We start from the raw sequence: 144,179 nt of genomic DNA, 5'->3' as shown, positions 1-144,179 counted from the left end.
CTATATTATTTCTGTCTGTGCACCATATACAAGAATTCAGTCCATCTCCACATTAGGTAAAATAGGCTCATTAAAGTTCCTGTTCACATTTATGTCAAACTTCCTACTGATTTTAATAGGATGTAGATGAAGTATGGGAGGCACAAAGACCCAGAACTAGCAGTAATGCAATGCTATAATTTTAGTTTGAGTTTGTTTGCATCTGTGTAAATATGAGCCAGCAGAGAAGGCTGTTAGTGGCAACAGATTAGTGCAAGTTTTTCTCACGAATGAGATATAGAAGTAGAATCCTGTGGTGATGAGTGTTATTGAAAACTTTAAGACAGGCAGAATGAAAGAAAACACAAATGTAGAAAAACAAAGTCTTGGTCTGTGCGATTACTGAATGTGTGTTAAGAACAACCACAGAGCACTGGAGACCAGAGCTGACCCAACGCCGAGGAGCAAAAAACACAGAGGCATGGGCAAGAGCCATAAAACACTCTGACAGGCCTATCATTAGATCTGAAGTAAAGACCACCTAGAAGGCCTTGAGAGAGGGACTCACCAAGGCTGTGCCTTCTGCTGGAAAGCATTATGGCTGGAGATATGCTCCTTGCTGTAGAGCTGCAGCGTTTTTGAGCACTTAATAATAGTGTTTCTTTCCAGTTAGTATAAAGCAGGAATTGCTTCCCATGTGATAGTAGAACTATTTAATTCTCTTGACTGGTCTGTCATAACCAAAGAGCAAAGAGTTATGAGGTAATTTCATTATCACTTCAGTATTAAGCTATCTTGATGAGCAAGTAAAAAATTATTAGATGTGTTTTCTCACAGCTTGAAAACATCGTGTCTATTTTCTTTTCAAAGAGTTGTTATGACCTCCAGTACAGATAAGAGTTTTCCCTGATGGGGATAAAACAACTTTGTTAAATCATGCATCTCAGCAGCATTTAAACAGGGCATTTTGGCAGAGAGAGACATTCTGCCTTTTCTCTCAGTGGCAAAGAGTGTATCTGACAAAAATGTAATTCTCTTTTACTGTCTGTGTTTCTAAAAGACGTCAATTGTAAGCTCAGTTTGTTTATTTACTTATTTCACTAGGACAAGGACGCATTTATTAAAAAGTTCACTTGGGAAAATTGGAACTATCTTAACTTGTTTTCAGATAGTCTACTGACAACTGGCCAGGCTTAAATTTCATGAATCATCCTAATATGCCATAGATGACATACTATCAAACATGGGCTACTGTCATCTTTCCTGTTGAGGTGGTTGATAAACCTGGTGTTGGTTTCTCGGGATTTTTGAAGGTAGACTAAGCCTACTTATAGGCATTTTGCTTCTCTCTAAAGAAGACAACAAACTGCAAAATGCAGCCAAGGAGCATCAAACAGAATGATAACCAGGTGTTTGAAAAATTTAATGAGTTCCTTGTGTGTGGGTCATTCCTGATGCCTGGCAATAAAATACTCCAGGCTGGGCTCTATATGGTTAAGCTGAATGATGCTCAGCATGGGTGCACAGCAAATGATGAGACAAAGCTGAATATTTCCAACATCCTCATGTGTACATTACTCAGCAATGGCTTACCGGGAGTCTCTTACCAGTTATGATCTGAAAGGAGGGGTAAGGTGGTGTATGCTGGCTTTCTGAAGCATCAGACCATCAGTTTCTTGGCCAGTTTTTCACTGTACTAACTTCTTGATTTCCAGGTTCAAAAAGGAAGTGCATGTGACATGCATCCAATTTTATCTAGTAGTACAAAGTATAATGAGATTTTAACAACAGTGTTTTATAAACATAGAAATATTAATTTTATGTTTCTTTCACCACAAGTATTGAGAGCTCTATTAAATACCAAATATCAGCTTCCCAGCTGGTGCTGAGCCTTGTGCTGCTGCAGTTCAAGTGCTAGTGCTGTCACGCTCAGCTAATTGAAAGCTATCTCAGGTGTTGCTGTGCTACACCAGACATCCACAGAGATATTATGTGACTGGCAGTTTTTCATGCAGCAAATAGCACTGCATCCTGCAGTCTATAACAATACATTTAATATCAGTAGTGCTTTTGGCACTGGCTTCTGCTAAAACTGGAACACTGGGTTAGCTGAAAAATCTTGTCAATAGGGTAAAATAAAAAAAAAGAAAAACCCAGCAACTCTGAAGAGCTGACTGAAACAACTTCCAGTTTAAAAAGACAGATCAATATGTGAAGAAACTTGTGTTTTTGTTCCCCAGTGTTTAGCATAATGTTGGAGAAAATGAGCAAAATGCACTCCCTAGAAGGCTGTAACATCACAAAAAGTGAATAGGAAAGGTGTTTTAGGCCTGGAGATCAGTGGACTGGGATACTGTTTCCACATCTTTGTCACTAATCTGTTTTGTGACCTTAAAAAAGTCACCTCTCTGAGCTACTAGATGGATAAAAAATTATAAAAACCTCATTTCAGAAATAAACACATTTAAAGGAGGTCTGTAGTCAAGAGTGATAATTTATTTGAAATATTTTAAAACTGCTCTCCAGTTTGCTGCTGTGCAACCTTAGTTGTATTTGTCTCCAGCACTGAAAAGTACTATTTCTATTTGATCAAAGGTGTAAATATTTCCCCATTATGACAGTCTTTGAATGTCATCAAGAGTTACTTTTTCCATTTCATACTAGTATTCCTTTAAAGTAAATGGCAGGTTTTGTTCCATAGCCCTTTATCAAGGTAACAATCTTAGCTGAAGGAGGGCTGCTTTGACTTGGACAAGCTGTAATGCTTTTCCATAGCACGTGGTCCTTGAATCAGAAGTCCTCCTGACGTTCCATGAAAGTTGTACCTAAAGTCTGCACATGACAAAGCTTCTGTCATGTGGATGATGGTTCAGTTTTTCCTCTGAGTTTCCAGATGGTGGGAAAACAGGAGTTCTCTATTTGGAGTGTTTGAGGGCAATAGGATCTCCATGTCTGCCCCTCATCACCTGTAGTGATCCTCATGGTTCAATATACCTGACCTGTTCATCAGTAGTGCCTCTCCACTGACACTGGCCTGTGTCTGTCTGGAAAGCAGATCCTTGGACACCAAGTTTGATCACTCCTAGTTGTAGTAGTTACTTCCTTTAACCCCTTTAATAAATTAATCATTCGAAACAGTCTTTGGCTGTTATATATATAGTGGTGCCTGGGCTGTAACTCTGGAGAAAAGTGGGCAGGAGAGTGGTAATAAAATGAGTCCCCCTCAGTTTTAGCAGCAGGGAATTAGTTAAAACACCAAACATTCACTTCAGGGAGCAGTTGTTGGTTTTATACCCCAGAAAATATCTGCTGCCAGCCACCACTTCCCATGTGTATAAAGTTAAGCTGACATTGTCCACACTTGTGAAACTCTGTGTTAGTGTCAACAGGTAAGAGAAGATTAAAAAAAACTCAAACAAACAAAAAACTCCACAAAGAACAAAACCAAAACTAAACAAAACAAAACAAATGAACAAAAAAAAAAAACAAAAAACCCACAAAAAACCCCAAACAAAACCCCAAACAAAAAGAAAAAACACAAAAAAACCCAAAAAAGAAACGCGCCCCCCCCCCAAAACAAAAACCCCAACCCAACCCCCAAAAAAACCCAAATAAATGAACAAACAACAAAAAAACCCCAGAGAGCTGTCCCAGAAACTCTAGTTCTGAGCTGCCAGCAACAGAATACCTTGGGCAAACTGAATTCAGCATGTGGTCCTCATCACTTCACCTGCATTCAGTCCATTACATTCCTCTTCTGCTGGACCACCTCCCTGACTTCAAACCGGCACCAAACAGCAAGTTCTTTTTCCCTGTAATCAATATGTTACAAGAAGTTTTCTTTTAACCAGATTCAAACTTTTCCTTCTCAAAATACTAGAGATTTGGGCCAGGCAGTATTGAAACTGGGAGAATGACAAATCTAAGACCTGCCACCTAGAAGCGAATGCTAGACAGTGAAAAATACCTCTAGCAAGTCCTTAGCAAAGCTCCTCTTTCCCTATAAACATAAAGTATTTTGTTATATTTGTAGACTACACTTCAATACTGTAGAGAGAAAAAAAAAATCTTTTTTTCCTCTTTTTCCCTCAGAGGGTCAGCTTTGTAACATTTGTGCCACCTTCCTGGACACCACATTAACATTACAGCTTGATTTTCAACTCCAAGAAGCCCAAAGAACACACAGTGACATGGCATCTGGACATAGTCAGCTCTCGTGCATAGACTCTCTGTAGTTTCAGCATTCTCAAACTGTGTGGGCTTTCCCAAGCTCCTGCCAGGAGCCTTTACAACATCCTTTCCTGGACCTGCACACACCACTTCAGTCCCCTTCCCTCACCCACACCCCTCTGTCATTTATATATGTTGCAGGGCTGGCAGCTGCAAGTGTTTATTGCTGATGTTTATCTTTTTGTACAGATTGGTGCTCTCTCCTCATGTAATTTTATTGTTTTTCTATCCTTAATGTTTGTTATTTGTTGGCAAAGGAAAGCTACTGAAAGAGCAACAAAAAGTGCTCCAGCGCAGAGAAGCACACAGTGAAAAGAGGAATTGGATGGAGCCTCTTGTTTCCACTCAGTGGAAGTTATTTGAAGTGTGGCATTTTTCCCCTTGTGCTTTTTCAAAAGCACATCTTGGCACGGAGCCGGGCACAGATGCAGTGGTGACCCTGGTGGTGGTGGTGCTTGGTGGCAGAGGGGTGGCTGGCAGCAGCAACACTGCCCAACACGTCTAATGCATGTTATTTTGTTAATGCTTTAACATGTGGGTTTGCTCCCTGAATGACCTGGATTCAGAAATCAACTCCCAACAATAATTTTGTGAGGTCTGACCTCCAAAAAGTCATAAAAGCCAAGAGAGAAGGAAACTGAGGGCAAAGAATAATGCATCTCTTGACAGAATGGGGAAAATATACTGCCACACAGCTGAGACTGGTGCTTTTGATAAGGAGTGACAGGCACAACACCTCATTACAGGTTTTCATTTGAACAGCTTTTGAACAGCCTTATGTTGTAAAGTTTGCCCTCAAACCAGGTCATTCCTTGAAGTTTAGGGGCAATGTGTTGAAGATCATCTTTGATGTGTAAAGCCTCATTGATGTTTACTTCAAAAATTTTGGTTTAATCTCATCACTGCTGATCACCCCAGCCCCAGCTACTAGATCCTCTCTGTATATATATGATCAACTGCAAACAGATACACAGCTTGCAGCAAGAGCATCTGAGTATGTTGCAGGTTCAACACTGGTGGATTAGAGAGTTTATTGCAGAAGTAGTGGAAGACAGACAAAGAAAGTCAGAAAAGGGTACTGGAAATTATTATGCAGTAACAAACATTGTTAATCCACTTTATTTCCTGTTCATACTATGAGCTTTAGCCTGCTGCTGGTGAAAATATTTGGGCATATCCTTAGGCGATGGACACAAAGTGATGGAAGTCAGACAGCTTATACCAATGAAAATGGTACATTTCCAAGAAAATTCCCAATCTTTTTTTCTGTTCAATGGAAAGCAAATTTCAGAAGGAGGGTAACACCACAGCAGAGTGTATTGAACCTTAAAAGTTGTCAACAGCAGCATAGTTGTCTAGAAAAGTCTTGCCCTGTCTCACATTACAATTTCTGGCTCTCATTAGGCTTTATATTTTCTAACATTTTTACTCATTGACTTTATTCTGAATCCCTGATTCAACCACATGATCTTGCAGAGGATGAACCAGAAGCCCTGAAAAAGTCTATTCCCCTTTAACAATGCATTTAAGTACAGGGTTGATATTGAGCATATTAGTAACTTCACGGGTGACAGTACATCACCTTAAGAAGTCTTGGCCATGATTCAGCAACATATCCCTACTCAGCAAAACACTTAAGCACTTTAAATTCTATGGACTTCAATAAGATTTAAGCCTGTACTTAGGAACCTAAACATTTACATAGGTTTGGATTTTTTTCTTCTTTTCACAGCAGGAATGACTTACTTAGCCTTTTAGTAATTTAAGATGGAAAAGACTGTACAGTTCATCATAGTTGTTATTCCATCCCCATGCAGGCATGCAAGAGATTAAACAGGTAGGCAACACAGAGCTGGGATCTAAGTGCACTTACCTTTATTTCACTGTGCTCCAGGGGCAGGAATCTGAAGTGTCTGTTCCTGAGTCTTCAAGTCATCTCTTCATCATCCAAACACCCCATTTGTCACAAGGCTTCATGTGTCTCCCAAGACCTTGATACAAGCAGAATTTTATTGTCAAAGCCATTTGAAGTTGAAGAGAAGCCATTTCTCACTTTTTTAATAAATAGAGATACTGTTTATATGAATAAAAGTGAAAAGTACTTTCCCTGGGTACTTTTGAAGCTTCTAAAAATAGTCCTAAGACTCAGCCAAAGTTACTGCTGCTGAGCTTCCCCAAGAGAGCATCAGGACATGGTACTGCCTGTGTGAAATATTCTCACTGCCAGTTAAACTGGTGAGAAATCACGTTTTGGTGGTTTTGTAATAAAACAAAATATTTTGTGGCCTGGCCCCTAGTTCTTGGCTTATTTCTAAAGAAATGAAAGACTGTTTCTATAGCTACAAAAATAGGGAAACATCTCTGTAAAATATTAGCTGCAGCCTAGAACTGAGAAATTTCATAATTTTACCCGCAGCTGAGCAGTGATTCTGTCTGGAAACAGAGAACCTTTTTCCGTTTTGAGTAAAAGACTTTACTGTTTGACAAATGTGTTCTCCTCTTGGTCAGGTTTGAGACATATAGGTGGAGGATTCTCTCAAAGTTCCTCTTACTGCAGAAGCACGTTCCATCACAGGACCTAATCCTGTAAGGTGCTGAGTGCTCTCAGTTCCCAGTTGTGTTAGGAGGAGGAGAGGTCACACAGAACATAATTTTTTAGGGTTTTTTTTCACCTTTTTTATTCTTTTGTACCAAAACCAGCTAGATTTTGGACTTGCTGCTTCATTCCTCACCTACTTGCATAATCTCATAGGGCAACCAGGTAAGAGTAAAAGCGGTGGCAATGGATCTTTTACTTTTGACATAGTGATAACTGTGAATAAGAGAGCTGTTTGGACAAGCACTAAGGACCAGAGGAAGCAGTCAGGGATACTTGCTTACTCTTTTCTGTAATGGAAAGAGTATTTACAAGCAGCCTTTAGGCTGGGTATGCATAATATGGAAAAACATTAAGTAGATCAATATAGCAAAGTAGCAGGAGATATGCTGGGCACCAGTGTCACTGCCATCAATTTGTTTAGAATTACAAAACTTCTTAGAGTAGGTAGCCATTGGTAAAACTACCTCTGTGTGGCCTTATTTTCAGATATCCTACTTATCTGCTCTCTAAAAAAACCCCAGCATTTAAGTGCACACTCGTGTGCACACTCATGTGCAAATACACATTTATTAAGCAAGGATTTTAAAAATTATAAACACATTCTAATGTTTTAAACTTTCTCTTTAACATGGCAGTGTATGCTTCTATGAATACGTAAGAGGCACAAAAGTTAACAAATTATAGCACCTTCATGAAGCCTCAGAGCACTGCAAAGAACCGCAGTGATTCCCCTGTACAGACAATCCACGATTATTTTTTTGCAGACATGATGGTCGCTGAGGGCAGAACAAGAGCTGCATGCTTCTTGAGCCTTCTCAAAAGACAGCCTGAGTTGATGGGTACCGTCTCCTCCAACCATCCAAAGAGCTCATGAAATAATTTCACATTTCAATTCTGCTTCATTACTAATGCAATTTTGTTACAGCTGCATCACCGTAACTCAGTCCCTGTGCATGCTTCGGCACGTGACTGCCACTGTGCTTCACTTGACGCTGCAGAGAAGACCCTTTCACAGAGCAGAAACCTCCATTGATTGCCATCAGTTCCTGCCTTGTACAATGGCCTGAGGATTGTTTCTCACTCTTCTACTACTTCATATTCAGGACCCTACTTCAGTAATATGCATCAGTGCATTTTCTATTAGCATTGTGGATGATAAAATCCAGTGTTATAGCCATGGTCACTTACACAATTCATTTACTGCCAACATACAGATGCTTGAATGTTCAGCTGTTTCTGGCACCCAGGAGAAAACACTGCGCTATAACTGGACTTTACATTAACCAGCTTAGGTCCTGTTTTTCCACAGGCCAGGTTTGGAACAAACATTCAGTGCTTGTCTCTTGTGTCCCATTGATGTGATGCAGACATTTCTCATTGAAGCACAGTAATCAGATTTGCTCTTTAGTACTTTGTAAGGTAAAACAGAGGTTCCGGTTAGATGGGTATGTCAAGCCAGCAAGTACAGTAAGGCTGCATCTTGGGTGCTGACTGCAGGTGCATTTTAATCTATTTCAGGGTTATTTTAGAAGGTGTGGTGAAACCAAGTATACCTATACTAAGCTTTGGAATCAGCTCATAAAAGAAAAAAGACAGTCCATCCCTCAGATCAACTTTATCCAGATTCTTGAAGAGAAGAAATAAAAGTGAGCTCAAGCAGCACATCTTGTAGTTTAGTGCAGTGAGTTGCTGGGCCAAAGTGGCTTTGGCAAACTGCTGGCAGCCAAGGCAGATCAGAGAGTGCTCCTGTGACGTGCTGCCAATTTAAGATCTGATTAATGTGTGACTGCTGCATGCCTGACTCGCTTCAGGCTCTGAATGATCTCCAGCAATAGCCTAAAGAAAAGCATATCATGGGAGGCTAATCTTGAGGTTACAAGACTGTGAAGAAGCATAGTAAGTTTCATTTAGAAGAGTTTTTTGTTATTCCACAATGTGGGATGGAAATTAAAATGCATATGCACCTTTTGAACTGCAGCACATGTGAGTGATGGCTGTTAAGTGCATTGAAGTGATTTCACATTGAATATTCTGGGGATGGAACTAGTAACATTTCATTTTTCTACGACTGCTAGGAGTTTGCTCTGGCTGTCTATATGTACCTACAGTTACTTGCCCTTCCTTTTCAATCCACTGTCAAAGGAATTCTGATTCTCACCCCAGACAGCTAGTGAATGTTCTATTTCTCCTGTCTGCAAGATGGGTGCACAGAGATTTTGTTTGGGTCTTGATGACAGATTGCTACTATTGTTCCAGCCAGTTAGACACTCAGAAAATAACATATTAAATCCACTCTAACAGACTTGTATGTTGCCCACAGCAATAGATGAGTTGTGTATAGAAAGGTGCACCTCAAGTTACATGCAGCTTTTTTGGGATATAATGTCACACTAATGTTGGCTCAACTCCCATAATCATCAAAGGCCCCTGAATTTTACAAGATAAATTAGGATTTAAATTCTAGGAAGTAATTTGCTGTGTTGCATGAAAATTAATGAAAATCTTACTGCCTCAACAGTAGTATACAGAATAGTGGAAAAAAGTATTAGGTCTGGACTAATTAATAAACCAAGGGATTTTAATGCATTGGATAACTGAGTCAGAGATTAATTTGGTCCACATCGCACATGCTTAGTGAAACGAAAGATATTAAGCTCCCAGTGTTGTAGGATTCCTACACATTGAATACAGAATTGTACCAGTTTCCAGTTGCTCAAAATCGAGACTTTGGCAGAGACAGCAGCAGAGTGTCACTTCTTCTTTGTATTGAATCTTTTATATGTTTTTTTTTCCTCTGTAACATAACACTTTATAGCCACAATCTCCTATCCTTTCTAACAATGAGCAGTATCTTGTCTTATTGCTTGCAACAAAGGATTGCACAGAGGTGCCACTTCTAGACTGTATAGGTGACAGAATCCAGTCCTTAAATAGGAACTCCAGTTAATCATAACTTAAATATTGGTAGAAACATCTGCAAAGTGCCAAATTACTGACAAGGCTCTTTGCCTTATTAGAAAAGAGCCTGTAGGAAAGAAAGATGCTTGTTTGCTCTAGAGACCTGCCCCCCCATGTGGCAACACACCCTAGCCAGGCTGGAAGAGGAGAAGAGGAACAGAGGCAGAAGCAAAAGTCAGATTTCACAGTAGCAAAAGATGATGCCAAAATTAAGTACATCAATATAAGCTGTTGCATAGCACTAGGGACTCATGAACTGTGGGCCAGGGTGTACTGTGAAATTATCTGTGGCACTTTTTGACCCAAGCCAGCTAACATGCTTCTAGACAACTTGCAGGTGTGTTTTTGGGATATAAACACAGACTAGGAGTCATACCTGGTAGGCAATATGAAAGTAGGTATCCTTGCTTTAGCTGAAATGTTTCACCATTGTATGGGCAATAAATGTGCTGCACCAGTCATGGTGGTGTCAGGGAATTGGCAATAGCGCATTTTATTATAATTTCATTATCATTTTATATTAGTATAGAATTATTGCACACTCATTATTCTATGTCTATACTAATAGGATGATTAGTATAGACATATTCTCAGAGACCTCTCTACCTCACTTCATTCATTCTGTAATATAAGGATAATAATGTTTGTCTCCCCACCTGCCTAACAAGGATGCTGTCAAAATTTATACTCTATTAATGATAAAGCATTAAGGATTTGAGGAAAGGACAATGGGACACATTTAAACACCACTTTCTACTTTTAATCTGACTTTGGCATTCCTTCTAAGCATGCCAGTAGCTGCTTTTCCTGCCTAGCATGCAGTGAATTTTGTTTTCTGATATGGGGTGAAGAAGGAGAGTCCTGGTTAAATTTATTAGGCCTTCTACATGAGAAGTAATTCATTTAAGAATTAGCCTTTTTACTCTGCTGGACAACTGCTACAGAACCGACTGTCTCCAAAGCAAGGATGTGGTAAAGTGTTTGCCTTTCTGAAGGATTTAACACAGACCATGGGCAGAGGGACAGGCACACACATATACAGTGTATGCATATATGTGTATGCTGTATATATACAGTAAGACCTGCTCATGTAAAGGTCACATAACAACTACCAGCTAAACAAAATAACAAGCTGGCTATCAACTGTCCCTAGGGTTGACATTTTCCAAGACCTTAAGAAATCAAGTTGGCAGGATATGAAACGTACATTGTTGCTCCCACACGTCTCATGCAAAACTTCAGGAAATTGCATTCATGTTTCTTACACCGACACTTGCAAATGAGATTCACTTTTTCAGTGCAAAGACACTCAGAAAGACATTAAAGAACTGCTATTCTCATCCACTCCACAGTTTCACTCTATTAAGTACTGTCAGGAACAGCAAAATCAGTAATAATGGAATAACACTAGGGAGACAAAGAAGAGGAGAAGGCAATTTGTTTGCTGGTGATGATAGAAATAGAAGAGGAGCAGGTCAGTTTGTGCAGACAGGCCCAGGAGAAAAGCCTTGGTGGTGCCCAGTGTCAGAGGACGGGGCCTCTCCAGGTAAAATGATGGAGGAGCTCTAACAGGAGCATGGTGTATGTCCATTCTGTATGAGGAAGCTGGGGAGAAGAAACAAGAGATTTTAACACTCTAGAATAGGCATCTTAATTTCCTAGCATTGTTGGAGTGCTTAAATGACCTGTAGGCTTTGCTTTTTTTTTTTTTTCTTTACAAAATCTCCTATCTAGCTCTACTAGGACTTAAAGGAAGAACAAGTTGGATATTTCCCCTTCCCAGCCCCCACAGATACTGCAGAGAGAAAGAGTCCCTTGTGCAAAAAAGATTATATAGAGTAGAAGAGACAGGCAGTCTACTGTGTGTCCCTTCTTTCATCAGTTCAGGAAATGAATGTTTTCATTAATTTCACAATCACAATTTAACAAATTTCCTAATGTTAATGTTTCCTTGCTTATGTTTTTACTTATTCTTTAAATCTTACCTCTTCAGGAAACTTTCATGACTTAGCAGGTGAGTCATGTCACTGGGAAGCACTACCTGCAAATCATTAACGGTATGATCTTGTTCAGCCTTGGTGGTTTTCTCTTTTGCACTGAAGCAAACACAGAGTCCTCCTCTTGCCAGGGATGATACTCGTATAAGGAGCAGTAACAAACCAGATAAGTAGATAGGACAGATTTACTTACATCTTCATCGGTGAAGTTACATCACATGAAAAAAGGGGTCTTTGCCATGTGAAGCCAGGTTAGCGTATGGTTAGCGTATGGTTAGCATATACATAACTGAAATCCCTGTCCCAGCCAAAGGCTACTTATACATGGGAGAAGCTTAGGTTTGGAACTTTGCTTTAATGTTGAGATGGGACAGAGGCAGTGGTGGAGTGCTAGTGGCTCCTTTGCAGATACCTGGAGATCTCTAAGTGCCTTAACACTCTGAAACAATACTCAAGTTCAGCTTCAGTGTCAGGGTCCAACACGAAGTGTAGGTGAAAACTGTGACTTAGAGTCCACATGATATGATGATACTCCTTTCATTTACCCTTCAAAAATCTGTTAACTGTAAAATTTTCCAGCCCCTACAAAGGTTTAGGAGATTCATTTGTCATGAAGACTAATGCACATGAAGTAATATGCACCTCTTCTTGCTACCATATGTTGATTGCTCAGCTCATGCTTGTGTCCTAAGGGAGCACTCTCCTTTACCACAGCATGTGAACTGGGACAACCAAGCTCAGAAACTCTGTGTTTTGTGGCCATAGTTTGTTTTGTTGTTGGAGGGTTTTTTTAGGGATGCTAATTCAGAAAAATTTCTTACTGATTCAAATACTAGTTTTGCAGTCTTAGGCAGGCACCTGGGGAACAGGATAAAAAAATGGTTTATAATTGTCATTTGCTGATGGCAAAGTTATGAAATAAAGTGACAGTGCTGGGTGTTCAGCCAGCTGCTAACAACAGCCATGCTGAAAACAGGCTGAACCACAAGAGCCAGGCTTAATTTGCACACTGAAGGAGGCCACTGAGAATGGACTGAGGGAAACTCGAGAAAACAAAACACTAAGATTTCATTTCACGGCCTCATTGTAAAAGAAGCCTAAGAAGTCACTGCTGAGAGTCAGCTTTGCCTGATGATTTTTTTTCTTGTTGAACTGAGGGTGATGTAGCACAGGGCCTAAGTGACAGGAAGAGGAAGGTTTGGAAGGCTTGAAAGGTTTGGAAGGTGACTTACTACCTTTTTCACAGGCAGAGGTGAGTACTTGGTAATTATGGGTAATATGAAATAAATACTTAGACAGCTTCATTGCTGCCTTTTAATAATAAGTAAGAATACTTCCTCTGGTGGCATAACACTATATATTTGAATCAGCTGTCCTATGAGAAGACTGCTTTTTCAGTGTTGGAAAGACACTGAATAGTCATTGCGGAATGATACATGTTCTGAGCTTCTGTGCTTCCTGCTCAAAACAGACACAAAAAGGAACAATCAGGGCTAATTATAAGCTAGTAAAGAAGGGATTCCTGCCTTAAGGGCTCTGAGAGCTTAGCTAAAATATAATTAAAAACAAGAGTTTAAAGGAAAAAAGCAATCTGGTCCAGTAAGCAGAACAACCATGAATTTATTCTGTCTGTCTAGGTAGATAAAACCTTTTCAGAGTATCTGAATATGCTTAAAGTAAGCATCTAGCAAACCTACACACACTTAAATACCCTTGGTCTCTAACTCCAAGCAATTCATACAGAAAAAGAAAGGAATCTGGGCTGCTTGCATAGGTTTGTGGAAAAAAAGCACAGTCAAAAATCAGCAGAAGTCAACTGAATGGCTTTGGACACCCCTCTTCTCAGGACCAGCTGGCTCGTTTTTCAACTGCTCTGATCTTAATCACCACAGTAAGGGGCAGGTCAACAGGCAACATCACAGATTTGCCTGATGTTTTCAGTTTTGCATGCTACAATGCTTCTGAGCTGCATTTGCTGTCAACACTGTTAGAGGCACGTACTTAGCACAGCTTTCCTAGCAGTGTGGCATTGCTGATTCACAGCCGGCATGCTGCATGCTGTCATCCTGCCACGCTCAGCACCTCCCACGCTCTGCATGGCAGCCCCATGTGCAGGGTGCTACAACAGTCTACAGGTTGCCTGGAGAAGTTGTGGATGTCTTGTCCCTGAAAGTGTTCAAGGTCAGGTTGGATGAGGGCCCTGGGCAACTTGATCTAGTGGGTGACTTCCCCGATCGCAGTGGGGGGGTTGGAACTAGAAGGTATCTAAGGTGACTTCTAACTCAAACCATTCTATGATTCCAAGATTCTGTGATTTACAGTAATGCTAGATGTGAACTCCTGTGATGAGATGTGAAGGCCACAACTTACATCTTTCAACATTTTCAAGTTGAAAGAAGTAGTTTTTGACCGTACATTAAATTTGTTCCCATATTCAATTGATAGACAGGGGAACCAAGACAAAGACAACTGTTTGGAACTCTGGAAACCCCCTTGCATCAAACCAGTTACAACAGGATGGATGTCATCATACAGGTGACAGCCTTTAGACATGCTCTTCCTTGAGCCATTCCTCAGATTCTTCTGATTTACTTCAACTGCTGAACTCCCACTGCCGGGTACCGAGCAGGTGGCAGAACGGTACAGAGAGGAATGGATCCTGCACAGCCTAGCTAATTGATGAAGTCAGGTCATCAATATCTACCTAACAGACAAGGTTTTACCTCTACTGAAGGTTAGGTCTCAGAGTTATCCCAGTCACTAGGTTTTCTGTGCTAAACTGTGATCTGGTAACAAAAAAACATAAAAGACTATCTTTTGTTCACAGAATTCTGGAATTCATAGCATCATGGAATGACTTAGGCCGGAAAAGCCCTCTAAGACCACTGAATGCAAGCATTAACCCAGCAATCCAGGTATCACACTAAACCATGTCCCTAAGCACCACAGCTGCAAATTTTTTGAACAGTTCCAGGGACAGTGATTTTACCACTTTCCTGGTAAGCCTGTTCCAGTGCTTGACAACCCTTCCTGTGAAGATTTTTTCCTAATATGCAATCTAAACCTCCCCTGGCACAACTTGAGATAATTTCCTCATGTCCTATTGCTTGTTACCTGTAGAACAGACCAAATCTCATCTGGCTGCAAACTCCTTCCAGGTAGTTGTAGAGAGCAATAAGGTTCACCCTGAGTGTCCTTTTCTCCAGGCTAAACAAGCCCATCTCCCTCAATCACTCCTCATCTGACTTGTGCTCCAGGCCCTTCTCCAGCTCCATGGTTCTTCCCTGGACATGCTCCAGTACCGTATTTGCCTTCTGCTTCCTGATTGCAAAAGTAATCCATAGTTGCCATCTGTGAATCAGGTTGTGATTTGTACAGTAAAGAGTGATACCTGGCATAGTTTAGATAATCTGACCTCCTGTCCTATCTGAAGCAAAAATGGTTTGACAGAATTCATCTACCCATGGGAACCTACATTTAAATTTACAAAATGAACACTAGAGACTTTGTAAAGGTACATAACTGTGATCCTTAATGCATGAGTCTGCTCTATCAGAGTCTTTGCCTACTTTCACTAACATCTTGAGTTCCTTCCCAATAATATGGAGGGTTTGGTGCAGTACTGTAAATGCATTCCATAGGAAAAATCTCTTTTCCAGTTCTTTCAAAGTTTTTTTCAAAGGTCTGCCAGAAATTCTTGAGAAAACTTGGCAGTGATATAGAGAGATCATCGAATAGCATTATCTATGTTGTACCTACCTGTACTGGGCATGGACTAAAACTAAGTCTTCGGAATTGTCAGCTTTAATCATTAGAACATTATTTAGAGAAAACTGATGTAAGAGGGGGAAACATTTTGAAGAAAGGTGTATGTTTCTTACAACTAACCAATTAATTTGCTGATGTAGCTGTATATGGGATAATTCTACAAAAATTATAAAATTGTGCAATAATTAAACAATGCAAAGTTACACACCTAAATGCTCATCTGCATGGCTAAATTCCTTGCTTGATAAAAAAGGTTTCAGCCCTAGCTCTTCATGTTTCCTTCAGAATGTACCTTTCCAAACCACTTTAGACACCTCCATAGATTAGTCCATGGCATAGATGTAATTTTTATTACACCTTGTAAGACTTAAACAGTAATCATGACAATAAGGGGTTCTGTGACTGAGGTGCTTATTAAGTCTTTCTTTTATGAATTAAAAAATCTCAATAAAAATGTATTTAAAAACCACCAGGGACTTTCCTTGTATGAGTATTGCAGCTTTTCTTACAGAGATGTTTCAGCAACCACATAGAAAACTATTTAAAGAAAAAAAGGAAACAGCATGTTTAAAGCAAGATGAAAATAAGCATGATTGATCTGAAGTTCTCTTTTTTATTTTTTTTTTAATTCAAAAGTTTGTCCTTCCCATATTGTTGAGGAAAATGTGCCTGTGTGCAAAAGTATATGATGCCTAATTGCTCCTGAAAGTAGATTTCATCTGTAAATACTTGGGTGTGAGAAGACAGTGACAAACCTTTGCCATTACTCATCAGATAGAGCTCTTGCTGATTTTCAGCGCAGTTTCCTGAGCCATCACAATTCTGTCGGTTAAAGCCATATTTCCAGAGTACATGTATCTGTTTCTGTACTTAATTTAGCACAGAATATTTAAAGCTAGTGGCTGAGTTAAGTCTAAGAATGCATTTTCTCCTGCTGGCATTTAGGCTAGACCAGAAGAGGTGGGGGGAGAAAAGCAGAAAAAAGAAACCTTAACCTTTTAATATTTAATTCAGTATTTTAAAAGCAAATTAGGGAAACACAATTAACAGAAATAACCACAGAAATATAACATTTAAAATGAACTAAAGAAAGTGGATGTAGCAATATCTTTCAAAGACAGCGTAAAGTCAACAGTTGCAGTATGTATCTCAGTATTGATTTTTTTTAATGAGTTTTCTTATGGCTCAGTCTCTCTCATTTTTCCCAGAATTCACCATATGGGTAAGAGTTAGTGTTGTATAAGGACACTGGCAGATAAAGATTAAACCCCAAAAGTATTAAGTTCAACTCAATCAAAAAAAATTGTTGGATCCAAACTCTTGTCTGTCTAAAGATAGTTCTTGCAGCCAAACACTTTCTCCCAAATCTCTCCTTAGTGGCATAACTTGAGGGTGGTATAGCTACCAAGGGGTTGGTTTCTTTCCAGCTTTACTGTTAGAAATGTTCCATGTCATATAAATTCTAAACTACCACAGGTCTACAATTGAAGTAGAGGGAAGATAGCAGAGAGAGAGAAGGCACCCAGCCTCTTTAGCCCATTAGTCGGGAAATGCAGCAAAGTTCAGAATTCCAACACCTTCTCAAATAAATAATTACTGATTTTAAGTGGAGCACCTCTCACATGAGAACATGAGAGATTCATCCCATACTTGCCAGTAGACTGGTCACTTATGCAGTCACCTAGAATACAAGAGACCGAGTTTAAGTCCCTGTTTGAAACCCAAGTTATAAAGCTGTGTGGGAGGGAGGGTTCACGTTCCAGTAACTAAGCTAGGAAGCTAAGTTAGCCTCTAAGGGCTCTAAGTTAAGGCTCAATTAGAAATACCTAGGTTAGCAAGTACCCTTGAGAAGCTGAGCTGTTGATGTATATTAAACTCTGGCTAAGGTTACTTAGACAACTACTTTGTGTGGTATTGGAAACCTACATTTTAAAACACATATCTCATGAAATATATGCCAAAATAAGAATGTTTAAATAAATAGCAGCTATCTACTCTGCAAAAAAAATAAAGGTTCAATGGGTCAGACAATTTTCCTGCAATGGACATCTATTAATGTTGGTCTGGGTATTCCCCTGGCATGAGGAAGAAACTGTCATCTTACCACTAAGGATGCCACATCATACTCACTGACCACAAGGGATGAGTGTAAGATACCACTTGAGTGCCTATATGAGGAATCTTCTTCTGGAACTACAGCTGCAGATATACACATGTATATATATATGTATGTATGTGTGTGTGTGTGTGTATATATATGCGCATATATGTACATACACACAGACACATCTACTAAGAATTAGAAACTTGCTGAAATACTTGCATGACACCATGCTTAACATATGTAACAGATGTAGAGAATAATTCAGTCTACTGCTTACAGATTTGAACCTGTGAATATTAATCAGGAAGGCCTGGCTAATTGTATTCTACTAATTGTTGTTAAAACATTTTCTATAAAGTATGTAAAACATCAAAGGGGATATGTAATGAAGTTCTGTTTAGTTCCCAATATGGAAACAAATGACAGGTACAGAAGCCTTTTACCTTTCTCCTCAATATGTTTTAAATTTAAGGTTAATGTAAAGCATCAAATTGCTATTGGAAGGAGACAGGAGGTACACATTTCAGCTGATCTATGCTTGCACATAAGAAGAAAGATGAGCCAATGATAGGGAAGGGAATGAAGCTATTAGTGGATTGTCAAAGAAAAGGAAGTGCTGGAGAAGAGTTGTTGGAATAGGAGACTGATAAACATGAGTTCTGTCAGAAAATCTGGAGTATAGATTTCCTACAGGAAAACTGATATCTTTCATCAGAGGATCAATAACTTCAAAACTGTGATCTATAAATTTGACTTCAGTATCTCATCGTAGGTCAGAAGTCCCACCTGCCTCAGGAAGTCTCCCCATCAGCCCACACCTCCTATGGCACAGTACAACTGTCCCCAGCATGAATATGGCTGCCCTAGCACTGTGGAAGCTGAAGCCAGGCTAGGAAACTTGTTCATGAAAGAGAAAAGGAAAACCAAGTCACTGCATTACATTTCTAAGAGATACTATTGTGCCACATTCAAATGAAATAATTTTGGTTTGAATATGCTGATTGAAATATTGCATTCCCTTATATTTTCAGGCATATTTCCTTATATTTTCGAGCATTCTCTTTTTCAGTTACATTCAACATTTTCTGTGCTAGTAAAGGCATACTCTTCTCAGGTCTACACTGCACACACAAAAACCCCTCAGTCTTCCACTGAAAACAGATTTGAAAAAAACCAAGCAACAATCAGGTTTAAAAACTATTCTTGATAGTAAATTATTAAGCATTTCAAATTTTCAAGTAATTTTCAAAATTTTGGTTAAGGAGGTAGCAGACTTCCTGAGGAGCTGAATCAATGACATTTCTTCACTTAGTAGAAAGCAGCAATCTCCACAAGGGATCCTTAAGGTTAATCAGTGAAACCAACTTTCTCCCTGATCATCTGTCTACCTTCCTGGCACTGACAAAGAGAAGACAAGCCAGAATGTGGCCTCTGAAGGTCTTTGGTAAATTATGTACTTAACCCTTAGGCATCACTCTAGCTACTTTGGAACAGTCTTGAAAAAACAGTAAAGAAAAGGCAAACTTACTTTTGTTCCATTGACTCAAGTATTTGTACACATGTCGCCTCACCACTACATATTGCAAGTTTGCCATTAGATCATTTCATCTCATACTTGTTTTGCATTGTTTGGAGCTTTGAAAGTCTCAGTGAGAAAAAACTGTCTTGTAGAAGTGAGCATTGCCATTGGATCAGCACATGCTGCATGGTGTGTTTTGCAAAGATGTGGCTAATGTGCGGGCGGCAGGAAGGGGAAGCAAAGCTGATATTTGTTTCTTTAATTTCTTACTTGGTTCCATCAGAAAAACCATCTTGCTGGAAAGGTTCCCCTGATGTTAATCTCCTAATCGATTAGTTTCCCTCCACCCCACTGAATCATTGGTCCAATCTTTCTTCAAATTTCAATGAAGAGAAAAAAAAAAAAAGAAAAAATGTTTTCCCATCTGCAATAGAAATCCCTGTGCTGGTTCTCTGCCTTTTCCTGTCAGAGGCCTACAGGTTACTAGTTGATAAAAGGGAAGAGGTAGGTATTTGTCTCTTGTCTGGAGATAAATACTTTGCCTCTTTGCCAGGGAAAACATCTGATCCTGTTGCAATGCTTTTTCTTTTAATTGGAATGCAAAGATCTTATCTTTTTATTACTCTTTTATTGTTGATAGCCACTCCACTGGCTCACTCTCCACAAATGTCCACCTTATATATACAACCAGGGGAGCCGTTCGTTTTTTCTCCTCTTTAGCTTTAATCATTTGCCTAACAACTGAATTGTGCCAGAGTGGTTCATATATCCCTTCCCTCACCACAGTCTTTTTCAGATGCCTGGTCTGTGTCTCTCTAATTTTCAGGCACAGATTGGTCCAGTGACTGCCTTTTGCTCTAACAACTGCCTGAGGTGTGGGAGACCACTTTATGGGAATTTAGTCACACGGGCCTATGCAAAAATAACAGTAAATGAGAAATTTGCAGTGAAAGGGAAACACTGCATGCAAGTCATACGCCTACAGCTCTCTTAATTTAGTTTCTTTGTGGCTTTGCATTGCCATACGTTCTGTAATGTCAGATTAGTGCGTGGGGAAGCAAAGGCCTCATGGATGGAGCTGAGGCGCAGGAAATCTGAGGTTTATTCTCAGCTCTGCCCGGCTCCCACAGAGGCACAACTCGACCTCCCTGCTCACCAGCGGCCACAGAGAGCCTCGCGACTGGCCACTGGCCCACCCTGCTGCTCAGCCCAAGGATGCTCTCAGAGAGATGCTCTGGGAGAAGAGCTGTATGCACCTCCAGAGCCTCAAGGTTCCCACAGCAGCTCGACTGAGTGCAGAAGGCATTTGGGGACTTGTAACCAGAACAGCCACAGATATCTTAATCCTGCCTTTTTCTATTTGACATAGTCTCCTTTCTCTTAATACCCAATTCCTGTCAATTCCAATGGATGCATAAGCATGTGTTTGTGTACAAGCAACACCACTTGGTCTGTTGGTCTTTGATTACTGCTTCTCTCCCACCACTGAAGGTCCTCATACCTCAGTCTCATGCCCTTTGTGTTTCCTGCCCTCCTCCCTTTTTCTTCCTTCTTCCCATATTCCTCTTTCCTTAGCACACTTTTGGTTCTGGCTTTTACAATCTCTTCCCCTCCCCTCTCCAGCACCAAATTGCCCCTGTCAAAGGAAAGTGTTTGGAGAGAGGTACTGTGAAGTGCACACACACGGATGAACAAGTGTGTCAAACAATACAGTATCAGTGCTCCTGATAACTGTGCCACAGCCCCCTCCACGCTACTGGTCTGGTCTCTTTTATATTGCAAACTCTTCTGAAGGAAAAATAACTACTTGTACATGGGCTTGTAGGACAACAAGCCTACTGGGACTCCCATCCTAATCGTGTTTAGAAGGATGGTGTCCCACTCCTTTTATGCCCCTATTTCCCCCACACACAGCACACCACACCAGCCCTTGCCTAAACCACAGTGACAGTTGGACCCGCCCACTGCCTGCTATGGAAGTATAGATCATTACCATCCCTGTACCACAGGGGTTTGGTGAAGTTTAATTTCTTACAGGCTGTGTGACATAGTTGGGGACTGTTCAGTTGAGGATTTGCATTGCCTCTGTTTTGGGATACTGCATCTTGAAACTTATGAGAATATTAGCTGTAGCTCTAAAGCGTTGTTCTTGAATCATTATTGCAGTTGCACACACACACATTTACTATGTATTACTGTTTCTATCTATGAAAGAAGAAAATCCAGATTATATCACAACTGGAAAAGAAGGTAAAAGTTTTTGTATAGCTCTGAGTAAACAGGTGAATGGGGGTTTTTCAGTTTAATTGAGACAATGTAGCCACATCTCATACTAAGTAGGCATTTCTGCCCACTTTTCAGTTCCCACTACACCATTAGAACAGATGGAGAGAAAGGTGTGTCCTGAAAGAATAAAAGAGAAAAATAGTCTTCTCTTTAGATAAAATGGAGATGCTCCTGAAGTTATTTTGCAAAGAAAGATATCAGATTTTAGAAATGTTACTGATAAGGGCTGAAGTCTAAGACTAACATCAGTATAAGATTAGCACTTCTCTCCAATATGGCTAAGACTGCTGGCTGCTAGTAGCTATGGAAAATGCATTTTTCCTTCATTAAGTCTTCCAGTCTATATTCCTGCCACATACAGGGTGGTTCTGTATCAGATCATATCAGTCATCTTAGAAATCTTCTGAAACATAAAACTGCACTTTATTGGGAAGGGGAGAAAACAGAAGCAAGTGGTGCTCTGGTGCATTTATGAGGAACCTATGTGGAGCCTTTATCACACCTCCAGCAGCACTACTAAACTGTATGCTTTCTTTATCTGTTAGTGGACTGTGGGACTACTAAACACAGGTACATAAGCTTTAAAAAGGTGGCATCATTGACTGATAGCTGCCACCTGAAGAACCCTTTAACTTCCCTTTATCAAGCTGTCTCCCTCCAGCAGCAGTCTGAGCAAATAGGTGAACATTACCCATGCATCAGTTATGCAACTCAGTTTCTCCTGGATGAGGACAGGAGTGGTGGAGTCAGAGCTGATAGTGCCCAGCATTCACATCTCTGCACTCAAACCAAGACCGTAACACCATTCCCCCGTCAGCCACTGGGATAATGTGGAAGGGAAGAAATAACAAGAATTAAAAATCACGAAGCAGATTCCTCAGCATTCAAAGCATTGTCCTTAAAGATGATGGATTTATGAATTAAGAGTGCTATCATGATTTTGGTCCAGAGAGTTCATATTTTCAACTCTTCCGTTGAACTGTCGAAGTGTTTTAGTGAGTAATGAAATAAAAGTAGCTGTGAAATTATGACACTTGTCAATACAGCGTTCAGTCTTCTGGAGCTCACCTGCACAGTCTTTGCAGAGATTTAGCCACACAATGCACTAGCACAGACATAAGTATCAATAAGAAGTTAAGTGTATGGGGGTGTGTCAGCAGCAGTTCAAAGCAGGATGCTTTGCTTAAATCCTGCATTGGGCTTGGCAATAATATAGACCTGATGAGACTTCACTGTATTTCATCCTGACAAGAATGTCATGGAGCAAACTCTGCCATCAGCATTTCACTGTAAATGCCAAACCAGAAAACCTGCAACAGCAAGCCAGTTGAATCAACAACCAGCAGAGCCCAGGCCTGAAAGCTTTCTTCAGCTCTGCCATCACACGAACTAGACTGGCATAAGGTGTAGTCAGCATGATGATCCCAGGCTTCTTGCTGCCTCCTCTTGCCCATGCTGGCACCCAAGCAAAAAGCCAGAGTGGGGACTTAATCAGATTAAAAACTGTTCAGCTTTGTCGTGTACATTTTCAGACAAACCAAGTTTCCTGATTTGTCTGGCAAAAAGAAAATGGGAAGGTGAAACTGGAGACAGAGTAGGGAGGCTGAATTAACCTTCTGGCAACTGCTCACAGCTTCACTGGCAAGACGTGCTTTGGGACTGCACCAGGGAGTGTGCTTTAGCATACAGGCCAAAGATGAAATGTCAGGACAAAAGCTCCCTGAATTCAAAAGCCACTTACAATACATCATCTAAACAATCTTTCCAAAATAGGTTTTATACGGAGGGGGAAGGTGTAAATTAATCAAATGCATAGTCAACATAGGAACAAAGCCAAGGTGCATTTCTGAAATATGGTGTTTATAGCAGCAGCTCACATGCAGCAGCAGCAGCATTGTTTTCTTATTGGTTCCATGTTTCCACAGTCCAGCTCTATTTGAAAGGAAACCAGTATATCTTTGTTTTCAAAATGGACGAAAGCACTACTGGTTTTAATTTTCTATCTAACTACACTGTCACACGCACAAGGCACATACACATTTAAGTGAAACAGGGGTTGAAAATTAAAATCTTGCACTGCCATCCTGTGGTGAATGTTAGGAAAACATGAGGTTATCTTATATATGAGGTTATCCTCTGGAAGTGCAGAGGCTTTGCAGCAGTGCTAGCAACAGCTTAATGACCAAGAGTTACGCTGGGTTTACCCCAGGAAGCAGAGTAGGACCTCCAATGCCATTATTATCATTATTCCTATTGCAATGTAGTATCTTCTAGACACCTTTCAGAAGACACGCAGTCCACTCCCAAAACCAAAGGTTATTTTAAGGGAAAACATTGTGGCTGAGCAGTGAATAGGACCTATGATACAGCAGGCCAGGTGAGGTAAGAAGAGATGGGCTGGAGGGAAGCCCTCAGGAGTCACTGAGAACATGTCATGTTTTTAAAAGCCAGTCTTGGGGATACTTTGGGGTTTGACTTTGACCTTTGAAAAGTATACTGAAGTTCACTTGGAAATGGGTCATAAATTCCTCTTCACTGGTCAAATGGATTTTTTTCCTGTGAATCACCACTAGGCTTAAAAATAAAAAATAGAGGGGCAAGCCAAAAGGGCACAAAGTCAGCCAGCAAGGGAAAGAGAGAAAAGATGTCATGCAAATAGTGTGTAAAGTATGCAGCTGAAAAGTAAAATGTTTACCAGATCTTAACCACAACTGAATTCTATGTGAGGATGGTTCTGACTTATGCTATCACACCTGAAGCTTGTTTTTCTACTAGACTGTGATATTACTCCTCTAAAAATGTGCATTCAGTCTACTGAACATTGTCCCTCAGGCACATACCCTATTCACTTGAATTTCTAAGACAGAAGCATTTTTGTCAAACTGAGATGCATACAATACATTTCTCTTAAAACCAGTGATGGAGTACCCCAGTATAGTTCGCATCTTAGTTCTTAGTGTGTCCATCAGGGAGATCTTGTAAATAATTCCATATACTAGGGTTGTGCACCCTGAGAGCTGGCCTCCCCACCTGCATCAAAAGCTATAAGAAGATGGCACCTGGAGCAGAGAGGATGCTGATTGATGATCCTTCATGGACCATCACTAACAGTTTCTCTCCTTTGTTTTAAAACTGTCTATCAGCAGGATCAGGGGGAGTTCAAATTTTGCCTTCCTGAGAACAGAATATAAAAATATCTCTCCTGCAAAATATTCCTGAAATAATAGGAAAAAAAGCCTCAGCACCATCCACACAGCAAGTTTTCAGATAAAGTAAAAGGGAAAAAAAAATTTAGCTCTCAGTTTGTGCAGACACATTGTTTCTGCATGTTTCAATGTATAATTTGGGGTTTCTTAGTAATGTGTATGGAACTCTACTTTCACCAGTTCAGATGCTCACAACTAATGCAACTGCCATAATTTATGGTTTGTAACATCAGCTTTTGAAGCTACCATCCTTGTCTCTTACACTAACACAATGTTTGCTATGTCTTCTTTGATCATTTATGTGGCTGCACTATCTTCCCCCTTCCGCTTCAGATGTATTTGTATTCATCCCTGCTTTGAATAAAAAAAATGGTGCTTGCCTTACCCTGTTCTCACCTGCTAATGACTTCTGTCTTCAGCACATTTTTCCTCAGCAAGGCACCAGAACAAATTACTTTTTTGTTGTCCCTTCTAGCTGTAGCTCCATTATTGATCACTTTTGATTCTGCTTATCTTCTTCACAGTGCTATGACTTTTCATTAAAAATCACTACTGACATCTTCTTCCTTCCCACCCTGCATTCCTGCTTGGCTTCCTGAACTTTTCCTGATCCACTATAACCAGGAAAGTACTACCTTCAATCCTCTTCCAAACTTTGAATCTTATCTGTCCCATTTTGCCACTGTAGAGGAAACAACACAATTTGCATTTCTCATTTTTCTCGTTCAAGTAAGAGTTGCTTTTTTCTCATTTAAGTAAGAGTTGTCATACTCAGTATTTTCAACATCGTTTCTCTTTATGAATCACAGTGTGACACTGTACTGGAAGGAGACAGTCCTCCCAGGCTGGGGAAGCACTTTCCCCCCTGCCACCTGCCAGGGACAGTGAAAAAAGTTCTGATCTGGTAAAAGCTTCTTTCCACAACCCCACAACCCCAGTTTTGGCCTTCCACAAAGGGAAGGGCAGGGTGAAAAGTTAAAAGTTTTGGTCTGAACAAGACTTTCACACAAGTCTGATAAGAAGAGCAGATGTTTCATTATGGCAGGTTTTTTTGGCTGTTAGCTGTTTTTTGTCTCTATACATTTTCCATGGAAGTAGGGGGTGGGAAGTTTCCCAGCTGTAGATTACTAGACAGAAAAGTGTCTTTCTTAATCATCATCTGTGGACTCGACAGTCCCAAGAGCCTTCAAAAAGCACATGGTGAAAATCACTGCTCTAAAGTTTTGCAGTCACAAACAGCCCCAGTTATAAAAATTCCCCATCCTGTCTAGTCGATGGCCCAGTCTAGTGCTTGAATGAACTTCTGTTGTGATGGCATAGGAAACTCTGTCATCAGCTTCTCTTTTGAAATGAAAATGTTTAGACATATTCTTCTTGTGCAGAGGAGGTAAGGGATGTTAAGTTGTGTGCATCCCTGCTAAGGATAGGGAGAAGTGTTGATTCATGTTTCCAAGTCATGCATTTCAAAAGTATGTGGGCTTCAAGATGTGAAGCATGACTGTGAAGGCACTGTGGGAGTAACCCTAACAAAATAAATAATGATTTACTTTATGAGTAAAGCCAACAACTTGTAGTGCTTTCAAAAGGATGTGTCTGTGCTGGGATATGTATTGGTAGCCAGTCACACTCCTGAGGATGTATGTGTGGTAATCTCCTGTGCAGCTAATCTGGCATTAGCCAGTCTATATGTTACTATACAAAAAAAGTCCGTGTTCATATGTGTTGCTGAAAATACACCTGCAGAGATACATCAGTGCAAAACTAACCCCAGTCACAGAGAAGGAACTGCGGGGAAAATGGAACAGTAACATTCACAAATGGTTTATTTTTTATATCCTTTTCTTTCAGGTTGCCCAAGAAAAACAAAAATAGAGAAGCTAAATTAATCTCTGCTGTATTTTCATTCAGGATCACAGAGATTTGCCAAAGGTATTTTCTGGGAAAAAGAGATCCTCTGTTAACAGAGCAGGAAGATCTCATTTTCAGACACAAAAGAGCCTGCTAATGTGAAAGTTGGTGACAACACGATATAAACTGCCTGCTAATTGATTATTGCAATGCTAAGAATTTTCATTGTTTCCCTTTGAAGGCAATTGACAGCATTTGTGACAGTTCAGTGAGTGGGATCAAGTCCCAGCTAAGCATTTTATTGTATTCAGCATGTTAAAGTCATTCTCTAGGTTGCTTCTGTAAAAGCCAGCAGAAGCTCTGGCAGAAGGTCCCTGGCTGAGAAGTCAAGAGTCTAGAGTCAAGACAGGATTGCCACACAACGGAAACTACCCAAAACTCTTACATGGGGTGCTCACATACATAGTTTCTGAAAGTAAGTCCTGCCAACTTTTGAGGTGGGTAAACCTTCCCTTTCTACAGGAAGTGCTTAAAAACAGGATGACACTATTTCACTTTCCCAACTGAAATCTGTCACTGGTTATCACAGTGGATCCAATGAGGAGTCTGGGCACAGAGAGCTGTGAGACCTTTTGAATGTCTCCATATTTTATTGTAATATTTAAATGCGATACCACCTTGCAGATTTCTTGCACTGAGGAATTATATATAAAGAGCTATAAACTCCCTGCCGTAGGGAATGGCCAATCTGTAACTCCTGAACAACTTGTGCATCACTTCTGAGTAGTTCAGCAACAGCTCGCATAATAACATTACATCACATAATTGGCAACTGTGCTGTCTAGCACCAGAGTGGCTGGTTCATTCAAATCCCCAGTCACAAGAAAAGCTGAGAGTGACTTTTCCCAGACACTCTGCACCACAGCTGCACACCCAGGCTTCAGGCTGGAGGAGGGTCTGTGGGTCACTGGTAAGCTGCTGCCATGTCCTGTCTGCAAACCACCCCACAGCTCTCTTGGGAGACGTTCACTTTGTGGCTCCTGCCCATTTGCAGATTTCTGTAAGCTGCTTATAGATTTTGGGAGGTTGACCACCTTGTGCTCTACATACTCCCAAAAATTACTATGGAACAGGTATTAGCGAGGATTAAGTTTGCTATGACAGACTTACAGCATCAGTCTGAATAGGAAAATACTCAGCCAAGTCACCTTTTAGAGGGGTGATATAATACATTTTGAATTTTCATTAAAGCTAGAACACACAAAGCAGGGTAATATGTCTTGTATTTTAAAAGAAATTTTAGCTAAGCATGTTTCAACCTTAAGTTAATACACTGCAGATTATTTCCTTTATCTTCTTGGAAATCACCTGTATTTTCACAATGCATGTGTTTTTAAAAATCTATCCCCTTTAATAAATGCTTTACCACAAGGCTGTATCTACCACCCCAGTGCTTTCACTTAACAGTTATATGAAGCTGATATCTACACCATATGCTTTTGTTCATGCTACATATTCAAATACAAAGGCGTGGTTAAATTCTGATGTCCTTTTTGAGGGGAAGACTGGGGAAAACATCTGCCTCTTGATGGAAGCCATCTGGTATAACCAGACATGAAGTCAAGTATTTTAACATTTCCTTAGAATTCTACTAGCTTAAGAGAATTACAGATTCTTCCCCTAATGTTCTCATCACACACCATCTTCAGGGATTTACCCTTGCACCTACCTAGGATTGCTAAGTGCAATTATTTTGTAAAGCTTTGTTTCAATGCAGTAAATGTAGCCAGAAATAATAATTATTATGTAGATTCTCGTTGTTACTTTCCCGGCTCAGCTGTTCATCTGCACAATTACAGGTGCAGGGAAAATCACAAAGTAATTCCCGTGGAAGGAGGGGCTGCAGAGGCTTCCTGAGGTCAGCAGTACTGTAAAAGCTGCAGCACATCCTTAGTTTGTTCCAGAGATAATAGTTAACATATCAGGATTGATAGAGCTCTTCACACTTCATCCCTTACTTGCAGTGCCAGACTTTAGTCACTCCATTCTTACATGCATCAAACCTGCCAGTGAGGAATCAAGTATTTTCTATCCTTACCCATCCAAGGAGGTCTGGTAAGACAGATACGATGTTGAAATATATAAAGACTGTATGGTAGGCCGTTTTCAGGAAAATGGCAGATGTTAAAGCTGCATGACCTTAAATGTATGTCTTTAAGTGAGGGTGATTAGCAGGCAAAAAGAAAACAGAGTACCATCAGTTCGATAATATTTGTAAGACAAACAAAGCCACATCATTTTTATGCCATGGTTCTGTTCTGCTGCCAAGACTATTTGCACCACATACAATAAAGGCACATTCAGTAGCAGAAAGGTTTGTTTAACTGAGCTAATCTTCAAACATAAGACAAGATTACACCCAGGGAATCGGGATAAAATTGACAGTCTTTCCTGGTTTCCTTAAAGAGGTTATTCTCTATGGTTGAAATGCGGGGAAGGGTGGGGGGGCATGGGGAGGGAAGATGAATATGAAGCTTGTCCTGGTGCTTTGGGCTTTGCTAGGAGTGTCCTGTCACTATTTACCCATTCACAAGTGCTTTGCCAATGGGTCAATACTGGGGCCAATACTTTTTAACATCTTTTTTAATGACCTTGACCAGAGGGCCATGGGCCAGAGGGCACATTCAACGAGTCTGCAGGTCTCCAAGCCAGGAGGAGTGGGTGACAGGCTAAATGGTTGTGCTGCCATCCAGAGTGACTTTGACACCCTGAAGAAACGGGCTGAGAGGAACCTCATCAAGTTCAAGAAAAGGAAATGTCAAGTCCTGCCCATAAGAAGGAATAACTCCAGGCACTAGGACAGGATGGAGGCCAAATATCTGAAAAGAAACTCTACAGTAAAGGCCTTAGGGACCCCGATGGACACCAAGCTCTCCCTGAACCGGCAAATGTAAACCTTGCAGCAAAGAAGGCAATGGCATCTCATGCTGCACTAGGCAGAGCACTGCCAATAGGTTTGAGGGAGGTGCTCCTTCCATGATACTCAGCACCAGTAACACCACATTGGGTGTGCTGGGTCTGGTACAAGAGAGGGACTGGAACAACAGGAGCAAAGGGCCACTACAGTGCTTGGAGCATCTGTCATATAAGAAGAGTTTGAAAGAGCTGGGAGAAAAGAAGGCTGCAGAGGGATTTTACCAATGTTTATTTTACCAATCTGATAGAGGTTGATAAAAAAGACAGAACCACTGTTGGTGGTGCCCTGTAAAAGGATATAAGGCAACAGGCACAAACTGAAACACAGAAGGCTCCACTTAAACACAAGAAAAATCTATTTTCACTGTAAGGTTAGTTGAACACCGGCACAGTTGCTACGAGAGACTGTAGAGTCTCCATCTTTGGAGACAGTCAAAACCCAACCAGACACAGCCCTGAGAAACCTGCTAGTTGCCCCTGCTTTGAGGTGGAGTTAAGGACTAGAAGATCTCCAGAGGTCCTTTCCCATTTCAGCAGTTGTTTCAGCCTTTTCTTCACTGTTATAACTATCACTCTTGATGGAAGTGGATTTTGCTAGACTTAGAAGTCTATAAAATTTTTAACAATAATGAAATTCATGATGAATTCTGCTCTTTGAGACTCTTTCCTCAAAGCACCCTGCAAAACAGAAGGCTGTGTGTGAGTTAAAAACACCGAGAGTTAAGGAGAAATGCTGCAAGTAAGCACTTCCTGATGGAGCTCAACAGTGGCCTTGTCAGTGGTCACTGATGATGCAAACTTCAGTTTTCATGTGCAAAAGGATGTGGACATGTTTATTCAGTGTTGATTATTTTTATATCAGATTAAGAAAGAGCAAATAGAGCCATATGCAGTAGTGAGATATTACCAGTCTCCCCAGTGAGCACTGTGGAGCCTTTTAATGGAAGGAATAATATGCAAAAAGAGAAGTACTCACCTTTTGTGAAGTACCTTTACAGCATGCACATGATATCATGAAAAGAATATAAAAAATACTTCACATTAGGGAACAATGTGTCACTGTGTCTGTGTACAAGGAGCTGATAAAAGATAATAGAAACTTTTACTCCACAATTACCCAGTCTCTGGTTGTTGGTGATGGTGGCTGCCTCACAACCCAGTCTCATCATGATGTTCACAGCGATGTCTTGCAGGTCCAATTCCCAACTACACTGTTCTTATTTTAAGGTATCTACTAATGCTAGGAGGAAAAAACTCAGGAGAACCTGCTGTTTGGAAACTGCTTGTAGACTGTGTGCTGTGGGCTTCTACCTTTTAAAGAAATTTCCCCATCCTGCCAGCCAGGAGCCCTCTGGCAGTCACTCTCACATCAGGTGAGCAGGGACTGAGGCCCCTTCACAGCTGCACAGCCCACACTCACAGTCAGATTGTTTCCGCACTGGTTCAACCCAAGGTTTCCCATAGCAAAGTCTCAAACATCTTGATCCTTAAAATAATTTAATCTTGGTGAAATAACAAAATAACAGCTCAAGGCGTTGCCTCCAAGGAGGGACCCCAAACAAAGGAACCCCTCACAGTTTAAACAGCCAAAAGTCTGGGGGTTTTCGGCTCCTGCTGTGTCTGTGAGTGTTCAGGCCCCTGTCTGGGCCACAGGTCCCCAGACCCTTTCTTATGCAAAGGGTTGAGAGGTCATGGCCTCTTGCCCAGGGCTTGGGCTCCCACCACACAGAGCCCAACTTGCAGCTCAAACAGCCGCCTGCACACCAAGTTATCAGCACTAAATGTATTTCTCAACAACCCTGTCAAAATCCTGTCTCCTAGAAAGCAGTCACTCTTTTGAAAAGACCTCTTATGGAAGCTCCTTTTGCCTCCTGCTCTGAGCTCCTAGGTCGAGACCATTGAGGTAAAAAGACTTGGTGCACTTCCTACACAAGCACCAGAGATGCCGAGATAGCCATGTATTCCCATGGATGCTCACAGCATCTTGTCCCTCCTTGGCAGGCTGCACAAGGTTTGGCACATTGCACAAAGTCCACTTCCTTGGCACATGGCTGAAAAGGTAACTACCCTGCAATGTGGCTGCCATGGGTTGGAAGTGTACCCTTGGCCTCTTTTGACAGAGACACACTCATACCCTTAGGGACAGCTCTGACCCCGGCTCCAAACAACCCTGTGGCGAACAGCAGTGGTGTCTCCGTTAGGCTGTGCCTGTGCAGGGCCAGGCAGCGAGCACTCAGACATGTCTGCATCCGAGCTCCTCTCTGCTGGACACCCTGGAGCCTCCTCTTCCCTGCCCTGCCAGTGCACTGCAGTGTAACCACGGGCCAGAGCTGCTCCAGGCCAGGGCACACTCCCTCTCCGCCTGCCCTGTGACCTGGGGGAGACATAGAGAGCGGTGCAGACCTTCTGTGGGCTCTGCAGGGCCCAGGCCTCAGGAAACACCAGTGCAGAGTAGAGAGAGGTGATTGTCCCACTGTGCTCTGCACTGGTGTGGCCTCACCTCAAGTGCTGTGTGTAATTTTGGGCACCACTATATTAAAAAACATATAAAGCTGTTAGAAGAGGGTCCAAAGGAGAGCAACGAGGATGGTGAAGGGTCTGGAGGGGAAGTATTAGGAGGAGCAGCTGAGATCACTTGGTCTTTTCAGCTGGGGGAGACTGAGGGGAGACCTCACTGCTGTTACAACTTCCTCATGAGGGGCAGAGGAGGGTCAGGCACTGACCTCTTCTCTGGGGCAACCAGCGACAGTACCCAAGGGAACAGCATGAAGCTGAGCCAGGGGAGGTTTAGGTTGGTGTGCTGGTTTTGATGTGGATAGATTTAACTCCCTTCACAGTGACCAGTATCAGGCTGTGTTTTGAATTTGTGCTGAACACAGAGATGTTCCTGTTATTGCCGAGCAGGGCTTACACAGAGCCAAGGCGTTTTCTGCTTTTCCTACTGCTATGTTGGCAAGGAATCGGGAGTGCATGGAAGGCTGGGAGGAGACACAGTCAGGACAGGAGACCCAAACTGACCAAAGGGATATTTCAAACTAGATACCATCGTGCTCAGTATATAAAGCTGGGGGGAAGAAGGAAAGGGAGATTTGGAGTGATGGTGTTTGTCTTCCCAATCAACCATTACATATGATGGGGCCATGCTCTTCTGGGGTTGGCTGAACAACTGACTGCCCATGGCAAACAGTGAATTCTTTGTGTTTGCTTGCGTGTGGGGCTTTTGCTTTTCCTATTAAACTGTCTTTATCTCAAGCCACGACTTCACTCACTTTTACCTTTCTGATTCTCTCCCTTACCCTGCTGGTGGAGGAGTGAGTGAGCTGCTGCGTGGGGTTTGGCTGATGGCTGGGGTGAAACTACCACAGAGAGGTATTAGGAAAAGGTTCTTCCCCAAGAGGGTGGTTGGGCACTGAACAGGCCCTCAGGGAAGCAGTCACAGCACCGCGCCTGACAGGGCTCAAGAAGCGTTCGGTCAATGCTGTCGGAGACATGGTGCGGTTTTAGGGGGCTCTCCTCCGCAGTGTGAGCGGCTGCGCTGGGATGATGCGCAAAGATCCCCCCCCGGCCTGAGGGCGTCCCCCACTCCCGACACTCCGTAACGCCGGGACGGGGCGGGCCCTCTCGCGCGCCGCCTGCCGGGAGCTGTAGTTCGGCCCCGCCCCGCCCGCCTGCGCCTTTAAGCGCGGCCGGGCGCGCGGGGCATGCGCTGAGTTGTTGTGACCCCGCTGCTTTCGGCGTTACCGGAGAGTGCCGCGAAACCCCCGCGGCGGCAGCGCCCGCCCCGCCCCGGCCCCACCGGCACCCCCGGCCGAGCCCATGGAGGAGCGGGCGGAGCGGGGCGGAGGGTCTGGCGCGGAGGGCCCGGCGGCGGTCGCGGAGATCCGCGCTCCCGGCCCGCGGCCGCTGCGGCTGCTGGAGTGGAAGGTGTCGGTGGGCGCGGCGGTGCAGATCGGGTCGGTGCTGGCGCTCTGTGCGCCGCTGCCGCCGCCCGCCCCGCCGCCCGCCGCCAGCGGCGCCCCCGCCGCCCCCGGCCGAGCGCAGCGCGGCGGCGCCGAGCGCCGGCTGCGGGCAGAGCGGCCCGGCGTGGTGCGGGAGCTCTGCGTGCGGCCCGGCCAGGTCATCGCGCCCGGGTGAGTGCGGGGCGGGGGTCGCGCTCCTTCCGAGGGGCCGTGCCGGGCCCGTCCATAGCGCTGCGCGGGGAAGCGGCGGTGCGAGGAGGAGGAAGAGGAAGGGCGGGGGGCGGATGGTACTGCAGTCCCACGTTTCAGAGCGAAGTCCTTCGCTGTGGGCCCTGCCTCGCAGGGCTGTGCTTCTCTCCACCTGCGTCGGGGTTCTCTGAAAGCTACTCTTACTGGTAAAGCTACTAGGAAATCACAGAATGGGTCAGGTTGGAAAGGGACCACAGTGGGCCGTGTGGTCCAACCTCCCTGCTCAAGCAGGGTCATCCCAGAGCGCATGGAACAGGTTTGCAGGAGACTCCCCAGCCTCGCTGGACAATTTGTTCCAGTCTGAGGTCACCCACACAGTAAAGAAGTTCTTCCTGGACATCAGTTTCTGCCTGTTGCCTCTTGTTCTAAAATACTTCTTGTCTTTTTTAGTTTGGCAGTTCACTCTTAGGTTGGTGCAAAGCTTGCATAGCAAATGCATCATTTCCATCAATAGTCAGAATTTTAATAGGAAACAGTGGTGTGGCAAGACATTTTAAAATTATATATAATTCTGTCAGCCTAAATGCTTTTAATCCTGTAGATGTTTTAATGTGCAAGGCTTCACAAATATAAACGAAGTAGTGTAATTTGAACTTTTAGAGTAGCAAGGGATTAAATGGGACTTTTTTCCCATAGGTTAGCAATGGGTTTTTCTTGATAAGTCTGTGTGTTATTTGACTTCTAAATTCTTAATTGCCTGATAGTGGGCCTCTCAGATTTCTAGGTTAAATTGGGCTAATGATTTGCTACCCTGTACTACAAGCAGAGTTTTTTTTTTCAGCAGGAAACTAGTGAAACACTCTACTTCCTCTGTTTTATGAGACCAAGCTATTATTTTCTTTGATTGCAGTTGTCTTGATTTTGGAGTGGGTGCAGCCAGGCCTAACTTTGATTGAAAATTGCTGGTGTATTCTAAACGTCTGTGCATGGGGGTGCTTGCAAAAGTTCAGAAAAAAAAAGTGATTAATTATTCTGTCAGTTGGTAATATAATGTGCTTTAGAGGTGTAGGCTGTGTCTTCCTTGCTACAGAGATATTTCTGAGATAAAAACATGACTTTCCTTTCATGTCACATCGGTGTTTTGCTGTTCATCTCATGAAATGTGGACCATCTTTAATACCTGATACAGAACAAAGGTACTATATATGCTATGTCAGAATAAAACGCATCTTAAAAATATAGCCTGGAATTTTAAAACACCATGTGCATGATGAAATTCATCTTGACAGTGCTGAGTAGAGAAGGGGAGATGAGATAACTTTGTCTCTTAATTGTGTTAGCTAAGCACTTGAGTGGAAAACCAAAATAAAATGCATTCTGAATGATAATGTAATCAATTTAAAGTAGACTGACTCTCATGTAGCCACATTTTAGGTTTAGCTTTTCTTAATGTAAACTTCAAGACTTGAATGCACCAGTTTTTACACAATGCTTTTATTGAATGTATCTAGTCTTGATTGGCTTGATTATAGTTAGCAAGTCCTTGCTTTGAGACAATTAGAAAATAAACAGTGTTCTTTATTTCTGTAGTTCTTGTCTTCTAAAACTTTTAATACCACTAAAGTTAGTCTTTGGTACTGAACATTGCTAAGTGTTACATGTCTGAAATTCTGAGTTTTCAGTGTGCATTCTGTGTCATGCTGTACTGGTATTTTCTGTGTGAGTGCAAAAGCTCAAGTGCAGAGGTAAAATAAGCATGACCTAAGGGTAGTAGAACTTGTCAGCAACTGAAGACATAACTACATTTCCTTGGCCACTTAGAAGTTGGTTTTCTTTGGTGAGCATTTAATCTCTTGCCTGTTGCTTCCTAGTTTGTGGAACAGAAGTAATAACATTTTGTTTCCTATCAGCAGTAGTTCAATATGTGTTCATGTTGTGCATTCATAAAATGCAGGTATGATTTAAGTAGGTAACAGCTGAAATTTCATTGTCTCCAGAAGATAACCCTTTTTCTAACCCAAACTATTCAGGCTGGTAGTTGCCATACTGCCATTAGAAAAGTGACCCCTATCAGTTTAGCCCCAAATTCTCTGTAAACCAAAGATATTTACAAATATTTGTCCAATCCTGAAACGCTGTAGAAACACTGCTTGTGTTCCAGGTGTTCTTCCCTTTTCACTGGAAAGTGAGAACTAAGTTGATCAAACCATCTTATGTGAGGGTTATACAATGTGAGTGGCTGAGATGTTTTATGTGTCAATTTGATCATTATTTCCGAAAATAATGACGTCTTTTAGCACAAGTCTCTCCCTATTAAGAAGATGCATTTCCAGCTTCTTGTTATTTTTATCAGGCATGAAATGAAATCATTCTGTATGTGAAAGTAATTTTGCGCAGATATAGAGCTTAATTTTCCTGTAGTTTGGTTACCCACATTTTAGCATTGACAGGAGTGCAAAACTGTCCACAGAGGAGAGGATGGAGTGGTGGTGACAGCCCAAGGGACACAGGAGGTGGCTTCTGCTTATTCTAGCAGAGGAAGGCTTGCATCATGTCAGTCTGGGACTTGGGAGAGGAAGATGTTTGACCTGTTAGGACATTAAATAGCACGGATGACAGTAAGCAATTAACAAAAGACCTTTGATGTTAATGAAGTATAATATCTTGGGTGGCAGGAGTAACAAATGTCAAAAATGCTGCACTGTGTGTTGCTAGTGGCAGTTGCCCATCAGTGTTAATCATTCTGAAGCTGCTGCAGGTATATCAGGATTCTGGGTCGGGTCAGCATTAATGTTTTTATGTGACTATTTATATAAGCATTTCTAATATAAAACGATTGGCTGCTTTTGGGCCCTGCTGATGAGATAAGACTACTGGAAATCTCTTGTTTGACTCACATTAGCAGAGTTTTGCAAAATATTTATTTTGTACATTTTACCTGTGTATCTTTGTGTCTTACTATGTAGCTTTAATAGCAAAGACTCGCACTGTTCTACAGAGCATATTAGTGTTGTAATAAAAATCTTGCTTAAACTGATCTGGACTCTAGTGAAGCAAAACTTGTATTTTCTCTTTTTGGAGAAGATAGCAGGAAAGAAGTAGGAATTTGTTCTCTAAAACTGTAGATTTTTGTTGTTGATAGTGGGTTTTGTTGTGTCAGAAACTTGATTATATATTAAAGTATATCTTCCTTTGGTTATCTAATGTCACAGAGCCTCAGGGCTTACTTTTACCACCCAAGTGATGAGGATGCTTAACCCTGGACCCCAGTACTTTGCATCTTACAATCTTCCAAGGGGAATAAAATTCTAATGAGTTGCAGTATATTTTGAATTGATGACACTTGTAACAAAACACGTTGCGGGGGGGGGGGGGGGGGGAACACTTGGTGTTTCAGTTAGAATCATAGAATCGATTGGGTTGGAAAAGACCTCCAAGATCATCAAGTCCAACCCTTGGTCCAACTCTAGTCCATTTACTAGATCATGGCACTCAGCGCCATGTCCAATCTGTGTTTAAAAATCTCTAGGGATGGTGAATCCACCACCTCTCTGGGCAGCCCATTCCAATGCCTGATTCCTCTCTCTGTAAAGAATTTTTTTCTGATATCCAACTTAAATTTCCCCTGGCAGAGCTTAAGCCTGTGCCCCCTTGTCCTATTGCTGAGTGCCTGGGAGAAGAGACCAACCCCCACCTGGCTAGAATTTCCCTTCAGGTAGTTCTAGACAGTGCTGAAGTCACCTCTGAGCCTCCTCTTCTCCAGATTAAACAACCCCAGCTCCTTCAGCCTCTCCCCATAGGGCTTGTGCTCCAGTCCCTTCACCAGCCTTGTTGCTCTTCTCTGGACTTGCTCCAGCCCCTCAATATCCTTTCTGAACTGAGGGGCCCAGAACTGAACACAATACTCAAGGTGTGGCCTCACCAACACAGAGTACAGGGGAAGGATCACTTCCCTGGTCACAAATGTTTTCATAATATCCTGACAAATATTCAATGAGCTTGTAAGAGTCTTCACAAATCTTCATTTCCAAACACTGAAGCTTGTTGAAGAATACTTAACAATCTCAGCTCACTCTATCTCCTGCCTAATTCCTTTTTATGCTTGGAGTCATCCGATTATTATTTAATAAGTTTTGGTATGCATCTTTCTGACTTGTTTCCTGTCCCTCTTTTTTATATTTTTTTTTTTTATGTTTTTTCCCCTTTGCACCATATATTGTGATACTAAGAAAGCCTGCTTTTTAATGCCTCTCTATGATTTTTAATTGAATTGGAGATTGAAAATGATGCAGGTTCTAAATGAGGGGATTTTGTCTTCAGTAGTTTCTCCTGTTCCTAGTTCTGGCACCAAATAACTTGGGTGCTCACACTGTAGCTCATTGCACTGAGTGATAGAGGACAAAGTTCCTTTTCTTTACATAACTTGTGTTTTCACAAAACCTGTAGGATTCTAAGAGAATCAAGCTCCTTGGTCAGGTTTGGTTGGAAATGGGCATCAGGCTTGGAAGTTACCATAGCGTGGTTGGAGCTGCCTTGTGCCTGCAGTTTTTCTTAGTGTGGCTTTCTCGTTATCCTCAGGATAAGAGTTGGCTGGAAAGGATGCTCAAACTTCTGTATGCTGTCAGCTTGTGTGGAGTAGGGTGTTGGGTGTTGGTTTGCTCTCTCATCTGGTTTTTTTCCTTTCTATCCTTCCCACCCAGTCTCTTGCGAAATGGTCCATAGCAATCAATTCCCGCTTTTGTCTCGTTGCTGCAACAGGAATGTGGTGTAGGGAAAGGGAGGGGAATTTATCCTTTGTAGGTCAGAACAAAATGGTTGCGTAAATGCCAGTAGAGTCATTAGGGGAATAAATGATAGGCTGGCACTGGGAAATACCATTATTGAGGTGGTATATGCCCCATATGGCGTTTTGTATGATAGTCTTTAGTAACACTTGCTCAGACTAAGCAAAGGTTTTGTGTTCTCCAATGCAATGGGAAGAAAATTGTTCTTTAGTCGTGTGATGGGACTGAAGCTATTTAGATTGGGGATAACTGGGCTGGTGCTGGTTGATTTATTATGCAAAATATAATTCATCAGAACCATCTTGATGCAGAAGGATCATTATGTAAAAAGTGACAATACACCATATGGATTGCACATCAATTTTTCCAAGTATGTTCTTTATTTAAGGAAAAAATTGGACTATCGTGAGGCCACTATAATACCAGTAAAACAAAGCCAAAACAAAAGCAAAATTGCTTTCCTACAACTGTTCTGAGACAAACTGTAGATTAAGGCAGTGATTTAGACACATGGAACTGAATAATGCCAGTTTTTTTGCACTGTAGTGTTTGCTGGTTTAAAAATTACATCTAAGATTTTTGCATCATTCAGCTGGTGTGAAAGGCAGAGGGTCTCAGTCCAGGCTTAGTGGAGTGAACATGTGAATTCACATTCACAGAAGGGAGGGTGGCAGGTGTTTCTAACCAGGGAAGCATCACTTGACAAGAAAAGAACTTCATTGACTTTACAGCTATTTATTATACTTGCCCTTTATAACCTGGGTAGCCTTCTGAAATGTTGTGCTCTGCTTTAGAAGTGTGTTGGGATTCTGAGCTCACATGATGGTGTTGATGTCACTTGGCTGTTGCCAGATGTGGAGCTGCTGCTTCCTTGGTTTGAACCCTTACTGTATGACTTATTACAGTCTTGTTCACAACTGCTTTTAAAGGTGTTAAGAGTTGTTAAATTTTCCTGTGTAAATGTGTTCATTTGGCTTAACAGCAATTCCCAGAGGAAAACACGCACAATGTAGTGTCGAGATAGAAGCTTGCCACAATATCCAAAAAAGAATAGATGGGAAGGAAGGTGTAAAAACGTGAGGATTCTGCATCCTGCAGTCAGTCTTTCTGTTTTACTTGTTGTTTAGAAACAACAGACAAAGGGACTGTGACTGCTTAAGTGTTTGGTTTTGGTGGGGAAGGTTATGAAATGATTGCAGAAGGTGTAATGATCTCTGTTAATAGATGCAGCTTTCTAGGCAAAGGGGGAGAGATCACAGGATCCTCCCAGATTTCTTAAGCACAGGATGAGGCAAAACCCAAGTTCATGGCTTTGCTGCCCGCTGTGTGTGTGAAATGGTTTCTTTCTCAGTCACTTTTCTCAACTTTGTTGTCCAGGCTGTTTTGGCGTTCCTGTGTTTGTGACCTGCAGGTGCAGTAGGCAAACCACATTTGTTCAGATAGTTACTGGTGCTCATGACTCTGGGTAGAAGGAATGCAGTGGTGAGTTGGTCTGGGAAAAGGGGAAATTATGTGCCTTTACCTGAAGGAGAGGGGTATACCTGAAAACAAACAAACAAAAAAAAACCCACACACACACAAAACACCCTCCCCCACAAATAAAAAGAAGTGTCAAAGGTGAGATTAGTTTGCTAGACTGTTGTCACCTGGATTTGCAGCGGTTCATCTGTGAGAACCATTCCTTGGTACCTGATGTGAAAGCTGAAGTGTGGTTTGAGAAAACTGCAGGTTTCAGTTAATTATTGTGCTGTCAACTAGAAAGGTGCACAGCCACCTCTCTGCCACTTCCACTTTTTGAATAAATGCCACTTAGTCTGGCAGGGTCATCCCAGATGTACGTATGTGCTTTGTCTAGATTTGGATGACTTACATTTTTGATCCTGCTGTCAGGTGGATGTTCCTCAACTCTAAAGCACAGTTTTACATCAAGTATTTGGAAACTGCTGTCTTACTACAAACAATGCAGCCAGAGAGGGGGCAATAGAAATGCAAATGCATAAACCAGTAATGGCAGTTTGTTGTCAATAATAATGGGGGGAGTGGTCTGCAGAACTTTTTATTGTTTTAGTGAATTACCAAGATATAACCACCTATTTTCTTCTGTTATTAGAAGTACCACTTAATACTAAAGAAACAACTTCCAGAATGTAGAGCCTGCATCTTTCATATAGAATGAATTCAGAAGTAGACCTTGTTGTTTTGAGGCAGTTATATGTAAAAATATAGAAAACCATATTCTTCACCTTTTTAAGAGTCTCCCGAATAATACTGCCAATAATATTGGTTTAAAATAATATTGGTTTAAACCAATAATATTGGTTTAAAATGTTCTAAATTTAAAAAAAGGTAAATCATATTTGGAAGATTTACTAGATTTTATGTAATGGGCACTGCTAAACCATTTGGGTTTTTTGTACCTTTTTATTCTACGTTGTTAACTTTTAATGGTGGCTTTTTAAAACACACAGGAAGCTGCACACAGATGTGTGCATGGAAGGTGAGAGCGGGTAACCTGCTTGCTTGTAGTGTGAACGCTTCTCCAGAAATAAATGGAAGTATTTAAAGCCTTGCAAATCGTGGACACAGACTTACTTCACACTTAAGATGTTTTTCGTATTATAAATAAAATCCATAAGCTCTGGGCCTAAATTTCTCTTGGCATTCATGACGTAAGTCTAAACCTGAATAGACATCTTGCCTGAAAAATAGAAGGAGAAAGTTCACAATACTTGAACTCATAATTGTGAATTGTTTGTGTTTAACAGGGAAAAAAAAATCTCAATACCCATGATTTCCCCCTTAGCTTTGGAGAACTAAGATGAAGTGTTGAAGTGTGAAATATGTTTTCTATGAGCTGCTGCTTGCACCTGCTTTATATAGTTGTCTTTACCCTCATGTCTGCATCATGCTAGGATAGGGTATAGTGGTGCTGTTTGGGTTCGGGGTTTTTTATTTTATTTTTATCAAAAGGCATGGTTTGTTTGGGTGAGGCTTTTGGGAGCTCATGCATGTTTGAAATGCAGCTTTCTCTGCTTGTCCTTGAGTGCAAGTCAAGTGGCTTCTGTAGTGAACTGCTGAGATGTCTCCCAACATCTTGATGAGGCTGCAGCAAAAGGGCCATGTGTCCCTGTGATCCTATTTTTAATCCATAATTCAAAGGCTCTCTCTGCTTTCTCACAGGTATTAATGAGGGATAAATAAATATATAAATCCAGTGGTTAAATTCTCTTACATGGTGTATCAACGTGATTAAAGCTTTGAAAAATCCTTACTGCAAAACTGCAGTCCTATGTGTAACAGAGGCTGTGGTTTCATGTAGATTGGTCTTGAGGGCTCTTAGTAGTGGTTCTAAATGCTGCAGCCACACGTCACGAAATATTTTTCCAGTATAAGCTAATAAAAATGTCAGTGTTTTAGAAATTTGAGTACATTAAACTGTAGAAGCAGGCTTTAAGTTGAATCTGACTTCATCTGACACCTAAAAGATTGCATACTCTTTATTTGTTCCAGATCAGTTCGTTAATTCAATAGTAGTTGATATTAATAATCGTTGATCTGAAGATGTGCTCATTTGGTATTTTTTCCCTTTGACAGTTTGCCATTAACGCCTCCTTTGAGGTGCTGCAGAGCCAGGGCAGGGACTTCTGTTCGCTTTCACACCAGCAATCTTATATTGCTGCATTAGTACAGTTTTGCATCTTCTAATGCTAATTGCAAGGATATATATCATCAGAGTGAGGGCAGCAGCTTTAAGTGATCAGTGACAACTTGGACAACAAGGCTGGTGAAGGGACTGGAGCACAAGTGCTGTGAGGAGAGGCTGAGGGAGCTGGGGGTGTTTATCCTGGTGAAGAGGAGGCTCAGAGGTGACCTGAGGAGGAGTTGTATCTCACTGAATGTAAACTGTTTCTGGACAAACAATGCTCATTTTCATTGAACTTCTTTGCTAAACCAAGGTTGGAAAGTGACATTAATATATATTTCAGTGACTTTTAAATTTGTGAAATTGAATAATTTGAATACTTTGTTGTCTTTTTCCCCAGGTTGCTGCAAAGCATGTATCTTAAGGGGCTGACACCCAAGTCATAACAATTCCTTGAATTGTTTGAATCTGCAGTTATTAATCTAAGTGTCTGATATCTAGCTGCAATAAATGGATGACCTACCTCTTTTTCAGGACTGTCTTGGTGAGGCTGGAAGGATGCAGCCATCCTGTTGTTATGAAAGGCTTGTGTGCAGAATGTGGTCAGGACTTAACTCAGTAAGTATTGTCAGCTCTTTTTTCCCAGCTTCTCCTTGCTTCTGATCAGGGGTCCAAGCTCACCTTCTCTCATCTAATAGAATCATAGAATGGCCTGGGTTGGAAGGGACCTTAAAGATCAGTTAGTTCCACCTCACCCCCTGCCATGGGCAGGAACACCTTCCACTAGATCAGTTTGCTCAGAGCCCCATCCAACCTAGCCTTAAACACTTCAGGGATGGGGCATCCACAGCTTCTTGGGACAACCTATTCCAGTGCCTTATCACCCTCACAGGGAACATTTTCTTCCTTTTATCCCATCTAAACCTGCTCTCTTTCAGTTTAGAGCCATTCCCTGTTGCCCTGTCAAGGCACTTTGCTAAATAGTCCCTCTCCAGGTCTCTTTTAGGCCCCTCGGGTACTGGAAAGCTGCTATAAGGTCTCCTCTGGTTCTTTCTTCTTGGTCTTGGTAGTCATGAATCATACCTGTAATATTATCTGTGAAATGGTAGGTAGTAGTGGCAGGGGAGAACAGTATTCATACTTCCTAACATAAATAGTGCCTAAGGAAACATGGGAAACATAAGGAAAGTTGAGTGGGAATTTTCTCTAAAAGTTAAATTTCAACACAGAGGACTCTTTCACATTTGCTTTTAAAAAATATATCTGTTGAGATTGACTCATTAAATTGTTGCTTAAATTTAGGAGGTCTCAATATATTCATTCTTGATCACATGATTAATAGTGTAATTCTATTTTTTTACTGAAAAATTGCTGCTTGTAGTCAGGAATTCATGTTCCTTGTGGATAAAACCAACACAGGTGAAAGGCACGATCTAGGCCAGTTTTGCAAAGTGTCTTTATTTACTTCTGCTATTTACACAAGGCACTTGTTTTGTTATCCTGAAACTTTCAGCTGCGTGCCCTCTACACCATAGTCACAGATCCATTATTTGGAGCTACATTTCAGTTTAGCCATTACATGGATTTGTAACTGGGAATATGAGTGAATAAGTAGCCATAAGGCTACTTGACTTACATTTCACATTACAAATTTAGGACTTAATAACTATGCATGCTCTTTTTCTGTAGAGGTAGCGTAGGGTAACTTAGTACCTTATGTAGAAAATGTAACGAGCATGCACACAGATGTAAGTTCTCATCACATTGCTTTCCATGTACTGAGGCTGAGAGTTCTATGGTGTGTCAACAGTGACTTAATAAACCTGAGAATTTATCTGTGCAGATGTAAATAGCTGTGAGGTTATAACAGACTCATTAATATGACCTTGCTTTGTTTGTATTGTGTTTGAATGGGAGATAGCTTGTCTTCAGTGCTTTCAATTTAAGCTTCAGAACTGTTTTCCATTTTTTGTGAAATATTTTGCTGTGAAACTAAAAGAATTTAAGCCTTAGGCCAAAATAAAGAAAGCGAATTTGAAAGATGATTGTATTTCTCCTTTGCTCTGTCTCATTGCTAATGCACTTGGTAAAGATAATGTTTCTTATGCATACCAAATAACTAATTTAACAGCTGTTTTCCAAAATGGATTGTAGAGTTGCTTGTATTTTATAAATTAATGTCACATTATAATTTTATTTGGCAGGAAATACTCTGGTTTCATTTTAATTATGCTCATTAGATTTATTTTATGAACATTATCCTGTAAAGCAGCACAGGTGGACTGAATATTGAGAACAATATGTAGCCAGTTAATGGTTGGATATAACTTTCAGTGAGAAGTTAAATGTTCATATTTTGTAAACAAATATTATTTGGTAAATACAACAAAATCAGGGTAATTATGAATAGAGCTTTGTCTGCCCTGAATAAATACTCAATTTGGGGTTTGAACACAGTCACACCTAAATATTGCTATACTGCTATAACTTCATTAAAAATTCAGATAAATTCAAGGTGTCCAGTTAATTAAATTTTCTCACTTACTGCTTCTTACTATGTCTTATGTTTGTGTCTTCATTTTATGCAAAAAGACTTATACACATGAAATAATGTATTAGGTCTGTTAAGCCTACATCAGAAGGCAATTCAAAATCATTGATGCTTTTCTTGCTTGAAGAAAAACATAGAGGCAATTGCATCCTTTCTGTTAAACAGTTCTTAATGCTGATTCAAGTGATGGTCTGAAAGAAGTTAATTGTTTTTAAAGGCTTGATTAAAATGTCACTCAGGGTTATTCTGAACTCTGAAGCAAAGGATGTAAGATGCTAAAATGTACATGTAAACTTTGGACCAAATGAAATATCTTTCATTCCTGGACATCAATAATGCCATTGATGATACAGTAAAAGCATATCTGTCTGTGGTGTCTGCCTCAACACAGCTCATTAACAGCTGTTCCTCAGCAGCTTGCTTGTTACAGAGTGAAATCTGGGTTAAGTTTAACTGTGGTTGTAGATCTGATACCAAATCTGGTCCCTGGTAGGACTGGTACTTGAGAGCATTAAAAGATGTGCATGTGTCACATGGGACAAAATTTGCACAGTAGTATTTTTAGTGTTGGGGAATCATAAGTTAGGTGTCAGAGTTACCAGTAAATTGATCTGTGTAAGCTGGAAGCTACTGATACTGATGCTGTGTAGGGTCATTTGGTCAGTTTTGAAGGAATTTTGTATTTGTATGTGCTCTCACACTCTGACTTATATATACACACAAGGATGATACCTATTCTGTATGTATTAATATTTGTTTGTACATACATGCAAATGTATAGTGTAAGACTGAGTGTATAACATACACATAAATAAAATAAATATATGCATCCACGTAGTTCCTCGTTCTGTTTGTGCCAATGGGAAGAGTATGTATGGGGGTTTTTTGGGTGCTTGTCTTGAAGCAGCAGTCACCTGTTAGTCAGTCATCTGTGTGTGAAGAGTAACTTTGCCTATCCTCAACTCAATTTTTTTTTGTAGTCTGGCTTGGAAAAAAGTAGACAGTTGCCTGCAGACTGATTGCTAAAAAAAGGAAAGGAATAGTTTTAAGTTGAAATGATTTGGTAATAAGTTTATAATTTGTTTTCTAATGCAAATCAGTACATAGACACATGTTTTATTTTTACTGTCCTTTGCCATGAAATAACCATGTGGAACTAGACTTATTATAGGGACTTTTTGCAGGGACTTTTCCAAGCTGCTTTGATCTCTATCCATTTTGTCTAGTAACTTGCATTAACAAAAATTTGTAAAAGTGTGTTGGTCAAAATAGCTCTTTTTAGTCATAGTTTTTTGGTAGGGGCTATTTTGATACTACAGATTTTAGCATGTTCAACTTTTCACTAAACTGTTATTCTCTTTTGATGCTTCCTTTCCCTGTGTGCTTAGGATACGGAGCAGGAATGGAAAGCAGTGTGCACCATTATCCACAGCAACTGTGTCAATGGTTCACAGTGTCCCAGAACTGAAAGTTAGCTCTGAGGTAAGTACAGTCATGCTTTCTTTATTCACACCTTTCACAGTAGCTTTACAGTTGAGAAACTTAGTAGTTTCTGGAATGTTGTATATACTTCACACTGAAAGTTTGGCTTCCCATTGAAGAGGAATGTATTAAATGATTGTAGATTGCTTGTTTTCAGATTTGATACTGGTTTTCCTAGAGCTGTGTACTAAAAAGATGGCACTTTTGTGACAGTAGCGTGAAAACTTACTAGTGAAATGTTTTTGTCTCTAAGGATGAGCAGTTAATGGAAAGCTCCACCAGCTGAAACATACTCAGACCTTGTAGTGTCTTTGAAACCTTGCTTTACTCTTCACCTTGAAATTGCTCTCACTAGATGTAGTGAAGCTTGTTTGTTTGCAACTTGCCTGTGCATTAAAATTATTTCATTATTTTTCAAATATTTTGTTCATCTGAGTTGTCAAAATACGCTTGTTTATCCCTCAGTTTGTTTAGGGGGCAAAAATCATGTGTATTTTGAAGATAAACAGTGCCTTCCTTACCAGCCTGATCTTTTTTTACTTTATTATGTTGCTGCTTGCTTTTTTTCCTGGTAACTCTTGAAAGAACTGGGAAGATACAAGCAGCTGGAGGTGTCCCTATCATAGAGGAGACTTTAAAAGGGCAGTTTACACTTGACTGCTACTGCTTTGTAATGCTCCAACTTAACTTTGCTTTTAAGTTTATCTGTCTTAACACTGCAACTTGCACTCAAAAGTGGGTCAGGTGAACACAGAGGTTAATGTGGTACTGTGAAAGTTTGTAAATGTGCACAGGAGGAGTAAACTTCCCTCAGATTTACAGGAGTATAAAATCTTTATTATTGTCCACGAAGAACTACATGATCTTAATGATATAGGTCTGAAGGCATATATTCTTTAATCTGAAGTTGCCAGTTATTCTGTGATCTGCAGCTTCAGTTTTACACTCACTTCTGCTTTTGTCAGCCAGATTGTACCTCACTGATGTAAAATTACTGAATGTAGCAGATTTCTCAGACCTACTGTCTTGGGCTGAGCTGGCAAAACGCCAACTGTCCAAGACAGCGTGAAAGTGTTCTTCCCCTCCAACCAGCCAAGGGAAAAAAGAAGAGGGAGAGAGAGAAAAAAACACTTCAAACTAGGTTTATGCTGAAACTAACTCCATGTATTTATACAGAAAAGAGAAAATTAAGGGAGAACTACAATATAACACACCCTTACACAAGTTACATATATATATAACAAGAAATAACTTCCCACTCCCCAATTAATACAAAGTGTATCACTTTAAATCTCTAAGTATTCTAAAAGACACCTAGCAAGACACAGAAAGAGTAACAACAAAAATGTTTCTATTTCCCTGAATGCAAACAAAATGCAAGCAGAGGCAGCAGCAGGAGCAAGGCCTGCTCCAAGACAAAAGCTGGATCACGTCCGGCTTGTACCTCGGCCATAGCAGAACTGACCAAGCCACTCCCACACACTGGATTTTACACCCTTTGAGATGATGTAGTATGGTATGGAATACAATATTATTGGCTAGAGGAAGTCAGCTGTTAGCTAGCTCAGCCCAGCTTAAATCAGCTGACACTTTCAGGCCTAGTCTGAACTTTAAAACCTAAATTTAGGCCCACCTGGCCAAACCCATAACACCTACTGATAAACTTTTCATTTGTGTGGCCCAAAGCTGATGCTATTTCCTCTCAAGACTCTGGGTCTTAAATTAATTTGGTATTTACTTATTTATTAAATTGGTAAGTTGTTGTGTTCAGCTTATCGATTTTAAGAGTTTCAAGTGTCACAAAGATCTGAGAGTAGACTTTGAAAGCTGCCATTGCTACAGTTATGTTGAAGTGTCATTTCTTATGCAGTTATTTTGTAGCAGAACTACTTATCAAGCTTACAGTACACAAAAGACAGCGAGCCTAATTTTATTTAAGCTTAACAGTGAATGTTTTTGTTACAGCAAGCTGAGCAGCTGGGAAGGGAAGATCAACAGCGACTACATCGAAATAGAAAGCTGGTGCTCATGGTAGATTTGGACCAGACATTGATCCATACAACAGAACAGCACTGCCAACAAATGTCCAACAAGGTATTTGGTGTTAACTCTCAAGCCCATGTAGCAACACGAACGTTTGTAACTATATTCAAATGATGATTCTTTAAGACAACATTCTGTGATTAGGTGAAATTGTAGTTGCAGAATAACAGAAAATGAGAAGCAAATCTTCTGAAATATGTTCCTTTTTCTCTACATTTAAACTGACAGTTTTCTTTCTTCAATTCATGCTTTCCTGCACTTTTGCATTCTAATCACTTTAAGAGAAATTTCAGGTAGCTATTTTTAATCTCTGCAATTCACAAGCTGAGTACTCGGTAATGAGACTGTTTTCCCTCCAAATCTGAGGTGGATATAATGAATTACTGTCCAAAGCCCCTTTTTGTGCAATCCTGTGTGTTGCTACGTGTGCCATTCCATAAGTATGTCTAGTGATTTTTTTATCTTTTTGGGTATTTTTTGGGAGGGGAGGATAGGGTTGTGTGTTACTTTTTGATTTCTTCATGAAACACTTGTCATTGGACTGATGCAGACTATTGGCTTGTAACATTTCTAATTTGGAAGTTTTAAAACTAGAAGCATTTTGAAATGTGCCTACAGCGTCGCAAATTCAAATGTCAGTATCATGCAAACTGTGATTGTTTAGTAATTCTTTCTTTCCTCTTGCCATTCGTGCATGTCCAGTCGGTTCAGCATATGTTCACATTTGCTAACAAAAAACAAGCGATAAATCTACATTGTTGTAGAGTGAGGAATGAAATAAAGAGGAAAGGAAACTGAATATTCAACTGAAGTATTAAAAAGAACTTGTGTATCTGAAAGGCTATGCCTTTATATGTGTTAGAAGAAAAAACTTTGCAAAATACTGAGATTTTTTAACTAGAATCTTTGTCTACAAGCTTCCTTCCTGGTTTGTTGTCTGATAGTTGTTTTCCATAGATGTAATAGTTTCTCATCCAACAGTCTTTCTCTGAGCTCAGTAAGTAGTATCTATGTGGAGTTCACTGAGAGGTACTGACTAGGGTGAGATCTTAAACTTCTGAAAAAAGCAGCTTCAGAAATTTCTCAGCTTAGTTTGCCACAAGTAAAGGTGTGAGTGAAAGCCACCTACATCATAAACTTTTCAACCGTACAGACTCCTGCATTTGAAAACCTCATTGCTGGACTGCCTGGCACAGAGAAAAAATGTGCTTTGGATTTTATTCATCCACATCATCTTGGGGTCAAAAACTGGCTTTAGTTTAGTCAGACCAAATAAAGGCAGTGGAAGTGATGGAGGAGGGCACTTCTGTAATGCTGGCATTTTTGTTTGCTATTTTGATAATATTCAACATGCTTTTTCTTCTAGGGAATATTTCATTTCCAATTAGGTCGAGGTGAGCCGATGTTGCATACACGTTTGCGTCCTCATTGTAAGGAATTCCTGGAAAAAATTGCCAAGCTCTATGAATTACATGTTTTTACTTTTGGCAGCAGGCTGTATGCACATACAATTGCAGGTGGGTACTATGTTACATTTAACAATATTTATGCCCTCAGTCTTCATACTCATATGACTAATTTTCTGTCTGTGGTTGTTTTCAAGTATTTGTTCTTTGTGCAAAGCCATCTCCTAAATAGTCCAGGAACTAGAATTCTTAGCTTGTTTACAGGACAGTGCCATATGGCCTGTAAGTGTAGAAATAATCCCTTTTTCCCCCCCTCCATCAGATGTACTTTGCTACCCTGATGGTTGGACAATCAGATTGTGGCATGACAACAAGTGCCTTCTTACTGAATTAAGAAATTATGTTGATTGGCTCTAAAAATCTGCAACATCACTAAACATCAGAAATATAACTGTTCCATACCAATCAACAATGTGAGATTGTCTCCTCCTGTGGGGAACACCACCCCCCCATGTTGTTTCTTTCCACTAAAGGAAATGTTGCTGCTATAAATCAATTTACAGCAGTTCTGTTTATGTCCTGGAGCTCAGATGCACTTCAGGAAAAACACAAATCTAGCTGTATTTTTGCATATTCTTCCCAAGAACTTAGGAATATTTTCTCCTAGTAACTGAAAACTTGCATTTAAATTATAGCAACAGTAGTCTATTGTGTGGGTCACTGGCTGAAATTTTTTTTTGGGAGTAGAAAAGAAACCTACCCTGGTTATGCAAGGATGTGGATCAGAGTCACGTTAGGAGTGTTTAAACTGTCAAGATGGGGCAAAAGCCAATTTTAGTCTTGCCTGGCAGAATAGCATTTTATCTTCAGACTTCCCTTTATCAAGTTTGTTGGTCTAAGACTATAATAAACAATGTTTTATTTTGACTGCGTGTCAAAACTGTCTGTGCTGCTGCTCCATGTCTTGCAGCTTTTTTATGTTCTTTCACATCTTTTGTGTGTGTGTGTCATTGCCAGGAGAGTTAGGAACAACACTGTCCCAGTGATCCCACTTCTTGGCAAGAAAGGAAGATTCCAAAATAGTCAGAGAGCTAACTAGCCTAGTTTACTCCGAAACAGTTTAGGAAAAAAATTGTAATTAGACAATTCTTTATACATGTTAAATACCACAAAAGACACTTGTAGTGACAAGTGTTTGGCTTCTGAATGATAACGTACAATATTTCTGTGATAAGATTGTGATGCATATTTATGGTCTTCAACTGATTCTCCTTGAAAGAAGGTTTGAGAGGCATGTCCTGTCCTGCCCATCCAAGTGAACCTTTCTACATTACTCAGTCTTTATGGAGTGTATTGTTTGCAGAATCTTCCTAAAGCTTTGTTGGTCTCACTGTTGTATTATACTTTGTGTACTGCTAATGCATTAACACTTCTGTGCCCTGCTGTTCTTAGACTTTGTCTTATGTAGCAAAAGGGGAATGGTTTCTTATGCACTCGGTTTAAATACCTGGTGGTAAGAATGTGGGTGGTTAATCTTCCTCACCTTGATCTGCGTGCCAAAATCTGGCATGTGGCCTAAGGTCAGAAGATGAATACCAAATAAAATCAGAAGATGCATGGCAAATAGGATTTAGAGCCAGGGAGAAGAATGAGTTGCAGAGATAGTTAACTCATGATGTCTAAATGCTTGATCTTCTCTTAGTGTGTGATTTAGTCCTCTGCCCCTTTTAATCTCAGAGCTGAAATGTGGATTACCCTGCATTCCCTGTGGTAGGACAGAATGATACTTAAAATGAGACAAGCCTCTCTGTGGGCATCATTCTAAAGCTGTTCTATTATTCCATAGACGAAATAGCCACCAAATGAGCAAGTGGGTATTGCTGTTTCCTGACATCCCCAGACTTCGGGACTTTTGCCTGAAGCTGTCTTACCTCAAGGGCATTCAAACTGCAAATGAATTACTTGTGCTGTGAGGGTGATGGTTTCAGTTGAAATCTGTGGAGAAACAGCTGATACAGCCTTTGGTCCCTTACCTGTGCAACAAAGATGCAAGAGAGAAATACGTAGCTGATACATATAGAGAACACTTGATGGCAGTATTGGTTAAATGATCTCTCCAAGAAAGCTGTCAGTTTGATACTTTATTGTTATGCCTATGTTAGGTACAGAAAGAACTTGTAATAAAATATTGGGGGTTTTTCCATAAGAGAAAGGTTGTTTGCTTAGCTCCTCTATATTCATCCTATATTTCTTTGTGAAATCTGAGCCCTGAGCTGCCCCTTTCATGTCCTAAAAGTCTTTTGCGAACAGATGATGTCTTGTCATGTCCTCTTCTCTCAACTCAGCTGTTAAGTGGAATTATCTGATATTTGTAAACACCATTTATATCTGCTGAAATAATTTATCCTAAACCTTTTCTTTGTTTGACACGTTTATAAAGTGATATCTGGTAGTATGTTTAGGAAGATGAGTTTTGGGTTTTATAATCTAGAGCTCCCTACAGTATTTCTCTACTACATAATTATTTTGGCCAATTGGTGCTTAATTTTTTTACTACTTAAGAGAAGTTTGGTATGTTTAAAATGCACATCAGCTTAAAAGCTAGTGGTAGGAATCAATGCCACAGTGAATTTTGAGTTCAGCAGATTCTTAGGCAACAATAAAGCATTGATTGTAAAAGTACTCCAGTTTTGGAGTGAAATCCAGAAAGCAGACTAAGTTGAGGGTTTGTTACAGCAAGTGTATTACAGTATGTATTTCAATAAATAATTAGCAGAGTAGGTGTGTATTTGTAGTCACCAGTGCCTCTTGGTCTCCAATTTTGTTGAAAGTTTGAGTCAACAGCTCTTTCCAGGTTATAAAGTAGGATCTAAAGTAGAACTGGAGGTGTAATCTGATTCTTCAGAAGTTCAATTTTAATTTTATTTATAAAAGGACTTCTTCACATTCATGTTGGTTCTAACTGTTATATCATCAGCTGGGAATTGCTGTCTAATTCAGTATTTCAGATTTGGGAGTTCCCCATTATGAGTTACTTTTCAACATTGCATCTTCTGATTTATTTTTTTTTTAACGTAGCTCTTATTTACAAATTTGTTTTTGTAAGACAGTCTGTATAAGATCAGGTAACACAGCTTGATAAGACTAGGTGCAAAGACCCAGACTGAGATAATGGAAAACAAACCACTGGGAGAATAGAATCTGCTAGATAAGTCTATTGAATAGACCTTTGTAATATGGCAAAGGATAATGGTAGTGTCTTCCGTGTGCTGAAGAAACTTAAAGGCATACCTAGCATGTTGTCTCATTCATCAGAAGCTCAATTTGTCAGCAAGTCTTTGTCTTCAATCATTTTGACTTCTACAGAAGGCTTTAATTCTTTAAACATGCTTACAAATGAGAATTTCCTCAGCATTTACCTTTCTTCTGTAGTGTTTTTTACAAACAGATATTTCTCCAATTAAAAAAAAATTCTGTCAGGAAAATTTATCAGCCCTAAGGAAGCAAACTGTGACTATAAGAATTATTCAGGACATGGTGGTAGGCAATGGATAGAAATAAATAAATAAATCATACAAAGTTAGGAGTACATCTCTGGATCACTTGCACTGTTTCTCTGTATTCAACGAGTTTATATATAAACACTTTTATTGCTGAGAGGTCATAGAAACTTACAGAAGAGTGACTGGCATCTAAACAAGTAATGTCTTTGTTAGTCTGTGTTGCCTTTTCTTGAAGAAACAGCCATCAATACATAGAGAAAGCTATCATCAGTTTGAACCCTCACATTTGTTATTAAAAGTTAATATCCAGTGTGCTCTCATCGAATTCTAAATCTCTCAATATGTAGGTGTTACGACCCGCTCCTGGGAAGGGATGGGGGTAACCTAGGTTGTTATTAATCATTCCCTTTGGGGTGGATTAAAGTGAAACGACACTAGATAATCAGTGTTTATTTTAACAATTCTGTGTAATGTGACATAGAAAATAACCTTAGTTGGGGGGGGAAGATGCATAGGGGAAAGAAAGACAGGAGAAGAGTCCAGGACAGCAAGGAAAAAGAAGAGATGAGAAAAGATTAGAATGGAAGGGTTCGTATATTCACCGCCCCGGGATCCAGCATTGCATTTCAGCAGTCCTGCAGGCCATGGTCTCCATCTGCAGATGGTGGGGGCCAGGAACAGAACCCCAAATTACCAAAGTCACCAGTCCATTTTTATACCCTCAGCATGCCTTTTGCACCTCCTCCGAGGCAGGGGGTTGTTTTCCATGAAGTAGTGTCACCAGCTGGGCTGTAAACGCCCAATATTCTTCCCACCTTTCATAATGGGCGCCGGGTTCATGTGAAGGGCAGGGTAAGGCTCTTCTTGCCTCTTCAGGGCTTGACATTTTTAGCACTGGAGGAAGGGATCGGCCCCAACTGCCCATCAGGGGTATAATGCAAAAGTCAAAAGCCTGTCAAGTCTCTTAGAATGTATAAATCATTAACCGTTTCAGTCTCTGACAGTAGGATATGAGAAGATTTTTATTTTGAAGGTGGTAGTTTTTCATGAGGGTTTCTGAGTTCTTTTTGTTACTGAAAGCAGTATAATAATGATTTTATTTTTTAAATAAGTAAGTTGAACTGTAGCCTCTATGTAGTTTTATCATGGAGGAGGATATCTGCAACTACTTGTTGTTCTGTCTGCAATCATAAACCAGTTAAAAGTCAGTGTTTTAACTAAGCGTTTGTGCTCTATCCTCTAGTTGTCTTGTTTGCTCTTGAATGGAGTAGAACCATTGAATAGCCTTTTCCAAGGTTTAAAGATTGTATTGACATACTGTTGCAGAAAAATTATATATGATGAAAGAAATCTTACCTCCTTTTTGCCTGAGATGTGAAAACATCAAGATTGTTTGTTATATTGATTTAGTTGACTAGGGAACATCTAAAAAAGAAACCAAACCTGTAAAGAATTTTTTTTAAAACTCCAATACTGTTTTCTCTTACTCGAGTAGCTTACCTGTGAAAGACCTGACTGCTAAGGTGGGCTTTTGTCTTTGCAGGTGGATCTTTGATGAGCTGTATCCTCAGTGTATTTTTAGTTTCTTGATAAACCTTTACCACAACATTACCTTTGGTGTGCTACCTCATCTCTAATCCCTGGTAGCCAGAGTTACTGCATTGGAGCTTTTTTAGTTCAACTTCCCTTTTCTTACAGTTTTAGTTAGACTACACTACTGCAACTGAGTCGCTTATTTGTGGTTTTACCATGTAATCAGTGCACTCCTGTCCAATGTAGTGTATTTCAAACAAGTAGTAGAAGAGAATTTTGTTGGGAGGAACAGCAGCTTGTATGACAGCTTTATGTAGTTTGTCAAAGTATCTGTGTGAATGGCAATAAATCTTTGTAGCTAATTGTCTCAATTCATTATGCCTAGGTACTGCAAGGGTCTCACTACAGGGGATGATTCTTCAAGTTTGCAGCAATTCTTAAGCATAGTCGGGTGAGTTAAGGTTGAACCTCTGTCCTTAACTCGGAATTTTCTTGCTTTTATGGGTTTTAAGTTATTCCAATTACTCATTAATATTAAATACATACAGAATCAACTTTCAGAGGTGATAACTGATTTTTTTTTTTAATTTTACCTTCCGTTTTTGAACTCCCAAGTTAATGTACTTCTGGGAGCTGGACATCTGAAAGGACTTGGACGTGTGTTCTGTGCAAATCTCAAGGCTCCTTGAAAGAAAATTAAAGTTGGTCCTTAGAGTCTGTAATGATTTTGAACTCTGTTTCTGACTATAAGATGGCCACCATTTAAAATAAAAGAAAGTAAAACTTTAAAAAATTGTTCCCAAGTAAATGTTGACTGCCTTGTATTATTCATAAGAATGAAGTTGATGCTAACTTCAGTGCAAATTCAGTAAAATGAAAAATACAGATTAGCATGTAAAAGGCCAGTTTCTTTCTAAGTGATTACGTGGCTTTGATCTGGTCACAAAGGTGAACTTCATTATGGGAAGCTACAGGTTCAGAAGCATGTGCATGTGTGTTTGTACACCCAAGTCACCACTTTCCTAAATAATGGCATTTTACTTTAAGATCAGCTAGCATAGCTTCTGTTTTGGTTTGTCTTTCTTTTTTCTTTTTTTTTTTTAAAGAATGCAGTCAGAAAAGATACTGCAACTGGTCCTAAATATTTCTAGGAATCCCAGGATATATTAATTTATGTGTAAATGCACTGAAGTAGTTGTTAGAGGTACAACTTAAAACCTACAAATGCAAGAGCTCTGGCTGAAACTGTCCCTTAACTTGCCCACTGAGCTTAAGTATTGCAGCACATTGCTGACTCTTGAGACTTCTCTGCAGTCCCCAGGAATAATGAGCTAAGGAGAGCATTTAGCTTTAAAGAACCAACTGTAGAGAAATAAATGTAAGTTGCAAAAATTGTGTATCTATTCCCAGCTCTGTCTCTCAGCCTTATTAATTTGGCTGTCACAAATTTGGTTACTTTCATTTGTTTTATTGCCACCTCGAAATAAAATAAGATGGGATTTCTAAAATTTATCCCACTGAATTAGCTACAAATACTTGACTCACTGTACTTTCTCCTGTATAATCTCTTACCTTAAAATTGTCTGTTAAACTGTTGTTGTGCAGACCAAAAGAGCTGATTTACACAGAACATCAACAAGGAACAAACATCTTGAACATTAACTTTTTAATTTCTTCTTCCAAAAGGATTTTTGGACCCTGAAAAGAAGCTTTTTTCCCATCGGATATTGTCACGGGATGAATGTATTGATCCATTTTCTAAAACAGGGAATCTTAGGTATGTATACAGGTCTTAAGAATTATACAACACTGGGCAACAGAGAGAGAAAATACACTAAACAAAATAAAAATTACTCCCTCTGTACTGCATGTGTTTATAGTCATTCTTTATCTGCCTCTTAAATATCAATACCACCTCAATAAAACCGAGATGTTAAGCATTGCAGCATTTCACCTACTTAATGGGTTCTGTGGTAGCAGAAAACAGCAAGTGTGAAGCAGTGTCACTGTGTTTTTACTTAGGCTTTTTATTCATGTGAAAAAACCCCACACACTCTGTCATGTAATCATGTATAAAGACTTGTGTGTTGGGGGTTTTTTTCATTAAATCAAAATTCTCAGTTTGAGGTTAATTCATGGTTGGATATGTAGTGTTCTGGCTTTCAAGTGTGCCATAAGCAGTTTCTGTTCTCTAGGCTTTCTTGAAATTAGGTCACCTAGAGCCTTGAATTCATATTCTAGTCTAAATTCAGGTTCAGATCTTTTTCAGAGTATAAAGCCAAGATTTTTTTCTAAGACATACATATTTAATCTAGCTTTTTGAAATACTAAAAATTTTTACACCGCAGCATCTGTCTTTAGCAAATGAAAAGCATTTTTGTTCTCTTGCTGTTTTTTTATATGCAAGTCTTCTTTCTTCTCCTCCTGTGTGATAGGTGATATTAGTACTTTTGCTTCCTTTATGTTGGATTGGATGATCCCACTCTTTAAAAACTCTTCTTGAGCCTTTTTCCTGTTTATATATAGGTAGTTTTTTTCCTGTTTATGTATAGGTAGTGTATTGGCCATGTGATAGTTGACTTCAGGCTTTTTGTCAACAAAAACAGTGAAAAGTAGACTGAAATGTTTTAATGTTTTGCAGAGGTTTGTTGGTTTCTGCTTCAAGCCTTTGGGACACAGATTTTTAAAATAGGGGTTTCTTTTTTTATTAGCTTTAATTTGTTTGAATATTGTATTTTGAATTCTGTAATTTTAATATTGCTGGGGTTTTTGTAAGGTAATGTATAAGCATGTTCTGTAGACATGCTCATAATAACCTAGAACATCAACAGAAACCGTTCCTTGCTATATAAATTTCTAAAATTAGATCAACTGTTTTGTCTCTTAGAGATCTTTTTCCATGTGGAGATTCCATGGTTTGCATCATTGATGACAGAGAAGATGTTTGGAAGTTTGCGCCCAATTTGATAACTGTGAAGAAGTATGTGTACTTTCAGGGGATAGGAGATATTAATGCACCTCCTGGCTCCAGAGAAATACAAATGAAGAAGAAAGGTATTTAGGTTGTTTTTAAACCACCTTTGCAACTTTGTTCACTTTTAAAACACGGTTGATATAAGTCATTGTGTGCTCTTACTAGTATTGCAATTGTGCTTAGATAGGCAATCCTAGACTGTTGTAGTTGACTGCACCAACGTGAGTAGTTTAGTAAAACTGGTCTATTCCTGTTGAGAGCTTTCCTTTTGGCAGGCAGCTGCAATGGAAGTGGAGTCCTGGTAATAGTGTTATGGCTGAGAGCTGGTTTGGCAGTACACCAAACTGCTCAAGAACACGTAGAGAGGGACAGTTTCTTCCCACACCCCAATGTAAAACATATCAGTTATTTCTGTTCTGTAGGTTTCTCCTTTTTGGTCCACTTTCCTGCCCTTATGACTTAGAAGCAATAGCTAATAAACTCTGTACTCAACATAGTGATGAAAAAGAATGTTCTGATCTCTGCTTACCTCCCTGGCTAAATCATGGTCATAAAATTACAGTGGGATTTTTAGCACTAACTGAGCATGTTGTTCTGGCATTTGACACAAAAACCTTATGTTCAGTAGTCTCACCAGCATAAAACACATAATGGATTTAGAAGGTATACATCTGTAGGTTAGTATTAATTTGGGGGCAAAATGTATTTGAAACACAATGTCATAAGAAAAAATTGCAGGGCTATTTTTTTAGCCAAGGATTTTTTTTTATTTAATACATATAGCATCGCTGTTTTTCCCTTTTGAACTAGAGGTATCCAATCTGGAAACAGGAATAATATTCTTAGCCTGAATCAGGCCATTGTGATGAAGGACGTCTGCACCTGACTTTGTTACTTGCAGGACAAGAACATGCGCACAAAAGGGAGACTAAGTAGAGTGACTTCACACAGTGTTCCTGGTGAATGTTTGTGTGCAAAGTTTTGGATGTCTGCAGTTTCTTTAATTGTTTGCAGAAGGAGAAAGGCATCTGCAGAGACATCCAAAAACTATTTTTCGGCCTTTGAGTTTTACCTTTTTACTTGCATTCCATCAGAGTCTCAAATGAAGTTGCAACAGCGTCTTTGTATTGCTAAAACATATGTATCTTTTCAAGTATTAAAATGCAATTTTTTTGTTATGAAAAGTAGGTAATATATTGAAGACATGGAAGTTTATAAACAAAGTTCTTGTACTATAGTTCTGGATTAGGACCTTATGAAGCAAATTCTGCCCCACCCCCCTTTTTTCATTGCAGTCTTTTAATTTCTTTGAGTTGTAATTACAAGGCTTAAGCTACAAGATGAATCCTTTCATGTTGCATAGTTAGCAAATAATTACTTTGTGATTCAAAGAACAACAAAAAAAGGCACTGCTTACATGACTTCTTTACAAAAATAAAGTGTGTTAGGTTTTCCTGTTCTTTCTACTAATCAGTGACACTTAGAGTATGTTAACAACTTTGAAAAGCCTAGTGGTGAATTCTAAACATAATCAAGTCTAACACCATGTATAAACTTTGTGTTTAAGGTAGAAGAACATTATTTTGATTAATCTTACCAAAAAAAGAAAAATGAGAATATATATATGTTTTCTTTCTTGCCTGCGTCTTAGTAAACCACTCTACAAAACCAGAGGCACTGGATTCAGCAGTGATATCAGCAAAAGATGCTGAAGAAATAAAGAATGTTATATGTGTAGAAGAGCAAAGCAATGGTCTTAAGAAAGCTGCAAAGGACGCTTGCACTGCAAATGGAAGTACGTCTGGAAGCAGCGAAACATCTGATGCAGATATGAACTCTCGTGATAAAATTGATGCCCAGGACTCCTTACATTGTGGCACTGATCACAAAATAGACAGTGAGGTCACTAATGATTTGACAAGTACAAAAGAATCTCAGATTTTTTCAGAACAAGTTGATAGAACAGTTACAGAGAAGCAGCAAACCCAAGAGAAGGCAACAAATGTCTTGGACTTTGAACTGTCTAGTGACAGTGAAAGTGATGGTGGATTGGATACCAGAAAGTCATCCACTTCTGTATCAGATAGTGAGAATGAGGAAAAGAGGAGCTGGAAGAAATCCAAACAACCTCTGCAGGATGAAAATTTGCAGAAAGAGAGTTGCACTGATTTGAGTGAGAAAAATGATGGTCTGGTCAACCATTCTGGGGATGCACAGTCTCTGCCTAGTGAAAACGTCCAGGACAAAACTGATCTTGAAGCACAAGAAGAAAGTGAACAGGAAAGCCTTTGTGATTTAGGTAATGGGTGTACAGACAAGAAAGAAGCTGAAACAGAGTCTCAGATTAGTGAACAATCTGGAATTACAATGGGTGAGTCTTTAGACCAGAGTATGGAGGAGGAAGAGGAGGAGGATGATACAGATGACGACGACCATTTAATATATCTCGAAGAGATCCTTGTGCGAGTTCACACTGATTATTACACAAAGTATGACAAATACCTGAAAAAAGAGATTGAGGAAATTCCAGACATCAGAAAAATAGTACCAGAACTAAAAAGTAAAGTGTTGTCAGATGTAACCATAATATTTAGTGGACTTTACCCAACAAACTTCCCCATTGAGAAAACACGGGAACACTATCATGCCACAGCACTTGGAGCTAAAATTGTGAAGAATCTAGTACTGAGTGCTGATGATCCTGATAAAGCAACACATCTCATTGCAGCAAGGACAGGTAGGTATTTTGAGTTTTCCAGCAGCTTTTTGCCTGTTACATTTAATGCATGTCTTGAGCTGGCTTTTTTTGTATAACCTACAGGCTTCAATGTAACTGAGATTAGAACTGAAATTAAGGAAAGATACTTCCTGAAATAATTTAAAAATATTTTTAAAAGAATTTTTCTCATCTTTTTAATCGTGTAGCTTTTAATTGTTAAAAGGAGGACTCGCTAAATAACCTCTGTAGTGTGTCATGTCTCACTTTTTGGTATGGAATTGACAATACTGAGTCTTTGGAAACTTTCAACATTTGTGCCAAAGAAAAGTTTGTTGGTCTTGCTACGAAGTTCTAGCACTGCTCTCTTTCACAATTTCTCAGATTTAACTTCTCATAGTTCAGTTTCACTTGGTATGGAATTCAAGCAAATTATCTTGAGACTGATGGTACCCTGTTACTGCTCTGCACTTAACCTGTACATTTCTCTGCACTTAACCTGTACATTTCTCTGCACTTAACCTGTACATTTCTCTGCACTTAACCTGTACATTTCTCTGCACTTAACCTGTACATTTCTCTGCACTTAACCTGTACATTTCTCTGCACTTAACCTGTACATTTCTCTGCACTTAACCTGTACGTTTTTGTAAAGGAAGATACAAGAGAGCTTTAGGTATGTCTTTGACAAAGCTGCCTGTTTTCCCATGGCTATAATGGCCATGAGTGCACCTTTGGCAGCTGCCATAGATGAGCTAACAGGCTAGCACTAGCTTCCAGTACACTTGGAATCTAAATATCTGATTATCAAACCCATGAAATCTAAAAGTAAAACTGCATGTTTTAAATCATCTAAAACTTACAGGTGGTTTTAGAACATGCTTAGATGACATAAGAAAAAAAATACACAACTGCCACCTATTGTATTATTTTTATTTGTCTACTATTCCTGTATGGTTTTAGTACATCAGAAGCAGCTTGGTTTCATTAGCTTGTATTTTTAAAGACTGATATATTATCACTGGGTATACTATACATGTGTATACTTTCCTTGAAGTGTGTATGGCCTTAAGTGTGGATAGTGGGTATGTAGGGAGGCATTTCAACAGTTAAAAACATACAATATAAATGGAGATAGAGATTTTAGTAGTAAAAACAACCTAAATCTCAGAAAGTGAAATTAGCTGTTGGTACAACTGATATTTTTCCAATTTCAAATCTTAGAATGCTTCATTTCAAAGTTGTTTTGTCTACTTTGCACTAGATGGCTTCTAAGTGTAGTTGGACATCAGATGCAACTGTTGTGTGAGGGGTGAAATTGGTGGGATAAATGTAAATGAGACCCTCCTGAATATATACATTTCTATATAGAGAAAAAAATATTGAATAACATATTAAGGTACACAGCATGTGATAATGAGAAACAGTTGACTTTTTTCTTGTTTTTGGAATATACAGTGTAGGGAGGGATTGTGTGGTTTTGGAGATACATATATGCATCCTTGTGTTCTGTTTTTATAAGTTCTTACGCATTCTTAGTGAACCATCACCAAAGTACATCTGAATATGAAAAACTTTTAACATTGGGTTTTGATTCAATTACCTATTGCACTGATTTTAAAAGAAGTAACTTGACAGTCATTTTTGCCTAATGAGCAATACTATTGTCATCTTCCATCATCACTTAGTAACTGTTTCTGTAATACTGGAAGTAAATTAGGGGGGTTAGAATAGGAAAAACTATTTTTCAATAACCTTTCTTTGTAGGATTCATGTGTGTTGTTGATGGTTCTAGTTTTGTGATGGGGTTTTGTTTTTCTTCAACTGGAGCCTATTATTCGCACCTCCTGTTATGTGGGAGTATCTCTGTTGCATCATCCTAATTTCATGAAGGAAACTTCTTAATCAGAGATTTAAAGGTTGTAAATTCATCCTGTTACAGCTGGATTTGTGATAATTCATCTGTCGATGTGATTTTCATAGTGATTCTCATGTGGTTAGAGAGTAAATTCCTACAAGTCTCTTGCTGCCAGTAAGCCATACAAATATTCCACCTTTGGCTTCTGTGGCAAACATCTGAGGCACCACTTGGTGTCTAGAAAACCATGTCCCTTCTTAAGTTTTATTCAGAAGTCAATGACATGAGACCAAACAATGTTCTTATGCTGCTTTTATTCTTTTTTTATGTGTTTGTGAAAATGTGATCAGAACATACCTATTAGTGCACTGTTTCTGGGCGACCCCAGTAACAATGGCAGACCTGGGGCTCTGACAAACAATTAAAACTTGCATGCTTACTCTGCATTAGTTGAGATGTAATAAATGGCCTATACTTAACCTGCAGCAGGGTTGGGGGCTAAATACTGTTAGCTTTTGCATTTGGAGGGCAAAGGAAGAGTTTGTCAGAGAACATAAAAGGGAAGGAGTCAGTGTGAAATACAGTCCCCCCAAGGTCTTGAAGTCGTGGGGTTTGCATTGAAATGAACAGGTACTGAAAACCATTTTAGGTTGTATTTACAGCATCCTTCCCAGGCTATTGAAGTAAGTAATTTTGATTTCTTTTATTCTTTATATGTACTTACCTCTTTCTCTGGAGGTAGGCAGCTTGTTTCTCTGTGGACACAGGTACTCTAAATTCTGAAATTAAATAAATCTTTGTTCTTGGAGAGAATTAAGATAGGGCGGGAAATTCCATCTACCTGAATTACTGTAGAACACAAGAATCTTTCTATCATCTAATCACCTTTCATAAATCTGAGTGACTGAGAAAAGGCTACCCTGCAGTCCTTTCTACTTGCCCATGGGCTGCATAAATCTTACTTCAGTGTTTGAAACACCTGCTGTTTGCTTTAAGCATCAGTAAACTGCGCTGTGTGATGAGTTGTTATAGGTGTGTACACACTTGGCTAAGCAGTTACCACACTATTTCATATACCTTGTTATTTTCCTTCCTGAACAGATGAAAGACACTGTCATTGTTTTTGTAGTGGAGCTTTTGCTGGTGAAGCAAATAAAGCTGTTCAGATCACTCAGAAATTATTGCAACGTGGTAGGAGTGGTAATATGTCAGTTTGGGCCCTGAAATTTTCTTTTTCAAAATATATTTGATTTGTGTCACTTCTTATAGCTGTTATGTGTCAATAGTTTTTGGGGTTTTTCTCCGAAAAAATCTTCGAAGCCTTTGTCTTTAAAAAAAATCCAGTTAAGTACTGCTCTAAATACAGGCTCTGACCAGGTAAGCCTGTTGCTTTTGTTGGTAAAGCACCAGTGCAGTGTTAAAGCTGGACTTCAGGCATAGCCTCAGAACAGCACATTTCTCCCCATTCTGTGATCCCTTAGTTTTTGTAAAACAAAACACTGAGATCATCATGCCTTGTCTTAAGTTAGTTTTCTTGCAGAAGAGCTTCAGGTTTTGATTGTAAATGAAGATCTAGATACAAAAATTATCTGAAGAGAAATAAACTTTTAGTGATCAGATTTTCCAAGCAATGTCTGGCAACCTGGTTACAAACCAGGTTGAGGATATGTTGATTTTGGAGTGTTGGAATCAGGAGGGTGTTTTCTGAGCATCCTTGGTTTCCACTCCCCATCATGGACTGGCACAGCCCTGAGTACACATACTGAGTTGGGGAACATCCATGAGGATAGATGAGATGGAATGGAGGTCTTTCAGCTCATGGGCACTTGGCCCACAGTACCAGGCAGAGCTAATCCAAGGCAAAGTGAAGTACCTCAATCATCAATGCAGAAACATCAGCTTTAAAAACAGTTGGAGAAAGCCATCTTCTCATGTAACTTCACAGATTTAATATGAAGTGAAGGTGCAATTTTATGGTTTTGTCTAGGTTTCCCCAGATGGAGTTCAGAAAGAGCAGCACTGTCCATCTATCCAACAGTATCACCAGCTCTGGTTAACTGTTATGTGTGCTTTGTAGTGAAATCACTGCTATTGTATGTTGTATTCAGTCAGCTCCAGTGCTGTTACATGCAGGACAGGACTGCTAGTTGTGTCTGATAATTGATTCAGTAATCTAATTCCAGGCACAAGTACCTAAACTTCCACTGGACTTCTTGCTCTTGTTGCTTTTTCCCCTGAAACTCCTATTCTTATGGACCTGATTTCATCATCCCAATTTTAACAGTTGTCTTCTTACCTCTTTGTTTTACTTCTACTGTCATTGCTTTTCTCCTTCATTCTCAAAAGAAAGCACTTTCCAAGCCAAGTCTTTTAACTTTTTCAATTCTTTTTCTCCCTGATCTCTTAACCTGATCCTCTTTCAGAACCTCTGCTTTCTTTCCTGTGAAAGACACCCTGTGTATAAATTAAATGGAGATTTGAACTTAGCTCTTTCTAAACTGCAGGTACTTCTACAATTCCTATTGAGCTTATATAAATATTAATAATACTGCTGATGAAACCTCTCTGTGGCACTTGTAAACTGGCTCATTTCCAGCAACTGTTGCATGAAAGTGCTCTTGGTTGCTGATTACTTTTGTAACTGATAACTAATTGGAACACAGATTTCGTAAATCAAGGGTTGAATGGTAAGGATGGACTGACCTTTCTTAGCATTTAACTTTTTAGCCAGTTCAAGCCTCTTAAACTCCAAAGGTGTACTAGGATTAACACAACTGGAATTGTGAATCTTTTTTCAGTGAATCTTTGTTGGGCAGTGGTTTTATTTTTATTTGATGGCAAAATGTAAAATATGGCAAGTCTAAATAATTTGTGGTTTGCAAAGGGCTTTATCTTGAAATGCTTATTTTTGTATTTGCATTTATCTTGGATTCTCAAATTAACTCATTTTTTATTTGCAAAAATACTAATGTGGAGTAAAGCTTTGTATTTACAGCTCTTATATCCTGAACTATGGAATTGTTTGCATTTGCTGCTGAAAATAGAAGAAATGCATTTGGGCGCAAAACATTTATTTTGTTAATCAAAATCCAAGAAGAAAATTATTTGTATCTAGAGAAAAATGTAGCACTACTCCTGTTGGGTTTGGGGAAAGAAAAGTAGGGAACTAGAAACTCTTAGCAGTTTGGTGAAAGATCATTCATCTCCTGCCCTTTCTTTTGAACTTACAGAAGTCTTAAAACTGAACTGTCTAACTAGTTAGGTCAATCCTCAAGTGCATTTCAGTTCATGTCTACCCCAGTGGATTGTAGTTCAGGTTGTACAAAGTACATTAAATACTTGTGATTAGCTATTTCCTTTCATCTTCAAATTACATGGAGAAGTGTGGGTACTTCAAGATTTTCATCTTAATTGGAACAAGTGAAATCATGTTGTTAAATGACAATCATGCAGATGAAACTCCAGGGAACTATGATGAAAACATCAAATTAATTTACTGTTCTTGCCTTCATGTTATAACTGTTCTGAAATACTGTTTTCTGGAGGCTTCACTGCTGAAGTCACATGAGTGAAAACAGACAAGGGCTCATATTATTAGTATTACTATATTATATTTTGTTTCAATTCTTAAACTGTTATTATCTCAACCTACTAATATTACTGGTTTTTTCCATGATCAGTCAGCGAGCAGCTGTGTTATAGTTGCTGTCTGGGTTAAGCCATGGTACAGTTTTCTATGCTTCGTGGCAAAGATTTATAGCAACTTTGCTGAGTTTCTCCTTCTGGCATCCCCAGAGGATGGAGATGACCTGTCACTTCGCGTGCTGCGTTGTTGGTGGTTTCATGTGGGCTTCATGCTGTCCTGCTGTGTTTAGCTTCACATTCTTTGTTCCCCTTTTGGCATAAAATAACTAAGCTGTTTGCTTTGCCCCCCCTTCTGGCAAATGGAGGTTGAGGGGGTGGCTGCCTGTTAAAAGGTAGCAGACTGTATGAACAGGGGACTGTGCACAAACAAGTAAATATGCGAAGTTATTCAGGCTTTTACAGCATTGAAAAGTTCCTTCTGCTTGAACTCTGACAAACATAAATAAAGAAGATTAAATACAAAAGTGCACTTGTATTGTTTGCTGAGCTGACATGAAGATGCAGTGGTTTTCTGTACAAATTTTAGTGAACTACTTTCATGGTGCCAGTTTTTCAGGAAGTTACCTTCATCCAGCTGGAGACCGAGGTTATTGTGTTTTATTTAGATTGTCACTTTTATTAGTTGTGATTGTTTTGTTGTGTTGGGGAGGAGTGTTTGGGGTTTTTTTTCTGTAAGGTTGATCACAAAATGTTCTTAGTTTTAACTATGCACTGGTGTATCTTCTGTGTTTCTGGGATCAGAATAATGTTTTGTTTGACTTTGCAATAGGCACAGAAAAAGTACGGCAGGCTCAGGACTGCAAGGACCTCCATGTCGTAAACCCTGATTGGCTTTGGAGCTGCCTGGAGCGCTGGGACAAGGTTGAGGAGCAGCTCTTTCCTTTGAAGGATGACTATATCAAAACACACAGGTAAGTGGTAACCCAGGGTAATAGAGGCCATGAAAATAGGTTATTTATACAATGATGCTGATTTGTTAATGAAGCTATGAAATTGGTTTCTGACAAATTCAGAAGAGCTTGCAGTGCTCACCGATTTTATGGAAGAACTCATTTTTGTCCACTTCTGCTTAAACTGAAGGATGTCAAAGGATCAGGAGGCAGTTCAGGGAGTAGCACAATCGGGAGAAACTTGTAGTAACAGTACTTTCTTTGGCAGTTGTGAGCTGTTCTCAGCTGGAGAAGTTGACCTTGTCAGTTCATCTGTGGGCTAACACAGGTAATGACACCAAGGCGCAGGATCATTCATGTTGCCAAAAAACGTACACACTTCCACAACAGGAAAAGTTGTCACCAGTTGTCTGACTTTTTTTTTCCTGACACGTGGTAGTGAGGAAAAAGGGAGAAACAGAAAAATATGACTTAAAATTTTAATAAGAATTGGAAGGCGTGAAGACAGAAGCAAAAACTGAAAGAAAGGGAGTAGTGAGAGGTGGTTTGGGGAACGATAAGGTAAAGTGTTGAAAGAGAAAAGGCAAAAAGCAATTAGTGCACTACCATGACAGTAAGTAGAAGGGGCAGCCAAAAACAGAGGAAGACAGAGGACTATCAGTAACAGTCCACTTCAGGAAGGTGACGTGGCTGAAATAACTCATGACAAAATATTGTAGAGCTACTTTCTGCTTATTAACTTGCCTGTTTGGATGGATCCACATTAGCAGCATCTTGTAAGCCTCATGGAGGACCTTCCTTCCCTTCCATGTTTTTTAGGTAGGAAGGGGCATAGCATATTGGACTTCTTGTATTTTACTGATATGAGTGTAATTGAATAGGCTAGAGATTTACTTTCTGCTTACAAGATGTCCCTTGAGGGCAGAATATGTGTGTGCAAGACTTTAAATGCTTCAGACACGCCAAACGAAGAAACTTTGGGAATGAGGCCATTTATCAAATGAGAGACCAGTTTGAGATTTGGGATCCCTGTAAGTTAGAAAAGAGTTGTGGCCTGCTTATGCCTTGACTAGAATGTTTTTTAATCAAACTTAGGAATATTTGTATGGGATGCTAAATTTGTCTGAGGTTTGACACTGGGAAGTTCTCAGAACACTGAACAGTGACTTCATTTTTTGATGGCTAGATGAGTGTTAGTCTTCCTACCTATCTTAATTTACTCTTCCATTTTACTGAAACATTGATGTTTTTTCCTTTTTCTGTGTTTCAAATACAGTACAGTGTAACCACATACTTCCCCCACCCCCAAGCTTCAGTCAATAAGACATGGATCTTAATGCAAATATTTTTATTTTAACCCAATATGTGCAATTACTTTGGAAAAGATTTTCTCCTTAATGAAGCTGTTTGAAATAATGATTGCTGGTCCAAGGCACTTAGAAACTAGGGAAGGGGATGAACTCTGAGAAAATATTTGCATATAAAATTAATTTAGGAGTAGCAAAAAATGAATTAGCAGACTTGGGATTGGCTGACCTTACATGTTGATGCTACAAGACTACTTCAGAAATGTACATAAAAGCATGTGGCAAAAACTCTAGTTTTGTGTCACTTCTGGTATTTGTTGCAATGGAATTTAATTGTATCTTTTTAATATAGTGTTGTTCTAATGGAGCATAACATGCTGTTTTATTTGATTTTTTTAAAATCATTGTTTGCTTTCTTTTTTGTGACACTTCATCATGATTGGATAGTATCTCATAATGCTGACTCCTGCAGACTGATCTCTGTTTCTTCTGGCACTTCTAAAATTGTTTTAAAATGCATCAGTGTGATCATAGGCAACTTAGTATTTTTAAAAATTTGTTTGGCTGACTTACAAATTAATATTATGTGCTTATTTTCTATCAGAGCCAGTTTGGAGAGCAAATGCAAAGATCTGGTACAATAACCTGCTTTTGTTTTTAGTGCATATATGCAGATTGTCATGCTACTCTAGTTGGGCAATTGTAACTAGCTGGAAACCATATCATAACTGTATTTTAACACAACTTTTAAGGCACATTTAGTAATATTTTAATCATGTAAATATGACATTATATTTGCATTTTTCTGTTTTAAATTCAGTGAGACTTTAATGGGGGTGGAGAAATACTTCTGCAGAGATCTTCCAAACCATTTCCCCCATTTCTCCTGCAGAAAAAAGGAACACTAATTTTTTGTTCTGCTTAGATAGCTCATTTAAATTTCTAATGCAATTTTTTCTGAACTTCATCTAACAGAGAGAATAGCCCTGCTTCATTCCCTGATACACCCAGCACATTTCAGACAGCACTGTTTCACCCAACACCCATCCATCCAAAGTCTCAACCTGGTCCTGAAGTTCGCCTGTATGATCCTAACACTGGAAAGCTCATCAGGAAAGGCACACAGACGTCTGGGCAGTCAATGTACATCCAGTCTCCAGCTCCTCCCATCACCTTACCAGTCCATGGTGAACACTCATCCTTCAGGTACCTAAAACGTAGCTAAGAGTCACTTCATCTATATCTTCAGGTTCTGTAGTAAATTTAACCCTTATCTTTGCATTTGATCGAATTGTTGTCTTTGCTTTACTTTGCTCTCTAAAAAGCCAAGAAAATGAGTGAAAGTGAATAGTCAACTGTAGTGAAATAAAGATGCTACAATTCCAGGTGCTTTTTGTGCCTCACCAAAATGGAACTACAAATCTCAAATGTAATAAATTCAGTGTGTACTTTGTACACTCTAAAGAATGTCAAAGTAACTCATCTCTGAAGCGAGGCAGCTTAATGTTTTTTAGTGGGTCTTAAAATACTGGATTGTTTTCTGTTTATAAAACATATCTGATAGCATTTGGCTCTTGTTTACAAAATTTTTCTCTTCACCTAATTCCTTCAAGTGGAGTGTTAGCTTTGTGTTTTTGAGGAATATCAGAAATGATAAAGAGGGGTGTAGCTGACTGAGTATTGTTAAATGAGGCCATACGGCTGATTGCCAGTTAATAATCCTTAGATCACTAAATCAAGACACTAAAGCAGCAGGAGGAGGCAGCCTGCTTTTTGAAGTACAAAGGCATCTGAACTTTGTCAAAATTTATGTTAAACTGCAGAAACACCACTTGTCTTTTAAGGATGTGTAAAATATCTAAAATTCATACCAAATTATCTGTATAAAAGATCTAACTTTCTGGAACACTAACAAAGTTTAGCAAGGCTTGTTGACTACAGTGGTAAAGAAGAATCCAGCTGAAGCCAAAGCTTCTGATCTGAGTACAACAGTTGTTACAAAGCAATTCAGTTTTCCAAAAATACAAATCAAAACTATAAATGCACAGTTTTCTACCTTTCTTCTCCTTTCCCAGCCATTTTAGCAGTGTTATCACTTGTGAAGGTTTAGTATAATAGTGTAGCTTATGTTTGCGCTGTCTTCCTGTTGTTCAATTATTTCAACTTGGGATTTTTCAGTTGTTATCTGTTTATAGACTTTTTCTTATTTCAGGTTCCCTGTTGCTGTCAACACAGGTTTTTTGAGTCTCGTTTTCAGTTCATTTTTAACTGTCTCTTAAAATCTGTATTTTACCTTACTATGACATTGTAAATGAACATTAAAAACTTGAAATTATCAATATTCAACATGTTTTACAAGAGGATTTGAAAACCTTTGGGTTTTTTTTGTCAGCTGTTGTGGAAAGGAATTTATCTAGAAATAGAGCCGGGATGGTCATGCATACTGTCATGACATATAATTGTCATGACACTTGTAAGATGCTTCAGTAGGATGGTTTATGTTGATACTAATGCATAATTTGATGTTTTTCCTGTCTTTGCCAACAACTCGAAGAGTTTTTCCACACCTGAGCCTATTTTTCCTTAATGCTGAGGTGCTTCTTAACTTGAACATCTTACTGAAAAGAAGAGAAGTGTGTACTTCAGCTTTCCTCTTAGCTGAGTTTCATAGAACTCCAGACAGGTTTTGGGGGTGGGGTGAGGCTATGTCTCCTTACTGCTCTTGTTTTCTTGTTTCACTTCAGTGGGGGTTTTTTGACTGTAAATGCTCAGGGTTTGGGGTGTTTTAATCTGAAAAAGTGAATCCAGTTATTCAGTGCTGTAACTTCATAATTATTTCCTGTTGATTTGGTTCTCATGGTGAAGTTAGTGACCTTCAAACATGGATCTCTTAATTGTATGTATATATTCCTCAGAGTTAATGTGTATGGATGTATTCCAGAGCAGCTCCACTATCTTCAGTTAAGATGCTGAGCAGTGACTTCCTAAAGTCTAGGAGGAAAGCAGGACAGTGATCAAATACTGCTTTAAGTACTTTGAATGGATGGGAAGTACAGTGCAGGCAGAACACAATGACTGTGAAGAAGTAACGAAAAGCCAAGTAGGAACAGCTTTGCTGTAATTTGACTGAGGAAGAGCTGAGGTAGTACTGTATGCTTCACATCCACTTTAGAACATGCTGTGATACTGGTCTTAAAAGAAAACCTACCCTAGTGCAGAAATTTCTTGGTAGAGGGTGATACCTTTTGTGTCCTGACAGACTTAATACGCTTATGGGTTCACTTTGTACAGCAAGGTGAGAGTATTTGTAACTAAGCCATTGAATTTAGGCAGAGTTAAAGTTCTTGACACTTATAACCACTCCTGTTGTGGGTGGATCTGGTCAAAGCCTCCAGTAATCTTTGATAATTTCTCAAATCTTCATCTGATTTGGAATTTCAGAGTGGGAAACAGAATTGTACTGCTGTGAGATGAAACCCTCAGGGACATGGTGGCTGCATATGGCAAAACAATGGTACTTGGTCTCTTATTCTAAGAAAAGACCTCCTTGTGCTTAGGAGATAAACTCTTGCTTGCAAGGCTGGCTACTAGAAAAGGCTTCAAGTATCCAAGTACCATTTCATAAGAACTGTTTCAATTCTCACTTTTATTTTGGGTTCAACATTTTTAGTTTCTTTGTGGTTCAGCTTGAAACATAATTTTAAATAGGATATGATTCGTTTAAATATCTACATGTAATTTGCAGTGAAACTGTCACTAGTGAATTACAGACAGTTCAATTAATGTTAGTATTTCAAATGACAGGCACAGGTCTTGCCACTGTGCTCAGCTCTGTGGGACTCAAGCACCTGCTTTTTGTCATGGCTGTTGCAGCCTGAGTGGAAAGGCGTTTGCAGGGTTTGCAGCTGTACTAGAAGGGAAGGGAAGGGAATGCAGCACAGACAGCTCTTCTGAGAACAGGAAGCATTCCTCTTTAAAAATAACCTGCACATCAGAGCTTTGATGTGCCTTATGAATCTCAACAATTTTCATTTTCATACAGAAACAGTTTTCTGCAAACAGTAAACACTGTTGTAACAGGTCATGAGATGTGTAATGTAGTGTTGTTCAAAGTAATACAAATGCAAATGGCATCTTGAATAAAGAACAAATCATGGTGCAAGTTAGATTTTAGTCAATGCTAATAATACACTAACAGATGAGGCAAGGCTTAAAATATGGATATAACTTACATGTGAGAAATTGTAAGTGGCACCCTGGTTTTAAATAATGCTAGGGTGCACCTAATGTTTGGTTTGGACAAGTGTGTCAAGCAGGTGTTGGTGGCTGTGAAGCCGTACTTGAGGACCTGTATAAATAATTTCACTTACAAAATTCTTTAATAAATTTTTCTGAATTTACATGCTCATTTTTACTCTTTTTCTTGCTTAATGTTATCAGTCTTGTTATGACAGCAAAAAATATAAAGTGCCAAATTGAATACAGGGCTGGAATTTAAATGTTGTTTACATTCCCATGATGATAATGCTGTTTTAGCTTTCCCCCTTTTGTTATATCAACAAAAGTGCTTTTTACTTCTGCAAATGTTGAACCTGCCCTGCACATGTATTTCCTGGCATCAACCTGGCAAGCACCAACCAACCTCTGCAGGGTTGAATATGGAGTTATTTTTAAAACAATACTCATTAATCTCATCTGATTAGAAGTAAATGTAACTTCCTGTATTTGTATGGTTTTAATTTTCATTCAGCTTCACAGGCAGCGGAAAATGTAAAGCCTGGAAAATGTCTTTTGACAAAATAAAAATGTCTTACAAACCTTAAATAAGTCTTTGTTTCACATTGCTTTTGGAATGCTTCCATGAGAAGGCCCAATGTTTCTTACCTAGTAGCAGTTGGAAAATACTGGGAAAAAGATCTGACAGAAGCCTTTAGAACCTCTTACTGCAGTTATTTTACAGTTAATATTTGTGTGTACTGCTGCAATCAAGGATGATCTCACCTTTTGTTCCGCAAAAGGAGGAATTATTGTCATCAGCACAATTCTTCTTGAAAAATGCAGTAGATTTATTTGTAGTCTGAGAATCTGCTTGGCTGCTCTGCTGCGTACAACTTCTATATAATTCTTGCTGTGGTCAAGCTTGTCATGTTTTTAATAGTTGTGTGAGATGCCCGTAGCTTTTGTCATTTTCTGTTTCACTAAGAATGTAAATGGCATCATGTAGGGTACCTCTTAAAAAAGGCATGGAAGCCATACTGTAAAAGATCCTCTTGGAAAACATAATGGAATGTTCTATTGTTTTCATCTTTTGTCCATGAAAATTTCTGTCTGAGCAATTTAATAGCAAAAGAATGGTCTTTTAAAATAGAAAATGTGTAGTAGAGGGAGGTGGGGGGAAACAATAACAGAAAACTTATCTGTGGTGAGAAACTCTTAACTAAAACCAGTTTGATTAGTTTATTTCCACAGCATCCAAGGTGTTCTTCTGATTTCACAAGAAATTCCACTGTACACTAACAAGAGACTGCAAAGGGGCACGTGGCTGCTGTGCTGATGGGGGTCTTCTGCAGCAGATAGTGCAGGTCTGGGTAGTATGGTAGTGGCTTGGCTTTTTTCCTCCACACCCCCAGATGAAATGTGCTGCACCTATCTGTGGAATCTGAGAGAAGAGAGATGTGTATTTGGGAAATAGGAGCCCTCAAAATGAGCAAAATTGACAGCTTTATGTCGCCTTCAGATTTCATACATTCTGGAACTGAAGTACTAATGTAGAAAAATCTTGATGTTTAGATGAACTCCTTAAGAAGCTGTCAACTTCACAAGAGGAGAAACAATTTTGTAGCACCTTATCTATGAGTGGATTTGCATGGCTTAATAATGGGGGTTTTTTTGTGGGGAACTGCTCTCTAAAGCAATTTCTTGAAAATTCTGGCTTGATAAAAAGTAGCCATCCTACTCAGACACTCTTGTCAGGAGAGCCTGCACTACCCTTTCTCAGTCACCATCACCATCAGAAACAGCTTGATAGTCTCTCACCTGGTGGTTGCAACGGGGAACAGCTTGTGATTTCAAATATAGTCACTTTTATACCTGCTTGTGGTAGCCATTCCCCACACACATAATCTTATGGCCAACATAAATAATTTGTGACCCAGGAACTTTGACCTTTGAGTTCTGGATGGTGCTGAGCTGCTCTAACATGTTTCAGGAAGTTAGCATGATTGTCCAATACTTGTAGTTAAACTGTGCTGTGTGGTAGTTTTAGCTTCTGCAACTCTTAGTAGTTAAGTAGCATTCACAGAAAAAATTTACCCAAGGAAGGTAAAAGTTGTTCTACGTATAGTCTAACTTATTATTACTATCGTGGAAGTTATGATTATTTTATTCATTTTAATGAACATTTTGACATTCCTTTTTTTTTTCTGCATATTTGGATTAAATACAGTAACTAGCAAGGTAATAAAATAGAGACTAAAAGAAAGTGCTACCATATTTGAATACACTAGCCAAAAAGAAATACTGTCTTTCTTGCATGTTAGCCAGACTTAGCATCCAGTAAATGTCTAAAGTAATGATTGATGCTGCAGAGCTGAGCTTTCTACTTGCTGAACTCTTGTCCATAAGGTTGAGAAGTAGAAGGTATCCTTTGAGACTAAAAAATAAAAGAATAGTATAGATCAGAAAAAATGTATTAAAATGTGGGAATTGTTTCCTGGTTAATAAATGTATCAAGTGATGGAGAAACTCCACTTGTGCACAGACATTAAAGTATTTTAAGGGCAATGCATCTTCAGATACTGAAGCTTTGGTATCAGAGCGGTTTGATGGTTACTTATAAGAACAATGGGAAGGCAGGAGAATTAGTAAATTGTTAAAGGTGGAATAAGAACTTAAGCTTTCAGACTGAAAATAAAAGCATTCAGCAGGACACTTGATCTTTCTTCTGCTGATGTACCCAGAACTTTCTTAAGCAAAGTCGTAGATATGTGGAAGTCATAAATTGTTTGTAGGATATTTCTAAACAAGCTGTAAATCAAATAAACCTTTTTTGTGTGGCACCCCTGAAATTTTTCAGAGTTGTTCAGCCACATCAGCAGCAGATGTTTGAAGAAGAAGAAGAGCCAGCACATGAAAGTGAGGAGCAGCCTGGTCCATCTAAGCGGAAACGCCAGCCAAGTATGTCTGAGACAATGCCCCTGTACACCCTGTGTAAGGAGGATTTAGAGAGTATGGATAAAGAGGTGAGCTTAACTAATCCTGACAGGTTTCTAGCATAATGATTGTTAGTTATTTGTAACGGTTTTAACTTCTGTTTTAATTATGCATGTATGAGAACTGACCTTGTATGCCACTACAGTAACATTAAATCAAAGCCACATCAGGCAAAAAGTATTGCTCAGCCTAAAATGCAGTTAAGTTCTGCAAAGCAGAACAGAAAGCTCTGGTGCATCAGTGGGCCTTTAAAGAAGAACTTCATTTAAGTGTAGCTATTTCACAGAAAACATGTTACCATATTTCCTCTGTGGATAGCTTTCCCATGTGTCACTTTAGAGTTGGTTTGGTTCTCTTAAAGTATATCTCAAAATAATGTGGGCAGAAATCAGCAGTGGGATGGGAGAAGAGAGGTCTGCAGGTGTGAAAGTCACAGGCTGCGGAGAAAAGGAGGGAGACACACGGCAGCATGGGGCCCTGTTAGCTGTAGACATGTAATTGCAGTGCTGTTGAGTCGTAGCTATTCTGGTTTTACAGATGAAGTGAGCTTTCTGCTGTTGCGTGTACTGTGCTTTCCAAAGCACATTCTTTGAAATTCCTTGTGAACCTCTAGCAGCTCCTTATTTTGCCATTTGCTGCAGCTTTTTTCAGATGAGCTGCCATCTTATATAACATTAAATGATACATAGAGATAAAAATACCTGTCACTGTGCACTATATTTTCATGAATTTGTTGCCCTGTGTGTGACTTTACTATAAAATCTAGTGACCCTGGAGCTTAAATTTATCTTTGAGCTTAGATGGTTCATTGCAGTGGGGACAGGGGCATATAACTTGCCATGTTCTTGTCAGTAAGTTCATGACAAGGTTCTAGCCATCACAGGCCATGAGTTATCATCAAAAAATACAATAAAAGTGTGAGAAGGAAACTGCACATTTCTCCAAGGAAAGAAAGAGTTTATGTGTACAGCACAGCCCAACAACTTGCAACTGCTGTGATGATCTATGAATTTCAGGTGAGTTGAAACTCTGTCTTGGAGCTCTTGGAGCTGACAGCTTTTGATTTCTTTTTGTTCTGAAGTGTTTTTCCATTTTATCTGAAAACTTTTACCAGAATTATTATTTCTTCTTGTCATTATACCAGTCCCTGAATCCATCTGTGCCTTCCATCTGTGTTGTCAGAGGTACTTAGAGGAAATTGTTATTATGGGTTACCATTATGTTTTTATGTACTTACTAACATTTTTCCTAATTTTGTGAATTTTGAAAAATATTAATGAATTGCTGGTGCAGTGTGTGCACTGAGCCAAAAGGAAGTATGCATGTTTTCCAGACTCACTGCATAAAGTATTTATTGTTCTGTTTTTAAAGATACTATTTAAGAACCTGCAAAAAATCTGAATCTTCTGGCACTGTACATTTTGTGATTGATTGCTCTCTGTGCCGCTACAGTTAAGACTAAAAACAAACTTTTTTTTTTTACTTATCCTACAAATACAAGCATCTTAAATTGTGATGATTTGTTTGTAAATTATACTTTAACTTAAGCTGTAAATTGTGTTTGGAAACTAGATTATATGAACTTCAGAACAAATGGAGCCCAACTTCCAGTGCATTTTTTTTCATAGTTGTCTTAGCTTTGGTTCAAGGGGTATGATTTGAGGTTATAAGTTGCTGCCAAAAGTTTCCCCTTCCATCAATCTCTGTTCCTTGGGCAGCTGAATGAGTAAGGGAGTATGTTTTGGGTTTGGTGCAGAAAGGGGCTGGGATTTTTCTGGTGTTTTAGCTTCCCAACGTGTTTAGGTCAAGGATCAAATGTTAGCACTGAGACATGGAGACAGGGTGCACAAAGGACATACATCAGGGAGGCTGAACCAGACATGATACTGTCAGCAGGTCATGGTCTCCTGAAAGCTGACTATAGAGACAGGCAAGGAAAACTAGCCTTGGGACTGCTAGCATCACCTTAGTAAAGGTGGTGTGTTCATGTACAAGAAGTGTCATGCACGTGATAAAATGGGATTTATGGCATTGTGTGGGAGTACACTTAGGAAATGGGGATGATGTGTGGTAAAGTAGTCCCTAAAATATAAAGGTTTAGTGGGCCATACAAAGGATATTCTCCTGTCCAGGAACATTATCAATTAAAGTGAAAGTTAGCTTGGTAAGCATTGCTGGTTGGGGTTCAGTTCACTTTGGTCACATTTTCAAGGGAGGGTGTTTGCCCTCAGCTCATTCTTTGTCAAATTATGTTAAAGGGTAAGAACCTTTCTGGAGTCATGTCACTAAGAGATGTGAAATTTCTGCTTTCAGCCACAAGAATGCTCTGTGTCCCTTCTAGTGGCTATGGCAGCCACAAGATCTGCAGCTGTCAGAACACATCTGCAGCTCCACATCTGCAGCTCCATAGCTACCGGTGCTAGCTCTGAGCCTGTTTGGGTTAGGAGTGTGCAGTCCAGGAGTAAAAGCAAGTTCCAGTGTGACTTTGCTGCAGTGTAAACCAACCTGAGTCTCAAATGCTGTGTCCCTGCCCCAACGATACTGTTGCTAATCATGGAACCATATGGCAAGCCAGCTTGGGGGCCGTTTGGGGCAAAAAAGATCACTTTCCAGGTTAATCATGATTTCCAGCTTCCTGGAATAGCACACCATTGCTGCTGCATGAGTGTTAGTGCCAAGAGCAGGCAGAAGACGGGTTGAGTGGGAATGAGCAGTGAAGGCAGAACTGTTATTTAAATCTTTAAAACTGTATCCTCAGTATTTCTACTAAATTCCCTTGAAAATTCAGATTAGATCAAAAGGAGTCTTTTAGCTTTAGGCACTGGGATTTTTTTTTCAATGAAATCAAATAGGAAATGCAAGCATTCATATGTACTGTTTCTGTGGACATAACTAGCAACAAATATCTCCTTTGCACTTAATCATTTAGAGGAAATCTTACTTTTTCTTTTCAAAATTCTGTGAAAAGTCACGCAGCCCCAGGTAATTTGCATTTAATTTATCTGTGGGTGAGTTTTGTTGGGAAAGGAAAGCCGACAAAGAGAATTTAATTATGATATATTCCCAAATTAAATCCCTTTCCATCCTTAACCTATTTAAACATTTTTGTCACTTTTTCTGATAAAAAAAGCAGTAGCTATGCCACTATTTCATGAGGAAGAACTACCATGGATAGGCATCTCTATTAAAATTTTTACCTTCTGTTATTATTTTGGCTGTAGTTGTGCTATGGGATACGAAGTAAACCAAAGGAAAGGAGTAGCATCTCAGCTATTGGGTTGCAGTGTAAGGTCACTTAGCCTTTTGTATCTTTTTCAGTGCCAGAGGTCTGGGAGACCAGATCCAGTCGTAGTTTCTTTTCCGTCTGACGCAAAGGACTGATTGAACTTTAGGAAAATGCAATGTAATAGAATCCTGTTCAAAGGGCAGTTGCTAAATCAGAGTAAGTGCACAAGGAGTGTATCCCTACTTGGGCAATACACAGCCTGCTAATGCTGCTTTCTCACAGTCAAGAGAATGTTTTCCACCTTTCTTTTCTGTCCTAGCTAGATGCAGGTGCTTTGCAATTGATTGCTGCTGTTTGTTACAGAAAGGTAAAGGGAAGCAGAATCTCATTCTCCTAGTTAAATTAGCTTGCATATAGTAATTTTTAAAGGTCTGGATAATTTTTTTTATTTCTAAGTAACTGGCTGTCTGCTACATAACCTGCAAAAGATTACTCCATAATAAAAATATGTTTGTATCAGATTGTATCTAGTATGCTGTAATCTTCACGTTATCTTCGTGTGACCATCAAAAAAATCTTTGAAGAAATTGCTTCTAAACAATTAAATGCAGTCAATAACTAACTAGAAATTTCTCTTGTCCATCATAGCTGTTCCAGGATGATTTTTATTTTCTCAAAGCCAATACCATCACTTGCAGTGAAGGTATCTTTTTCCTTTTGGTGACTGTTGGGAAGTAACTTAGACAAGCCTGTCCTGTAGGGAGAAAGAATGGAGCTGTCTGCAGCTCTTCTTGCTCCCCATTACAGCAGGACTCCACTTGCTCACCTGCTTACCGTAGGGATACAGGATGCTTTATGTGCTCCTGTGTGATTGGGTCACATCATCATCCTTCCCCTGGGCTAGGTGGAAGTTGCTGACTTACCAGTCACTACAGTGGTGCTGTGGATCTGCTGTAGTTTACTGACAAAAGCCAGGAACTGGAACCCAGGTGTCAGATGACTGTCTTGATTTCCAGAAGTAAGATTTATTAGCTAAAGCAAGTTGCGCAAGGGAAGGGAATGACATACAAATCATGTGGAGATATGTACATGTGTCTTTCCATTTGTAACTGATTGTCTCAGTACAGGGTGCTGTGCCGTTCTGATTCCCAGACGTTACTCAGGGATCATTTTGTGAGGATATTTCTTCAGAATTCATTGAGAACTGCTTCTATGAACTTGCAGCATATTGATTCCTTTCTGCACTGTTTAAAGAAGGCCAACAAAAATGACCTCTGACCAATACTTAACAAACTCCATTAGTCTTGCTGATTTAGAAGTTGCTTTGATTTCATTTAAGCTGTTGCTAATTCCTTTTTATTAAGGATGTTTTTCTGCTTAATCTGTATTGCTAGATTGTATTTGGAGCAAACCTTTATGTGACTGGGCTAGGTATCATGTACACTTACCTAGTTAGGTTGGTCTAATCCTAGCATTGTCATATCCTATGCATTATAAATAAGCTGTGTTTAATTTTATGTACTAGTTGCTTCTTTATGGACCTTAACTTCGCTTTTCTGTAAAATATATTCTTTCTCTGTGGATACCTGTTGCAGACCCAAAAGGCGATTTTCAGCCTTGTGCATTGTGCTAGCTTTTAAAAATTGAGTCAGCTTTATATAATCTTAGACTTTCCCTTTTTTATTTGGTGTCCGTTTCATAATTAGGTTGACATTCTTGTGTATGGTAAATCACTTGATAATGGAATTGGGTAAACACAAAGTCAAGAGTTTTCATTCTTCCTTTCCTTTTGGCTACAAATTATTCTCTTGTCTCTTCCTTTTAGGGCTGTGGCTGTTGTTAGTACAGTCCCCTTATGTTATTTTTCAGGTGATTTTTAATTCACCAGTCCATATAAATAGTAGAAATGCATAGAAAGATTCCAGGATGCTCCCTTATAAAATTTCAGTGACAAAGGAAAAAGAAATTACCCTGAGCTGAGCTCAAGATCCCAGTCTCAATTGCTCATATCTGGGCTGCTGCCACATCTATGGTAGAGGGAAAGTAACAGCAGAAGACAGGCAGCCATAGGTACTCCCCTGTCAGGGCTTTCAGGACCAGTCTTTGGATACCCCAGCATGGGGCTCCACTGATGAGAAGGAAGTTCAGAAGGAACTTCCCGAAAGGCAGTAAGATTAAGTAAGTTTGGTAAGGCAGAAAGATTTTTATTTACATTTTGTGGTGCCTTCTCATCCAAGATGGCCTGGAATTACTAATGTCCTGGAACAACTGTGCACACATAGTTTACTAGTTGAATGATCATTATGCTTTTGTGTTTGTTACTGTGTGTTTGCCAGGGTGTTTGAGAGTAGCATCTGTATCTTGTCAAGTGTTATCATCTCTGCCATCTAAGGTAAAATATTTTGCTGGTTTAATTCTTACTTTGCAACTTGGGAGAGGAGAAGAGAGGGACTGAATCTGATACGAGTCAGACCTCCACCTTTCCCATCTCTCACAACAGTTAGTGGAGCTGCAAAGATTCCTACCATCTGGTTGGGATATGTGCTCAGCAGCTGCAAAGTGATCACATTGCAAAGTTATGTTCGGTGCACCAGTGCATTTAACTGTACAGATTTTTCTAGAGTGGGAATTGCCTAATGAATTACTTTTGCATCAGTGTGATTCTCTTGATTTGGGACATTCTTACATTCTTTTCCTTTTAACTAAGTTGGAATTTATGTGCCATATATAACGACTGAAATTGCAACACTCTGCCCTTACATAAGGCCATTTTGTCACTGCATTTTGCTTTTGTCTAAGATTTATCCCTTAATTTCTGGTTTTTATTTCAAGTTAATGACTGTACCAGTCAGTGAATTAAGAGGCAGGGTTTTTATCTTTTAGTTTCATGAAAACTGTTATCTCAGTAAGTGGTTAGCCTCTTGGTTAGTTAAAAAGTACTAATTTAATGTGGAGGATGTGGTTTGAGCAAAGTAACAGCAGCCTGGGGCTCAGTTGGACGCTGCATTGCATATTAACAGTTCTTTGAATTTCCACCACATTTCTCATACAGAATTTTTTGTGTGGCACCCTAGCATTTACTATGCCATAAGTTGTCCAGATGCTATATTTGGTTGGCAGTCCCTTCTTACAAATCGTAGTCTTTTTTTGAAGTTAAAAGGATAAGCCTGTGGGCACACTTGCTGTTGTTAGTGATCACCATCCAGGCACCTTGGTTCTCAGAAGTGATGAGGTCTTGCTTTGCAGTTATTAGGCAGCTTCCACTTGAACTTCTATAAGCAATTTTGAGGTAACTATTGGTGAAAAACCCCATATGGAGAACTAACAAAGGTAAATGTACTGTTCTTCATCAAGACAGTAAGAGAGACTGTGAAAAGTTTGCCAAAGAATCTTGTGGCAAAAGCAGACCTGAGGACACTCAGAGTGGTTGACGTCAGTCTGTTGTGAGCCTTGATGCTTCCTGGTGCTCTGCTTCTGTACCTACAGCCCTCTTGTCACCTTCCTTCACATGCTGTCATGTCCTCTCTGGCACCTGTGCTCTGGACAGCTTTTCATTTTCAGCATGGAGTGTTTATTCTGGAACCCAACAAGACTAAATGTGTGACTGGGAGATTGGTTTTCTGGAGACAAATGGAAAGGCTGCGGTGCCAGGAATTGGGGTGCTGGTTTGTCTTTGTGAAGCACTTGCTGTGTGGTGGCTGGCTGATGCACCAAGAAATGTAACACAGTTTTCTAATGAACATAGCTTAAAGCTGTTGTATAACAAGGGAAATATTTTTACTGCTTTCCTCTGTGTAAGATTTTGACATATGGTTAAGGAACACAGAAGTAATTGAACATTAATGTTATGTTAAAGCAGTTATTTCATCTGTATCTGTTCTGATTAGCAGAGAAATGGGTAAAGTTTTCCCATGCTATTTTTAGTAGTTTAGCATTGAGAATCAGCAGCATAGAATTAGATACCAGTATTGTGGGATGGAGAGAAGAAAGACGAGCACTTAAAAGAAGCTGGGTATCAGTTGTTTGCTTCTGCCTTTTTTGTTTTGCTTTGAAGAATTTGTTTTCTACTGAAGAATGGAAACAATTCTAAAAAGCAGCATTGCATGTCTGTTTTTTAGTTACAGAAGATATAAATATACTTTTTAAAAAAGCACTGTTGATCCTGTTTAAGTTGTAGGTAAATCATCCTGACCAGAAATATTGAACCTTTGATTGTTATTCAGCTAATAGAAAGAACACCAAAAGACTTGAAATGTAGGTAAGGCTTGCGAGATTCAAAAGGATTATCAAAATCTGAAACATTTATTTTCTTCTTCTATTAGTCTGATATTTCTCTGCAGACTGTTAGTTTATACGCTAATTAATTGCACAGAGCTGATTATATGCTAGTTTTTGATTTTTAAGAGGTCATCATGGTTCAGGCTTGCCCTAGCAGCTTTTTTAAGTGTTTGGAAAGAGGCTTTTTTTATGTAATACCGTGTTTTGCAAGGAGACAACTGATTACCAAAATAGGAAAAGGATTTTTATCTAAGTTGATATTATCTCAAGTAGGCAATCAATTTTAGATTGCTTCTAGTTTTCTACACAGTTAGCTTAGAAAATACTATGCATAGTTTTTTGTGTACTTGGATGTCTTATTTTCATTTTACTTTTTTTAATTTGTATACCATGAGGAGACATGGGAAACATACTGTAACCTTTTGGCATTCCGATGGCACACTGTATAAATATATGCATTTTGTAGAGAAAAGTGGAAATCATTTCTATATGTAAGGATTACTTTTTGATTGCAGTCATGACAAGTTGTTAATTAAAATGTGATATTATTATATAGAATTAGAGCAAAATTAACATGATCATTTAAGTTCTTGGTGATCACGCTATTAGGAGAAAATGGGAGAAAACCACATTTGATTGAGACTTCACTTTATTGTGCCTAGATTTTTAACAGGTAATTTAATCATAAGTACAAATAGATAGTAGTAGTGTGCTGCACCAAATGGACATCAAATAAAGAAGCAGCCATGCTTCCTTCAGTGCTGACCTCTTTTTGAGGCTTCTGATAAAACATGTAAGATTGATGGATTGTCAGTAGAAAGACAGGGAAATCTTAGGCAAAACTAAGGTAGTCAAAGATTGATCTGATTTACTTGTCTTGGGTTGAGCTGGCAAAATGCCAACTACCCAATCCAGAGTCAGTCTCCCTCCTCCCCCCTACCACTGAGAAAAGGGACAAAGAAAAAAAATACCCCAAGATTTAAACTTAGACTAGTTATATATATTTATACAGAAAAGAGAAAGTTAAAAGAAGACTACAGTATAACACACACCTACGCAAGTTAGAAATAACAAAACAATTGACTCCTCACTGAACACAAATCCCAGCATTCTAGCTACAAATCAGTCCAGAGAACTCACTCTCCCAAGGGACAGACCAAGCAGAGAGAAAGACTAAGAACAAACATTTTACTTCCCTAAGATAACATGGTGGTGAGCCAGTGCTGGGCCTGGTCCTTCTGGGACAGCACAGTACGTCTTTCTCAGATGAGAAGCCATAAAGGAACTGAACTAAGCGCCTCTTACACTTGCTTTTATATTTGAGATGACATCAGAATATGGTATGGATACCATTGGCCAGTAGAAGTCGGCTGTCAGCTGGCCTGACCCAGCTCGAGTCAGCTGATTATTTCAGGCCTACTCTGCCATTCTGCCATTTTGCATGTTCTTCATACTTCTCAATAGTTGATTCAGATCTTCTGCTATTCTTCTAAAGATGGTCACAAAGTTGTTTCATTGTAAACTTAGGTTATTAGAAAAGTAGCTTCTTTTTCTATGCTACTATCATTCTGCTAAGCATAGAGTAAAAGTTATTATGCAAATTAGAGTAAATCTTAAGCTCTCTGTGTATGCTTCTGCAGATAAGAACAATGTCTCTGGCTTTTAAACTTTGCATGGTGTTAACAGCAAATGTGTTATTCTAATGTTATTCCATATGAAATGGAAAGTAGTTCTATGAAACTTCCACCACTAGAATGTATGTACAGGGTATGGGAAAAGTGAATGTTGGTTATTCTGTAGGGAAGAAGGCTTTTAGTAGTACATTGTGTATCTACAGCCTTCTTTGCCTAGTCTTAGTAAAGAGAAACTGAAAGCCTTTTTCATCTGCTTGTTTACTCACCAAAAAATGGGGCAAAACCTCTTTAAATAGAGTTCAGTAACCTCATTTTAACATATACATCTACCTCCATATGCTAAATGACATGCAGCTAGGCTGTCAACACTAATTGGCCACAGTTAAAAATGAGTTGCGTGAGCCATGTTAAACAATTTGCAAGCTGATCCCTAATATAATTCTGAGCAGCTGCATGCAGGGCCTAATTGAGCCTGATCACAAGTCTAACATGTTTTTACATTTAAATTTGAGCTGATGTTCTCTGAGAGTGAACTATTTCTTTGTAACTATTTTTTTTTATCAGGGTGCTGTGATACTTGTATTTCAACATACAAAGAAATATAAATATGCAGTATAGCATAATACATGCTATGGAGTACTAGGGAGAACCTTTACAAATAGTTGCATAGTGCTAGTCTGGTAGAAGACTTAATTTGTCTTTAGAATTCTGGGGCTATATAAAAGGATGTCCATTTTGGTGACCTAAAGGCCGGGCTGTTTCTAAATGTAGCATTGAGTGACAGCTTGTACCATTACTCTTTAATCAGCTGTTGTTGATCAGTTATCATAAGGTGACTTAATTTTATATTCAACTTATGCATAATCGCAATCGCCCACGTGTAAGGCATCTTCAAGGGAAGGCATCTTTGCTTTGGTAGTCTTCATCCTTGTCAGGTGCCAGCTTCAGAGCACACTGAGTACCATCACTCGGCCCTGCCCCAATGTGAGAGTCCTGCAGTTCCAAGGGTTGTAGCTGCTGTGTCAGCACCACTAAGAAAATTTGTAGATTTCCATTCCATGTGCAACTTTTAACAGAGGTTACAAAAAGCTGCAGAACCAGAGCCCTCTACTGATGTACAAAATCCCCTGCTGCAATGAGTCACAAAATAAATAATTACCCAAATGGCCATGCTGCTATAACTTTTTCACATCTACAGTAGAGGTGTTACTTTTAGATTTTTAGATGACGTCATTGTTACTCGGTATTGTTATTGTTTTTGTATATGAATTTGCGCTTTCTTTTTGGCCAGAGTCATAGTCAGCTGTAGACAATGTTCTCTGTTGCTCCTCCTAGCAATTATGATGATAGTGCTTTCTCTGAGATGAACATGGGCAGCTGTCTATCCCAGATATGTCAGTGCTCATCACAGAGGTATTGACTACTGGATATAGCTGTCATACCACAACACAGAGATCATATCAGAACCTGCATAGTATTCATCACCTTAATATTGCTGCATACATATTTCAGAGAAAAATAAGCATTTCAGATGGTGAACTCCTGAACTTCCTGTTCAGCATCATACAAAGCTGTTCAGAAGTCACAGTCTAAGTGAAATTGAAAAAACTGTGGTGAGAACAAAACACAGGCAAAAAATTGCTTTCATTTACCGTAATATTGAGCTTGTTGTAGAAACTGACCACTCTTTGGCTGCTAGGCTTATCTTTCACAGTGTTTTGGATTGTTTATTTTCTTTTTTTCCTTAACTTATTCCTGCCTGATTCTGCCTATTGAGCAGACTAGGTGTGCAGGACATTTCCACATACATAGTGGTCCTACTTCTTCACCACTTCATTTAAAAGCTGCATGTATGTACAGAGTCCATTTGCAGTCCCGTTGTCCAGTTCAGTAGAAATGATTTTAAAACTGCCATGTCTTCACTGTCATCCTTAAATTTCATGTAAAACCAGTTAAAAATAGTTTTTGCCAAAGCTTGTTATTTGAGGTGGCTTTGTTAGCTTGAACACATTGATGTGTCTCGTGGCTCTTGGGATAATGAAACCAAACTGATCAGGCTTACTGAAGAGGGAAGTTCATGATAACTAAATAATGCTTCATGAAGCCAGCTGATGTGTGACAATGCTAAATGTTAAAATTAGCGAGTCATGGCAGGTTCAAGCCATGGCTTACCCATCTTAAGAGTGTGTTTGTTCATGGTATGAGAGAATAAATCTATACTGCACACAGCATGCCTGTGTTCATATAGCAGTGTTTTTGAGCTAGTAAGCCCTACTGTATCCCAGTTGCTCTACATGGCAATAGTTTTTCCTCTACAGCTGTGATACCTGCAGAAAGCCTCCACTTGCAGGTAAATGAAAGCAATTTTTTGTCTGTCTTTTGTTCTCACCATAGTTTTTTCAATTTCACTTAGACTGTGACTTCTGAACAGCTTTATATGATGCTGAACAGGAAGTTCCGGAGTTCAACATCTGAAATGGAAAAAAAGACTTACTTTTCTCTGAAATATGTATGCAGCAATGAATATTCAATCTCTCTAAGCCAAAGATGCTTTTCAGTTAACCTTGGGATGGTGAAACCCAGTGCTGTGCTAAGAGACCCATTTTAACATCTGGTAATGAGAATTCATTCAGAGAAAGCTTTGAAAGTGTTGAGATACAAAATATTGTGGTGCTGCGTGCATATTGTGAGTATCAGAAACACTTTATGCTTGTATATGTATTCTTTCTAGGATGAGGATTACTTGGGTTCTTGTATCTATTGGAGTAAAGTCCACAGTTGTGATTGTTATTCTGCGAAGGCAAAGTTTTCTGGCCATGGCACTGTTCAATAAGACACTGCATTTTTGATTGCAACATTTCAGAAGTTTAGTGTTTGTCTCCCAGCTGAAGCACATAAAAGCCTCAAATTTAGTCTAAATAATTTGTTATTCAGGTTGAAGTGATTGTAAATTAGTTCAAATCAAGCTCCCTCCCATTCTTGGATTTCTCATTTTAGTGGAATAATGAAATGGGTTAAGTTTTCAAGGATAATGTGCAAAGTGTACTTGCAGTTTGCTGTATTAACTAAGGCCTTTGGGGATGACTTGAAAGAAGATGTAGATTAGTGTCTTAGTACCTTTTTCATAAAAGCTGACTGTTTCTGTTTAGAAATACAGGCTGCAAAAACCTGTATCACTCCTCATATTAAAAAAAGTTATTATTTTAAATTCCGTCCTCCGGTTCAGCAGGTATTTCCAGATAAATTAGTAAGTCTGTGTTGAGAAATGTCCCAATCTCTTTTAAAAGCCATTTTGACACACAACAGGCTCCATTGATGAAGGATGTCCATATTTCTTCAAAGCTGCCTCTGTGTGTCGGAAAGCAACTTACCAACTGGGCCAGAGTAGGAATGAGTTTTATCAGTAGGTTACAGTTCATCTTAGTTTATTACCTGGGTGCTTATTAGGTTTGGGCCATCAATATGGTATCCTCTGCAAAAGGCTCATGAAGGTGAGTGCTGCACTAGATGTGTTCAGCATCCATGGATTTTTTTGTTCATGTTTTTAAGTGGCACTTCATGAGAGCAGATGCTGTCTAGAGGGCACTAAAAATTAGTTTTGATCAAAAAATTTTTGCAAATGAGGCTTACATCCAAAGAAGACTTGCTCCGAGGTAATGATTAGAAGCATCACAAGTAGACTAAGTATTTTTTATGCTAGGTGATTTTTACCCAAGTGTCTGTTTTATTATATAAATAATATGAAAGCAGATTAGGAGCTCAAAAATTGTATAATTTTTTGACGCTAACATACTGATACTGGGCTGCCTTCAGCACTTCATTAGCATCTTTGTCCACATGTCTCCCCTTGGCAGTGAGGTGTCAGAAAAGATCACTCAGGGTCTGGGCTCTGCGCCCTCTCAAATTGCCATGTGTCATTTTTAATAGTATGTTAAGATTTCTAGCCTAATATGTCATTGATATTTTGTGACAGTATTTAACCACTTTTACAAATGTTCTTTCATTAGAAAATTAAATTAAGTTTTAAAAAAAATGTAAATTGTGCATGTCTCTTGATAAATCTCTGGAAATCAGAAGAAAGTTATGACTACTTCTGGCAAAACTGTGCCTCAGTTAATAGCCAGACTGACAGTTTCTTAGAGTCTTGCAAAATTCTAAGACAAAGCTTTTCCTTGCTGCATATCAGCAAGTGGAAAGGATCGCTTTGAGAGGAAAAAGTGTGATACTGTCTAGTTTTAAAGCAAGATTGAGCAGTATTGCTGTAGAGTGGTAACAACGCTTTAACCTATTGCTATAAAGGTTTGCAAGGTGAGAGCTGTACTGACACATGCAGGTGCAACACACTGAAATCCCTACCTGCGTTAAACAAAAAGGGAATAAGTATGCATACTTCTAGTCCTTCCCAGTCTTTGTTGGCTAGGAAAATATTACAGTGATATTAGTCTTTGTTTATTTTGCTCACCTGAGAGGTAATTTCTCTGCATTAAAGTTAGTCAAAGGTGTATTTGTATAAAAATTTTCACCTTTTTCTTTCCCTCTGAGTTTGTGTACATTAGTATTCTGTTTGTATAGCATCAACAGGTTCTCTGGGTATTGTATTTGGGTCTCTAGATGTTCAGAGAGTGCTTATCTGTACAAAGAGTGTAACAGCATTTGAATGCAACAGGCTATTGTCAGGGGATTCACTCACTGCATTATTTAAGGTGAAATCAGGACACTTAGTAATGTGTGACATTTGAACTTGAGCATGCAGCTCGAGTTTCCATTCCATTTTAGGTTTTTTGATTTTATTTAAGATTTGCAGGTATGGAAAAACTAGAAAGATGGCTCAGGACACAAATTTTCCTATCCATAAGAATTTCCTGATAGTACCAATAACTGATAGTACCAATACACTACTACTACCAGTAGTAGTGTACCAGTATACACTACTACTACCAGTAGTAGTGTATAGTTTTGTTCATCAGATTATGGATTTCTATATTGGCTATAAAAGAGCATATAATAATACTTTTAACATAGCAAGCAGTCTTGCACTGTTCAGGTTGTGCCTACAGATTTAATAGAGATGCAATAACAAAGTCTATTTCCAGCAGTTTATTCCCACTATTGTGTACTGTTATGATTTGAGTGTTAGTGTAGATATAAAATGAACTGGTACAGGGAAGTGGTGCAGCTGGGTAGTAACCCAGCTTAAAAAAGTAGTTAGAGGTAACTAAGCTGCCGCTGTCACTGACAAGTTGCATAGTGAGCAATGAGGTAGTTCTGTTTCATTGGTCGAGCAGCAGGACACTTAAAAGTATCAGTCCTTCTGCTTGGTTCTGTTCATCTTGCGGGACCAGGAAACCCTGTATTTAAATTTAAACCCACCGTCTATTTGTTGAAGTTGTACTCGCTCATGTTTTTCCTTGATAATTGGTAGTGTTACACAGGGGAGGGAGAAATCTTTGGATAAATATGACTAAATTCATTTTCCCTTTTGGTGCTCAGTTTTTGTCCTGTAATTTTAATGTTCCTATCCTGGCTCTCTGAGAAAAAAACAGAAGTTTTGAATTTGTGAAAATAAAGCTAAATTTCAGCATGCAGTTTTCCCCCTATTTCTTTTTAAATTCATAGTCCTAATGTTTTTATTTCCATTATCATTAAAGTATTAGTTCTTCAAAGATAGGAATTGAATGTTTAAAGTTTAGTGGTTGATTGCCTATCCTAAAAGAAAAAGCCATGCTATATTAAAACTTTAGCTTAAGCTCCCCCAATATCCAAACTAGTGTGTTTTCTTAAAAAAATATGTATCCTTCCAGTCTCATGGCAACTCATTTAATGATGGTAATGAGTTTAGCATGTGTCAACAACAGCATGAGAAAAAGACAGAGCTGGACCATTCCCAAAGGTGTCAAGTGGTGGGGCAGGAGATGTATGGTCAGACTTCCTGAACAAAGATTTGGGAAGGGCTCTCCCCACCTGGGTGTGCCCTTCCAGCCTGTGCAGTGGATTTTTTAGGTGAGGCACAGTGTGAGCAGAAGTGGCCCCACCGTTTAAGTCCTAAGGTCCATTTGCCACAGCTGAGCGAGCGTGGACAGTGACAGTGACGTCCTCGGGCCTGTCACAGCACTGGATACTAACTGGGGCTGACCCTCCTGAGCGTCTGAGATCTGACGGGATGGGATGGCAGGGAGGCTTGAACTGCCAGGGAACGATCCTCACTGAGACTCGAACTCAGGTCCTTGGGGTTCAGAGTCCAGAATGCTCTCCTTTACACCACGGGACTGCCCTGGGTCAGGAGGTCGTAGGTACATATTGCAACAGGAGTTACTTTGACTGTATATAATGAAAAAATCTTTTCATCTCAAGGTGATCAAGCTTTGTAACAGGCTTCCCAGCGAGCTTCTAGTTCTTTGTATTTAAAGACGCTCAAAGCACTCCTGGACAAAGCCTTGTGTAGCCTTATAGAACTGGTCTGGCTTCAAGCAGGTAGATGAATCAGGTGACCTTCAGAAGTCCCTTCCAATTTAAATTATTCTGTGATTCTAGGTGTTTATAGACTAACAAATTCTCAAATGTCTCTTAAGGTGTATTTAAGAAGGATGGGATAATTGAAATAGAAAAAATAAGATAAATATTCTGCATAGTGGAAATGCTGAACACTCAGTTTCCATTTCTTTGAAGCTTGCAAGTGTTGAGCATGTTCACTAGTCAGATCCTGTGATTTTTTTCAGCATGGAAATGGATACTGAGGAATATGCAGTTAGTGCCCGAGTATACGAACGTACAGCTTTTTTTCTGACCAGCTTTGGTTTCAACAGAATGCATTTTAATTTAAATGTAGTCATCCAGGACATAAAAGTCAATCTCTAAATGAATTATATGTAGACTAAATCTCACAGAAGTTTTTTTCTAAGCTTTGGTAATATTCCTTGAACTGTTCACAGCGACTGTTTTCCAATCTATCAAAGCAGATACAATGATACTGCCAGACTTGATATTCTAACCTGAAGAATACCTTTATCAAAATCAGAGTAGTACAAAGATATTTTTCACTGTATGGATATTTAAAAAGAAGAAAAATACTGGTTATTTAATCATGAACAGGACTGGGTTTCTGTTACACTTCTGATTTTACTGATTCATCACCTGCCTAGATGAACTGGTGGTAATTGTGATAGAGAAGAGTGAAATCTGCATTTGAAGTGTTTGGGACAAAGGGGTGTTGAAGCATGTGCCTAAATGCATTATGTGACTCTAAAAAATCAAGTCAGATATTTGAAAGGGGAAAAAAATGCTCTAATGCCAAAGGAAAAAAGAAATAGAATGTGAAAAACAAGTTCTTCTGAGGTTACTCAGAAATAATGGAACTCAGTTGCATCACACATTCTCCCTTAAATTTTATGTACTGAGGGACAACTTAACCTGATTCAGCCAGTTTGCCCTTCCAGTGACATCTTTGTATAAGAAAATGTTTTATTTCAATGTGACTTAAATTCAGCCCAAATCTCTTAATGTGGACTCTGTGCATTATAGAAAAGTGTAATTGTTCACATGCATTATGCTATAATGTCACCTCTTAAAAGCATGCTAAAATATTTGCTAGCTTTTTTGAAGGTATGTCCCTAAGCTGTACCTAAACATTTGGGTGGTAAGAATATACATAAAAAGGATTTTCAATTCATGGAGGGAAAAAGGTGAAATGAAAAGTTTTGATATATGGAAGAAAAAATTACAATCAAAGGTAAGCTAAAAATTATTAGACTTTTCCATATTTGGGAAAAAATTCATTCTGTCAAACTAAGTGGGTTCTTTTCTGTCAGGTAAGGTCATGGTGCAGCCCATCATTGCTTATAGCTATGAAAGTGACCTGAAAGCTGTTTGCTGATGAGGAGGCAGCGTTCTGTCCCCCTTGTCAGCAGAGGATTGCTTCCCTGCTAAGAACCCCAGGATAAACCTTTTCCAACTACTTGTTTTTTGTCTTACCTAAAGCCAGAACTTTTCATAAGTAAAGGTCAGTAACAGACTAAAAGCACATTCTTTCTTTGAAAGGTTACTGTAGATCATCCTCTTACGCACTGGCCTTCAATTTGTGTAGTTGGAGCCTTTTCTGGAATTTTGGCATGGATGTTTTCAGCAATCTAAATTGAAGAATCATTGCGTTTAGCAGCCAGGGAGCTCTTATTTCTGCTAGGGTATCATTATTTTAGAAGTGCTGCAACCAGAAAAACAGAGGGCTTCGTACTTGCTGCCTCCAGTGGGCTCAGGCTATACAGTCAAGGCAGAGTTGAAATGCTCTCCTTGTTTTTCAATGATTCCCATCAAGCCAATCCTCCTGGATAGGAGAGCAGTTGTATTCTGGCCATAGGTATTGTGGCCATTTTTACTTTATCTTGGACTTAACCATTTAAAAAAAATCAGTGAAGGTTTACAGGTCTATTACTATTTAATGACCTTTTGGCAGAGGATTGCTTTTGAAAACAGAATAAAGGAAAAGAAGATTAGAGTTATGGATGACTTTATAATTGGATAAAGCCATAGCTTCCAGGCTGCAGCAATGTCACTGACTCAGAAAGGCTTTGGAGAAATCATGCTGTAATTTCCCTTGAGACATTTTCTCTTTTAGAGACTTCTGATTAAAAAATTGTTGTGAATCTTGCTATTATAAATTTTAGTCCACGAGAATTGAATTTATATTTCACAAATTGATAGTTAGGAATGGGCGTTTTTTCTAGTTCCAACTTCAGTAAGTGTTACTAATTTTACTGAAGAAGGTAATTTTCATTATACTATTAATTATAGAATCATAGAATGGTTTGGGTTGGAAGAGACTTAAAGATCATCTAGTTCCAACCTCCCTGCCATGGTCAGGGACACATTTCACTAAACCAGAGTGCTCAAAGCCACATCCAATCTGGCCTTGAACACATTCAGGGGTGGGACATTCACAACTGCATGGGCAACCTCTGCCAGTGTTTCACCACCCTCACAGTAAAGATTATCTTCCTAGTATATAATCTAAATCTATCCTATTTCAGCTTAAAGCCATTAGAGGGAGTGCCTGCCTAGAGTCCTTAACTCAGCACTTGAGACATCCTAATTACTAAGAAAGGACTGCACCTCATGTTTCTTTCAGCAGTTTCAAGTTCTGGCCATAGAACTTGTTAATGTTCTTCAGAATGGTTATGAAGTTTCTACTCAAATCAAGGGGTTTATTTCTAGGTGGGAAATTCAGAGTTATTCAGAACTTTTAAATGGCATTCTCTGAAGAATTAAGTAGCAATCATTAGCAAGGATACAGGGTCATTATTAGTGCTGCATGTTAGTAATAATACTGGTATGTAATCTCTAAGTGGCGTTTTACTTCATTCTAGTCAAAGTATTAGGTACAGTAATAAAGCCCCCAAATGCAGTGAATTGGACAGCTGGAGTCACAGTTACCTTTTCATGTACAAAAGTTAAGTGGTCTAATTAATACAGGCAGCGTGTCTGGCTTTCTTTCCTGTGGTGTCTGCCTTTTAGGAGCACACTTTACTGCCCAGGGCTGCAATTAAAATGTGTACAGGCACTGTAGCCATGCTGACAGCAGTGTTGTGAACTCCAGCTACTGGGGCTGTTCTGCTACTCGTTTCCCAGGAGCTCCTGTAAGTAATTTGTACATGATGTTTTTAAATTGCTGTTTTTCAAATTTTGAGCAGAGCAACTATGCTCAGCATCAAGCTCAAGCTTAAAACTTTTTCTTCTCCTCACATAATTGCTTTTCATTCTAAAACTTGTTGGTCATTACAAGGAGCTGGTAATATTTTTATGTGCAGTTTAATAACATAGATGAAAACAATTCCAAACCACGAGTGCCAGGAAGCACAAGTTACAGGTTTGGTTTTGCTGTCATTCTAGAAATTCTCAGTATAACTCAGAAATCTGTTTACTGCCTAAACTAAGAAAAGCTGTCCATGGTTAATGCCCCTTCACAGAGGAAAAAAGCAATCAGCTCTCACTCAAAAATATACCACAGGGTATTTAGAAAAGCAAGATGTATTTTAAATGATAATACTGAGCATGAAGATGGCTTATTCTGGGCCTTAAGCTGCTGAAGAACAAAACAGTAATGTCTTTAATTATTTCATTAATACTGTTGTACTACAAAAAGACAATAAAACATTTTAGTGATTGTTTTAATTGCTAATGAAGAAACTAATATTTTGGGGGTGTCTTGGTGAAAGGTAGAGGTGAATAAACAGTGTTTATAAATTTAAATAGAGTAGATGATAAAAAATCCCAAGTTCCCTTATTTTGAAACTACTTGGATATTCTGAGAGCTTGTCATAAAACAATTTTTACACCATGAAAAATGGATTTGATGAATTTTTTCACAGTGTGAATACCTCCTTACCTGGGATCATTAAGACAAATTTACTTTACTTCAGGTATGTTTTTTCTTGCTCTATGAAAGGTTCATTTGCTTTTGGAATTCCAATGGAAGTCTGTCTTTAAGTACTGCAAATTTGCACTGAGGTAATGCCAAAAATTCCAAATCTCAAGTGCCAGGAAGCACAAGTTACAGGTTTGGTTTTGCTGTCATTCTAGAAATTCTCAGTATAACTCAAAAATCTGTTTGCAGCCTAAACTAAGGCAGTAAATTGGTTTTTTTGCCATTTGCCCTCACTAGAAATTGAGTCTTTTATAGGTTGATCACAGCCCCTTTATCAAGGATACAATGTAACAAAGATACATAAAAATTAAATTAATGTGCTATTCAGTTGAAGATAGCATTCAAATAGATAGCCATCATAGAAACTTTACTCTGAAATACAAAGTTGTTTAACTAACACCTGATTTTGCTCAAGTTTGGCGTGTGAATAGCATCTGTACTATGCTGTTTTGCATAGAACCATGTGGGATTTGAAATTAATGACAGCCTGCAAAAGTAAAGTGAGCCTGTGCTTGACACCTGCCTTGTGCTCATGCAGGTGCTTTCAGTTTTGTTATGGCCTCTCAGTCATCTTTGCAAGGCTGCTTTTTTTCATGTCAGGGATTTAAACTTTCCGTATCAGCTGCACAAATCTCATTTCTTCTGCCCTACTGTTAATAAACCTTCCTTTGCTTTGCAAAATGCCTTCAGTGTATGTTTTGGGGAGTTTGAGGGAAGGAGAGGACAAACATTTGTGATTGTGCCATGGTAATGATTTGTCCAGTAATTGTGTGCACTGTGGAAGAGAACTGTTGGGTGACCTCTTGTAAGCTGGGTTATGGGAAGAAAACTGCACCTTTATCAGTTATCAATACTAATTCCTGTAAACTACTTCATTATGTGGAGTTACTCTTACAGTATTATTTACTGTTTTGGATATTTTTTGCTACAGACAGAACAGTTTTGCCTTCACACCTCTGTGCTGGAAGTTTACAAATTTGAGTGCACAGCTGTAGAAAAATGGAGCCACGGCTCTCTCTGGTTTGATTTATAGTCTAATACCACCATTCACTGTTAATTTCACATGGTCAGAAACGCGTCTTAATCTGTAATTTTTTAATGTCCCTTTTCCTATCTACTCTTTCTTTGGCTTTTCATTTTGCTGGTACGTTAAAAATTTCTGAAATAGCTGATTTCTGTAATCTACTAAAAAGCAATAATTTGGGACAAAGCAGTAGGGGATGTTGGAAGGGGAGGCAGGAGTAAAGGTTGTAGGATCAAATGGAGAACTATGAAATCTTAGACTTTATGCTAAAATGACACTGGTTCTTAGATGTGCTTGCTGTCAATACCAGTTCAATTGTTTCCAGTACTAACAGTGAACAGTCAGGTTTGTGGCAGCAGAAACAGACCTAAAGAGCTCTTTGTAAACACCTGGAGTTTTTTTCTGTTTTTCCCTAACTTACATGATTAGCTGGAGCAATAGTCTTTTTGGAAAGACCATGGAGGGTGCAGAAATGTGTGTTATCTTCTGTGCAGAACTGGAGCAAAAAATTTATAGCTATTCTTTTTGTGGAATTTTCTATAACTCCAGTAGAGAATTGTTTCAGCTCATTGTACCACTTTTAAGAGAGATCATTTCAGTAGCCAAATGTTGTCCTGTTGCTAAGGTAGCTTCTCAGTTCTATTAAAACTTGAATTTTAAAGTACTTGCTAGTTGAAAAACAAGAACTGAAGTTTATTCACAGCTCCCTTTTTTTTCCCTAATATGTCATTTGCATTACTGCATATGTAATTGCTACCTCCAGAAAATGTAAGGCATCATGATGGGTTTCTGTCTTATCCATAATGCTGTATCAAAACTTTGCCTTAAACTTATCTTTAGAAGAAACTGAGTTTGCTCATGGCTGTTTCTCTTTTGGTGTTTTCTTGGAGTCTTGATGTGTAATGTGGAAATTTGGCTTCTGGATTAAAAGCATTTTCCACCTGATCTGGTTTGTTAATACTACAGAAGGCTTTGACTTCGTTTTAACAAAGCTTTAGGTACTTTTCAACTTGTAATCAGAGAATGAGACTGAAAATCTCAGTGCTCTTCGTTCTTTCCATGAGTGTATGCTCTACTCCTTCTAAATGAGAAATAAAACAGCTTTGTCAGCTGGGAACTTTTTCTAGCTTTTATAATAAGCTGTTTAAAAGAATTGTCAGACTTTTCATTCTCTTGCTGAATGGAACAACTTTGTCATTTTTAAGGGATTAATTTTTTTTCCAGTGTTAATCATTCTTGCTGGATTATAAAAGTCTTTATTTTAAAGATTGCTGCTATGGTAGTGTTTAAGGAGTAAGCATCCCCTTGGTATATCTTACCAGTATTAGTTGACATTTTGTTGTGAAGTGTTACATGTTCCATTTGTATTAATTGTATAAAATCTAATCATATAAGCTGAAGTTCTATAGTACATCAGTATCTGTCATGTTCTGACAGGTGAAAGTTTCCTCTGCTATTTCAGCTTCTTTATTTAAAGTTAGTGATATGTCTACATAGATATTTCGTGCCTACATATTAAGGAACGCTTTTTGCCTGTTAATGTTTTCAAGTGTGACTGGATTAAGTCTCACTGCCTCAATGAAAGCATGGTTTGTTTTCCCTTTCTTCTGAGAATTGTGAAACATCAAGATGTAATGCTTAAAATTTTCAGTACGTTTGCAATTTAGTCAACAGTTAGGCACCCAAAACACGAATTCTGCCCTTCTGCTTAAAGTGATATGTAAAGACTGTCCCCACATTGTTTTCATATACAATGATTGTCAAAACCTGACGTATTTCTGATTTATACCTGCACTATATATACCCTTTAAGAGAAATGGAACATACATGTGTACAACCAACTTAGCAATTCTAATATTAAATGGTATTTCAGGCTTCAAACAGATAATATTATCATTGTTCAGAATGAAAGAAAAACAGACATGGCAATAACTAGATTGATCTAGTCTGTTAAAACTGTTCATGCAAAATAGATTTTAAAAGACTATAAAACTTCAGTGTGAGAGAAGCATCTGTAACGCTGAATGTCTTATCAGCCTAACTTTGTCCTTTGAAACATATTTGTTGTCAGAATGTAGTTTTAAACAGAAGACTTTCTGGAAAAGTGCTTTTGAAATGAAGCAATGTAATTTTAAATTTTAAAGGCCTGCTGAAAAGGAGTTGTTAGAGCTGTAGATCTGTACTGTCATTTATCTGTCAGAGCTGGCCATGTTGGCTACCCTTGAGCATCTTTTACCAAAGCTATACAGGCGACTGTGATACATAAACACTTGAGACTTTCTCTTTATTCTGTATACGCTGAAAAATCCCTACCCTGTGTACTTTATACTTTTCTTCCAGGTTCACTGTTGGGTCATCTCTAGCAGTCTTTTTGGTCTCCCTGACCCTTGATTACATTCCATGATTCTTATTTTCCATGCATATGACAACTTCTGCTCCTTGGAAAAACATTTTTGGACAATGTAATTTGGTTTGCCATAGTCATTCCTACAGTTTCTACCTGAAACAGCCATCTGTGTTTAGATGCACTAAGCTGGTATGGCATTCCTTTTTATTAGCTTTTTTTACAGCTTTCAGAGTGAAAGAGTTGGGCAAGAGTTGGATAGCAATGTTTCAGGTAGTTAAAATGTATCAAAACAAGGCCAAATGGAAGAACATCTTAAATTGTAGGTTTGAGAAGATTACAAGTTACTTTTTATTTTGTATAGAAATCATTCCAGCCAAGGATAGTATAGCCTGGATTTTTAAATCCAGTTTTAACTTGAGTTGTAGAACTCTGAAACAAATAGATATTTGAAGGAAGTTCTTCAAAAGTATACCTTGTAATGAGTTTGATAAATAGAGGGTGTCTTTGACTTTTGGTCCATACTCATATGCAGAGTTTTACTTCTTGATAAAGCAATAAAGCAGGTGTGGATTAGTGAGAACAAAGTAATTGTGAAGCTGCTTCTAGGAAAAAATCTTGAATGTTATAGAGAATTGCTCACACATAGCTTACTTCCATGTCTTCTGCTATTCACAAGAATAAAGAAACTACAGGATCTTCACCTATTTTTTCATCTCTTTCTGAAGGCTGAATGCTAACTCAGAGAATATAACACTTTGAAGCTCATCAGGATGGCTTATGAGTGTGATTTGCCTTTAATGATGGTTTCAGCAGATCCAGACCTCTCAGAACAAATTTCTATGTTTTTAGAGGATTATCAAATCCTGTGCTAACTTTTCAGAAGCAAAACCCAAACCATTACTTAAAAAAAATACGTAGGCTTTTGATTTGTCCCTATTAATTAGTTCAAGCAGACAATCTCATTAAAATGGGTTTTGTACATTGTTTTGTTCCTATTGTATTATTTAGGCATAGACTTCTTTAAAGTTATATATGCATGAAGGAATGCCTGTAAATGTAAGAATACTTACTAAATATTTTAATATGCCTTGCCTAAATGATTCCATATTACAATAATGTAAAATATATGTAATTGAAAGTATACATCAGTATGTTACAATAGCATAAAACATCTATTCCTTTAGTTTCAGAAGACAGCACTCCTTTCATAATAGTTTCTTGTGTGACTGTATCATGTTTGTGAGTATAGCTATATCTGTCTTAAGCTAAGCATAGATCAGATTTATTTAATTTGAACAGAATGTTGCTGGAGTTGTTACAAAATCTGCATTGAAGACATTGGGGTTTAATTTGAATTTTCAAGGAGACGGCCAAGGAAATTTGAAGCATATTCTTAAGTACTATTAAAGAACAACACAACTATTATAAAATATTGATACAGAGTAGTTTTTTAGAAGATACACTGACTCTCCTCTCTTTGACAGGTGGATGACATCTTAGGAGAAGGCAGTGACGAAAGTGATAGTGAAAAAAAAAAGCCTGAAGAGGAAGGTGAAAAACCTCAGACTAGTGCAACAGGAACTCTAGGAAGGAAAACAGACCAGAGACCTGGATCATCGTCATCATCATCAAGTGAAAGAAGCTTAACAGGCAGTTTACCCAGGTATGAATTTTTCCAACGTAAGAAGCATTTGTGATGTTTGTTGTGTTTGTGCACTATTGAGCATGCTTTTTGACATCCCAATCTGTCATTGACTACTGTATTTAAGTAACTTTTCCCTGTAAGTCTGGGAAATCGTCATGCACGTTTCTGCAGTGTTTTGGGATTGATTTAAGGAAGTGGTCTTAGTAAATGTCTGTTGAGAACTGGATATTGCCTGTTCAGAAGGAGCTGAAGTCCACCAAACTGTGCTTATTTTAAAGCAGTATTGATCCTGTGTCCGATATAGGACTGTGTCCTCTGCTGTGTTAGTTGAAGTTAAAATAAAGCACAGTTTTGGAAAGCTATGAGGTGTTTTCGTCCTGGATTTTTTAGATACTTTTTGTAGGGGTCATTCATAACCATGAGGTTGGTGTGATGCTTTTTTACTTAGAAAGAAATTTAAACTTGCTAGTTTCTTCTTCAAAATTGATTTTAGTGTCCCAGCATTTACTGTTGAATGACGGCTATCAACCAATTTGCTAGTAAACTAGAACTTCATACAGTGCTTATTTTAAATATATTAATGAATGGTTCTGAATTTGTAGCCTGTTAATAGTTTTTAAGCCTAACAGTTTAGACTAAGATGAAGATTATAGCATTTTTAATTTGGAATTGCTGGTGTAATTATCCTATACTGCAAGGTGCTGAAAGTGCAAATGTGACTCAGATGTGCTTTGTGTTCCTTTCTGCTCTCCAACTGAACTCAGTTCCCAGCCATAAGAAATTAACCACTAATAATTTTTCCTTGATGAGGATAATACAAGTACTAGGACTTAAGTGACTTATTTACATTATTTTAACTTCTCTGAGCTTTTTTCTAGCACAAAGAAGGTATGAGAGAAAGTGCCACAGAATGCGATATATGAAAGTTTGAGGAGATTTTGCTTGGGGTAGCAATGCTGCTGTGTGTCAGAGGTTTATTGGACAAGGAGCTACATGGGAAGCTTGCATAGCCTTTTAGATTATTGTTGGTATTTCTAATGATTGTGCTTCAGAAAAGTCAGTCTAAACAGTATGAGAATTTAATTGGTCTCAAATGGATAGAAGAAAAATTCTCTCCTAAACCAAGTCTGGAACAGGAAAGGCAAGCAAGTGATGAATGTTTTCAGAATATAATTTGAAGCAGCAAGTCATGGTGACAACATGTCACTGTAAATTCATCCTAATACTGTCATGTTTCACTGTGTAGAAAATACACCAATTTCTGGAAACCAAAACTCAAGAAGATATTGAGGAATGTTGCTGAATGCTATTCCCCATGTATGCTGTAAAAAGTTTTGTAAATGCTGTACTTACAGGACAGTTTGTAAGTAAGCTTTGCAATACTTTTTCACTCTGAAGCTACGCAGACTTAGTAGGGGTTGCTGGAATAAAGTCTTTGAGCAGCTTCTTAAAAAACTTTTCTATTTTTGGCCTCTTAAAAGTTTCCTTGTCAGTTTGTTAAATTGCATCCAGGATTGACCCTGAATGACATGCTGGAAAACATACTCACAAAGTGCTGGTTCAGACGCTGACCTGGTGTCTACTAGGCAGGAAATGCTGCTTGGTAAGAAAGGAGCCAGTCATCCCAGTTACATTTTAAGTTTGAAGCTTTAAATTGATGTTTTTGTGCTCAGTCAGTGTTGTATCTGCTAAAGAGATACCGTCCAAGAGGGGTAATGTAAGAACAGTCTCTGAAAAACAGAGGATGAACAAGAGGAAAAACAGTCCAGATATACAATCCAGTATTCTTGTGTTGTAGCTCAGCTCATTCCTAGCAGAGATGAGGTCTGCAGAGGCGGTAGGTTTCTGGTAAGCATTGCTCCATTAACCTCTCCAGTAGCTACTGACACTGGAACCATAGTACTTATAAGACAAAAAATCTAGCATTTAAGTTTAATGTTAGTCTTCAGTCTTGAAATCTGTGGAATACCTTGATCATCTTTCTGATTGGTGCCACTTCTGAAATTCTCAAGCACGGAGTGAAAAATAATCTTTGAGAAAACTTATAGCTTCTAGGGGAGGGGAAATGCAGCATTTTTCTTACATCCATTGCTAGTTCATAATTAAGGAAAGATGGATTTCCGAGCCTCAGAAATCCCTCAACTGCTTTTTCTGTGTCTATTTACTAGCCTTTTAAAACGAACAGTGCGATTTTGATTCCTAAGCATTTTCTTTCAAATATAATAGTATTCCTTACAAGAGACACTGTTTTAGAAGATGGAAATTACAGTTTTCCACTATTCTCGGTGACAGGAAAGACTGCTGCAAACTCCTGTGCAAAGTTTGGTTGATGACATCTTGTATCCTGGTTGAACCAGTATATTCACTGTCACTGTTACTTTATTCCAGTTCCCAGTCTTGACACGCTCTGTTTTGAGAATCTTGGGACCCAAGTTTTTACAGCTCAGTGCTTCCCAGGCTGTCAGCCTCACATTTGTTATAGTCTGGGATTTTTTTTCAAAAACCATTTCAGTCACAAACTATTCAAAATGTATTAAGGAAGTAACTGGCTTGTTGATAGTACCCTTAATACGCAATAGCACATCTCTCCTTTTATGACAGGTTTAGGAGGGGCAGGTTCTGTCATCCACCTGGTGGGTGAGGGAAAGGCTGTGAATGTCTCTACCTGGACTTCACCAATGCCTTTGACACCATCTCCCACGCCATATTACTGGAAAAGCTGGCAGCCCACAGCTTGGACAGGGGCACTTTCTGCTGGGTTAAGACGTGGCTGGATGGCCAGGCCCAGAGAGTGGTGGTCAACGGAGCTGCATCCAACTGGCAGCTGGTCACCAGTGGTGTCTCCCAGGGATCAGTATTGAGCCCAGTCATATTTAATATCTTTATTGATGATCTAGATGAGGGGTTTCAGTCCACCATCAGTAAATTTGGAGATAACACCAAGGTGCAGGGGAGTGTCCATCTGCTGGAGGGTAGGAGGGCTCTGCAGAGGAACCTGAACAGGCTGGAGAGATGGGCTGAATCCCAGTGGGGTGATGTTTAACAAGATCAAGTGCCACAACAACCCCCTACAGCACCACAGGCTGGGGACAGAGTGGCCGGAGAGTGGCCAGGCAGAAAGGGACCTGGGGGTGCCGATTGCCAGGAAGCTGAATATGAGTCAGCAAGTGCCCAGCTGGCCAAGAAGGCCAATGGCATCCTGGCCTGTATCAAGAATAATGTGGCCAGCAGGACCAGGGCAGTGATTCTTCCCCTGTACTCTGCACTGGTGAGGCTGCATCTTGAATGCTGTGTCCAGTTCTGCGCCCCTTAGTTTAGGAAGGACATTGAGGTGCTGGAGCATTTCCAGAGAAGGGCAATGAGACTGGTGAAGGGACTGGAGCACAAGTGCTGTGAGGAGAGGCTGAGGGAGCTGGGGGTGTTCAGCCTGGAGAAGAGGAGGCTCAGGGAGACCTTATTACCCTCTACAACTACCTGAAAGGGGATTGTAGTGAGGTGTGGGTTGGTCTCTTCTCCCAGGCAACCAACAGTAGGACAATAGGGCACAGTCTTAAGCTGTGGCAGAGGCAGTTTAGGTTTGACATTAGGAAGAAATTCTTTACAGAGAAAGTGATCAGACATTGGAATGGGCTGCCCAGGGAGGTGATGGATTCACCGTCTCTGGTGGTTTTTAAGATGAGACAGGATGTGCCACTCAGTGCCATGGTCTAGTAGGCAAGGGGGTGTTGGGTCAAAGGTTGGACTTGATGATCTCTGAAGTCTTTTCCAACCTAGTTGATTCGGTGATTTTAAATATGACTGACAGAATAATTGTAGAAATTCAAGCATTGTGTTAAAGAGCGTTGGTTCCTCTGTTTTTTTACCCAGGCAAGTCATTGCATTGTTTCACAAGTAAAGGTGTGGTGTTACTACAATGTAAAGTCTTCCAGAATTCCTCTTTAGATGATGTGAGTATACTGTTGTTTTGATATAGCAAAGCTACTGATCTAAATTTAGAAATATTGGTCTTTTAAATTCATCCTTTCCTGCCTCCTGGATCACTTGCTGTGTCAGCATAGCTCACCTACTCATCAAGCTATCTGTCTGTTAAAGAAGCATAAGGTCACCCTAGAAAAAATACATTCTGTAAAGTTAATTTCAAAAATTAAATCTTTCATTAGCTGCTTTCCCTTGGAATAGATTTTATTTAAGGGATACTCAGTGATGGCTAACTGCAAAATGAAAGGGAATCAGAATTTCTGTATGTGGTCAGCACTTGGATGTTCAAGAGAACATTAGCCTTAACTCTAGAGTGAACAAAAAACTGTAAACAGTAACTTGCCATTGCAGGTAATGGGAAAATTTTGTTTGTCTGAAGTAAATTCAACTTTATTTTGCTTTCATTGATATAGCTTCTCTCAAGTAATTGCTTTAAACTTTGAATCTCTGACATGTGGTTATTCTAAACTACTTTTATTTCTGGAGCATTAGAGTTTGCCATGCATAAACAGTGAGGTACTTGTGAAAATCTCCTGTTCAGACTCCCTCTATAAGATTAGGAGATTATTACTGTTGGAATTGGCCAGAACTGGAGTATCATCAGCTAATTTCTAAAACTGCACTGTGGATTTGGCTGTGGGTCTGTCCTGCCAGTGGCCATGGGGTTACAGAGGAAAATGTCTCATTTTAAAGATTGTTCCCTAAAAGCTTGTTACATATATCTTTGTGTTGCAGAGGCAGCATTTCAGTTAAACATTGGTGAATTAGGTTAAATCTTGCAGCTTGGTTAAGGGGTTTAAGATCTCTGCATAGAATTAAGATTGCTGGAAAACTACAGGAAGCAAATATGGCCTAATTATTGATTTTGGCAATAAGATAATGAATCCCAAATCAATCAAAGTATGTTTGATAGGAGCAGCAGCTCATTGTTGTTCCTTGATTTAATTTGGTAAATAAATGTAGCTTTCCAGCTTGGGTACTGAATTTTAATAATCATCTTCCTCCATTTTAGTGAGATCCAGTATGTCTCCTTTACAAAGGAGGAAACCCACTCAGCCTTTGAAGAGAATGTATAATCATTGAGTAGGGAAAAACAGACCTAAATTCTACAAAATTAGAGATCCTTGAAAGGCAACCACCTCCTCTCCAAGTTGTGGGAAAGGCTGATTTGCATTAAGTATTTTCAGTGATAAGTGGCATTTGTCAGCTTGAAGGTGCTTCCCTAGAAATCCCTTTTCTTAAGGTGGAGTAAGTAAAGGAAGTTCAATATAGATGATGTGATGTCTTCAATTTTATAAATTATTACACTTAAAAGATTCACAGTGAGCAGCCCAAGTTTGTCTCCCATGAGTAGTCTAATTTCCTGTAAGTTCAGTCTAATTCAAGATTCTAAATTAAACACCTGGAAGAAGAAAGCATGCTTCAGGTAATAAGATAATGTGATTAATATTTTTTTACCTGACAGAACAAAAGTCTGACTTTTTTTGTGGTTTTAAAACTTAACTTACAACACTTGGACTGGCCAGTGTGTTTCAAGTCTGTACAGTACTCTTGTGCAGAGTTTAAAAGGCTATTCAAAGGGGTATTTTGAGGCATTAAGAACTGAAACTTCCACCACCTTCATTTTTCCCCAAAACTATTGATTCCATTCAAATTCCAAAGTATAAATTTTTGTTCTTCCCTCATGGTCAAAACTTTTCTCGGTGTAAGGATCATTTACAGAGTTACATCAAGTTAAGAGTATGTTTAATCATAGAATCATAGAATCATAGAATCGATTGGGTTGGAAAAGACCTCCAAGATCATCGAGTCCAACCCTTGGTCCAACTCTAGCTCATTTACTAGATCATGGCACCCAGCGCCACGTCCAATCTGCATTTAAAGATCTCTAGGGATGGTGAATCCACCACCTCTCCGGGCAGCCCATTCCAATGCCTGATTACTCTCTCTGTAAAAAATTTTTTTCTGATATCCAACTTAAATTTCCCCTGGCAGAGCTTAAGCCCATGCCCCCTTGTTCTATTGCTGAGTGCCTGGGAGAAGAGACCAGCCCCCACCTGGCTATAACTTCCCTTCAGGTAGTTATAGACAGTGATGAGGTCACCTCTGAGCCTCCTCTTCTCCAGGCTAAACAACCCCAGCTCCCTCAGCCTCTCCCCATAGGACTTGTGCTCCAGTCCCTTCACCAGCCTTGTTGCTCTTCTCTGGACCCGCTCCAGCATCTCAATATCCTTTCTGAACTGAGGGGCCCAGAACTGAACACAGTACTCAAGGTGTGGCCTCACCAATGCAGAGTACAGGGGAAGGATCACTTCCCTGGTCCTGCTGACCACGCTATTTTTGATACAGGACAGGATCCCATTGGCCTTCTTGGCCACCGGGGCACACTGTTGACTCATGTTGAGCTTCCTGTCAATTAGTACTCCAAGGTCCTTTTCTGCCTGGCTGCTCTCCAGCCACTCTGTGCCCAGCCTGTAGCGCTGCAGGGGGTTGTTGTGGCCAAAGTGCAGGACCCGGCACTTGGCCTTGTTGAACTTCATCCCATTGGAATCAGCCCATCTCTCAAGTCTATCCAGATCCCTCTGCAGAGCCCTCCTGCCTTCCAGCAGGTCGACACTCCCTCCCAACTTGGTGTCATCAGCAAATTTGCTGATGATGGACTCAATCCCTTCATCTAAATCATCAATAAAGATGTTAAACAGGACTGGACCCAACACAGACCCCTGGGGAACACCACTGGTGACTGGCCGCCAGCTGGATGCAGCTCCGTTCACCAGCACTCTCTGGGCCCGACCCTCCAGCCAGCTCTTAATCCAGGAGAGGGTACACTTGTCTAAGCCATGGGCTACCAGCTTTTTCAGGAGTATATTATGGGAGACAGTATCAAAGGCCTTGCTGAAGTCCAGATAGACCACATCCACAGCCTTCCCCTCATCCACCAGGTGGGTCACCTGATCGTAGAAAGAGATCAGGTTGGTCAGACAGGACCTGCCCCTCCTAAACCCATGCTGGCTGGGTCTAATCCCTTGTCCACCCTGAAGGTGCTGTGTGATTGCACTCAGGATGAACTGCTCCATAACCCTGCCAGGCACAGAGGTCAGGCTGACAGGCCTGTAGTTGCCAGGGTCCTGCTTGCAGCCCTTTTTGTGGATTGGGGTGACATTCGCCAACCTCCAATCATCTGGGACCTCCCCAGAGAGCCAGGACTGTTGGAAGATGATGGAGAGCGGTTTGGCAAGCTCTTCTGCCAGCTCCTTCATCACCCTGGGATGGATCCCATCTGGTCCCATAGACTTGTTAGGATCCAGCTGGCTCAGTAAGTCGGTCACTATTTCCTCCTGGAATACAGGAGGGGTATTCAGCTCCCTCTCCCTGTCTACCAGCTCCAGAGGCCAGTTGTCTTGAGGGCCACCTGTCTTACTGGTGAAAACTGAGGCAAAGTAGGTGTTAAGTACCTCAGCCTTCTCCTCATCTTCCTTAACTATATTTCCCTCCAAGTCCAACAGAGAATGGAGGTTTTCCTTGCCCCTCTTTTTGTTATTAATGTATTTATAAAAGGACTTTTTGTTATCCCTAACTGAAATAGCCAAATTTACTTCAAATTCCACTTTTCTTTCCCTAATTTTTTTCCTGCATGACCTAGCTCTATCTGTAAATTCTTCATAAGTAGCCAGCCCTTTTTTCCATAGTCTGTAAACTTTCTTTTTATCCCTGATTTCTTGCAGAATCTCCCTATTTAACCAAGCTGGCTGTCTTCCCCTTCGGCTGGCCTTTCGGCACACTGGGACAGCCTGTTGCTGTGCATTCAAAATCTCCCTCTTAAAACATGTCCATCCCTCCTGGACCCCCTTACCTTTAAGGGTTGTTTCCCAGGGTATGCTCTGAATCAGTTCTTTGAATAGGCCAAAATCTGCTCTCCGAAAGTCCAAGGTAGAGGTTTTAATGGTGACTCTCCTTACATCCCTGAGGACTGAAAATTCTATTATATCATGGTCACTATGCCCCAGGCGGCCTCCAACCACTACATCATCTACCAGCCCCTCTCTGTTTGTAAATAGTAGGTCTAGCAGGGCCTTCCCCCTGGTAGGCTCATTTACCAGTTGATGAAGGAAATTGTCCTCTATACACTCCAGGAACCTCCTTGACTGCCTCTTCTCTGCAGTATGAAGCTCCCAGCAGATATCTGGCAGGTTAAAGTCACCCACAAGAACAAGGGCTGGAGACTTTGAGACATCTGCCAGCTGCTTGTAGAATAATTCATCCCCTTCATCATCCTGGTTGGGTGGTCTGTAACAGACACCCACAAGGGTGTCAGCCTTGTTGGCCTTGCCCCTGATTCTGGCCCACAGGCACTCAACCTTGTCACTGCTGACCTCAACTTCAACAGAGTCAAGAGACTCTCTAACATATAAAGCCACCCCTCCACCTCTCCTTCCCTGCCTGTCTTTTCTGAAGAGCTTGTAGCCCCCCATAGCAGCACTCCAGTCATGTGATTCATCCCACCACGTTTCTGTGACAGCAACTATGTCATAGTTTTCCTGCTGCACTATGGCTTCCAGCTCCTCTTGTTTGTTTCCCATACTGCGTGCATTGGTGTACATGCACTTCAGCTGGGCCATTGATTTCATTCTCAACTCAGGCTCTATGCTCTTAGGCCTGTCTCTGGAGAGCCCAGTTGCCGTCCCTTCCCCCTTCAAACCTAGTTTAAAGCCCTCCTAACTAACCCTGCCAACTTATGGGCTACAGTTCTTTTGCCCTCCCTAGATAAATGAAGCCCATCTGCTTTGATGAGACTGGGCAACACGGAGTTCGCGCCATGATCAAAAAACCCAAAATTTTGACGATAGCACCATCCCCTAAGCCACCTGTTGGTAAGCTGGGCTTTCCTAAACCTCTCCTCATTCATCCCAGCTAGCACAGGAACTGAGGCAATTACTACCTGTGCTCCTGTCCCCTGAAGAGATCGGGTCAGTGCCTTGAAATCTTTTTTAATTACTCTGGTACTCCTTTTATTAATGTCATCACTTCCAACCTGGACAACCAACAGTGGGTAATAGTCTGAGGGTTGGATAAGTTTAGGAAGTTTTTTGGTAATATCCCTCACCCTGGCCCCAGGAAGGCAGCAAACTTCCCTGTGGGACGGGTCTGGCCGACATATAGGGCCTCTCAGAAGGGAGTCACCTATTACAACAACCCTTCTCTTTTTTCTCTTACCTGTAGTCGTAACCCGTCCGGTAGGCTGGGGGTAACCAGAAGATCTTGTAGATAGATCCTCCTCCTGACTGTCCTCCAACAGACTGCCCGAGTCCAGGGCCATATACCTGTTTTTTAAGGGCACCCTGGCAGGTGAAAGGGGTCGAGAGGGGGTGTTTTTGCCTCTCTGACCAGGCACCTGTTTCCATTCATCCCCAACCCTATGGTTTGTTCCGTCTGCCTGATGGCAGGAGGGGCTGGGCTTCACCACCTCCTGCTGGGCTTCCTTAGGGGTGGAAAGGGTGTGACTCCACCAGTCAATTTCCCTTTCACTCTCCCTTATGTTTCTGAGCCTATCAACCTCTTCCTTTAGCTCTGCCACCAGACCCAGCAAATCGTTCACCTGCTCACATCGTATACAGGCACTTCTCATACTGTCCTCTGGTAGTAGGTCCAGGCTCAGACAGTCTATGCAGCCGGAGGCCTGAGTGGCTGCATCCCTTTTAGAGGGTTCTGTCTGTATTGACACCCCTCTACTGGTGACAGGAGCAACAGCTTTCATTTTTCTGGGAGGCATGACTGCCTTAAGCTGGGGGGAAAGGTAGAAAGAGACAAAGAAACAAATGAACAGAGGAGAGAAAAAAAAAAAAAAAAAAAAAAAAAGCTGCAGAAATACCTAGGCTTCTGCCCTGCCTGTTTGCCCTGCCTGTGCGAACTGCCGTGCAAACTGCCGTGCCACGCCCTCACAGACGTGCCACGCCCCTGTTTGCCCGCTCCTGTTCACCGCGCTCCGGGTCGCTTGCGCTCCCTAGAGATGTTCTTAAAGCCTTCTCACTCTCCTGCTAACGAGCAAGCCCCGCCTCCAACTCCCCTCTGAGTCACCTGCTGATAGCTGAAGGAGCAGCAAACAAAGCCTGCCAGGGAATGAGCCAAGCAGCTCCCTTCCCTCCCTTTAAAGCCTTCTCACTCTCGTGCTAACGAGCAAGCCCCGCCTCCAACTCCCCTCTGAGTCACCTGCTGATAGCTGAAGGAGCAGCAAACAAAGCCTGCCAGTGACTGAACTTCCCTATGTTTCTGACAGTTTGGAAGTAAATGGACTCTTATGTAGTTGACAGAAGCAATTAAAAAATTACTGCAGTTTGTTGGGCTTTTCCCAGAAGCAATGGTGAAACACTCCAGACTGAAATCCAGGATCAGCTTCTAAAGACAAGCGCTCATGTTGGCAGCACATCTTGCTGTTTTCACATGAGCTGGCTGTTCTGCAAAATTTTAATGTCATTTGTTTGGAAGTCATTTTGAAGACTCTAAAATGAAAGAAGACTCTGGGCATGCAAAGCATAATTTGCTTCTGTACTTAATTATCATTATTGAGTTAGAGTCCACTGTAAACATTAAATATAAGTTTTCATTTAGAAATGTTTTTACTTGAAAGTTCTCATGTTACCCACAATTTCCCCATGAGAAAATCAATACTCAGGTAATAACAGCTTTTTGAAGCTATTTTAATTAAATTTGTTTCCTCCAAAGGTGATTTTTCTTTTTTTTTTTAAGTGTGTCTAGTCCCAAGTACCATACCCTCTGTGCTAAGTTGAATCAACAACTTGGTTTGCTGACTAGAAAATTGTAGATCCAGGTTTTAGAGGATTGAATAAAAGTGGAAACAAGAAAAATTCAGAAGGTGTTGCTAGATCCTTGTTGTTAAAACATAAGATCAAAAACGCAGAGGAAATGAGTGTTTGTTTGATACTATGGGTTTTTATTTAGCACAGAAATATTTATGTATATACATTTTTTTCCACAAAGAAAATTTGATATTGAAGTATCAATACTGTATCTCCTTCACCTCATTTACAGTTTCACTAGTATGTTGGAATCAACATACATTCTCAGAATATTCCTAATTACCTTTATTTAGGATTGTAATGAAATACTTATGGTTATAAAATGTAACTGCTGATGTGCATGCAGTTGTCCTGTAAAAATGTACTGCAGTGGTGTGAGGAGGTAGGCAGAAAAGAGTTACCACATAATTATTAAACTGCAGCCTGGTAAAGGTTTCGTGGTGGGATTTGTTCATGTGGAGCAAATACTTAAAGTACTTACCCAACCCAAACTTTCTGCTGTTGTACCAACTAGAAATCACCCTGCTCTAGCCACCTATACAAGCCTGTTAAATGCAAGTCCTTTTTGGATTAAAAGAGCTAAAAAGGAAACGGCAAAATGCAGGCTTTGGCAGATGGTAAGCCATTGTGGTGCAAGTGTTTGTCTTTGCTGAAATGGTCTTTGGGTGAACATTTTAATAGGTGGAATCAGTTAAGTTGCCTGACTGTGCCTTCTTGCGTAACTTGATTTTGCTGGCACGTAACTTTGCCAGACAAACTGCTAGAGCTAAAATACTCTGACTTGCTCTGTGCTTTACACTTCATTGCTTTTGGAAGAATTAAGTAAAATAGATTCAGCCATTTAAGCTGAGAGGACAAAGTTTAAAAAGAAAGGAAAACAAAACAAAAAAAGCAAACCACAAGAAAGAAAAAACCATACTAGTTTTCCAGTATTGAAAAAAGCCCCATGTGCATGGCTTGGTAACTCCTGATTTTGTAGTGCTTGATCTCGGTTGATAGATTCTTTATGTATCATGGATGTACCCTTTTAAGGCCCTCTTGAAGATTGTCCAGATGTGGCAAAGTTCGAAGTGTGTGTGTTTCTCCCATGAGTTTGTTAGGCTAGACACATGTTAGTCCATCCCAATTTTATGTGATTAGCAAAGTAAAGCCAAGTATTTCGTGCTAGAGAAACTATAAAAGTTCTGTAATCCAGAATACTTAGGATTCTAAAGGTAAAGAGATATCCTTAAAACCAAGTGTCCTTAGCTGTAATCTTTTCTGATATGGTCAGGATCTGACTAGTGACCACCTTCAGAGGTTCACCAGGATTGTTTTAGGCAACTGAGGTGCATCCCATCCACATTTAACCACATCCTTTGAGTTATAAGAACATCAATTCTTTGGACAGTTGGTACTTCGGTTTTGGCTATACTGCTTAGGTTGATTCTCAGTTTTTTGTCTTTGTCTCTCACATTTCTGGTAAAATGGACCTCTCCAAATTTGTGTATTTCTGTACCAGTTATTCTATGCCTGCCTTCTGTCAAAGTAATTTTGTTTCTCTGTCTTCCACTGTCTGCCTCTGTTAGGTCAGTCTCCACCACCCCTTGGTCCTTGTCTTTGCTATAAAGCATAAAAGATGGTTTTAAAGAGCAAGCTGTGCAAAGGATAGTTATACATGAAGAGTGTAGTTACAGACATGCTTTGTTTCATTTGAGTAGCTTTTTTCATGAAAAGTATATTTGATCGAAGTGAAATACTGTCCAAGTTCTTAAGTGATTTCTTCCCTATAGCAGTCCTTATCATAAAGCTTCAGTAAGTACTGGGAAGTTACTCTGACTGTCTTTACTTGCTGATCTGTGGAGCTTTAACTGAAACCTGAAAATTAAGTGGACTTTTAATCAGAAAAGTTCAACAGTAATTGCAGGTATCTAGAGAAGTCACTGATAAACTCAACTGTTCCAACATCATATTTAGATGTATTTTATAACTATCAGTGAAGAATTTAAAAATGCAGTAGGAGGAATCAGGAGCTGGAAATACTGCTATTAAAACTGCATCTACTTGCCAGCATGTTTCTGTTGATCACCCCAGTTACTATCTTTAGACTAGATTTTTTTCAAGATGCCAATCGTATCATTTGGCTGTAAGCATACTTACAAAAGAATTCATTCTCGTGCTGTGGCCTCACAAATAATGGATGTAATGGGTTGTGCTTCATTTGCAAGTGAGTGTAACATAGCAGTTAGCTAAGCTTGTCTTTCTTTTGAAGGACTATTTCAAGACTGTTACAATAGAGAAAATAACCATTTGAATGGTTATGACAGTGCAAGTCATGTAACCGTGTGACTAGAAGATGGGGAACTTTGTCTCCTCATCAGTGAGGTTAAGCATCTTTGGGTTTTATATAAAATGCTGAGTTGTTCTGTAATTAAGGCTGTTACAGAATATAGGTTTAAGCTCACATATAAGAGAAACTGCTTTTTCTATTGTCGTTATTGGAGCAAAATGGGAGATCCTGGCATTAGTACCAGAGGACAGTGTGAGGGGTACCTGTGTTCGATGCAAGCAGGTGAATGATTCTCTGTGCCTGGAGGAACAGCTCAAGGAAGAAGTAGAGAGACTAAGAAGCATTAGGGAGAGTGAAAGGGAAATTGAGTGGTGGAGTCACACCCTTTCAACCCCTAAGGAAGTCCAGCCCCTCCTGCCATCAGGCAGATGGAACAAACTGAGTGAATGGAGGGGAATGGAAACGGGTCTGGACTTCAGCAAAGCCTTTGACACTGTCTCCCATAACGTGCTCCTGGAAAAGCTGGTAGCCCACAGCTTGGACAGGTGTGCATTCTGCTGGGTTAAGAACTGGCTGGATGGCCAGGCCCAGGGAGTGCTGGTGAACGGAGCTGCATCCAGCTGATGGCCGGTCACCAGTGGTGTCCCTCAGGGGTCAGTGTTGGGCCCTGTTATTGATGATTTAGAATGAGGGGATTGAGTTCACCATTCGCAAATTTGCAGATGACACCAAGTTGGGAGGGTTGGCCTGCTGGAAGACAGGAGGGCTCTGCAGAGGGATCTGGATAGCATGGAGAGATGGGCTGATTCCAGAGGGATAAAGTTCAACAAAGCCAAGTACCGGGTTCTGCACTTTGGCCAAAGCAACCCGCTGCAGCACCATAGGCTGGGGACAGAGTGGCTGGAGAGTAGCCAGGCAGAAAGGGACCTGGGGGTTTGGATTGACAGGAGGCTGAACATGAGCCAACAGTGTGCCCAGGTGGCCAAGAAGGCCAATGGGATCCTGTCCTGTATCAAAAATAGCGTGGCCAGCAGGACCAGGGCAGTGATTCTTCCCCTGTACTCAGCTCTGGTGAGGCCACACCTTGAGTATTGTGTTCAGTTCTGGGCCCCTCAGTTCAGGAAAGATACTGAGGTGGTGGAGAGAAGAGCAACAAGGCTGGTGAAGGGACTTGAGCACAAGTCCTATGAGGAAAGGCTGAGGGAGCTGGAGTTGTTTAGCCTGGAGAAGAGGAGGCTCAGGGGTGACCTCATCACTCTCTACAACTCCCTGAAAGGAGGTTGTAGCCAGGAGGAGGTTGGTCTCCTCTCCCAGGCAACCAGGAGTAGGACAAAAAGGCACAGCCAGGGGAGGTTTAGGTTGGATATTAGAAAGAAATTCTTCACAGAGAGAGAAATCAGGCATTGGAATGGCCTGCGCAGAGAGGTGGTGGATTCACCATCCCTGGTTTTTAAGATGAGCCTGGACATGGCACTTGGTGCCATAATCTAGTAATCACAGTGGTATTGGATCAAAGGTTGGACTTAATGATCTCAAAGGTCTCTTCCAACCCAGTTGATTCTATGATCCAGCATGACTTCTGCCCTGAGGAAGCTGTCAGCTGCAGGCAGTGCCTATCTGTGTGTTTTCTCAGAGGAGAAGGGCAGGGCAGAGTGTTGGTTTTTTGCCTCCACCATATGAGATCATTTTGTTAGAGTAAAATTACTTCTCATGTCTGCAGCAACCAGAGCAACTGTGAGGCCTATTTGTTACTCATAGCCCAGAAAATGTTACTATGCTGACCACTTGCTGCTCTTCAGTGTCTCCTCATATCAGAAAGTTAGAAGTTGCCTTGTGTTCAGAAGCAGTATTGTTGCAGGCAAGGCACTTTGTCAAGCAAGGGAGAAGGGGACAGCTACCTTCTAAAAAAGCTACCGAACAGAGTTTAGCTGGAGCTTCACATTTTGCTCTCCAGCAAGATTAACCAGGCTCGCTGAGCAGGGTTAGCAGTATGAAGGATCCCACTAACTGCTGAGGTCACTGTGCCGTCCCCTCCCAGATGGTCGGACAGTATTCGGCCTTTGGCTCTCTATAGACTATTGTTCACTTCTGTGTAAAGTCTGCTTTTGTTCTGGAGGACTTTTACTTAAGCAGAAAGGAGTACAAGGAACACACAGACTTGGTCAAAGTCACAAGAGATTCTCTCTTCAAGTCTACATTTCAGGTGATGTAAGGAGTTCGGTATGTATTTCTATGCCTGGTTTATAGACACAGCCTCCTCAATATTGAAGAATCTTACAGCTTCACATTCACATTACATTTAGAAAAATACACAGAGATTCAGAAGTTTTCTGAATTTGGACAAAATGCATAGAGAAATTGGCTTGAGGTTATTTTTTTTTGTTAAAGATTTAAGGTGCTAATTCTACATGTTATTTCAAAGCTACTGTACTGATTGAGTTGTTTTTTCTTAACATTCCAAGAAATCTTTTTGACTTTGTCTCCTGGTTTAAATGTAAACCAGAAGTTCTTCACCCTTGTAAACCCACAGAGGGTTTGAAAGATGCTGAAAGTTACTGGTAAGTAGTTGTGGTCTAAGGAACTATTTTCAATATGGTATTTCGATTTGACTTTTTTTGTCAGACATGCCTGACTAAATGGATTGTTTAGGGAAATGTTACATTTCTATTTAAAAAGGAAAGAAAACTATAATTTCTACTAATGGAAGGTTATCTAGGAGATCTGCCACAAGAGAGGACAATGCTCTTAGAAAGGGGGCCTGGCGTTACTCTTTAGAAAAACTAAATGGAGTTCTCTAATACAAGTAAAAAAATCTCAAAATTATCACCTCAGAGAAAAATCTCTTCTTCATTTGTTATGATACCCTATGTGATTGAGGGCACTGTTCCCCAGGGGATTTTTGATATAAAATCCACACCAATTTGTTTGGTTCTTAAAGAAAAACTTATCTTTACACTAATATCTTAAACTTCCAGACCTGGTCTGTATATCCTTCACTTTTAGCTTTCATGTTTAGTTTTCTGCTGCTGTTGCGGTAAAGAAACTTTTTATTTTACTCCTAATTTAAGGGGAATTAAGCTTTATGATCAACAGTGTAATATTTAAAAAGTCACTGGAATTATTCTGTTTAAACTTTTATGCACTTTGTGGATTGGATTCCTTTTTTGTCACTTGATAGTCTCTCATAATTGGACAGTGAACAAAATTTTGTAGTTCTCAATGCCTTAAATGTTGGGACATTGCAGTACACTGCTTTATTTTAAAATATCATGTGGTAAATCACTTAAATTATAAGCGTGACACTGATGAATGGCAAAATCAGCTATATAAGCAAATGAATTCACGGGTTAGTTTTTTATAAAAGCACTTAAGTAGATGAGTCATTCATATCTTCAAGCTTGTTAATGAATTTAATGGCCAAAATTTTCAAGCTGTTACTAAAAATACACCAGTTAAGTCGCAGAGTGAATTGCAGTCGTGTTTCCAGCTGCTGATTAGTCTTGTTGGTAAACAATGTGCATGTGGTTGTCAGGAAAACTAAAAAAATACTTGAGAAAATGAATCTGAATATTCAGTGTGTTGGAGAAGGAATTTTTTGCAGTTTGTCTCAGTTTTTTCGTGTTCTGGGGTTTTATTTAGAGAAGTCTTCTGGGCAATTTTACAGTTGGCTTTACTCCTGTGATGCTGTATGTAAGACTCTACTGTCATCCAATTACACTGAAAAATTATGATTTGTATTAGAACGTCTTCTCTTGTCTGTGTGTGCAAGTTGTGTTTACAGCCTGTAGGAAGACTTAAACATGAGAAGCTGCAATAACTAAAATGCAGTTCTTCTGTTTAGGATGCTTACCTAGGAAAGCAAGCAGCCCAACAGCATAATTCTCTCTAGTGCGTACAAATGCATTTTCTTATACACTCAGGGAAGAACCTAACAGGCAGTTTGTACCTTTTTCAGTTTTAGATACATGAGCTGCTGCTGCATTGAGAAAATCAGAAAACTGAATGCATGATTCATATGTTCATTCTGTTCTCTGTAGAGCCTTAGTCACGAATTGCCATAATCTCAGTGTTTTCAATGGTGCAGCATTGTGTGTTCTTGCTTGAAATTATGTTTTATCCATACACAAAAATGTATGCATGAAACTTGATACATCCAGATGAACAGAGGAATGTTTCAGTTCAAAAGCAAGCTTCTTGGATTCTATAGAACTTTAATTCAGAAACCTTGAGTAGCCACAGGGAAAAGTTTCTCCTTTACAGAATTTTGCAAGGAAGCTCCACTCCAATTCAGAATGAGACAGGTGAGACTCTGGAAACCCTTCCAGACACAGGAAGCTGTTCCTATTTTCTGGTTTTTTCCATTGTCTTCAAGTATCATGAATTGTCAGGGAAAAACAGAATCAAATTTTTAGCAGATTTGCAAAGATAGATCTCTTAATATCTTGTCTTTATAATGTATAGCCTGTGTTTGTTCAGCTGTGGTCCTTTTTTCCCTGTGAAAGCCAATGCATCAGTCTTTAAAACACTAGAGTCTATGCAGTGATTGATTATGACTTGCATAATCACATCTGGGAAGAACATAATGGATGGGTTTGAGTTGTATTTCAGGCAATGGAGGGTGAAAATGATGGGAAAAGTAGATCTCATTATACCAAGTCATCTGCCTATTTGTCCATCTCTGTGCTGTGGTGCTGGAGGCAGGACCAGCATGCTGCTATTTTTTCCATTAGTTGTGGAATACATTTGGGCGAAAGATGTGGAGAACAGGCAAGGGCAGGGAAATGCCAGAGGTGGCTACTGTCTGCTCAAGTTCTTCTGGCTGTCAGATGGATGCCCAGGTGCTCAGCACTGGGAGCAGTTCCCATAAGAGGAAAGATGAATGATTTGCTATCTCCCCAAGTCTAATCTAGCATTTGTTCTGCATCAAGCCCTTCATGTGTTCATAAAGTTCCTGGTGTTTGATGGCTGAGACTTACTTCTGTGTAAAGACAGGATTTCTCAAGAGCTAGAATCTCAAGGCTGTGGGGCCGCAGGTTTTAGTATCTCCAAGAATGAAGCCTCCATAGCCTCTCTGAATAACCTGTGCCAGTACCTAATCACCAGCACAGTGAGAAACTGTTTTCTGATGTCCAGAGGTGACCTCTTGTGTTTCAGTTTGTGCCTGTTGCCTCTTGTCCTGTCACTTCAGCACCACTGAGAGGAGCCTGCCTGCATTTTATTTACACTGTCCCTTAGGACACTCCACCTCTACATCAAGAGTGTCTATGAGGCTTTTGTGAGAGGTGGTGTCAGGTGCCTTAGTGAAGTATTCCCTGCTTTCCCTCATTTGCCAAGCCAGTCATTTCATAGTAGAAATTTATTGGGTTGGTCAAGTAGTTTCCCTTTGGTGAAGCCATTCTCATCACTCCTGATCTTGTCCTTCATGTGACTGGAAATGTTTTCCCAGATAGCTGCTCCTTCAGCTTCCCAGGGCCTGAGGTGAGGCTCACCTGCCTTGTAGTTCACTTGGTCCTGCTGCTTTTAAAGATGGGAGTGACATTTACATTCCAGTGGACAGGCATCTCTCTGTCACCATAATCACCTAAAGACTGTGAGTGGCCTCACAACGACATCACCCACCTCCCTCAGCACTCGTTGATGCATCCAGTCAGTGGCCATGGTGTGTTTGGTTCTCCTAAGTGTTCCCTGTGCTCATCGTGTTGCACCAAGGGTACATCTGCCTTGCTACAGTCTTTCCCCATGCTCTGTGAGGACCTGGCGCCTCTGAAGGTCTGTCTTGCTGGTAAAGAGGTGGCATTAGTACCTCAGCCGTGTCCTCTGTCGCTGGGTCCCCTGCCCCGTTCAGCAAGAGGGTCACATTTTCCTTAGTCTGCCAGTTCATGCTTATGATACAAGACCTTCCTGTTGTCTATGGCAACAGCATCTCACAGTCAGTGCAGTGCAGGCTCCCTTCAACCTTCACACCCCCAAAAAGCCTCTTTTCATTTAGGAATGAGATCCATCAGAGCATCATTCCTCCCTGGCTTCTCTGTTGCTTGAGTTCAGCACTGTGCAGTTCTGTAGAAGGAAGGCTGAGGCCATGCTGTACAGTGAAGATGTAGAGAACGTGGGGTAAATATTTGAGCAGTGCAGCTAAGACCTAAATGCATACTATGGACATTGGAATGCTGAAGTTGAGCTAGTAGGGTACAAATTCAAGTTCAGCATCTCCAAGCAGCACACCTTCCAGCTAGGCAGCCTCTGTTGGGTAGCTTCTAAAGCCCTGAGAACTGAGGTAGCTCCATATGGTACAATTAGGATAAGCTCAGTGTGCTATCTCTGAAGGCCTTATTTTGAGTGTGTTGTCCTTTATTGCACTGCTCTTGCACCCATCTGAAAACATTCTCTGGAGCTGCAGTACATAAATCTGGGTCTGGCAGTGCCCTAACTTCTATCAGTGGATCTAAGTTTTGCTTGATGTCTCTTGCACTGTGCTCCTCCTGATAATACTTGAGTTACCTGAGCTTTCTATTATTGAGGATAACCCAGCTTATCCTGTGTTGCTGATCTGACCTTTCTGTCTTGTTGGAAAGAAGGGGAGGGGAGTGACCCCTCTCCACTGTCTGGCTTGCCCCTGTTTTGTGCCGGTGTAAAACTAAGGGGTATTTCTTTGGTAAATTTCTTTGGAGTTTCTGGTAAAAATATTTGATCAATAGCAGCCAGTTATTAAAAGCTGTTCCAAATAAAAATAGCTTCCTCTGGATGCTATTGACATATTAGAATAAAGTGTGGAAAAAAGAAGAGGAAAAAATGTCATGTTCTCCTCAGTAAAAAGGCTCATCTTCTGAAGGAGGTCAACAACAGTGACACAAGTTTTCTCAAGCCTTGAAAGTTTTCCTTCCTCTGCCCATTAAAATGTCTTTGGTATTTGCTGTCACCTCCTGCAGAGTTTTAGCATTGCTCAATTTTTTTTTACATTAAAAACAACCCTTCAAACTACTACAATGGCCTATTTTTGTGAAGTTCTCCTTCCAGCTCCTTGTCGATTTAACCTCCTTCACTGTTCGTAAAGTAAGATATATGAGCTGTCATGTGATACTTTATTTGCAGAAGCTGAGGGCACAAGTATATTTTATAAGATGAATATTAGAGTGTAATGCCTATGACATCCATATTGCTTATCAAGGAGTGTCTTTTTATTTCCAGAAAAACACTTTGCACTGTTTTTTTCAAGCTGGGGATCCTTTCTCCATTTCATCTCTTTCCAATTTGTACATGGCTGGATGTCTATGTAAAAAAGCAGGTTTCTCTTGTGAGGATGAGGGAGAATTTGAATTAGAAAAGGAGGTACAAGAAGAAAAAGGAAAATACAAATTTTAGGGAAACTGTAAAAAATATGTGGAGTGCCAGGAATGGGAGCTTGATGTAAGAAACCAGATAGTTCTGGAGAAATCAGAAGGAAGAGAACCCAGCAAAATCAAATCCTGAAGACATTTGAGAAGAAAATAGACTCTTGTAATCAAAATTATGTAAAGCATCACATACCTTGTATGGTGGAGTCATCACTGGAGGGAGTGGTTACAGTCCTTTCAGGGATAATGGAATTGACTGCATTTTCTTTTAGGTATGTGTTTCAATGGCTTCCAAGCTGGAGGAACTTTCTGAATCATACTCTTTATATGTCTTACAAGTTTAAGTACAGAAGTGCCTGTCTTAGTTATTCTGTCAGTCCTGCTGGTAGTGCTTTACAGCTCTGTAATTGGTTAGACTTCCTGTTATCTGAAGCCATTCTTCTAAATGAATATGCTATAGCATATTTCTATAAATAAAAATATGAATGAATAATTCCCATAGGCTGGCTGAGGCTTTTATATTCCATGAATTCCTGATCTCTTTTCTCCCTTCAGTATCGTCTTGTCTTCTGGGTTTTTTTCCTTAGGCTTCAGGAAGTTGTCATCTGTTTCCATTACATAAGAGATTTTAAGTAATTTTAAGATTTTTGAAAAGACAATTGATAAAACCCTATTTTATTTTTAAAAGGAAACTCTGAACTCTATTGTGCCCTCCAAATGGCTTCATTTTAGAAATCACAGTCCTTACTCCATATGTGTATATTTATGTATGTTTTTATTGTTCTCTATATCTGAGCATGATAAAATAAGAGGAATACTGGAACTCATGACTTCATGGGCAGCACAGACATAAAGCCACATTCCACTAGAGAAATTACAATCTCTTAAGAAATTTTAAGTGATTTCTGTCTCGTATATGAGGTGAAAAAAAGCATTTTAAAAGGAATAGTTTTTATACTGAAACTGCCACATATTGATACAAAGAGATCTGCTTTCAATATATATGGTTATAGTTTCTTCTTACCTTAGCCAATTATTTAAAAGAATAAAAAGGGGAAGGAACTGGAAAACTCTCCCCAAAACTCAAGCATCAGTTCTGATGGATAAACTTGTGTCCAATGGAAAGGTCTGTGCTGGTCAACCCGGGCAGTTTTGCCCTTAAGAATCATCAGTGAATCTTTCAGGAAACTGTGTGTTCTTATTAAAATAGATTTCATTTACTTGTCTGGGACATAATCTTGTATATTCTTTGTGTGTATCTAATGCTTAAAAAGGAAATTATGGGTACTATTAAAATGGGGGGATTTGGGAAAGTTATGTTGTGTGATTAAGCTTTAGTTTTCTTTACTATGATTCTTGATGGTGACATTTAAGAGATTAAACAACAGTGTTGACAGCCTTTAGCCTTGGGTTTCTTTAGACCTGCTGGTATAAATTTTGCTAGGATTCTGTGAGGGAAATGAAAGCCATAACCAATTCTTCATGAATTTCTTACGAAATACTTAAGGGAGATTACCTTTCCCTGCTGCACATTTGTGCCTGCTGAAGTATTATATCATGTTTCAGATGAATTTACTTAGGATTTGGCAAATGGGAGGAATGTGTAGATTTCACTAATCTTCAAAAGCAAAGTAGCAAAAAGAATATTGGTCATTAGAGAGGACCAATATGAGGAAGCACGTATCAGTTCAAAATATACTTTATTTTTCCCCTTAAGATACCTCAAGCTTTTCCAACTGATTTTCAAGGAAGAAATATATTTTCAAATGAAAATAGGAAGGTAATGTTGCAGTTGCAAAGCTGCAACACACACAGAGCTAGCTAGTACTCATATTTTTACATTTTTCTTCTTCACATAAACATGCTTGTAATCCTTTGAAAGTAGGAAACTTTTTTAAGTGTAGATTTGTTATCATCCAGAAGGTACAGTCCCAGTAGAGTCATGGAAGTGATGTGTATGCATGACTGGCCCTTTAACATTCACTGTCTGTTCTGTGTTGGAGGACGTAAGCACAAAGTAAAGTAGTTTTCAGAGAGTGATACAAGTGTTAGAATTGCGTAGTAATTTTTTTCAAGTCGTCTTTTGTTTAAAAAAAAAGTAAACAACAAACCCGCCAAACATTTTTGCTGTTACATAGTGTGGGTAATAGTAATTCCAGAGTACTGGAAAAAGTGCAGAGTTTAAAGTACTAGCCTAGTTTCAAAAGTACTTTAGTGTGATGAACACATGAAAAGGACCTGCGTCTGACATCCAGAGCTTGCAGTAACAGACTAAGGATTGTGCCGAATAGGTTGTCATAGGTAGAACTTGAGTGGACCAACATCTTCATCCTATTCTTCTAAGTTACTGCTCCATAATGAAAGGGTTTGCATGAAGTACAAATTACCCCAGAGCTGATCTCTGGCACCTGTTGCTCAAACTTTTGATTTTGAAACTGCTACAAAGTTGTGTTTGAACAGGAGTTTTGGCAAAGCTTTTCAGATATGACACAATGACCTGAAAGTCCCGTTTTCCCTAGGCTTACAGTTGATGTCAAAAAGGATAAAAAGCTTTACCACTTCTATATATTTCTCTCATTTTGCTGTACTCTTGCATAAAATGCTACAGGTTTCTCTTCTTTATATTTTTCAGAGATTTATCCTGAATTTTTTCTTTCTCCTTGATAAACTAGTTTTCCTAATTTGAAATTACTAATGAGCGAATAAAGGAGAATGGGTTTTGCTGTGCAGGGAATTTTGAGATTCTTGACTGGGTTCTGTCTCCATTTACTGCAAAATCAAAACTCTCAAAATTACTGAAAGGTTACTGAGAAAAATACAGGTCTAATGGGGCCTGTTTTATGTTCAGTGATGCATAAATTCACGGGGAAACAAAGGTTTGCTGATTCAGCTGTTGAACAGGAACGTCCTTTTTCTAGGACCCCTGGCACATATATGTAATTGATACACATAGCACAAGTGATAGATGCAAAGTCTGCTTCAGGAGAAATCACAGGACACCTTTCCCTTTGTAGCTGCTGCTTACAGATTCTGAAATACTTTGAGTTATTGGAAAGGTCTAATATAAAACCTGTTAGAAAAGAACATTTTGGAAAGCCTTAGATCATTAACTGGTTAAGAAAAAAAATCACAGGAGAGAACAGTGAGAGTGTGAACTTTCACACATCTAGACTATTAACTACAGCTAAAATTAACCAAGGTGCTGGTTCACATTTCGATCACGATACTTCAGACTTGGTCTTGTATTTCTCTGTGTTTCTTGCAAGGAGCAAGTGCACAGATTGAGCATGTTTGCTCAGAGTTTCAGGGTGTTAAGTTTCCATTGCAGCTTTTTTTTTTCCTTCTCTAAACCAGCAATACTTATCCTCCTAAAAGCTTTTAGAAAATGAACTGTAAAATGTAAAAGTTCTCAGGCACAACCAAACAAACCTTGGCACAGAATTAATCACCAAACCAATTAATGTCATTATATTGGGCACTGCTGGAGCTGAGCTGTTCCCACAGTCCTAAAATGACCAGAGTTACAGGTGTGCATGTTATGTCCTTGGCACCTGCCCTAAGAGAGCTGGCTCTGCTCTCCAGCCTGCAGGGGCAATACTTACTCGCTCTCAGAGGGCTCACAGCTGCAGCAGCAGAATGGAATGTGTGAGTGCTACTGACTGTTGTTGCATGGTCAGCAATGCTGATCTTCTTGTAAACATCGGTATTAATCACTAATGCCTGGGGTTTTTTACATAAATCTTACATGACAGGTAACAGCTGAAGTTTAGGGGGTCTGAATGGGTTTTGCTGGTTTCTACTGGGATGATTCTTTTTGGAAAGAATGTCTGTGCTATTTTTCTTGTGCAGTGTTCCTAAACAACCTGAATAAATGCTTTCTCAGTGAGATTCATAGCAACAAAATGTGAGGGTTTTTTCACATCAAACCTATCAAATGTAAACAGCAGTTGAATTGTTTAAGCTTCTTTCCTTTTTCTAAGAGATTTTTTCCAGAGTGTCTCTCTATATGGATATGGTATTGTTTTTCTGCCAAGTTTCTTTGGCAATTTGTGGGATAAGTAAGGTTTTCTCCACTTAAACTATCGCCTAAATCTAGTAAGTTTGGCATTAAGAATTCTGTAGGTTGTTTATAGAACTATAAAGTTTTTTTCATTGTTCACTAAAAAGCTGAACAGTGATAGTTTGAACTTGTGTGAGATACTTTAACATAATTCTGTCCTGTCTTCACATTTCCCTCTACAATATGAAGATTGCCAAACAACATAAAAGACATAAAATGTACAAGACTGCTTTTGTCACTAAATGGTGGGTTCTAATACTTATGTTAATTTTAGACCATATCACATGGGAAGTTTGAAAATGCTTTGAAATACAGACTGCTTAGAGTGACCATCTGCCTTCACCTCCTTGTCCTCTCTGCTGTGAAAATACCTAGAAGTTATTCAAATTCAGTAATACATTATTCAGTCCACTTGTGTCTGTGCATGCTGTTATTATTACTTGAATAACACATTATGTTGTGGTTATACCTGTTGATTAACTTAGTGATTATGCAGCTGAGATCAGGAAGAGAACTGTCTTTGGAAAAGTGAAGTTCTCTTACACTGTTTTCAGTGTCAGATTTGAAAGCTACTTTGTCTTAGTACATTTTTTGTTAAATTCTCTATATACTAAGTCATCGATATACCATTTTTTGGTAATGGGTTTTCCTACTTCAGTATGGCCAGACTTCACAAACAAAGATTTGAGAAGGGCTCTCCCCACCTGGGTGTGCCCTTCCACCCTGCGCAGTGGATGTTTTAGCTGAGGCACAGCATGCACAGAACTGGCCCCACCGTTTAAATCCTGAGGTCCATCTGCCACGGCCGAGCGAGCTTGGACAGTGACAGTGAAGTCCTCGGGACTGTCACAGCACCCGTTGCTAACCGGGGCTGACCCTGCTGAGCGTCTGAGATCTGATGGGATGGGATGGCAGGGAGTCATTGAACTGCCAGGGGATGGTCCCACTGAGACTCGAACTCAGGTCCTTGGGATTCAGAGTCCAGAGTGCACTCCTTTACACCACAGGACTGCCCTCCTACTTCAGTGTTATGTGGATTAACTGTATAAGTCTACATGATGCTTAAGTTCTGAGAGTTCTAATACTTCAGGGGAATGATAGACAGGCAATTTAAAGTCTGTATGTTACTAGAATTGGGAAAGTGCTGCTAAAATATATCTTTATTTTTCTCTATTTACTCTAAAACTAAATAAGTTTTCCTTCCTCTTTCCATAAGAATTGTGCTGGTACCTGCAAAATCAACTAGGAATCCAAGTTGCCACTTTAGTTTATACAGGAGCAAAAGTTTGAAACTGTAATATAGGTCATCAGACATAAGAGTATTTACCTTGTTCTCCTTGTCTCTTTAAATGTGATAATAAATGCCAGAGTATATACAGGAATTTGCCATTATTCTTGCATTTCTCATTTCTAAACCTTGCTGTATATAATGATTTAGTGAATCTCTGTATAGCTTAGAGTTCTGAGTCAAGTAATGAAATTGATTTCTCAGTAATGCGTCAATTTATTTGAAATAAAAGTCTTTTTGCAGTCATTGCCTTTTATCACTGCAGAGCCATTAACTAATAGCTTCCATCCTGGGACCATGGAGTGACTAGAGCCTGAGGGAAAGTAATTTTCTCTAATATATCTGCAAGAAGCACCAATCTACAAGAGCTGGATTTTGTAGAAGCAGACTATAGAAATCATTTGTTACTATCATTTTGGAAAGAGTGAGGGCTCAAAAATTATGAGAGGCATTCACATAATCAGAGAGAAAGAACAGAGAAGAGACGTGCTTTCTAGCAGAGGATTCTTGTTTAACTGTGAGACCAGCTGAACAAGAAAGTGCAAAGCACTGGAAAACAGTACTTCAGTTTGGAGAAGAAGCTGTGTGCAGCAGGGAGGATCCTGGCACCCTTCCAGGCCCCCAAGCCTAAACAGTGATCTAGACGTGAGAAGAAATAAGGTCTACATGTTTGTCTTTTTATCTAGCTCTGTTTTTCTTGTGTTTCTGCAGTAGAGATGAATTTGTCTCAGAATCAAGAACAAGTGTTTTGTTGTATTAATTATCATATCACCATTAAGCGAACTGTAAAATTGGCATTGCTGGGGTCAGAGTTGGAGGAAAGCACATGCATTAACTACCTGGGAGTCAGAAGAGCCCTTAGCAAGTCCTAGGAGCCTACAGCAACGGTGCGTGAGATGAAAAACGGAGACAGCCTGTGGTGACAACATTCCAGCCTAACTCCAACCCAGCATACTGGGAGCTGGCTGTTGACCCCATATGAGGACCTTCTAGACAGGGAGAACTCTTGATAATGTCATGCCACCCCTTGAGATTGTTTTCTGTGGGATTGGTCTAAACAATCTCACAGACAGAAGTGAAGAGTTTTCAGAACAATGCATAAAGTGCAGTTTACCTGATGCTGGTTTCTATAGCCCAGCTGGGAGAGGTGCTTTTGGGTGAAACATTTAATCAAGGGTATTACCTAGATCCAGAAAATGCCTACTAGAGTACAATTTAAGTTTGAAGAAATTAAGGCTGCAAGAAACTAGGATAATAGGAGAAATTAGTTGGGAGTTACTAACTTGATACGGGGAGAACCAGAAAACTGGGAAAACCAAAACTGCTAGTGTTCACTCACAAAGGGAGCAGTAGGTGTCTTCAACTCCAAAGCATTTGTGATACACACAGGGGACAGTTCCTTCCTCTGATGGGATCCGAATTCAGATAAGGAACTTGATCATCAAATTGTTTTAGATGTATTTCAGTTTCTGCACAGGAGCAATTAACGGCAGTTTCCATTATCCTGCTCCCACTCACATAACAGTTCCCCCAGTCCTGTGTGAATATTGAAGGACTTGTTACCACCCCTCCCCACCACTACCCTATCCCAGCAGTCCGTAGATATTATTGCTTTGCATCTGTGGCAAGTGGAGTGTGATAAGGAAGATGTAAAGTAGAAGTTCAGGGATCAGGCAAGTAGTAACATACTGCTTCAGTTTGTGTTGATGAAAAAGCTGGGATGAGGACTGAAGAATAGTCAGGGGCTGTCCCTCGGGTAATTTAGGCAACATCTTTTTCTTTAGGCTGAATGCTTCAGTATAATTTATGAACTATTAAACAATTTCAGTTTTTCCTTTGTAAGATATGTGGATATCTAAATATCTCTCAAGAATAAGGAAACGAAGAAGTATATTAACAACTGTCAGTGAAGGTTTTTAATCCTTCATTATATGCCACTGTTGAGACCTAGGACATCAGCAGGAATGCTGTAAGGCAGCATTGTTCCGATTGAGAAAAATAGCTCTAGTTTCCCTAATGAATTCTACAAGTACTTTAAATTCCACATAATAACTAATGTGTATTAATCTTGATCCCTGCAAGTCAGTAATGGCTGCTAAACAGCAGCGTATATCAACAATAAGTGCCTGCTTGAAGCATGTGCTAAAAATGTTGGTGTAAGAGAAGCAGTGCTGCTTTTTTAATGCAGAGGGGGAAGTCCAGGAATCAAGATGAGCTGATATTCCCATTTGTGAGTAGTTCATTAACGGTTTGAACTCCTATGAGGTTCCTTTGGAAAAAACAAAGTCAAGTTTTTTAGAAAGCTTACTTCAGAAGAAAGACTATTTTATCAAGCTGATTTTGGAGATTTGTCCCTGTGTTGTTAAAAGCCAAGCACATGAAAAGCAGAATATGGATGTTTTAATTCCCCACTCCACAGCAGATGTCACAGCAGACAAGTGTCCCTTTCCATGTGATCCAAGCATATTGGCCATGGCATTGCATGGAAGAGGTTCTGGTTCCTGAAGGCAGTTTGCAAAGCTCCTGTTCAGAGCCTCCTTTTGCTGTTTTTCAAACTACCACTGTGACTTGAGTACATCTTAGCCAGTCCAGTAAATATTTACTGGAAAACTAAAGTTGAAGGCATGACAGTATATGTTTTGCCAGTTACGGTGAAATAAACCATCAGAGAAACCAGATCATGCAAAATATGCTTCTACTAGGCAGAGAACTTACTGAACTTGCAGATGCAATCAGTGGAAATCTAAGAAATATCTCAGCTGATGTTGCTGGGTTTGCTTCAGACCATTGTGTCTGGAGTGGTAATACAAGGAGGCATTTACTGTTTGCTATGGGTTTGGCCAGGTGGGCCTAAATTTAGGTTTTAAAGTTCAGACTAGGCCTGAAAGTGTCAGCTGATTTAAGCTGGGCTGAGCTAGCTAACAGCTGACTTCTTCTAGCCAATAATATTGTATTCCATACCATACTACATCATCTCGAAGGGTGTAAAATCCAGTGTGTGGGAGTGGCTTGGTCAGTTCTGCTATGGCCGAGGTACAAGCCGGATGTGATCCAACTTTTGTCTTGGAGCAGGCCTTGCTCCTGCTGCTGCCTCTGCTTGCATTTTGTTTGCATTCAGGGAAGTAGAAACATTTTTGTTGTTACTCTTTCTGTGTCTTGCTAGGTGTCTTTTAGAATACTTAGAGATTTAAAATGATACACTTTGTATTAATTGGGGAGTGGGAAGTTATTTCTTGTTATATAGATATGTAACTTGTGTAAGTGTGTGTTATATTGTAGTTCTCCCTTAATGTTCTCTTTCCTGTATAAATACATGGAGTTAGTTTCAGCATAAACCTAGTTTGAAGTGTTTTTTTCTCTCTCTCCCTCTTCTTTTTTCCCTTGGCTGGCTGGGGGGGAAGAACACTTTCACTCTGTCTTGGACAGTTGGCGTTTTGCCAGCTCAACCCAAGACACTGTTCCAGATGAAGAACAAGGGTGAGTGAAGTGCACCTGAGCCGTGGGGCCAGCACTGCCTGCAAAAAACCTTGGTATGTGGAGAGGCTTCTCCTCTGCCATGACTGCACACATGCACTGCCCCCCAGGAGTCACTTGTCTGTGCAGGCTGGAAAGGAATAGGGGTGTATCTGAGTGAGGTCAGCTGTGTGCTCAGTCAGTATGGAGAGAGGCTGTAAAGTGATCTTATTCCTGAGGTCACACAGAGAAGTGTCTGGTCTTTTTTCCACCCAGGCCCCCGCATGTCAGACCTTGCTACTGTCCCTGCATCAGTGTGGCTATCTCATTCTTAGGCAGCAACTAGAAAGAGAACAACTTGTTGCAGTCTTAGTTTTTGCTAAGTGTTTGAAGTGCTGTGGCTCTCTAGTTGTTTGGAGCCCAGAGAAACACATTTTTACACAGTCCTCTTGTGTGCATCCATGTAGCCAGGTAAATAATTGTACTTTCTATGAGACTGTGGCCAGTACCACTATATCAGTAAGTCCAGGCTGACATGGTTTAACTCCAGACACCATCTAAGTATCACACAGCCACTCACTCACTTCCCCCAGCCCTGTGAGAAGAGGAACTGGGAAAAAAGTTAACTCATGGGATAAGAACAGTTCAATAATCAAAACAGTGTATAATTGAAATACAAAACACTGTAGTAATAATAGCATCATAATAATTGAAATGAAAAGGACAGAGAGGAATAAAACCTAAGGAAAACAAGACATGAACAGTACAACTGCTCACCAGCTGCTGCCATGTCCCCCAGCAGCGATTGACCCCTCCCAGCCACATTTTATATGCTGGAGTGATGCTCTGTAGTATGGGATATCCCTTTGGCCAGTTCGGGTCAGCTGTCCTGGTAATGCTCTCAACCAGCTTCTTGTGCAGCTCCTCACTGGAAGAGCACAGGAAACTTAACTGAAAAGGCCTTGGCTCAGGGTAAGCATTATCAAGCAAAACTAAGCAATTAGTGTATTATCGACATTATTCTCATACTAAATCCAACCCCACAGTACTGCACCATCTACTACAAGGCAAATTAACTCTATGCCAGCTGTAACCAGGACACGGACTCAGTTGTTGCCTGTTACTCTGGACTAATAATAGGTTATAAGCATCTTCTCCTTCAGACGTCTTCTTCATTAGTGTTGTGGGAAACACTGCAGCTGCACAATACCATCAATCTGCTTTTTGTACAGCACCATCATAAAAATTTGCAACTTTGCAATAGAAAGTACAGATCAAGTATAAACTGCTTTTTACTAGTTAAAATTTAGCCCAGAAATACTAACAGAAAAAAAAATGTAGAGCAGACTGTAGAGGGGATCATGACTGTGAGGCAGGAGAGCTGTGATCTGCTGCACTGGATAGCTTGTCATATCTTAGCTAGTGTGAAAACAGCAAATATGGTGAATTCTCAGCAGTGAGATTTGATTTGGCAGATAGGCTGGTTGGCACATGCCTGTTCGATCCAGACGGAATTTGTGGTGCTCAGTGACCCAGTATTATAGAGATCCAAATATAATGAATGCAGACCCACTTTTTAGGGATTTTGTTAATAGTGCACATTTAAAGGTGGATAGTATTCTCTTTTGAACATATATCATCTATTGGTATGCTGTATACATTATTTATGCAAACCTTGTAAAACTCACAAAGTTCTGTCAGATATCCTTACAACTTTCCTCTGTTTCTCATGGAAACCTAGCCCAAATTTCTTACAAATTTTTAACATTTCTTTTACCAATAAGTGACTTCTTGTCTTGATGTAATTTCATTTTGTAATTTACTAGCATTTCTAAAACACCTTTTAGCATACTGGAATGTCTGAAGCCGAATGCTGGCTTAAAATACAACATTTTATGTTGAATATATTATTTTCTAGGTTCTTTGTAGCTTTGTATTTCAATGCTGTTGTGTCTCCAAAGCAAAGTCTTCACAAACATGTTTTACTGCGTGGAAAAAAAAGGATTTATTGTATACAGTTTTGACCAATAAATAAAAATACAAGCTGGCAGGGCTTGGAACTTGGGGAAGGAGAAGGTGGGGGGCGGATGAGAAGTGCCAAGATAACAATGTCTTGCCACTGGAAGTGCTGAAGTTTTCTGATAAAGGAACAGAAGTAGTAGAGGAACGTAATATTGCAGGAAGATGATTTATGACACAGAGAACAAATCCTACAGATGATTGCCAGATGGAGCAGTCTCACTGTCACACAGCACAGTGTAACCCACACCTTCACTACAGCCCTAATGCCCCAACACCTGCACTGCTCAAAGTTAACTAGAAAAGACAGTGGACAACTGGCTTACCAGATCGTGAGCCAATGAACTGAGGGATTATCCAGTTAAATCATATGGGAATGTGAGGAGAATGAAGGGCTTCCCTTTTTTGGCAGGATTGAGCTAGTATATTTTATGAAAGAAATGTGTTTTGCCCCCACGGAACACAACATTTTAAAGGAATTTGAAGTTTGTTTTTTTGGTGTTCCAGGGGAAATGACAGTATTGCCATTATCCATATGGAGTTAGTGATGTGTTTTGTCTTACTTTCAATATTTTACAATAAAACAGAGATGTTCTTAGTTAATATTCTGGTGAGCAAAGCCATTATTCAGTGAATGAACATCCTAGAAGGTTGTGGGGCTTAGCTATTTGCAATTTAATCTCAAGAATTTATTAAAAGTGAGGACAAAGGAATAAAAGAGTTAGTAAAAATCAGAGTTAAAGGCTTTGACAAAATCATTCTCTTTCAATATAACTCAGTGTAGGCCATAACATGTGTATTAACACACATTTTAAGATAATCTGTTAATAACTATTTTTAAAAGCCACTATATACCAAATCTTACTTCCAGTCTCCTTGGTGAGCACAAACAGCATGTTAACAACTAAATTACATCCTAAAATATTAAGAAGCCCAGTGATGTGCCTTGAAGCATGTTCTCAGTGTTTGAGTGGTTCTGGCAAATTCAACCAGGATTCCAAGCATGACTTTGCAGTGCTAGAGTCATCAAACTGAAGTTCTACTCCACTGTGTTGGCACAGAGGTACCTCCACATACACTGTGCTCCTATGAGAAACAATGAAGGCAGTTTGACTTTTGTCAGATAAATCAGGTGCTGTTTCTTTTCCAACTCCTTATTTTGATGTATGGTTCTGAATTTTCTAAATTGCCCATACATCTTACATTTTTGGCCCACTTTTCATCTTCATTTTTTATTGCATGCTACCATTTTTTAAAACAATGACTCATATTTAGATCTCTAGTGAAGCCATTATTCTTCATCACTATCTGTGACTATCTCCTTCAGTGCTTCCTATAACAAAAATTAGTTGGAAGAATTAGTCCATTTTCAAAATACTTTTTGCCAACCAAGTCCAAGTAAAGTTGCTGTACAATGCTCACCATTGTACAGAACTGGGAAGGAAGTATCTCCTCTTTTGATACCTCCTATCACAGCCTCCCAGAGCTCTCCAGAATCCCTGCAGAGCTATAAATCTTATATTTGTTGTCAGAACGGGTAATATTTGTACACTCGAAGAAGCTGGAACAGAACTTGATGGAAACAACAGCAGCCTCGTTTAACTTTTAAGATAGGAGTAAGAAATTATATATACACCAGAGTACATCTGTGCATTTTCTATTATGGAAGTGTCAGATAATAGTCTGGCATTCCACACAGTGAAATGGGTATTTAATTTTCTGTTGTCTTCTACACATTAACAGCAAGAGTATTTGTTGTGTGTTATAAAACTGCCAGTGTCACATTTGCCTTTTGAAGAATTAGTGAATGTTTTATGTCGTAAATGTCTTCTTATAACAATTACGAGGATTATTTTTAAACAACTTGAAGTTGATAAACTATCAAGTAGTAAACTATCAAGAGCCACAGTTTATTTGGCTGTGATTTAATTAGAGAAGCCAAATTGTAAGTTGTACTTTTCACTTTTTCACTACCCAATTTAATTAATGTCTGTATCTAAATTAGTTCAGTGCAGGGAAAATCAGTGCACAGCCTTTCAGTTTAAGGTTTAATTGCTACACTGTTAGTTTTTGAAATGTCCCAAGCAAATGTTTGGTTGCTAAGAAATCACCATTTTCTTAAGGAAAACATTAACATTGTTAAGAAAGTACCATTGGGGTGATTTTCTTGTTATTAAACTTTCCACTTGATATAAATATTAGGAAAATACAGGCTTGTCAAATGAACAACTTTAGCAAAATTTGCAAAATATCCTTGTTGATACATGGTAATAATTTCTGGATTTATTTTGAATTTTCTGTGACTTCCTGCCTTTAAAAACTCTCAATTTAGATACTTGTTGAGTGTATCTTTATTTCAAAGAACTAACTATAAAGCTGTTGTTAAGATGGTTTTCAGTTTCCAAAATAGCTTTTCACCATTAGAATTGTGCACAGGTGTGCTAAATTTTAAAGCAGAAAGGCACTGAAGCTGTACAGAATTTAATTAGATCTCACTTTACTGTTGTGTTAGTTAAAATACTCTTTGGAGCTGTCAGTTGGAATTGGTGGGTGCCTGTGAAGACGTTTTTGTGAGCAGCGTTTAAAGTGTGCCTTTCCTCCAACTGCAGGGGCTCTTTCTGTTCCCCGGATCTGTGCAGGAAACATTCTCTGTGCATTTTTCTGCATATTAGATTTCTGGATCATCCTGTAATCTTGCAGACAGCATTGGATGAGTTCTTGAGGAAATAGATAAGATGTCTGGCATTTGTTCCTGCGATGTTAAATATTGTCCTGTTTGTCATAGCACGAGCGTAAAGTGAAAACACACACTCCAGCTTGCCAGTACGGGGCTAGTGCTGTATCTGTTGCTCTTAGAGCAAGCAACTGTGTGCTTGGCAGTGTACTGTGTCATGCCAGGGAGGAGCACCAGCACAGAAAATTCACTGTTCCTGCACAAATATATGAGAGAAATTGCCAGAGGGTAGACACCTGAGTTACAGGCATGCTAAGGGCAATTGCTCACTGTTGTGTAAAGTGTACACAAAAGATCATAGTATGATTTGGCTTGGAAGGGAGCTTAAAGATATTGCCATGTATCCCATGTTAAGAAAATACAACTGCAAAACTTAGAATATCTCCTTGAAAGTTTAACCATCTTGGTCTATTTCATATAATGTATTAATGCTCACAACTTTGATTTTCAGTCTGTGTTCTCAGGTCTCAAGGACTTTTAGCTTGTTAGCCAAGTACTGGGCTGGTGTCTTCAAAATTGGTTGAAGAAGTGGATAACCAGCCCCAATTCTTCATAACTGAAGGATATTACCACAGAACTAGTGTATCTTAATAAGTCATTCCCATAGTCAAATTACTGTGAAATGGAGTCGACTTCCAGTTGCTTTACTGAATGTCACATCACCTTCTCTCCATTACAGAAGGAGTTTACAGAAAGCTCTGGTCTAGGTGTGTGTGGAAACAGGACACACCTTCCTCACTGAACTTCAGAGGTGTGCCCATGGCAGCGTAGGTTGTCTTGCAGGGCCATAATGCTTTCAAAATGCCCTTTCAAACCCTTGCTTTCCAAACTGCTTACGGCTGCTGTGGGAGTGTTCCCATTAGACAGTAACTTGGCTGTATTTGGTGGCAATTTTAAGTCCTGATTTATAATGTCAGTACTGTAAGCTGGTTGTTTGTAAAAGGTTGAACACATTTGGTTTGTGGACTCTACTTTGTTACAGTACCAATTTTGGTAGCTATTGAAAAAAAAATCAGGTCAATTTGGAATAATTTAGTTTAATTCTTACAGAGAGGGATGGGGATGTGGGGTATTTGGAGTAAAAATGGTATGTGAACAATTATTTGGATGTTACAGTTTTCTTTTGCAAGTTTAATTGAGGTTTGGAAAAGGTTTGTGTTTGCTTTGTTTTAAACAAGGGTTATGTTGCCCTTTGCTAGTTAGGTACTTCTGTTTTAATGTAGCACTGTATTTCTTAAAGGGGTGTCTTTGGGATGCAAAACAAACCAGAAACAATCGGCTTTGTGTTTTTTCTAATATTAGTTTTTCCAGCTAACTATAAATTAAGGCCTTAAGATAATAGAAGCAACAAATACTGGACTTTTTTTTCATCACTTTGTTCCCTATTACTCTTTCAGTGAACTAAATTTAAATTGAAATTATAAGAATGAAATTTTCATTTGACATGTTGATTTCAAGTTGTACATTGCAATCATAATTTCAGTGATCATTTTAACAGATCAAGAGCTGAATAAATTTTTATTTTCAATAACTTTTCCTGGGCTATTTTTTACATTCGTACACTATGCACTATTGCAGCTTTGTAACTCTGTGTCTTCATTTGGAATACCACTAGCTGTATTTTTCATTAGCATACTGTAAATTAAATTTTCCTGAAAAACATTTTGTACAAATGTAATTACAAAGGTGGGGGGGTTCGTTTTGAATATCATTGTGAATTATGCTTGTTTAAATCTCTTGACAATTTGTTTAAACATGTGGGGGTTTTTTTAAATGTAAATCTCTTTTGAAAAGATTTCTCCAGTGTGTGAACTGGTAGGCCTTCTAGTATTGGATATTATAAAAGAAAAGTACTTAATGCAAAGGGAAAGGAAACATGAATTGTTGCATATTTAAAGTTTAATATTCAGTCTTTTGACAGTTTTTCATTTGTGAAGTTAAAGATACTCCATTATTATGGATATGTTTGATTTTTAATAGCAGCCAAGCAAAATACCTTAGAAATGCAAATCAGGCTAATGGAAGCCTGCAACATATTGCTGAATCATTTTGTCTAAATAGTAGGAAGGAATCCTGCATGTGCTTAACTTTTCCACTCGAAAGTATTGTGCACTGAGGCTCTGAAACTGGAAATGACAAGCAGTGGGAACAAAACAATGAGGAAAATATACATTTTAAATTGTGTGTTGTGTTAATAGATGTGCTGCCATGGGGATAGACTGCTTTTCCTCTAAAATTAGAAGTTGTTAATGGAGTATCTCTCTTTTCTCAAATTGCAAAGGAAAAATGCAGCTCTGTGTTACTGATGTTCTTCCTCTATACTTCTGTGTGAGTTTGCTTTGCATTCGATTTTGTAATACTTACTTAAATATTTTTGCTTTGAAGCTGCAGTTTACAGTACACAAATAATGAAAGGTGATTTTATCATAGTAGACACAGTGCATTCAGGAGAGGGGTTTGGGTGGGGTTTTCTAGCAGAGGACTAATAGTTGGCTGTGTTTTCTTTTTTGTTTGTTTCATGGCTTTTTCCTCCCTGTGAGCGAGGAAGTTTTCCTATCCAAATTGAATAAAGCTGTCATTCTAGCCTTGCTGAAATAACAGGAACTGACAAAATAGATGATGGTCAGTCTTTTGCATTTCCAAAAATAATGCTTAATACAACTGAATGAGGGATGAAAATACATAAGAGCTGTCCCTTAACGTTTTCTTGAAAGTGCTTTTGTAGACTGGAACTCCATTTTTTAATTAACTAGTTGCACTGAGTAGTATTTCAGGTCCCGGTATTTTGTTGGTTGTCCTCACTGAAATCTAGTAGCTATGAAGTATATTCAAATAAAAAAGTATCTTTGTCGCTTAAATTAGTAATTTGCTAGTCTTTTCCATAATTATTTAGTAAATTAGCTGTGCTGCACTTTCAAGAAATAATCAGCTGGCAGTGAGATGTTATTTCAGTGTCCCTTTCTTTTATCTATGGGCTCTGTACTACTGGTTTATGTCATAGTAAACTTACAGTATCTGGGTGAGCAATAAAAACCTGCTTCTACTGACATGTTCTTTAATACAGCATCTGCAGTGGACATGTTTCATATGTGTTACTGATAGCTCTCAGACTAATTTTGTTTTCAATGGGTAAATACCATCAGTTTCCATAGATGCAGTCTTAGAAACAGATGAACAGGAAAGTTTTCAGCTGTGAGCACTGTGCTATAGATTCTCTCCGTGACTTTATTTATCTTTATTTCTCAGTTAGCACTGAGAAATATATACATGTACTTCTTATCCACTACTTGTTAAATATGCACAACTCATTTTTTCTTTTGCTGAGTAAGACTCTTTAAGTTTCTTTAATTATTCCCAATTAGCTTTTCTCTGGCTAAAGGTATCCTTAATGCCTGAAATAGTGTTGTAGCTCTGAAGGCTGAAATCATCGTGGAGCCAAGTGAAACTCAAGTTCCATACATTTGTACAGCTTTTAATGAAAATGTGCTTAGATTTCTTCCAACTGGCCATTAAGTATGCAGCTTTCTTGACCACACTGCATGCTAATAGAGGCTGCATGGAAATAATCAGTTATGCCTGAGAAACTGCTTTTTATTGTGAATTAGGCTGCATTTAGTTCCTTGAAACTCCCTCAGCACACCACATTTGAGTTTCAGTAGCAAAGTATTCAGGAAAGATTCTTACTTCATCCCATTTCCCCTTGTAAGGGATTTAGAGCCCAGACTGAATCCCAGGGTTTCAGCCTTACCTCCCAGGAGTATTACTCATACCACCCTACACTGAACAGCAAAATCCATCTAATGTCACTGTGAGGAAACTCTAAAGCAGCAGCAGTTTCTCTTTCTGTCCCATGGATGCAGCAGAAAGGGAAATTGAAACATGATACTGCTCACTTCCCAGTTTGATTTGGACTCCCTTTCTGACTTCCTGCCCCATCTTGTCCATCTCCCTGACAAGCTGAGAAGGGGGAGGTCAGGTGTCACTCAACCAGCCTACAAATCAAGGAGTCTGGGCTAATGAGAATTTCTGTATCCTGGAAAATAGCAATAAGAATGCCTGTATAAAAAAAATGCTTTGTAATTCAGTACTGCTTACCATCTTCCTGGTTTGACTGTGAATCTTTGTGTTTATTTCTTTTGGATATGCATAGTTTATGTATTTGTCGAAGGTCTTTCTTGCTATATGCTGTTTCTCTATGCTCTCAGAAATAAAGGGACTATTGCTAAATTACTACTTTTTGCTAAAAGATAGAGGATCATTTTATTAGTTTTTCACGATTGCAAGTGGGTGCATTCTGTGCTTAATGAAACCCCACCCAGCAACAAAAAGGACAGTTACTTAAGAAATACCCCCTCCACATGTGTTTCTGCTTGAAATTTGATCAAATGATCAGGAAGGATTTTGAAGGTGTTTCTACAGAATTCTGTGCAAGGCAAAAGTCTTTATTTTTGACTCAGAAATACACATCTGATATGAAATTCCCTTTTCAAGGAAAAGACATTTTAGGATTTCACAAATCCAAATTCTTTTGCTTATGGCTGTGTCCCAGTTGAAGCCTTAGATTTTCCTTGGAGATCTTTCAGAGCCAGGAACATTATTCTTTTAGCAGGGTATGGTGCACATCAGCTTCTTGTTTGAACTGGATCATCCTGCAGAGATGTGAAGAAAATGTTGTTCAGTCTGGCAGTACTAATCCAAAGAGACACAAAAGGGAAGGATGAGACCCCAAAGTTTGGACGCATGAAAGTGTAGATGCTGGTGCAGTGAGATTTGGTTAATCAGTTAAGGTTTTATTTTTACAAAACAAAGCAGAAGCTTGACTATTTCAAAACCATATAACAACATATATTTTGGCAATATCACAGTCACACAATGGCTTTCTTCTTTCTTTTGGGATTCAAGAGGAAAGTAAATCTCATTATTTTCAAACAGTCTTATACTTTGTTTTTCTTCCTTATTCAGAAGAATGGAAGAAACAAAATTAACAGCACTTTGTTCTTTACAGCTACAGCTGATGTCACATAACAGGAATTAAAAAATGAACTGTGCAAACTGACTACTGTCCATTCATTTAAAAGCAAGTACTGTACTTTTTGTCTAGGCATGAAAAAAGGTTGCAACCCTTTAGCCCTATTGTTTTCTCATGTTGAATGAGTCTTTCAATAAACACAGAGGTACCTCTGTTCATGGACATTATCTCTGTCTGCCCTTCCAGGGGTCACAAGCGCAAACTGGATGAAGATGATGCTGTGAGTGAATCCAGTAAAGAATCCAGTAATGAAGATGAGGAAGGAAGCAGCTCTGAAGCGGATGAAATGGCAGCAGCACTTGAAGCTGAATTGAACGACTTCATGTGAGATTCATGGAGAAGATGGAGTTTGTAATTATATTTTACTTCTCATAAACAGATTGGACTTCACAAGAGTCCTTTAAGTCAGTACTCAATGTTTTTCCAAAATATGTCTGTATATTTTGCAAAGCAACACAAGAGGTGACATGGTATTTTACAAAATTGGAAATAGATTCTTTTAAGTTGTTTTACTAAAGGAGAATATACTTTTTTAAACAAAAAAGTATTAAATAGTACATGGTGTGTTCTGCCAAAGACATGTTAGGAGATCTGCAGAACCTTTGTGTACAGGATAGTGATACAAAGACTAATTAAACATATGTCAAGTTTAAAAATATTTCAGTCTGTGGTTTATGGGTTACAGTCTTCAAAAAAAAAGAGGAGATAAAGGAGATGGAATTGTCTGGGTAGTACAGTAGGAACCTGCTGAATTGGTCATCCTTTTCCACAATTAAAGCTATCAAATATGAAAAGATTTTTGAAATAAAAAAGAATTATTTATATTTGTATAGAAACAGAGAACATGATATGCAAGCTTTGTAAAGTCTGCACTTGATCCACCTGTCATTTGCTTCTAAGAGGATGCATAATGATCAACATTCATGGGTTTAGGTTACTTTATTGAATAGTTGGATTCTTTTAGAGACATCGTTTAGGTTTTTAACTTTTCTTCTCTGTAACCAGAAATACAGCACAGCATACCATGTGGTCCTGTTCTACCATAAGATGCATATTCACCCATTCGTGTTGTCTTGGAGAGAACAAGTGCTGCTTCAGTCTAGATAGGATTTAATTTCTTTGACAAGAGATCTGATGTAAAGTTTTTGTATATTCTATTTCATATTTGACCCACAAAACAGATTTTCTTTCATTTAATAAAGGTTCGTTTTGTACACTTTGTTTCCCTTTCCTGTTCACTTCCTTCCATCAAACATACACTTTTCTATAATATTTTCTTTATTCTGCATGAAAATAAGGAAGAACATTGAAAGCTAGTGTAAATTTGCAGATTCAGCCAGATAGCTGAGGCACAATAGAGAAACACAGGCTCAGAACATTACCTTTTCTTTCGATAATGAACACTTACATCCCGACATTTTCTCAGATGTTTTGACTGGCCTCTGAAATTACCAGGGAATGCAAAATACCCTCATTTGTAGTTTTGACATTTTGATGACCAGCCTTACTTTCTGCAGCACTTTCATAGATTTTCAGTCTGGTTCTGTCACTGTTGTATAATCCTCAGATTTTCTCCAGAACAGCCCATTGACATCCATGCAATCACTATGCCCAGAACTGCCAGGAAAGTTTGAAAGTTCAGAGGTTCAGGTAGGCAGGACCTCTCTTGGATATACCCTTCCCTGCTTTCAACATCTGGTTGCACGGGAGGAGCCAGATGCTGAGCACTCCTGAGAAACTTCCTTTGCTAGACAATCTCCTACAGCTCACAGCCAGCACTGACACCTAAAATGCCTTTGACCCTGACCTGACAGGACCCAGGTCTTGTTGTCCGCACTTGTCTGTCTTCCCATGGAATGAAGAGCAGAGAAAAACTCTCCACTGTGAGGTCCAAGCTGCCAAGTTTACGGCAGAGGCACGGAAATTGCCCTAGCATTGCCTCCAAGATGATGTGCTTGCTCCAGGATACTTCCATCGAGGACTTTTGTTGGATTGTTTGGTTTTCTACTGCTTTCAGCAATGCTAATTTCCAGTGGGAAGTCATGAGATTACTCCCTAGAATTAGGAAAGGGATTTTACTGTGGCTGACAAATGCCTTTATTCACCGCCTCTTTTCTGCAGATGCTCCATGTTTTTCAGGACTCCTAGAACACTTTGTGTTGGGAGGGGCCTCAAAGCTCATCTAATTCCACCCCCTCTGCTGTGGGCATGGACACCTTCCACCAGACTATGTTACTCCAAGCTCTGTCCAACCTGGCCTTCAACGCTTGCAGGGCTGGGTCTGGCAGGAAAGAATTTTTGTCCAATATCCCACCTAACCCTGCCCTCTTCCAATGTGACACCATTCCCCCTTGTTCTGTCATTCCAGTCCCTTGTAAATAGTGTGTGTCTCTTAGCCAAGCCTTCTTGGTCCCCTCTGCTGTGTGGCAAAATGTGGAAGTCGATGTTGTGCCACGTGGCACCAGCCAAGCCCTGAGCCAGGTGCAGGACCTTGCACTGGAGGTCTGAGCTCACTGGCTTTGTTTGGCCTGCAGCAGAGGAGAGGACACTGAGGTCAGGTCTCGTCAGCGGCTGCAGCTTCCTCCCAAGGGGCAGCACCAATTTCTGCTCTGTGTGACCAGGGACAGGACCTGAGGGAATGCTGGAGCTGTGTCAGGGAACAGTTAGGTTGGATATTAGCAAGAGGGTCCTCTCCCACACGGTGCTCAGGCAGTGCAACACGCTCCCCAGGGCATGGCTCCAAGGCTGCCAGAGCTCAAGGAGTCTTTGGACAATGCTCTCAGGCACATGGTGGGATTGTTGGGCTGTCCTGTGCAGGGACAGGAGTTGGCCTGGATGATCCTTGCGGGTTCCTTCCAGCTCAGGATATTATGTGATTCTGGCTCTTTGGTTAACCCTTTGTCTGCCTGTGAAGAGCTGGCAAAGCTGTGAAGGGTGGGGCAGAACAAGGGAAACCCTAGCATTGCTGTCTCTGTGACACAACAATGGCAGCCCCAACATTCTGTGCCTGGACATGCTCTAAGAGAAGCTTCCACACCTGTGTCTAGTCAACAGAAGCGACAGGCCACTGAGCGTCACTGACCATGGCCCTGTCAGCTCTGTGGCACCGCCTTTGCTGCTGGAGCTCGGCCGTGTCCCAGTTCCTGCAGCCATTCATCTCCCCCCTAACCTCTTGCACCACAGGTGAGGACAGACCTTGAGCCCAAAAGCCCTGAGACGCGCTGTGGGGACACTCACAGCCCCTTCCTCCCCTCCACCTCCTCATCCTCTTCCTCCTCCTCAGCCCCCTCAGCACCCAACACCAACACACTGAGACATCACCTCCAGTGTTTACTCTTTCTCACAGGCTCAGCCAATGTCTGCCAACAGCCTGGACAGGCACAGCAGCCCTTCCCTGCTCCCTCTGCCCCACCAGCAGGTAAGGCAGCCCCATGTGGCTTGGCTCCTCAGCACTGCTGATACTCCCAGACCCTCCAGCCCCCAGGACCTGCCCTGGCTCCTCCAGCCCCACCTGCACCTCCATCAGCCCCCGTCCTCCTGCCAGCTGTGGCACGTCGACAAGGCATGGCACAGCCAGCAGACCTGGCTTTGCCTGGGCCACATCTGCCCACCACAGATTTTTAGAGATAATTTCCCAGCATCTTGGCACCATCTCTCCCATTTCACTGTCCCCTCTGCAACCCCATGGCCCCAGCACAGCAGCTCACCATGCAAGGACGATCCCTCACACAAGCTCCCACTCCCCTGGCACAGAGCAGGGGGATGTCTCTGTTTAGGGACAGCTCAGCAGGTACCCCAGGAGACTCCCCCGGCCCTGAGCCCCGCAGCTGCCCTTCACCTGTGCAGCTGAGCAAACGGCTCATGGCACTGACTGCTCAAATGCCACGTCTTCTGCTCCACAGGGATGCAAACTCACCTGCCTCCACCTGCCCCACTGGTGAGCAGCCATGGCAATGCTCCCCCATCACACACTGTCCAGGGGGGCCTCCATGGTTGCAGGAAGCCCCTGGCTCCAGTCCCACCACTGCAGGACACCCAGAACAGCACTGCCAGCTCAGCCAGCCCCTCAGAGAAGCCCCTGGGCAGCAGCAGGCCTCCAGACACCAGCACACCCATGGATTTGGACACCACCCAAGGCTGTGACATCTCGCTGGCCAGTGATGTCCCCATGGAAGAAGACACCAGCCCAGGCTGTGACATCCGATGGTTTGGCCACCGATGTTATCATGGAGGAGGACACCAGCCCAGGCTGTGACATCTCGCTGGCCAGTGATGTCTGCATGGATCAAGACACCCTTCTGAAGGCTGACACTAGCCACTCCCATGACTACCAGCCACTCGGGTGCACTCCAGGTCCAATCCATCAGGGGCCCTGTGGGGACTGGAGCTAAGGACACTGGCCTTCATCAGAAGGTCCTGCTGAAAGGGACTTCAGGGCACTTCCATTGCTCCAGGAGAGCAACGGGGACCAGGCAGGATCATCGCAGCACTGTCCCTGTGCCCATGGGCCATGGTGGCAATAGTGGCACGAGTCCCTCTCAGATGACCACCTCACTCTGGCTGCCCAAGAAGATATCCCCAGCTGACTGCAGTGTGCCCAGCACATCCAAAGCACTGCTGAGCATGGGGCACTGCAAAGCAGTCAGCAGGAAACGCAAGGACCCACAGCAGGATGCAGGGGCAGACCTGCCAGCAGCCCAGAGCAGCATGTCACCGCAAGCCATGGGGCTGCAAAGGCGAGGGCAGAAGAGGAAGAGGGAATCTGGGCCAACAAGGAGCAGAAAGTCCAAGGCTCCCGCCATCAGGGCTGGGGCAGACAAAAGGGCTTAGGCCTCTTGGGGGATAGATCGTTTGGGGATTTATCCCAGTTTGACGCAAAGATCGTTTGGGGATCTATTGCAATTGGAGGGATAGGTCGTTTGGGGATCTATCCCAGTTGGAGGCATAGATCGTTTGGGGATCTATTGCAATTTGAGGGCTAGATCGTTTGGGGATCTATCCCAGTTTGAGGGAGAGAGGGTTTTTATGTAGTAAGGTTGTAGATATCAGATGTAGCGAAGATGTAGATATTGTTGACTATTTTCCTCTGATTATCAATGAAAAGATTTTATTCTATAACTTGTCTGTGTCTGCATGGAATGGGGAGGGAGTGCAGGGGGGCACCAGGAAATGGCACCAAGCGCATCCACCAAGTGCACCCAAAGGGCACCAAGGGCACCCAAGGGGCACCCAGGCCTGAGCCACTGGCAGAAGTGCAGGCACTCATGGAGAGCGACTGCCCCGGCCCCTTGCCCAGGGGAAGCAGAACTTTGGCACAGGAGCCAGGACGGAGGAGTCCCTGCAGGACTCACACACACGGCCCCACACCCAAAGCAGCCCTGAGCACACCCTGGCCACCTCCTCCCACCCTGGGCCTTTAGAAGGCTGCTCTGGCTGCTCTCACTCACCCCACCACGTCCCCACTCATCCC

General features: G+C 39.9%; 1 protein-coding gene and 1 long non-coding RNA gene across 2 annotated transcripts; one reads left to right on the top strand and one right to left on the bottom strand.

The window, feature by feature from the left end:
• Positions 1–3,699: 3,699 nt before the first annotated feature.
• Positions 3,700–6,678, bottom strand: LOC139670856 (uncharacterized). The gene is made up of 3 exons (XR_011697590.1): positions 6,620–6,678; positions 6,083–6,200; positions 3,700–3,791 (listed from the first exon to the last, which is right to left on the bottom strand). It is a non-coding gene; the product is annotated as an uncharacterized lncRNA (long non-coding RNA).
• Positions 6,679–33,164: 26,486 nt separating this feature from the next.
• Positions 33,165–139,928, top strand: CTDP1 (CTD phosphatase subunit 1). Its single transcript, XM_071553481.1, has 13 exons — positions 33,165–33,600; positions 42,580–42,663; positions 45,985–46,078; positions 48,044–48,172; positions 49,488–49,638; positions 56,250–56,340; positions 57,451–57,617; positions 59,189–60,274; positions 66,526–66,667; positions 68,929–69,159; positions 75,029–75,194; positions 99,573–99,751; positions 138,896–139,928. The coding sequence occupies exons 1-13, from the start codon at positions 33,287–33,289 to the stop codon at positions 139,035–139,037; spliced, it is 2,976 nt and encodes a 991-aa protein (XP_071409582.1). The 5' UTR covers positions 33,165–33,286; the 3' UTR covers positions 139,038–139,928.
• The last annotated feature ends 4,251 nt before the right edge of the window (positions 139,929–144,179 follow it).

The sequence above is a fragment of the Pithys albifrons genome, chromosome 4 (genome assembly GCF_047495875.1).
Source record: "Pithys albifrons albifrons isolate INPA30051 chromosome 4, PitAlb_v1, whole genome shotgun sequence".
Taxonomy (NCBI): Eukaryota; Metazoa; Chordata; class Aves; order Passeriformes; family Thamnophilidae; genus Pithys; species Pithys albifrons.
This window is presented reverse-complemented; position numbering and strand designations above follow the sequence as displayed.

Bases quoted from the DNA above. Each gene is read 5' to 3' on its own strand.
- CTDP1 (XM_071553481.1), top strand. From the start codon at position 33,287: ATGGAGGAGCGGGCGGAGCGGGGCGGAGGGTCTGGCGCGGAGGGCCCG. The intron at 60,275-66,525 runs GTAGGTATTTTG...ACTTTGCAATAG, and splicing joins TCTCATTGCAGCAAGGACAG to GCACAGAAAAAGTACGGCAG. The intron at 99,752-138,895 runs GTATGAATTTTT...CTGCCCTTCCAG, and splicing joins TTAACAGGCAGTTTACCCAG to GGGTCACAAGCGCAAACTGG.